The 132,242-nt window shown below is 42.2% G+C and overlaps 1 protein-coding gene and 1 pseudogene across 3 annotated transcripts; both read right to left on the bottom strand.

Annotated features, from left to right (window-relative positions):
• Nucleotides 1-63,017: 63,017 nt before the first annotated feature.
• Nucleotides 63,018-131,842, bottom strand: LOC147445257 (uncharacterized). Of its 3 annotated transcripts, XM_086524809.1 has the most exons (9): nucleotides 131,462-131,842; nucleotides 128,473-130,771; nucleotides 127,921-128,111; nucleotides 78,542-78,625; nucleotides 77,206-77,292; nucleotides 76,992-77,124; nucleotides 64,054-64,125; nucleotides 63,551-63,796; nucleotides 63,018-63,352 (listed from the first exon to the last, which is right to left on the bottom strand). In XM_086524809.1, exons 1-9 carry the CDS (start codon nucleotides 131,573-131,575, stop codon nucleotides 63,306-63,308), a joined length of 3,273 nt encoding a protein of 1,090 aa, XP_086380935.1. In that variant the 5' UTR covers nucleotides 131,576-131,842; the 3' UTR covers nucleotides 63,018-63,305. The 3 variants fall into 3 exon arrangements, with proteins under 3 accessions (XP_086380935.1, XP_086380936.1, XP_086380937.1); XM_086524810.1 differs by lacking the exon at nucleotides 63,018-63,352 and having other exon boundaries at nucleotides 63,679-63,825; nucleotides 131,462-131,840; XM_086524811.1 differs by lacking the exons at nucleotides 63,018-63,352; nucleotides 63,551-63,796; nucleotides 64,054-64,125 and adding an exon at nucleotides 66,359-67,055 and having other exon boundaries at nucleotides 131,462-131,839.
• Nucleotides 93,641-96,679, bottom strand: LOC147445258 (uncharacterized; annotated as a pseudogene).
• Nucleotides 131,843-132,242: the final 400 nt, after the last annotated feature.

The raw sequence follows: 132,242 nt of genomic DNA, 5'->3' as shown, positions 1-132,242 counted from the left end.
ATTCTGAGATGCTGACAACAAGACCCTCCATTGTGGCAGTTTTTTTTGGAGCATTCTGAAACGGTAGTAGCGTCAGTAGAGCATTTTGGCTTCCCCTCTGTAGTGCATTCTAAGACGCCTAGTTGTACTCAGCACATCTCGTGCCTAGACTGCAACAACCTTGTGAAATGCTAGCAGGGGAAGGCATCAACTAGTGCTTTGAAATGCATGGCCATGAGAGGCCTAAAGAACATTGTTTTTTACAAAAAAGGTAAAGGCAAGAGGAGGTTTTTGTGGTGGCCTCAAACAACCCTGATGACTTGGATGCGCCAAGAACAATTAAAAGCTATGGAAAGTGTATTGACCACCATCCAATAACCCTCTATGCACGGTCAAAGTTCTCAAGGAAACCATTGATTTGTTTGTCTTGAGATTGTGAAGCCAAAAGCAAATGGACGAGGTCACTAGAATACAGAGGAAAATGCAAGCTTAACAAGCACGATAATACCAATACTCAGTTAGCTGCCTCGGTATGCACGAGGACCAAGATCCATTGTTATAAATGTGACATGATGCTTTGTTTGGCTTAGGAGTTTGAAGCCAAAGACAAAAACAGGAACTCATAAAGACACAAAGGCAAAGGCAAGCTGGATAGAGATAATGGTGATAAATTTATAACAAAGGAGATCTGTGTGGCACATGTGGTGGAGGCCACAATGGCCACCATGCCACATTTCTAGTCAAGATGCATTTAGCGCCACCACTAGATTCAGCTACAGAGAGGTTTGTGAGTGGCAGAGAGGGGCAATCAATGCTCCTAATTTGAACCTTTGTGTTAAAGTTCAAGTTATTGATGTTTGAACCCATGAGTCAGAGTTTTAGGCACATGCATTTTGCACGGAACCAATCAAATGTATCTAAAACACTATGTATGTGCACGCCAATCCATTGTTATTGGCCGGATTATGGAGAGGATGTGTTTCAAAGTTCATCCTGTCTAGGAGTATTTGGATGTGATGTGTTCATAGTTCATGAATGGGGATTCTTGGACGTAGTGTGGTCTACAATTCTATTTTCTACAAGGCAAGTGATGCTCAAGTTGGCATTCTTCTAAGCTACAAAGTTGAGGGTAGCATAATCGAAATGTATCCAGTAGATTAATCAACAACTGGGGTTCTAGGGTAGTGTCTTCATCGACTTGGTCTCACTATTTATGTCCACTATAAGCTGCAGAGAAGGTGTTAAAGTTATGGAATCTCAAGTGAACTTCCCAATGTGATCTCAATATTTATTTTTCATTTTAGGTATTTATTTTACTTATTTTCCAAAGTCTGGGTAGTGCAATTTGCTAAGGTGACTATATAAGTACACCTTGCCCCCATTGTATTATCATCAATTGATTGCCAAAGTTGGTTGGTTAACCAGTCTCTCTCTCTCTCTCTCACTCATGTATTCTCCCCGCTTGTTTATGCTTCTGCATCCTGGACTTTGACAAGAGATTCTTAAGCTTTCAAAGGAAGCCTTTGAATGGTTCTTGTGTGTGAGCATTATAGCTTTTTTGGAATCCTCTTCTCCATATCATGAGCGATTGTAGCTGCCAGTGCCCTTACTCCTACCACTCATCCACTTCTTTGGCCTTTTCCATGGCCTTTTAGACAACTCTCTGTTTCTTCCACTTTTGAGCCTCATCGCTTTGCCTCATTTGATTGAATGGCTCATCTGGTAACTCTTTGAAGATGACTCTAGCACTGGAATTGGCTCTGCTACCTTTCCCTTGACCACTTTAACTTTCAGATTATCTAGACATTACACTACAAAGTGTCTGTATTTTCCACATATATAGAAACTCAAGCTACATCTGGTAAAGTCAATTCTACCTCTACAAAAAAAAATAATTTGATAGCATCCTCTACTAGCCATATTGTTGGTGCTGGCTCCATTGTCCATGTTCTTTGGTATCCGTTCTTACTTGACCAGTTTTGGTTTTTTCAGAGCTATCATAGAAGCATCCTTTCCTTCCTTGAAATGATGTATTCTGATTTTACAATTGTTCCATAGGTGCCCAAAGTCTTTGCAATAAGTGCATTGACAACATTCATCAAACCAATGCTCCTATGGTTTGTATTTTGTGCACCATGTCTCTATTTTTCTACTGAAGGTCTGATCTGGATAGCTCAGATATCTGGTTGGATAGTGCCTCAATCTTTTATGTCAAAGGTATCTAGTACTTTAATGCAATCACAGCCACATTAGTTAATGAAAGGAGAGTTTTCCATTAAGAGGATTCTTTAGAGAGAACCATATTTAGTGCACGGATGATTTCATAGCATCATGTACACATTGAAACATCGAATCATGAACATCATTTGAAGAGAAAACACATTAATATTGAACAATTGTTGAGGACCGGATTTGCTTGGAGCTATCCCCCCTCCAAAAGGAATTTTGTATTATACAACGTGTATTGGTGAATTTTATAAAAAGAATTGTATATATGATGATTGATTACCTCTGTAGCTATCTATAAAATGGTCCAATTTCACAGCTTTCTCTACAACTGTTTGAGCGGTGAGACCAATGCACTACTACTCTTTGTTGTATTTTTTCTGATAGATTTTGGAGCGTAGTTGGTTACTTGCTTAATTGGTTGTGATTACTATCACCTCAGCTTTTGTTTTGGAAAACAAGCAAATGAGTAGAACCAATTGATAGGCAAAAACAATAGCTCAGCATGGGACTTGATGATCATTGACTTGATGATCATTGAGAAGAAGCAAGTTGTGTCCCATAGGGCTCACTATACAACAAAAGGCTACCAAAGGGAGTAATTGAATTGAGCTAAGGGTTTCAGCTTAACAATTCTTCTTAAACCTTACTCCTTAACATACTTTGGTAGTTGTTTGCAGATTTCCATTCAGCCTGGTAATATTGGTTGTTTAGTTTCTAGACCGGGGACCCATCTTTGAGGCATCCATCTTACTCTAAATCAAGCGTAGTCAATTTTCCCTTATTACTTGTAGAACCTGAGAGAGAGAGAGAGAGAGAGAGAGAGAGAGAGAGAGAGAGAGAGAGAGAGAGAGAGAGAGAGAGAGAGAGAGAGAGAGAGAGAGAGTTATGTGTTGTCACAATCGAAGGGAGCAAGGAGTCTTGGATGTCAATCACAGAACGTGGTGCAAAACATATCTAAGGAGGAAAATGTTTGTGCTAAACAATTGTTATGTAGAGGAGAACATTGAGCTGCAATATATAAAATACATTGCCAAACAAGGAAATATGTAGATTGATATCAACCACCTAGGAATAAAGTAAACATGTACATAGTACATCGAGTACCACAGTACATAAGTTGAGTTGCCCAACTATGAGAAAAGAAGTGCGCATCTATTTGATATCTAGATATGATGATCGAGATTGAGTATATACTAGTGAGGAAAACATGTAGCTAAATTAAACTTAAGGAAGCATTGACAAACTCAAAAAATACCAAAAGCATCAAATGACTATAAAAATTAAACTGCACTACCAACTTGATAATTGTGTATGGGTATCGTCCAATTGTGCAAGCTGGAGGACAATGTTTGTGTCAAGATACATAGAAGCAATGTGAATAATTAAACATTTTGTCTTGCTATGAAACACCATAGAGTGAAAATGCTACTTATATAGTCTACATCATGCAAAAGTGCCATACAAAATATGGAGAGTTGGCACTGTGGTCTCTCTAGAAATTATAAGAAATGAAAGTCATGCCCTATTTCATAGGTTTTTTGTGTGAACCAAGCAAATGCATAGGCATAGGGAATACGATGCAAGTATTGGACCTTGCAATTTTTTCAAGATGGAGTCGTGGTTGTGTAGTCAAAACGTCCACTGTGACACACAAAATATGAGTTAACGCAAATACAAAAGATGCAAGAGATAGATTTAACTTAATGAGAAGCAAAAATAACTTTATGTTCTATGTCATAAATGGTGTAGGGTTTATTGTAGTAATGAGTTCTCAGTGCATAAGTTCTGGCACAATCACTACAATAGAATGGCTCAATCCGCGCTCAACATATTTATCATTTTTTTCCTTTTACAACACGGCCTAAAAAATATATTGGCTTTCTTTTGAAGAGTTAGTATGAACTTGTCAGCATCTGGCCTTACAAGACAAATTAGCGAGCTATAGAAATTGACAATCTGTGGTTGGAGCTTCTTGTCCAAAACCCACAGGCCTTTTGGAAGCTTGCTGCAGCTTGTCAATAACACCCCATTGAGATCAAGCACAATCATCCACTGGGGTTTAACAACCACAACAACTGCAAGCATTGTGTTTTTCGATGGCTTATCTAGCCACTAAGATTTTACTACAATACTAACAGTCCAAATGAGTGTAGGCAAATAGATAATGCAATCATCATATCAAAAAAAGAGAACTCATATGACACCAAAAATACCAAATTTGATACTCAATAGTACCAATTTGGTACTGTATTGCGCAATACTTAGTTTGAAAATGAATAGTAACATTGGAACATAGTTACAAGCTGAATACATCAGAATACCATATAGAGAACAAGAGATGATAAAGGAAAAAAGTTGAATTGATTAAGTGAAATGAAAAACACATTGTGCTATAATAAGTTCTCTTCATCATTCCCAGCATGTGCTGCATCAACTAGGTGGCCATGGTGATGCCTACATGTGGCTCTTGTTTGATAGTACGTGGCCCTTGCTTGACCATGTAACATGGCTAATATTTGGAAGGGATAAGAACCTCCCTCTATGGGCCCTTTGGTGTGTCAAAAAAATAAAATACATAAGCATGTAAGAAGGGCTATAGTTTGCATGGATGAGACAATTGACCACGAGTGTGGTTGTGCTTCTTTCTTTGCACATAAAAAAGCTTTGATAGAGTTGCCGAATCAGTGGAATCACCTGTCGGATGATGTATAGCATCACCAGCTGTTGGATCCACACCGTCGTCAATGTTGTCCACTTTTGCATCCTTTGCTACCACTTCCTCCTTGGCATCCTCTGTTGCCACTTCCTCCTTGGCATCCTCAGCCCCATCCTTGTTCTTTGCATTGCCCATCTTTCCCCTTTCTACCTCTTCCCCCTTCCTAGCCCTTACCCCTTCCCCTTTATTGGCATGATCTACCCCTTTCCCCTCCTTGGTATCCACCCCCATATTGGCCTCCACCTCATCCCCCTTCTTTGGCTTCCAACCCCTTCTTGGCCTCCCCCTCATCCCCCTTCTTGGATTCCAACCCCTTCTTGGCCTCCCCCTCATCCTCCTTTTGGCTTGTACCCCCTGCTTGGCCTCTTCCCCTACCCTTTTAGGTTCTTTCACTCCCTTCTTGGACGTTTTCCCTTGCCTTTTCTCATCCTTGCTAGTGATTTTATCTTTAGGCTTTGTGTTAGCAACATTTGGTCTGACAACATCCAGCTCCACTATGTGAGGGACTTTACCTCCCACATTGTCTTTAGTCTTTTTAGCATATTTTTCCTTGGAGTCACCGTTTCCTTCACTGTCTCCCATGGTATCAACGTGCTGTCCCTTCTTAGTCTGTTTCCCTTCAACACTACCATACTTTAAATCATAGAGAACATCCCCTATCTCTTTATTAACCTCATTCTCCTCCCATAAAAAGATTGCAGCAGATTTTGTGGCACCTTGCGTGTCCTTGATCGCCTCTCCATTTCTTCCATTGGGCCCAGTCGATGTAGCATCCTCTTCCTCTGAAAAATAGAGAAAGACATCACATACTTATAAAAAACCTCACATTCAATGTAGGTAAGCATATGATTTGCAAATCACATGCATACTTACTCTTCACAACATGATGTCCACTGACGTAGAACTTTGCCACCTCGGAGATCACCATAGTACAACTAGGTTTGGCACAATGATCCCGCTTTGTAACAAAGCACTAAAGAAAAGGGGGTGATACTAATGTCAGATCTTGACCATAAAGGTTCCAACAACCCTTGCAAACTCCAACGGCTCACCACATGCAACACACACGCCAAACACGTGGATCATACCCACCAAATCAACAAGCTAGGGCCTAGAATATAACATGAATCTCTTCCCAAGCTTAGCATAAACAATCATCTGCTTTACAAAGAGGATGTGGTCTTGTGCTTCCTTCCATGTTGCCTCCAACATATCAAACTCAACGTGTTGCCAACCAGTAGCAATACAAACATTCCCAAATTAGTACCCAAAAGCTAGCAGATAGTATTGAAGGCATCATAATACTAAGTAGTATCAAAAACTACCAAAACTACCAAGTCATGAATGACACAAGACAACCATGAACTACAAAAATAGAACCATGAGCTACCAATTAATAGCAAAAACATAAGAAGAGAAACCAAAAACCCTAACAACCACCAAAACAACATTGTCAAAAGCTACCATAACTACCTATAACTACCAATACCAGCAAAACACCTTTGGTAGAAAACAACCTAAAACCACCAAGGGAAAACCAGAATAGTACCAAAAGCTACCAGTTAGTACAACCAAGATGTACAAAATCTAACACAATGTGTCAATCTTCCGTCAATCCAAGGGACACACATAAGTCACCTGGTTCTCCATCAGGAGTTAGTCCCTACATCAGACTCCGGGGCATCTTCATCTTCTCAATCTCTACTTATACAAAAATTCCAATGGATAGAGTGGCTTCTATGCATTGGAGTGTGGCCACTATTACCATCTCATTTGCTTGATTAAACTAATGTAGAATAGTAGTCGATGGAAAATTTTTCTAAAGAAATTCCACAAGGAGTATATTATATGTTAAGAATGAAAATTGGGTATAAATTCAAGCAAGCTCGACAAAACACCCCTAGTGCAATTAGAAATCTTTTCACTAATGGAAAAGCATACTCAAAGCACCACCTTTCACAACAATAGACACTGTAATTTCTCCTTGAAGCAACATTGTATACAATCAAAACATGTTGAAGAATATAAGCTTCATTTAAATTTTGCATTTGCAATCTTAGCTCATCTTATGTTGAATCTATAAAGTCATGGTTTTTTTTTGAGTTTGAGAATTGTTTATTTTTCTCTATTGAGTTGTCTAGATCTACATGAGACTCTCTTTGATTTTGGCTATCATGCACTAAGATACCTGGACACTAAACTCAACTTCATCTTCTATTTGACAATCATGCACCTAACTTGGCATTTCTTCCTTGTAGCCAACACTTTTGATATGATGCAATATCTTTTCATTGCAAAACATGTAAACTAATTTTTCACCTCCATCTACTAATAATATATTGGAGGAATCCCAAACTCCGAGCGAACTTTTTCGAGCGATGATAAAATCGAGCGAGATAATGAGAGGCATTTTATCCAAACACACATAGTCAAGAGTTGATGTAAGGCAATCATTTTCTTACTCGAGAGACTAAATAAATTGGCCTTATACCTCCTAAAGATAGCGGTTAAATTTAAGAATGGATATGCCAAGCAAGAGGTCCATGCTAGCAAGCTTGACATTGGATAACTCTTGAGCTTTTTCTTTGTTGCGTTTTTTGTTCGCAAGTAAACAAAACCTCGTAGATTTTCCATTGGCCAAAGGAATTTGTAAGTTTGTGAATATCATTTTTCCCAAACACTAGTCGAACATTGCTAACATGATGTCTGTAGGCCTCCCTATGCATCATCACTTGACCTTGTAGGTACCCCCCCCCCCCCCCCCCCCCCCCCTTTCGTTTTGTATTGGAGTATTTTTCAACTCTTTGCTTAATTATAACATACCTTAGTATTTCTCAACTCTTGCTCATGGGGCACCCTTAGTAGCCGACTATCGTGAATATTTTAGGGTGTTGCAAACTGAGAGTTTCACCTATTTGTTGCTATTTGTTGACCAGTATCAGTATCCTCGTTGAGTTTTATTTAGCTTTTATGAGGAATCTACCAAGATCTCAAAAGACAAACTGATGGTCGACTGTAGGCAATCGATTGTAGGCAAGAAGTTTGTGTTGCATCAACTATTGCATGCTTGTCTCCCCGCCTTTTCTCTCTCTCTCTCTCTCTCTCTCTCTCTCTCTCTCTCTCTCTCTCTCTCTCTCTCTCACGTGGTGTCATCTTGAAGGCTTCTCCCAGCATTGAGAAATTGACATGCGTAGAATCTTTAGGCTCTTTTTGGTAGATGGATGCAATTTGGAGGCCTTTGGTAGATGCTATTGATGTGTAAGAGGAAAGGTGCCTTTGTCCGTGCTTAAGGAGCGAGGAAGAAATAAAGGAAGAAATCAAACTAGAGTTTGAAGAAAAGAGCCCACAGTATCTTTGATCCTCAAACTAGAACTGGCAAATTGCAATGCTCTTTGTTCCAGCCCCCTCACAAAACTAGTAGATCTTAATCATGTCTCTCTTTATCTCCCTATCTACATATGCATATGACCAACAACAACATGAGATCCTAGTGATAATTCTATATACATATAAATCAATGTGATGATGAAGCCCCTTGTACAAAGCTAAAGAATGTGACTCTAATATCCTTCTGCGAGTGGGAAAAGGGAGTCACTCTCTCTCTCTCTCTCTCTCTCTCTCTCTCTCTCTCTCTCTTCCCTACATTTACTAGCTAGATAGCATCATACACATTGCAATGCAAGCACATGAAACTACTAACCAAACAATGATAGTTTTCTAATCATATTCATTGAATGTGCACAATATTGGACAAAGGGGAAACCTAGGTTGCATGTTTGTCATATAAAAGAACATCCACTCTCCTCATACGTAAGAAACTTGTGAAATAAAAGGGGACCCTAGGGAGAAAGGGCTACCAATGCTGATGGGGTGGACTACACCTAGGGCCATTGCATCCATCCATACACTTTACTTCCTCAATTCACCTCCTACCTATTAAAAAAAAGAGTTCATCTGGCCTTGGCCTTTTTCCTCTTTCTACCTCTTTTCAACCGATAAACTAGCCATCTCAAAGAAGATCCCAATTAGTGGATACCCAATGCGGCTAGGTCATTGAGGATCTCAACTTATCCCCCCCTTCTTTTCTCGACCTCTCCAATCCCCGTGCAGCAATGCAAGGGGCTGAGGTAATTATTTACTAAAAAAAAGGGAGGGTGGGGAGCTGAACACAAATCCACACGATGGCTCCCTGTGTGTGTGTGTGTGTGTGTGTGTGTAAAAAGATAGACCCTTTGATGGAGATTTTTATTAAAAAAAACTCCATAGAGAGTCCGTAGCATCTATTTTTTTGAGAAAATCTTGAAAGGAAGAATCTTTAAAAAATTCATTAAGATTTTGTCCCCCCCCCCCCCCCCCCCCCCCCCCCCCCTCTCTCTCTCATTGTTCATGCAATAAACAAAGACTCTAGACCCTCACTTTGCATCCAAAAAACCTCTCTCTCTCTCTCTCTCAAATTGTGAATTATGTTTTTGATGACTCTGTGACAGTTCATGTGAAGTGGCCTACACGAAAAGACCCTGCCTCTCTCTCCTCAAGGGTGCTACCCTAATAAACCGATGTATTGGAAATGTATCGATTCTCATTGAGATGGTCTTGACCTCTGAGATCATTGGGTTATGGATGTGCTCCATGGCAAGATCTGTGCATGGAGTTGTGCCTGTAAACTTTTTTATTATTCTTAATATATTCACTCCCATAATGTGAGTTTGGCAAAACAAAAAAAGGACTGTCATCCCCATACAACAACCCCCTTTCAGGAATACCATGCAGATGAACATACCTATCAGAAGAGCGGAAGGAAAACTTTGGTTGCCACAAACAAGTTCTCACCTGCCACATGCAAGTTCCTCCCTCGAAGAAGAATATAGAAAGGGCAAGACCCAAGGTCCCATCACCAGCTCGTGGGGGCCCAAGTCCTTCACACCACCATCCAATCACACCAAAGACTAGGTTTTCCAAGCACCTGGACCAACCGAGGTACATGGCCCAAATGCTATCATAGGAAGCGTGAATGTTGCCACCACTTTGCACTCCCCCCTTTGGTCCATCTCCCCAAGCAACACTGGGTTCGAAACGGATCCCAGCCGCTGTTTGCGCCCTTCACAGGGCTTGGAAGGGTAGCCTCTACCATTTCCAAAAAAAAAAGGGCCTGGAAAAGGAAGGACAAAGAAACAGGGGTCGGAGGTGCCCGCTGGCTCACCCCAAAGAATGTCACCCTCCAAGCATCCACTACTCTTGACCTTCAACTGGACACCATCGAGGCTCATAAAACCCTTCTTTTGTACCTCCGATGATAAGGACTCGCATATAGCAAAGCCACAAGCGGAGTATCTCCAAAAACACTAGAGAGAGGGTGTTTTTAAAAAAACATCCCTCAAAGATCTGCGCCGACGCAGATCTTTTTAGAGAGGTTAAAAAAAAATAACGCTATTTGGGAGGTTTTTTTTTAATCATATTAAAGGGTTTTACAAAACAAAAGTCCACAAACTTTTGCATTTGGTACATTGAGGAGTTTTAAAAGACAAAAGCCACTAAACTTTTGCATTTGATACAAAGGAGAAAGAGAGAGAGTTAAAAGTTTTAAAAAAAACCTCCCCAAAGGATCTGCGCCGCAGATCCTTTGAGAAGGTTTTTTTTTGCATTTCTTTTGTGACAAATGTAAAGTGTTTTGACTTTTTTTTGCCGAATGTAAAAGATTATTGGCTTTTGTTTTTTAATACTCTTCTTCAAAACTCTTCTATGGACCCTTGGGTCAAACACGTGTGGAGGATCTGGAACTATCGACTCTTTGAAAACGCCAACGAAATAGCTAAAATTCAAGAAGATCTTTCAAGAAAGTAAGGAACTGATCCGCTCTAATGAGAAATGGAGGAACTCTAAACCCGGGTCAAGTTGGTTCAAAGAGGTGGTGATTGTGCAAGGGGTTTGAATCTCTCTGATCCATGTCTATTGAGGTTGTCAAATCTAGTCAGGTTTGGTAGTTCTCATGGGCTATTTGGCTTGAAAGTGCGTGTTGCTTGGTTGGCAGCTTCGGAGGGGTTGTGGATCACCTGGTGTGTTGTTAATGGTCAAGAGGAATGGTGCTTGTGTGGCCTTTCTTGTGATCCATGATAGGCATTTGCTTTTTTTGTTTGTTTTTGTGGTGGCCCCTTTGTGGCTGGTGACGGAGCTTTGGATTCCTCTCTTTGTGCACCTTGCAGTTGTAGTCTTGTGGTCATCATGTCTAGGTGGGTCCTACTAGATGATAGAGGGTAGTTCTTCGATGGTAGCCATATTGGATTATATACGTCTTATGTTCCTCAAGGGTGGCTCCCTGTTCAGCCACTGTCTAGTGCTCTTTGGGTGTATGGTTCTTTCGATTTTCTTTGGGTGGCTCCTCTGTTAGCCAACGTATATTATGGTTGGGGTCAGTTGGTTGGTCTGTGATGGGTTTGTTGTCTAGTCTATGGATTTTGATGGTATTTGTGGCTCATGTTGAACATGGATGTTGATGTAAATTTTTTTGGATGTTATTATAAAATCACCCATGTATTATGGGTTTTGCAAAGAAAAAAACTCTTTAGTGTGTTCTTCAATGTGTTTTTAGAAAAATTTCCTTGTCAATTTTTTTGTTTTTAATATATTATCCACTTACAATTTGTGAGTTCTAAATAAAAAATATATACACGTTTTGCACTTTGCTTCATGTTGCCTGCCCTCACTGCAATTGCCTCTCTTATGCAGCTCTCACCACTATTGTCTATGTCTCTCATCCTCAGTGTGTTTCCTCATTATTGGCTTAGACGATTTAGGTTTAGATTACAAAAGGCAAGATGCCTTAGAATAGTATAAGACCTTACAATGAGAATCTTCCAAGTTTTTTTTTAAAAAAAGTCTAGCCATAAGTAAAAATCTCTTTTAAAAAAATCTAAAAATGAATTTCTCAAAGGGTTTGCACCGGTGCTGACCCGTTGAGGGAGCTTAAATCTTTTTTTTAAGGAACTCCCTGAAAGGGTTTGCACCAGTGTAAGCCCTTTGAGGAAGTTTTCTTTACAGCATGAAGAGAGAGAGAGAGAGAGAGAGAGAGAGAGAGAGAGAGAGAGGATAAAGGACTTATAGTTTTGGAGGGGTTTTGATGGTATTGGTGGTATTCTCCCTTGTCAACTTGATATGAAGATAGTGACTGGCACCAAGCTCATTCACGTGGCCTCCCTGACAACGATGTGATGCTCAAAAGTGGTATTGAGCATGCAAGATGTGTGTCAGCAGCTCAACAAGGTTCTTCAAGATCTCTCTTCAAATGCATATGTGTACACAATGGTTATTTGAACGTGTTATTCCGTATTTCTCTTCATCGATAAAACACAATCATGGCACAACCAAAAGGACATATCTGATGTTGCAAATGCATATGTGTACATAATGGACATTTGAATGTGTTATTCCATGTCTCTCTTCAAACAATAGGTCATCTTTGATTGCTCTCTCTCTCTCTCTCTCTCTCTCTCTCTCTCTCTCTCTCTCTCTCTCTCTCTCTCTCTCTCTCGTCACCTAGACACAAGTACAAAAATCTTGCCATTTTAGATAAAAATCATGTGGAGGCAAAATTTTAATTGATTAATTTATTTTGGAGTTTTTTTTTTGTGCTTGCTTTGTAAATATGGAGAGAGAGAGAGAGAGAGAGAGAGAGAGAGAGAGAGAGAGAGAGAGAGAGAGAGAGAGTCTCATAGATGTGCTTTGAATGCCATCAAGGAGCATTGCCCTTTTGTGAATAGATGCAATCCCAAGGAACGTAACCCTTTTTTGAATTTTAAAAGTCAATATCGCTCAACAATTAAGCTTCTGACAATTTTAAGAGTCTAAGAGATGAATAGACCATCCCAAAGAATCTTACCCTTTTGTGAATTTAAAAATTCAATATTGCACAATAGTTAGGATTCTGACACATGGCACTTCTCAGGCCCTCATTCTGTCTCTTATGAGCACCCTTGTTACATGTCTCTCTCAATTAAGAATTAGATACTATACATATTATAAAGATTCTCACCCGCTTATTTTTTTGTTTAACAAAAACCCCACCCATACATGCACCTTGCCTAGCTTGTGTGACATTGCACCTTGAGCCTTGTTGTACTCCTTTGGTAGCTTCCACCTTAGCCTGCATTCATGAGCACATGTGCAATATGAGGAGAGAGAGAGAGAGAGAGAGAGAGAGAGAGAGAGAGAGAGAGAGAGAGAGAGAGAGAGAGAGAGAGAGAGAACATATGAGAGGAGACACAATCTTGTGCAGTATGATCAGAGAGAGAAAGAGAGTGCATTTGCAATAGGAGACAAAGAGAGAGGGCCTGGGAGAGGAGAGATAGAGAGCATGTGGCATGTATGTGCCCTACAACTCTTGAAGTCAAAGATTCATGAGTCGTCACGTCTCTAGAATAAGGACATGAAGACAAAAACCAACACACATGGAGCTTTGAAGATGGTTTTGCATATGCTATGAGGGGAGGTCAAAGAGAAGAGAGAGAGAGAGAGAGAGAGAGAGAGAGAGAGAGAGAGAGTATAGAAGAAAACTATAGACATGGTCCCTAGGTGTCATGCCCCCGTCTACTTCATCCTTGATGTTGAGGATGGGACCCTAATAATGTTGAGTAGAGAAGTTTCCCAACAGAAACTGTTACATATAGGACAACATGGACCCATGTCGTATAAATATTTGCTCGGATTTTGGTTCGCTCGAAAAATGTCGCTCGGTGTATGGTAAGACTCAATATATTGCAAATTGTGCTATGAACATACTTGTACATACTCCAATTTCTCTTAGAGTTTGAATTTTTTGCACATTGCACCAAAAATTTCATTGCAAAAAGACATAGATTCAAGTAATTCTCCCCACCATTCATCATCCACCATTTCCATGCAGGTTGCTCTTTTGCCACTGGCTGAACAAAATCATTTGCAAAAGGTCTTTCTTTTAATATGAATGCACTCATCTCTTTGATCCAGTTAATTTGATTCCAAGAATTGGAGTAGAACGTATCGACTACTTGATAGAAATTGTTCACTACCTCTATATTTGATATCAAGTCTAAATTACAATACTTTGGATCCAACCTGTAAGCCACACTACGGAGTGGACTATGTGCACTCTTCCACCTCGCATGAAAATACTTAGACAAAAATTTCTATCGCTTTATATAGAATGGTATTTGCCACCCCTTCTCTACTAGAGAATCTTTTAACTTTTCAAGGTTTTCTTAAATTTGGTGGACTGTCCACCAACTCATCCACACTTTGCCCAGATTTGGTGCCTTTTGATCAAGGTTGTGAATCGCAAATGTAACGGGCATCATCACGTGGTATGCATCCATTATACTCCTCCACCAAGCAGGCTTGTTTATGGATCCACGTAAACTCGTAATTTTCTCTTTCACTCTTTTGGACTTATCAAGCTGCCAATTTTCAAACATTGTACAATTGAAAGTATCAATTACATTGCACTTATTATGTAGGAGTGACTCCAATGTGTAATTGTGTGTGCAAAATCAAGTATCAACAGACAATTTCGACATAACGGATATGCACATCCTATATTAATCAAGCACTCTTTGTTGTTTCAAAATGAACTTCACAACTTGATGTGTGGCATCAATCAAGTTGACAAACCATGTAGTTTCTTCACTATAGTATACCAATCTTTTAGCACCAAGTTTAAAATGTGTGTATTGCAACCATTAGCATAAATGTGTGGAAAGCACTTTCTGAATATGTTACGAGTATTTTTATAATTATTTGCATTGTCCATGACTACTTGAACGACATGTTCAAGACCTCAAAAATATATTTTCCACTTTCAATAGCACCAAGATTGTCAATAGATTTTATGAACATCTCTACCCTTGGACAAACCTACATAACGGTGATCGATGGTCTTCTTTGAACATTAGAACAACCGCCACTAAAATTTGTGCATCCTGAAAGCAATATATGCCCAAGAATCATTTTGGAAATATGCTCTTTTACTTTGACGTAACATTTGTCCAAGAGATCACTCCCTATCGTGTGATATGAAGGGGTCGAAAATCCTAGACTGTACTCATCGATTTTCCTCCATGCATGTTTCCAATGATGGCTGTCAACCACGACTAATGTACTCTTAGTGAATTTTTTTTTCTTTTGCAAGTTTATTTTGTGCCTCTTCTCGCGTTTATGTTCAAAATATTTGGTGCAATGATCTTTGCTGCATTTACCCAAGCCCAGCATTGTTGTGGCGCTTCGAAGAAACACTGCTTGGTATCGTATCTCCTTGCGCATGTCATTGTGTAGTGCTTTTTGGCTTCATCACATGATTACCATGATTGGTATTTATCTCTAGCTTCTCTTGATATGCATCCATAACCAATTCCTCTACCCGGTATCTCTTGCCACCCTTCTTCTTGAGCTCTTCTCTCAAATGCTTTGCAACTGCAGTGCCTGAGGATGTTTACATTTTCGATAATTCTTTTTAAAGCTAGCCAAAAAATGGTACCTAATACGTGGAGCCCCTCTTGATTTTGTGGTGAAGTATAATTTACATTGCCACTCCATATATCAACCGCATATGTTGTGAGCAAACTTCCACTCTTTTCTGGAGGACTTTTTTCTTTCTTTCTTGATTGCGTACCACTTGTGCCACCATTTTGTTCCATTGATTGCATTAATAGTTGAAGGCATAAGAAGTACATATTCGGTTACATAAACAATTCTCTACTTTGCAATATATATTTAAACTAAAAACTTCATTAAGAAAGAAATGCACTCTCTATTTTAAAAAAATATACAATTTTCAAGGCAATTATACACTTGAGGATTACTTTTACACATTGTGTGACTTGCAGACAATAATACACATTTATAAACATCACATGGTCTATCTTTAGTGGTTTAGGGTTTTTTTATTTGCTCGATTAATTTTACATTCAACAAAGAATAATCAACTTAGACATTGGAATGATGATAATTATTTGCAAAACACAAACAAAAGTAACAATATATGTGATTTCAATCTCATGCATAAATAATCTTTCACAATACACAATGGGCTCCCTATCTAACATTATGTATAAAACAAAACTATGAAATATTCAATACAATTACACACTTGAGGACTACTTTTATCCAATCAAGGATTGTAGCCCCCCAATTGAATATATAAAAGCTATTTTCACCCAATTAAGGATTGTAGCTCTCATATTGTTCAGTGATGACCAATAATATACTTCAAATAAAACCGATGATGGTGTGAAATGCAAAACTTCAAGGATCTTTATATACCCAGTACACTAGTACAAGGCATTCAACCCTTGACTAACGATTCAATTTTAATATATGCTCATCTTCTAAAACCAACTTCAGCCCCGTTATGGACCAATGGCTTCATCGCAATGAGCATGACTCTTAAGAGATTCAATTTATTTAGCATCATACCTTTGTCTTAGGTCAATGATTTTAATTTTTTAAGAAGTAGTTACCATATCAAGAATCACATTCAGCCCATAAATAGGACATGTGACTTTGTAACCTTAGGTCAACTCACAAAGCAAAATAATTGTACCCGGTGCTAGGATACACTCCCCAAAGATTTTCCTAGCTAGCCATAATGCTAAAGATGGAAAAGTTTTTACTATATACAATAATTCGTGCTAATAGAGGGGTCTTTGCTTAGAAGACTCTCCTAGCCAGTTTCTACCTCTTTACACGAGCACAAATACCCATTAGGAGATGATTGAAAAAATTTATTGGTAAGTTATTGTGCTTGGCTGTAATAATTCTAGAATTTAATTGTAGGAGAGAGAGAGAGAGAGAGAGAGAGAGAGAGAGAGAGAGAGAGATAATTCCTTTGAATTTTGTGAAGCTCCTCTTCACAGATTTGTAATTTTTTGCCTTGGGAACCTTCAAAGCCTTGACAAGCTCATATTTTGGCTTGGAGCTTGAAGAAACTTGGATGCTTTCAAGCTTTGATAGCCTTTGGAAAAGTCTTTTGAACACTCTCTTTAGTGCCTTTTACTTTGTTTGCGCAGGTGGGAGGTTTGCCAAACAGGTGAGAGATTTGGGGCTCACAATGCCCATGGAAAGGCTGGCCAAGGGAGTGCTCTCCGTTGAACTTTGTACGCGGGAATGGGGGCTTGAGAGGGCCTTGGGGAAGCCACCTCTTAGGAGGTTAATTAGGCCACCACAAGGGAAAGGGGGGTCCCAATAAAAGTTGGGTATCCAGACCGTGCAGGCGGGGTTAGGGCGGGCAACCGGGTAGCACCTCGGTCAGGCGGGCAATTTTTTGGGCAGGCACAGGCAGGCGGCCAGCACCTTCGGGTAGGCGGGGGCAGGTTGCAGCCAAACGGCGAAAGCATGCCATGAATGAGCACGCTGGTCAGAGGATTAGTTGCAGAAGGCCATTGAGAAAGCATCGAACGGCATAAAATTTTCTCTTTCAGCCTACGAGGGTCCGATCGGAAGCGACGATGCAGTCATAGGGAGCTTTGAGCGATGTTTTGAGATCTACCCAATGGGCACCCAATTTGGAGGGTCCCCTTGTGTGTAGCCTTTGAGGTTTGAACTCCTTAAAGAGAGCAGTCCCACCACAATTCCCTCAAGAAAAGGGTGGTGTTGTGGAATAAAATGGCAAGCATTAAATGGGAAAAAAAAAATTCTCTCTCTCTCTCTCTCTCTCTCTCTCTCTCTCACACACACACACACACACACACACACACACACACACACAATTTGAAGCTCAATTTTGCAGGGAAAACAAAGATTAGAAGCAAAAATTTCCAATCTTAATTGAGCAATTCGAATGGCAATCCTTGGTTGATTGAGGCTGAGAAAAGTGCTACGAAAAGCTATTGATACATCCACACACAAATTTCACAATGCAATGATGGCTTGAACGGGAGCTTCAATACGACACAGTAGGCTAAAATGAACACAATGAAAGGGAGGATTATGTATGCACAATGTAATAATGTGTTCTAAAAGCGATGCAAGATTACTAAAATGTTTAATTGTGAAGTTAATGCTAGTCTTGTTTTGTTAGCTTAAAAATGTGTATAGTGGCATATCCTGAATGAGGTTATGTATCCCATCGTTATTAAACCTCCAAAAGAAATTAGTGTCGCCTAATATGAACAAATGCATAACGGGAAACTTAGCTAGCATACCTTGGCACTTTGATACCACTTGATGGGAATGGATCGTGCTAGCTAGGGTAGAGGAAAGATAAACATTGTGCACACAAGTGAGTGTGTGTTGGCTAGATTATCACTCAAGAGAATTAGGTTCCAAGATCAATTAACTTGGACTCATAAACACGGTCTTTAGTATTTGCTAAGCCATCCCAAGCTCACCATAAACAAGGTCGATGTAATGCAAAAGAGAGTTGTATTTATTCATTCATGAAATGAGCTTTAAGTAGCTCTACAACTTGACCCCTTTACATGTGGGATAGTTCCCACTCTTCCCTCCTTCACTCAGACTTTTAGACAAAACCCACATTTTATAGTATTATCCCAGATTCTTGGAGCTTCAAGAGATCATATTGAACCAGTAAAACATTCCAAAAGCGAGATCATTGATTCTCCTCATTCATACAATACATTTCCAAAAAGGTTAATGTTTTTTCCAACGTAAGATTCCAAGGAATGCATTAAGTAGGTAGAGCCAAACAAAAGGAAGGTTGTATCATTCAAAGCTTAATTAAGGCAAAGAAAGCACAAAGCAGATAAGGTCCTATCATTGAACCCACCAAGCAATGCACACGTAGGCAAAGAGATTTTTCAAGTATATTGAATAAAGAAAACACTACATACATCCTCAAGCTAGATTTCTAAATATTTAGAAAAAGAAACATAAGAGGAATAATTATAATGTGTTTGAAAAGTTAATGTAGCTATTTAAATAAGCCAAAATAGATTGATTTTAGCTAAAAATAAAATAGGGAAATTAGTTAATCAAGTTAGATAATTATGTGCTATTTATCAGAGTTAATATATATCATAAGTAAGATGTGATAATTATCCTAATGTCAAAAAGTTAATCTAGATATTTATCTAAGTCAAAATATACTAATTTTAGCTGAAATTAATCAAGTTGATATTTATCAAAGTTAGTATACATCATAATTAAGTTGTGAAAATTATGTTAAGATCAAAAAGTTAATTTATCTATTTAATTAATCCTAAATAGATTAATTTTAGCTAAAAATGAAAGAGAAAAATTAGATAATTAATTTGGATAATTAAAAGGTAATTACTAGAGTTAGAAAATATCATTATCTATGTGTAATAATCATAACATAATTATTAATTAATTAAATTTAAGTAATTCTAATTGACTAAAAGCCCTATTTTTATCTAAAGACTAATTATGATAAATAAAATCTACTGTCAAAAGTCTCTAGGAAAATTACCAAAAGTGTAAACCATTGATATAAAGTTGCAAAAATCCAATTGCTAAGAGAAAATGAATATAATAAATATTTAGCTCAAAATAAGCAAATTTTGAGCTTAATAAAGATGGAGAAATTAAGAAAAAGATGTATAAATTTATAAGAAAGTTAAGAGAGCTTAGAGAACCCTCAAGGAAGCTATGAAAAAGTTATCTTATCCATATTAGCATATAAGAAATTACTAGGTCAAGAAATTACCATGTAGGACTACAAATTTAACGTTGATTAGGTTAAGAAGATGAATTAGATGAATACAAAGGTTAAATAAAATTTTTTGGATGATTTAACTAATATATAGACGTCCTTTTTTATAAGAATAAGAAGTCATAGCAACAAAAAGGACCCGAGCCAATCCTCCATCTGATGATGAGAGTAGTGTTCCTAAAAGAGCTAGAGCGTCGCACGACGACGAGGATCGGCCTAGTAGTAGGCCTGTTGATGACAGCATTCATGTCTTGACACTACAACAAATGCCCAAATAGTCCCACGTGGGTCTTCATTATATTTAATTTTAAATCATTTAAGTTTTTCTTTAAATATTAACATTGCATATGTAAAGTCCCTAGTAAGGAATAAGGAAAAGTAAAATTGGTTGAAACGAAAGACATCTTCCAAGAAACCTACGTGTACGTGTTTTTAATTAGAAAGGAATTGTTTGGGATAAGGTTGATTGACTTAGGAAAGAATGATTGGTCATCCTTAAGACAGCTTGTCACAAGACACCTCTGATTCTTTGGAATATTTTCACTTCAGGTGAATGAGTAATGATGGCTTGTCAGCCATGGATGAGTCAGTTTCTCCCATGTACATGGAGTCTGTACCTCCTACATGTGTATGTTTGTGGATACTACTTAGGATATCGTTTTTATCCTAGGGGAACTGCTCGGTTGTGTGGGCAACTGGTTTTGGCGTATGGACGCCCCGAACTTTGGGTGATAGGTTTCCACCCTGTTTATAAATAAGGAAGGGTGCTGTTTGTTTCACCCATGTATAGGTGTGCTTGAGACAAGTGAATTACGTGTTAGGATTTTCAAGGTATATTATAAGTGATCGTACTTTGTCTTAAGTCTAAAGATGTTTTTTTCCTAAAAGAATATTTTTAATGCTGATTTCAATGACTTGTCTTAATGAATTACTATGAAAGAAAGTTAAAAAAGGAATCCATTATTTTAAATATTAAAACACATATGGTAGTAATTAGGAAACAAAAGGATCATGTGTGAGTGTGGGGTGGTAAGTGGGGATTGACTAAGGTTGCTATGGATGGGTGGACCTGATTAGTCAGGTAACTATCTATTATCGCGTACTAAAAACATTTAGCAAACTTCTCCAATTGGAAGAGGAGTTCACTAGTGGCTGTGCCCTCACATCTGTAAGGGGGGAAAAAGTGTTGATTGAGAATACCTTAGCCCAAATTGTGGAAGTTATAGGGCTGAAACAATCTTAGATTTTTAAGATGTTGTCTTGTTTTCGCTGTGAGACAGGACTAGGTCTTCTTCTAGGGCTCTATGCTGTCAAGGACCCCATCTCAATCTTGGTATTGGTGGGGTTGGGGACCTCACAAGTGGTATCAAAGCAAGGTGAATTAAGGTCTTGGGCCTAGAGGAAAAACATGAAGGTACTAGGGAAAATTGGGTTTTGACAAAAAGTGATTAAAAGTGTGTGTAATTGAAATGTGAGAGAGAAAGAGAAAAGTGATTACAAGTGTGTGTAATTGAAATGTGAGAGAGAAAGAGAAAAGAGAAACATCATCTCCATATATGCAGGAAGAATTCCATTAGGCCTTTCGCAAGTTTTTGGTCTTCAACATCATGTTTATGGGAGCATGCACATCCCGAAGATACGAAGTATGGAAGAGTGTAATGAAGCTATTGGATTACATGTTTTCCCCACCCACTTGGGGAATTAGCTGGGGAAGGTATGGTGGGGTTTTTCTTATAGATGCGGGAGAGCTAGAAGGATTTACTCTAAATCTCAAAAGACTCAAGTGGGCCGAGGAGCTTCGAGTAATTGAAGTATACTTTTTCATAGGAACAAAGGACCCAAATGAAACTATAGCAATAGATGGTGGTATTTTAGTGTCACAAAACCAATGGGTATTTGATCAAATAACTACCATAGTCTACCCAGGAAAAAATAGGCCTATGGGTATAAGTCCTAGCTTTAGAGGACCAAGAGATGTTGTATTTTGTGATCCTATATCCGACCTACCCAGGGTGCATAGGCTTTTTATGTAGGAGTGTTGATGTCCTTGTACATATTAGTTTCTTGTATCGGTCATTGTATATACCATGAGTTTTCTTGGAGCACTATATGTCATGTTTATTGGAAACAAGATTAGTGGATTTACTGTTTGATCATTGCAATGTGAATGAAGTGCTAAATGTTTTGAAATAATTAAAGTAGAGAAAACTTTAATAAACACGAAACTCCCTAAGTTAATCACACAGTAATCTACATTGTTACACATGAAAAGAAATTATTATTAAAGCAGGTCCAACTCTCTGTCTTCAAAGGAGAAGGGCCTAACCTAGAGAGGGATGCAGAAGCATGGTTAGAAGCTATGGATGATTATTTCATAGACGCAAGAACTGCTCAAGAAAACCAAACAATGTTGGGTATGTTCCGTCTTAGTGGAGATGCCAAGCTGTGGTGGAAACAACACTATAGAGATAATCCTACTTATAAACCAACTTGGGAGAAGATGAAGCAGGCCATTATAGAACGTTATCTTCCTCCTGCTCACCAAGCCATTAAGATGGATGAATTCTTTGGTCTACATTAATTAGGACTTTCACTAGAGGAGTACTATACAAAGTTTGTGTCTTTACGACGTTATGCTCCTCAGATGACCTTTTCCTCAAGGTCTCAATAAGCCCTTGAGCACACGTCTCGAAGCCATGAGACCTATATCAATCCAGGATACCCTTCTCAGGGCCAAATCTCTTGCAACTGAAGGAAACAACCCCACCAAAAACTATCCCAACTATAACAATTATAGAGGAAGAGCTAGAGGAAATTTTGACCAAGGAAGTCAGTGGCGTACAGTAACTGTTGTAGCAAGTCTAAATCAAACTTTCCCTGATATAAGATGTTACGGATGCGGTCATATAGGACACTACAAGCACAAATGTCCCCAAGATTTAGACCCTAGAGCTACGACTAGGCTTAACCGCCAACCTCAAATCAACCAGGGTAAATTACAAAGAGGAGAAAGAGTTGGAGGACGTGGTAGGGGAAGAGGAAGAGGAGCCCAAGATTATGCAGCAATAGGAGAGCCTACTCTAATGAATGAGGAAGATGAAAGAGCAACCTTGTTTGTCGCAATTAACTATTTTGGAGCGCGCTAGTAATATGCGGTCATTCAAACTACTGCAAACCGACAAGGTGAAAATTTTGAATCACTTATAGATTGTAGTAGCACCCATTGTTTTCTTTCTCCAAAATGTTTAAGGAAACTTAAGTGGAATTAGCAAATAGAAAAGAAGTCTTTTCTCAACATTCAATTGAAAAAGTAGAATTTGAATTAGGAGGAGTTTCTACCTCATCTTACTTTTGTACCCTACCTGTTGGAATCTACAATGATATCTTGGGAATGGATTGGCTAATAAAAAATCAAGCACATATTTCCTGTGCCAAGGGTAGTTTATCCTTTAAGAATGAGCTAGGGGAGGAAATTTTAGTTCAGGGATGTAATGGGAACCCAAAATCCCATCTAGTTAAGGCTAGTAGACTTATTAAAGGTCTATGTAAGGGACACCAAATCTTGATGGTCAAACTAAACAAAGCCAAAGATTCAAAGGCCAACCAACTTCCGGAGTGGCTTAAGAATTTTTCAGATGTGTTTCCATAGGACCTCTCAAATTTACCTACCCCAAGGGACATAGACCATGAGATAGAAACGTTTCTAGGTAGTGAACCTATTTCTAAAGGACCTTACAAAATGTCTTTACCGGAAGCCATATAACTCAAAGAACAACTTCAACAACTAATCAAGCAAGGGTTCATCCGACCAAGTATTTCTCCCTGGGGAGCACCTGCTTTGTTTTAGAAAAAGAAGGATGGATCCTTCCCCCTCTGCATAGATTACCGAGGCCTTAATCATGTATCTATAAAGAACAAGTATCTTATCCCTCACATATACGAACTTCTGGACAGATTGCACGGGGGTGAACTATTCATAAAAATTGATCTCAAGTCCGGGTATCATAAAATCCGGATCAAAGAAGCAGACATATAGAAGACTTCATTCAACACTCAATATGGGCACTATGAGTTCATAGTCATGCCCCTTTGGCTCCAACTTTTAATCAGGTCATGCAGGATATATTTCAAGAATACCTGGATGATTTTGTTCTGGTATTCTTCGATGATATATTGGTATATTCTAAAGATGCTAAGGAGCATGAGGAACATGTATACAAGGTCTTGAGTATCCTTCAACAACATCAATTACATGCCAAGATGAGCAAATGTGTCTTTTTCAACGCTGAAGTCAGCTATCTTGGATTTATCATATCTTCTAAGGGGATCTCAGTGGACCCTGCAAAGGTTAAGGACATTAAAGAATGACCATAACCCAAAACTATCAGTGAAATTAGAGGGTTTCTAGGTATTATAGGGTGGTATAGAATATTCGTCAAAGATTATGCACTCATTGCTGCACCCTTGACTCGGCTACTCAAGAAATCCTCTAAGCTTACATGGGAGAGAGAACAAGAAGATTATTTCCAACAACTAAAACAATACCTCACCTCTGCTCCGTACTCAAGCTACACAATTTTACTCAAGATTTTGAGGTGATAACAGATGCAAGTGGACTCGCTGTAGGAGGAGTCGTAACACAAGAAGGCTGACTAGTTGCCTACACTTCCAAAAAATTAAGGCTTCATGAGTTAAACTATCCAACCCATGGCCTGGAATTATTAGCTGTTATTCATGCCCTCAAGTTATGGAGACATTATCTAATGGGATGCCAATTTTAGCTAATCATTGATCTCACCAAAGTCTAAAATTGATTTTTTCCCAACCAGCCCGTAACATGAGACAAAGATGCTGAATAGAACTTCTTCAAGAATACGATTTTCAAATGATATACAGACCCGACAAGGAAAATGTATTTGTCGATGCCCTCAGCAAAAAATCCTTCCTTGGAGCCATCTCCATGGCCAACAATCCCATATTGGATAAGGTGGGGGAATTATCACAGAAAGATGAAGCCTATCTTCAAATCATTCGAATTCTCAGCCAAGAAGATGCAACAAAAAAAGAAAAAGCCCTAGTAAAGGAGATTCTATGGAGGATGGCCTTCTTTACTACAGACACCGACTTTACATTCCTAAGGATACCTCCCTAAAGCAATTAATTCTTCATGAAGGTCATACTCCAGTATTAGGACACTTGGGATATGCAAAAACTCTTAATACCTTGATGAAAAGCTACTTCTACACTGGAATGAAGAGGGATGTACTTTGATACATTAGACAATGCCTCTTTGTCAGAGAAACAAGGTTGAACGATTGATGATGCCAGGAAAGTTGCAGCCCTTAGACATACCTCAGATGAAGTGGAAATTCATTAGCATGGATTTCGTCTCACAGACCCTCCCACAATTCAAGGAGGGTATGACTCCCTAATGGTAGTCGTGGATATGTTTACTAAAGCATCTCATCTAATACTAGTTAAAACAACTTATACTGCCTCAGATATAAGCAGGATCTTTGTTAAAGAGATCTTTAGACTACATGGGCTTCCAAAGAGAATTATTAGTGACAGAGATGCAAAGTTCACCTCCAAGTTTTGGAAGGCTCTCTTTGAAGCTTTATGAACACAACTATGTTTCAGCTCGGCATATCATCCTCAAACTGACGGACAACCAGAACAGGTAAACCAAGTAATTGAAGATATCCTTCGAGCTTATTGTAGTAGAGAACTTCGTAAGTGGATTTAATTTCTTCCCTTGGTAGAATTTGCCCATAACTCCTCTTTCCATAAAAGCATTGTGGTTCACCTTTCAATGCTCTATATGGGCGTGAATGCATATCACCATTGAATTTTTTTGACCCTATTATAAGGGTAGAAGCCTCAAAGAAAATGCTGGACAAAATGAAAGCCCAGACCAAAGCCATATGACAAGATATTTAGGTGGCTAAGGATCGTCAAAAGCATTATGCAGACCAAAAGCGATCCGATTGGATCTTCAAACAAGGAGACAAGATTTTTCTTCGATATGCGTTAAAAAAAAGCAACCTATCTCTGGGAAAATTCAAAAAGCTTAGTCCCAGGTATTGCGATCCTTATGAAATAATCAAGGTCCTCAGGGATCAAGCCTACAAATTAAAGCTACCCAAACACATCATTGTGGGATGACAAATTGTAATGCAACAGGAAGGAGTGCTGGAACTTCAGCAAGATTGTATCCTAGAAACTAGAGAAAGAACTCTTAGAAATAGAGTAATCAGGGAGAGTTCGGTAAAGTGGAAAGATCATCCCACTGAAGATGCCACTTGGGAAGATGAAACCTCTCTTCTCAAGACTTTCCCAATTTCGGTTGAGATGAGGGCATCTCAAATTCTTAAGTTGGGGTGATTCTAAGCTTTCCACCTTTTTAGCTGTCGTGAATGAACTCAAAGCTTTAGGATAAAGCATTGGTCATACAAACAAATAAAAACACTATCTCAAAAGTAGCTAAAAATGGTGTTTTTGGAATCTTAAGCACATCAAACTAAGGGCTTGAAACTTTTAGAATTAAGTTTGGACAAAAAATCACCCCGCTAGTCCCTCCGAAAGATTCAATGTACATGAAATTGCTTAAAAAAATTGGATGGTTGCAGTAATCATTTAAGCATAGAATTTTACTAAGGCCTCCCATACATTTTTCCCACATATTTATAAAAATAGCAGAAAATAACCAAAAAATTTAGTACGGTTGATTTTTTGAAATCAGGCAAGCTGTGGGGGGAGATTGCAGGAGCTACCAAGAACTAATTTAGCAGCAGATGGTGCCTTCTTGAGGATGGGGGATGCTTGAGTAGCAAGGAACTACCAGATGTAGCCAGAGAGAGCCTGTGTGTGCCTAAAAAACTATAAATAGGACCCTAGGCCTCTCATTTTTACTTAGACTCGGAGACCTAGCCATTTCTCTCTCACATAGAGAACACAGAGAGAAACTCTACTAAAAAATCACTACTCAATGATAATTAGCATAATCCCTTCTAATTAGCAAAATTATCTTTATTTTCTTAATTAATCCAATTAATTAAGAAGATTAAACCTCTTTACATTATAAATTACTCTTTTAACTCTTAATATTCTACTAATTACTTAGATTAAGATTAGGGATATTTAAAATCAATCTTTTTAATCTTAAATTAAGAATAAAGCTTAGATTAAAAATATACTAATTAAGCTTAGATTAGTACAAGATAATTATCAAAGATTGATTGGATTATTAAGAAGCTAAAAAAGTTATATCATATTTTTTTGATTAGTCTCTATAATTAATTAGGTAGAAATCTACTATTTTTAACCAAAAAACGAATGATAAAACTACTTAATTAACTCAAATATTCCTAATTTAATTATTACAATAGGAAACACTATTAGAAAAATGGGGTAATTACCTTGTTAATAGAAAATTAATATAGCTATCAAATTAAGATAAAATAAATTGATTTTAACTGAAAATAAATAAAAAAAAGTATCTAATCAAGTTAGATAATCATATGATTTACTAGAGTTAGTATACATCATAAGTAAGCTGTGATAATTAGCTTATGGTAAGAAAGTTAATCTATCTATTCAATTAAGTCAAAATAGATTGATTTAGCTAAAAATAGAGAAAATTAGCCGATGTAAGATAATTATAAGATATTTATCAAAGTTAGTATACATCATAATTAAGTTGTGATAATTATATTAAGGTCAAAAAGTTAATTTAGCTATTTAATTAAGCCTAAATAGACTGATTTTAGCTAAAAATAAAAGAGAAGAATTAGATAAATAATTTGGATAATTAAAAAGTTAGAAAATATCTTTATCTATCTGTGATAATTAGAATATAATTAATTAATTAATCTAATTAATTATAATTGATTAAAAGCCCTATTTTTATCTAAAGACTAATTAGGATATTTATAGAATCTACTGTCAAAAGTCTCTAGGAAAATTATAAAAAGTGTAAACCATTGATATAAAGCTGAGAAAATGCAATCTTCAAGAGAAAATGAATATAATAAATATTAAGCTTAGTATAAGAAGATTTCTAGCTTAATAAAGATGAGGAAATTAAGAAAAAGATGTAGAAATTTATAAGAAAATTAACAGAGCTTAGAGAATCCTCAAGGAAACTATGAAAAAGCGACCTTATCCATATAAGTAGATAAGAAATTACTAGGTCAAGAAATTACCATCTAGGACTATAAATTTAACCTTGATTGGGTTAAAAAGATGAATTAGATTGAATACAAAGGTTAAGTCAATTTTGGATGATTTACCTAATAAATAGATGTTCTTTTTTATAAGGATAAGAAGTCATGGCACCAAAAAGGACCCGAGCCAGTCCTCCATCTCATGATGAGGGTAGTGTTCCTAAAAGAGCTAGAGCATCGCACGACGACAACGCCGGGCCTAGTAGTAGGCCTACTGACGAGAGCATTTAGGCCTCTACACTACAACAAATGCTTGATCAGTCCCACGTAAGTCTTCATTATAACTAAGTTTAAATAATTCAAGTTTTTCTTTAAATATTAACATTGCATACATAAAGAGGGAGTAAGGAATTAGGAAAAGTAAAACTGGTTGAAATGGAAGACATCTTCCAAGGATTAAATTACCATCTAGGACTATAAATTTTACTTGAGTGTTCTTACACACTATGGATTCATCTTCGTTATCTCCCAAGTAAGAGGGTAATGTTTTCAAGGTCAATGGTTTCAACATTCCTGAAGCTTTAGATCCGCAATCCCCATACAAGGATTGTACATCCATGTTCATGTCAGAAGGTAGGTTATCTAACGAGACTTCCTCTATAGGAGCTAACTTTAGAGTTAGGCTCCCATCATTGATCTCTCTAACTTTTTCCCATAAGTGTCCTCGCTAGTCTTCCTCTACGAATGGAATTTTCTCTAAGGCATCTTCGTTGTCCGGCACTATGAGTTCTCGTTCTTTTGTTTCAAGGTGGGGTTCTACCACCACATCGTTTTTTTCTTTAGTGTCTCTTACCACAAGCTCCTCAGGTTTTGCGATACTTTCAAGCTTGGGTTTTTGTTTTTCTAGCATTTCTTGCGTAGTTCTCACCAAATTTTGATAAGCTTCCAGCTTAGCTGCTTCCATGTCTAGAGAAGGATAATTTTTCCATTTGTTTTCCATGTTTTGGCATGCTTTAAGTCCTGTTTGGTAGGCTTCCAAGGCTACGTTAATAGGCTCAAAAATTTTATCAACCAGAATGGATCCTCCAAATTTCACAGTTGTTTCCTTGATCTCACTTCCAGTTTCTTTCAACTTTTCTTGGAATAGCTTTTTCGCTTTCTCCTCGATTTCAACCTGTTGTTTTAGTTTTCTCATCTCATATCTTTTGCTTCTACTCCTTTTGATTCTTTGAGAGGAAACTTTCGTATTTTCCAAATCATTAGAGGAGTTGTGTTTCTTTTTCTTGGCATGGGCTCTAGTGATTACCTTGATTGTTCCAATTGGTTCACTCTCTGATGAGCTACTAGGTATCACTTGGACTACATTTATTACTGTTTTACCCTTATTTAAAGGATTTTAAGGACAATCTTCCGGAAAGTGTCCTCCCTTTTTGCAACATTGCATGCAATAGGCTTCAACTGGTTTGAGGTTTTTGTCAGCTCTGGACATTCATTTTTCCAATGATCATCTGCACCACAGTTATGACAGTTTCCTGTTCTTAGCTTAATCATGGGTCTTACCATGGGAGTTTTGACACCTTGATTAGCTACATAATACATTGGTGCGAGCTCTAGTGAAACATAAGTCACGGTTTCTTCCATTGGTGGTGGATGTGAATTATACCAATCTCCTACCATTACTGTAGATGGACTAGGCTCCGCATAGGGTGTAACAGGCACTAATGTTTGTTCATCTATGACTCCTTCAAAGTGCATGTACTTTACAGGCACCACATTATGTCCTGGGTACGAAGGTTGTTGTCCCAACACAGGTTGTGGTCTTTCCATACCCATTGGTGGTCTTTGAGCTTGGGCCATATTAGGCTGATATCTGTACATGGGTTGTCCTTGTGGCCTTATGGGCACGTACTGAACATTCCCATCATACTTTGATCTGAAGTAGCACTCGTGGGTCTCATGGTTGGTCCATTTACCCTCAATTGCACACCATTTTTGTGGCCTAATTGGTTGTCCCTGTTGAGGTATCCCTTGTTATGGTCCCCTCATAGGTGCTTTTTGCATGTTGTTCATCATGTCGTTCATCCTTTTGAGCATGTCTTCTATGGCTGAAAGTGGTGCTGCAGCAGCCGTTCCCACTTGTGCTGATTGAGTAGATGTTGTTTTCTCACTTTGGTTATCCTTAGGGACATTTTCTTCATTAAAAATATCACAATTGTCTCCTAAGTCAATAGCATCTGACACACACTCTTCTAAGGTTGTATGCTTTTTACTATAGAGTATAGCATGAAGTTCTTTGTTTAGCAGTCCCTTTAGAAACAAGGATACAAGTCGTTCTTCTACAGGTATCTCTAGCCCTGGGCATCTGGCAATGTATTGTTTCATTCGAGTTGCACAATCCCTAACAGACTCACCATGTTTCTATTTAAAGCTTTAGATTTGAGCTACCGTATTATGTTTGATCCCCATTTTGAAACAAGCAGCTACAAATCCTTAAGCTAATGTGCTCAAGTCCATGGCTGACCTTGGTGGAATGTTTTGGAACCATGTCAATGCTTTTTCTTCTAATGTCATTCCAAACCCTTCGAATTGAGAATGGAAATCAAATATACGTTCTGCTCTTAGCACTTGCTTAAAGCTTACTAAGTGGTCATATAGATCCCTTGATCCACTGTATTTTGTGACCCATTTTTGAAAATCAGCTGGTCTGACGTGTCTGTTTGGTTCAACTCCTGGTCTCTTGGCAGTTGGTCCTGTTCCGAGTCCTTCAAACCAGTTTGTTGGAAATAGTGACTCATGTAGCCTTGGATTGGCCTTGATGTCACTCGGTTTTCTACGTGATGAGGTGGTTTCTGGTTTCTTTACATTACTCTCAGATGATCTCTCACGGTGTTCATCTCTTGGAATTGTTTTTGGTCCTTGTCCCAATATCCAATCCCGTATGGAATACCCTTGGTATTTGGTTTGTTCTACCTTCTCAGAGTCATCATAACAAGGTTGTTGTTATAACAATCCCTAAACAGGTAATATGATAGGTTCGCTAATCCCTTATCCTTGATCTTGAAGATATAGATAATCTTCATGGCCATTAGTTGTTCTCGTTTGGCATGCGAAGTCCATAGAAGATCTTTTATGTTTCTATCTTCCCAACAATAGACTTCGATCCTAGGATTATCCATACTAAGCCATTTCAAAGGCTTCAAATCTACTTGATCGTATCCCTTGAATTCTAAACTTGGTGGTCCTTCTTTTGCTGACATATCTGGGATTATGGTGTTTACTTCTAACCCCCATTTGTCTACACATCAGGGTTTTCGACCTATATGTTGGACGGATACGCTGTGACGGACGTCAACATTGCGAGAACTCACCTAACATATAATGTCAACTGAGGACGGAGCTCGACCCGCAAGCGCGTGGAAGCAAGCATAGGGTGTCAATCTACACTTGACCAACTCCTGACTAATTCCTACAGAGGTCTCTACCCAATGTCTAAGCTACAGCCTTCAAGAGTGCTTAAGAAGAGATTTCCTACAACGCTTACAAGAGCCAAACATCCATCAAACAGTCTCAAAACGCCACAGAACTTGAAGGAGACCCTACTAACACCAATAGGTCGCTCTCCCTAAGGTCCATGAACCAAAATCTCAACCCAAAACACCAGGTGCAAAATCTCATAGGATGTCTGGCCAAAATTTGCAGGTCATCGTTTTTGAAAACTAAAGTGCCAATGTGTAGCTCTACTCAATGCGAACGCGTGGATATGCTGAAATGCAAAAACGGACAACATATGCTCACCGAATCACCAGATGAAGCTCATACATGGAGCTCGCAAAACCGGACCGTACGCGCGCAATGTAGGTATTGGCGCGTAGCTCTCGTCGGGGGCAACACGCTACACTTCTCCGCAGTCGATTCTAACCACTGGTACCCGTGTAGCGTCATGAAGAAGCTCTCAATCTCTCGTACACAGTACGCTCACTCACAGACAGTAGATCAGATTATTAGAGGTCCCTTTACAAAGCTTTAGGTTTTGGCTTATATACTAAGCCTTAGAAAACCTAATGTCCGACCAAAATGACCTTATTTGTCTCTAGGCTTCTATAGAGCTTAATTACAACACCGTGAGCTGACTTTGCTCATCCAACAAGCATCTATGGCCAAAATACAATTGCCGACTTAAAATATGAAGTTCCCGTAAACATTACAAAAGTGGTCGTAATGGCTCAAAATAATAATAACGGGATATTCGATGATCTCCATGAGCTTGTATCTTCACATTACAACATCCATCTTCGTCTTCATCACTTCATCAGCATCTTTATTTGGAATCTTTAGAGAATCTTTGAGGAATCTTCTTGGAATCTTTGTGGAAGCGTTGTTGAAAGGTTGATCTGTCAACACTCTCCCCCTCCGAAGTCTTGTCATCCCCGACAAGACCCTATGTCTGCAGTGGCCTTGACGAGTGCTTCATGTTTTGGTTTTGGTTGAAGCTTTTGTTGTTGCAGTTGCTTCTATTAGATGCTTTGTATGTGGTAGAGTTATCTTTCTCTTGTACATGTAGTGTAGTTGAAGCCATAGCTCTCCCCCTCCGATTGGTTGTTGAAGCGTGAATAGGTTGAGTGAGGTTTGTTGTTGCAGCAAGTCATTATCTTGGCAGCTCTGTATTGTTTGTTCTTTGGGTGTCATCCTGCATGTGTACCTGTAATCTTGAAGCCTTTTTGAATTTTTTTTGGGCCGTTCTCCTTTGATCTTCTAATTGATGAGCATGTAGTTGTTTGGGGATGTCGTTGGTCTGCTTTTTTGTGTTTTTATAAGAAAAATAAAATAGTAAAAATAAAATGTGGCGTATATTACAAAATGAAGGTCTGGGATACCTAGATAGGATTAAAGGGAAAAACCCAGTGGGAAAAAAATGCCTTTAGTCACAATTAAATGTGAGGCTATATGTACTTATGTTTTGATGTAACCGAGTTTTGTTGAGTTAAAGTACTTATGGCCGTATGGCTACTATTATTGACTGGATATACATTGGATAAGTATTAGTAGCTTGAAGTCAGAGTCATTGTTGTTAAGAAAATGCTCATGAAACCTGTTATCGCTTCGTCATTTTGTTGTGTAAGTGCATGGGTGGAACACAAATCGTGTCAAATGCAAAGGTCCAATGATGGGACATTGTATATGCTTGCACAAATAGATGCATGGAAACAATATGTTATGCGAGAAGAGTTTGAATGGGTGCTTCCAGAAGTGAACGTAGCTAGAGAAGCAAAAATATATTTGACTTCAAGAGCTACCGTTACTCACAAGAAGGGTTTTGGTCGACGAAGTTTTTTCCACTCTCCTCACTGTGTTCATGTGTGTGAGTGTTTTCTGGACTACTTTGCCACTCCACCATTTAAAATAATAGACTTTGACTCTTATGCTCACCTCTTCCAGCATGAGTGACATGACTTTATGTATGCTCAACTCTCCAGCTTGAGCTTATATCTATTAGCTAGACTCATAGACCACAGAGAAAATATTAGACTTGAAGCTTGGGTCTGACACTTTGCTCATTTAGTGGCTCAGTTGCCCGACTCTAGACTTATGCCATGTATTTTTAATGGCGACTTGGACTTACCTGATCACGCCTGAAATCCAATTCCATATGCTATTGAGGTTTCGGCCATTCTCTTTGGTTTGGTTTTGTGATGCCATTTTGTCAAATACATTGACAAATACCTGCTCTTCATGCTTTGGTAGCACACTGATGTTGCGTGGTGAGATAGGTTTTGAGGTTGAAGCAATGGTTGATGAAGTCTTCTTCCAGACTGTGTTCTTTAAAACTATGACTTCTTCTTGTATCCTTACTTTACCTCTGTTGTTGAGTTCCTTCTATAGGTTTTGGAATCCAAGTTGTCCTTGGTCCTTGTGTGACCTGCTTTTCCACTTGCCTTGTTGCTTGTTTGACTTGATGGTCCTTTGGCTTCAGTGTCCAAATATTGATGTTACCTTTGTAAAAGCCTTGCTCCTATAGTAAATGACGAGGGATCCACCTTGGAGTTGTAGCACTTATGGTTGCGTAGTTGGGTTGTCGTTGTTGGGCATGTTGTGCTACATGAGTTTTCTTCATGATCTCAGGGGAAGCTTTAATCTTTGGCAACCAAATTTGAGTGTTACCTGTATAGTATCCTTGTGCTTCTAGTAGCTTGACTGGGATCATTCATTGCACTGCTTGCTGTGTGACCTTAGCTTGACTTTGTGGGGTATTTTCATCGCAGAGCTCTGACTTTGGTACCCACAACTGCTTCAATGTTTGTTGCTTGGAAGGTCTTTGCTTCTTCTTCCTGTACCTGTTTTTACACCTGTATGAATAGTTAGACCTGCGCTTGTAGACCTGCTCTTGATGCCCTGTTGATCTTGTTGTGAAGAGATACCACATGCTAGGTATGTCCAAGCTATTACCTTTGGTTTTTTGACCCATACTTTGATGTTCTTGTCATAGTAGCCGTGAGCAGTGATTGAACTGTTTGATGCTATCCAACCTGTGACTTTTGCTTGTCGGGGTTCTTTTGATGATGGTACCCAAATTGGATCTTTGTCCTTGATGTACTCCTTGGATACTAACACTTGGTTGACCTGTTTCTTCCTTTTGTGGAGGCTTTGTTGCGATGGAAACTTGGTTGATAGACTTTGCACTTTGGTTTCCATTGTGTTGTCGAGGGTTTGGCTTTTGATGTAGAGGCTTCTTCGTGTACATGAATTGGCTGGGCTAAAGAATTTGACTGAAGTGAAGGATTTGGGCTGCAGAACACTGTTTCACTTGCTTTATCTTTTCCTTTGTCGATAGTGGCCGAAGATCTTTGAGTTGTCGTAGGCTTAACCACTGTTGAAGATTCAGGTGCTTCTTCAAACATTTTCGCCCATTGCTTGGACAAAATCAAGTGTGTACTCATTTTTTGAGAGTCCACCAATAGGAATTTGTCTTTGATTACCTTTGACTGTAGTGTAAGGGTAGCTTTTGCAATCCCTAAACTTGTGACGGCTATTCCATGTGATATAGGAACCTGTACCTGAATTTCATACAGTTTGGTTTATCTAGAAGTAACCACAGCCCATAAGACATGACATTAGTCGTGGCAGTGCAATCTATGTCTACTGTAAAATTGAATTTCAGTTTCTCATGCACATCCAACGAGCATTTAATCTTCTTGTTGGCTGCCAAGTAACTGATGTCCTCTTTGCTTTTGGTACTTTTCTTGGACTTTTGTGCCTTGGAAGATTTGTCATCCTCTTGTATGTTGAACTTCTTTATCATTTGACTGGTTGTAGCATGTCCCAAGTGCTTACTATCTTCTAATCTATAGCTTTGGGGAAGGTCTATAGCCTGAGCATCTTGTTGGTCTTCATTGCTAGTTTCTGACTATGATGCCTTGACTCTTGATTTCAGAAGCTCTATGTCACTATTTACTGCTTCTAGCACTTGAAGGTAATTCAATGGTGACTTTTCTTCTTGGAAATCTTTTGAAGTTTGTGTAGCAGGATGTTGAGGTTGACTCTCTTCTTTTGATGCAATGGTCGCCGTGGCCTTTGGTTTCCATTGTTCCATGGGTTTTTGTAGAGTCTCTTCTCGAAAATATTCATTCATATCCTGTATTGCTTGTCCTTGGTAGTCAATCTTGGACTCAGTCATTTCCTGTTCTTCTGTGCATTCTATGTCTTCAGTTACATCTTCTTTTAGCTTCTCATACTTTTTGATTTGTTCAATCACCAATGAAGAGTCCACAGTAGAGAATTTATTTGGTAGACGTTCAACTTCATCCATTGATTCTATTTGCATGTCTTCCACTTGTGACATGGAACTAAGATTTTGTGTTACCACTACCACCTCTTCTTGTGTTGGCTCCCTATCCTCAGAATCTTGGCTTCTTTTGCTCTCGACCCTTGAACTGCGAGCTTCATCTTCATCACCTTGTGGATGCTTTGACTTGTCCTCACTGAGGTTCTTTAAGCGATCTTGAATCAGCTGATTCAATTCATCTTTTTTGAAAGCCTGATTCTCTATGATAATGTCATTGACACCCTTGACTTCAAGCAACTATGTCTTGAGCCTATCTTTTGTGCTCTGCGACAAGATCTGCTTCTTTTCAGGAGATCTCGTTGGGGATTCTTGCTTTCGTTCCCTTGTTGTACTATTTGAACTTTGCTTTTGGCTTGTTGCTTCTTCTTTTCCATGTAGAGCTTTGTTGGGCAGTCCTTCACTAAATGACCAATGGCACATTGGTTGCAATATGTCACTATCTCAACATGTGCACCCTTTGGACGAGACAACTCTCCATAATACTGCTGATAATGGTTTCCTGTGGTATCTAGATATAGATATGACTTCTTCTTTGCATGCATGAACCTGTAGATTACGATTGACTTAGGTGTATCCACTGGCTTCGTCTCTTTATCCTTCATCGTCTTATCCTTGAGAAGCTGAAAATAGCTTTCATTATTGCTTGCATACAAGATCAAATCACTATCCATGCTTTCTAGCATGTGTAATGTTAATTCTTCCATCAGTATATGGTCTTTGTCGTGGGGCTTCTGCATAGCCTTAGGGCTATGTTTCCGAGTTGATTTTGGCGAGGTTTGCACCGAGGGTGAAGATCGAACCGAATCTTTGTTTTTCGTTTCCCTGGATGGTGCTTTTGGACGGGGTCCAAGTATGTGACTTACAGGTTGCCCACGAATGCTAAACTCATCCATATTTTTCACATCGGCTATTTCATAGTGCCTGTCGTATTTGTCGACCACAATGACATCTTGACCTGACCTTCTACATTGGGCATTGTGAATTTCCAGTGGTTTCTCCTCCGACTTTGGCATCTTCCAATTCTTCTTGAAATTCCACTTGGGTTTCTGAAAAGGACACTGCTTCTTGTAAAGTTGGACTTCTTAATCCCACTCTTGAAGATATAGGGTCTCTTTGTTGAGTTTGAACTCCCCCCATCCGAGAGGGTTCCATATCTGATGTTGGTATCTGTTCAATGCCTCATGATATGACTTGTTGTGCTCTGTTAAGTAGCTCTTGAGACCGAGCTATCTCTTTTTGAAGTTGTGCTATCTTCATAGCTGGTACTTCCGGCGTATTCCCTGTTTGTGCAATTTGGTGTGTTTGTGCTTTGTCTTGTGCTGGTGCGGTGCACGAGACTTGTGCAGTGTCTTTCCATGTTGTGCCACCCATTTGTGCAGTGACATCTGTAGTTGTTAACTCTTCTAGCTGCATATCAAGAGGTAAAGCCATGACTAGATGATAAACATTACCACCTTCAGATTTGTAGTCTTTCCCTCTTGATCCAAATATTTCAGCTGCAAAATATTGGTTACTCTCTGCAGGAACTTCATGATTTGTGGCAGCTTTGTAGTAGCGACCGTCCTCATCTACCTAAAAGGTACCAATTTGCCGTTTCCCATCTTGAGCTTTGTATATAAAAATACTTGGAGGATATGTGTAGAGTTCTGTAAGTTGATCCTTGTGAAACATTTCTATCTCATTGTCGATGTATTTTCCGTGCCTCATGTAAATTGATCCCAGAGAGTCTTCCATGAAATCTGGATGTGGGTGTAGTACATTCTTTGCTGTTTCAACTTCCACATATTGAGATGTCCTAGTTTCCTCTGTATCTTTCTTTGTCTTGATATACAAATTCCGATTTATATCCTCATAGCATGGCAATCCTTTGTAATGGCCAATTAAATAGAGTCCACTTTGCTCTCTTGTAATTTCTGTGGATGTACTTGAAGCTTCATCTTGGCTGGTATGGTTCCTTTGAGACGCCATTGATTTCGTCTTGACTCCCTTGTTGTACCTGTTCAGTGATAGCTCTTATAGCTTGCCTCAAAGCTAATAAAAATTATTAGCACCCTTGTGTCGGTCTTTTTCGCTTGAGGTCCTTCAGCTTTTGTGGATTCCTTAATCTCTGAGTTTTCTGAACTGAGCTTTGCTTGAACTTCTTAGCTCCCGTGCTTGCCAAGGTTGATACTGTCTTGTCTGGCTACTTGCTTTGCCTAGAGATTTTTAGCAGGCCTCGATCTATTGGAAGCACTGTGATAAGTTATGCAACTTACCACTATACTGCAACGACTGCTCCCTTCGTAGCGATTCTTGAATCAAGCTAACATGTGTTCACTTTAACACACAATTTGCAAAATTCTATTTAGCTGGCAAACTTTTTCACAATGATGTAAAAATTCTTGATGTGCCTTTGACGGCCACACTTGTTCCGTGGGCTCGGAAGTGACTTTCAAGTTCGCTTTTAGCTGAACTAAACTTAAGCTAGCACAAGAGAATTATGCACAAGTTGCAGTGATTTGCTAGCAAAAATCTTGTGTTAAAGTTCTCCAAAACTTGCGACTGTTGTTGCAAAATCAAGAGTCCTTGTGTATGGTCTTACTGCTACCAGATTTGTGTATGGACGTACACTAGGCCGTAGTTAACTTTTACACCTTTCCACGGGTGACTAATGGTTTTCCCAAAAGATAATTTCAATCTACTAACTTAGCAGTCTTCAATACCGTGACCGTTTTCTCACAATTCTTTCAAATTATCGGTCTTAGAAATTCCTGACTTCCGGATGCATTCTGAGGCCTTAAACGATTTTTTTTTCAAAGTTGACCTAAATGGTTGCCGTTGGCATGCATTTAGTTCAAGTTTTGCTCTAAGATTTGTAGAGTCGCTCTCAGGCTACGTTTTGATATAAAAACTTTTCCGATCCGATACCGTTTGTGAAAGTTATGGCCAAAATAGTGAAATGCAGTTTAGAATGGTCAAAATGAGTCCAAATTCAATTTTAAAAGAAGATTTGGGATCTTTGTGACACTGTGAACACTCCTGTATGGTCAAAATTATAGTTAGACTCTAAAACTGGCCTAGAGACATCCTATGCGTAGGATGTCTATATGCTCAGAATTTAACAAAATTTGGTATAGAGACTCCTCTTAAGTCCACCAACACAATGGTATGATCAGAATTTCATTTGGACCTAAAAATGGCCTTGAGACATCCTACACGCAGGATGTCTTTTTGCTCAGAATGACTTGAAATTTTCACCCCAGCTTCTCCTTGATGTGCTGATCACAGTGGTGTGCTCATAGGTTGGTTTGAGTCCTATATCAAGCTGGAGATATCCTACGCGTAGGATGTCTAACTACTCAGATTTTGTCCAAACTTGATCCCAAGATTCTCCTAGTGCTTAGCAACCCAATGGTATGCTTAGAATTGAATTTGGATGCCAATAGGTCAAGATTTGGGCTGCATAAGCTTCTAGTGCACTCCAAGAGTAGGATGTCTGACAATTCTTGTCTTTGCTTGGTAAATAGGCCAAACAAGGTCCAAATTCACTTTTGAAAAAAAGATCTGGAATCCTTGAGACACTTAGAACCTCCCTATATGGCTACAATAGAATTTTGACCACTTTATGACCCTGGAGACATCCTATGCGTAGGATGTCTTTTTGCTTTGTTTCAGCTCAAACTTGCACTGTAGCTTCCCCTTGATGTGCTAACTCACAGCTATTTTTACTTTTTGATTCTGACACCTATAGATTGGTCAAATGATCAAGAATTTGTTCCAAAAGCTTGATGTCTGTTCTGATGAATCCCCAAGTCAAATCAATTCCAAATTGGACCAAATTTGCCTAGGAGGCTTATCTAAGGCTATATGACAACATGGTATGGTCTCACAGGAGAATTTTTGTCTCAGAATCATGCAGTGGACATCCTACGCGTAGGATGTCTTTTTGCCCAGAATGAACCCAAACTTGGACCAAAGATTCCCCTAGTCTTCAGCAACCCACTGGTATGCTTAGATTTGAGTTTGGATGTCAAAAGACCCCAAAACTAGCTATTCTTGCCTTTTGTCTGTCCAAAAATGCTAAAGTCTATTCAATCTTCACTTTCACTGACCCAAATGAGATGAAATTTATCACATGCACTCAATACAACATTTAGAACATGCCTATGGAGTCATCCTATGGTTTGGTCTCAAAATTAGACCTTGGACACAATTTGGGTAGGATGTCTGGCAATTCTCGTCTTTTGGCTATAATGTGTCAAAATTTGGTCAAATTTCCACTTTCTAGGTGAAAATAGGGTAGAACCTACCTTCTAAACACACTGGTAACCTCAGTTTTTCCAAAAAGTGCCCAGATCACCCTGTAGACATCCTACGCGTAGGATGTCTACTGCTTATTTTTTCAGACTGAAGTGTCTCTGATGCTTCCTTATGCTCTCAGCAAGTGCAAGTATGCTTCACATTTGCAAAAAAATTCAAAAATCACTCAATTTAAGCCTTTTCTGAAATTTTACGTTTTTTGACTCCGCCTTTTGGCTTTTGGTCAACAAAAATAGGGAAAAACACTCAAGTCAATATGTTACTAGGGTAAAACCTACCCTCTGAACCCACTAGTAACCTTAGTTTCCCCAAATTCCCTGTCAAAAGTGTCTTGCAGACATCCTACACGTAGGATGTCTACTATCTTAAAATGCAATTTTTTTCTGGTAGTAGTACTCCCTATGCTCTGTAGAGCTATCAGCAATAATCACAGAAACTTTTGGACTTCAAATCAGCTTCCAAACACAAATTACCGTCTTTCCTACTTAGCGTTTTCCACTTCTCTGATGAGCCTAATAACAAATAAGACATGCATAAAGTACTCTAGATCAGCAATCAAGATATCCTACTTACCCTACTCCTACTCATCATGTGAGATGGTGATTTTGATGTCTTGGTTGCTTCTTGGCTTCACACGGACTCTCAAGTCAACCTACCACCACATCTACCACTCCAACTCCTACTCTCTACACCACAACCTACTACTACCTAATACTACCTAGGGCAGAAGATCTAGGCTAGACACACACTCCCTAGACTCTTCCTAAGACCTAGAGAGTCCACCACCCTCTAATCCTATCTAAATATAAAATAGTACTCTGGCAAGCCAAAGGGACCTCTATCCTCAACGACTAGTCTCGGTCACCTACTTAGGGCCCTTGTCCCCTGCAACGGCGCCAATGTTGGACAGATACGCCGTGACGGACGTCAGCATAGCGAGAACTCACGTAACATATAATTTCAACTGAGGACGGAGCTCGACCCGCAGACGCGTGGAAGCAAGCATAGGGTGTCAATCTACACTCGACCGACTCCTGACTAATTCCTACAGAGGTCTCTACCCAATGTCTAAGCTACAGCCTTCAAGAGTGCTTAAGAAGAGATTTTCTACAACGCTTACAAGAGCCAAACATCCATCAAACAGTCTCGAAACGCCACAAAACTTGAAGGAGACCCTACTAACACCAATAGGTCGCTCTCCCTAAGGTCCATGAACCAAAATCTCAACCCAAAACACCAGGTGCAAAATCGCGTAGGATGTCTGGCCAAAATTTGAAGGTCGTCGTTTTCGAAAACTAAAGTGCCTAATGTTTAGCTCTACTCAATGCGAACACGTGGATATGCTGAAATGCAGAAACGGACAACGTATGCTCACCGAATCACCAGATGAATCTCGTAGATGGAGCTCGCAAAACCAGACCGTACGCGCGCAATGTAGGTATTGGCGCGTAGCTCTCGTCGGGGGCAACACGCTACACTTCTCCGCACTTGATTTCGACCACTGGTACGCACGTAGCATCAAGAAGAAGCTCTCACTCTCTCTCGTACACAGTACGCTCACTCACAGACAGTAGATCAGATTATTAGAAGTCCTTTTACAAAGCTTTAGGTTTTGGCTTATATACTAAGCCTTAGAAAACCTAATGTCCGACCAAAATGATCTTATTTGTCCCTAGGCTTCTATAGAGCTTAATTACAACACCGTGAGCTGGCTTTGCTCATCCAACAAGCATCTGTGGCCAAAATACAATGGCCGACTTAAAATATGAAGTTTCCGTAAACATTACAAAAGTGATCGTAATGGCTCAAAATAATAATAACGGGATATTCGATGATGTCCATGAGCTTGTATCTTCACATTACAACATCCATCTTCGTCTTCATCACTTCATCAACATCTTTATTTGGAATCTTTAGAGAATCTTTGAGGAATATTCATGGAATCTTTGTGGAAGCGTTGTTGAAAGGTTGACTTGTCAACACTATACATATTGATTTCCGTTTTTGTCCATGTACATTTTTCCTTGTTTGTTTGCCCTAATCTCTTCTTCAAGCTCAATACCATGGTCATCAATGCAAATAGCATACTCTTCGTTAGGGTCCAAGTAAACCTGGGCTCCATGGCGGTTAGTCTTGTAAAAAGAGAGTATATGCTTATAGCGCATTGTTGTTCCGGTTTTCGAGTGAGTTGAGTAAGAAGACATTTTGAGTGTTGAATCTGAAAAAGTGTCTGAGACTTCTTCAAGAATTGCCTTGATTCATGCTTTCTTTGGTGGATACTCTTCTGGAAGTTTCTCCAAGTATGCCCTGATTTCCTAGTATACGACCAGATCTAAGGTTCATATAGACTTATGAAGCCCTAGATAGAGTACTCACCTTTGCAACTTGATTCGATTACAACTTTCTGTCAAGCCACTGATTCCTCGTTTGCAACCTGATTGCTGTACAAATTTGATCAAGTTAGCTATTCTTCTATAAAGACAATAGAGTTTTTGCTAACTCTCGTGATTGGTCTATGTGTATCACTTCAAATCGAGCTATGGGAGTCAAAATTTGACTTTCATATTTGACTTTAGCAAAAAATCAAAGATTTAATCTGCAACCTGGAAACTGAGTGAACATATACCAATTTTGATCCGATTGAACCCAAAATTGCCCGGTGGCTTTTACATTATGTTGGTCTAACATTATATAAGTTTAAAAGTCAAAACTAATGTCACTGGGTAGCAGTAGTAAATAATCACGATTATTTATTTTTGCTAATTTTTACACTTTTTGGATTGGTTTGGCAAAGTATACAACTTGTTAAAGTCCCTGAACAAGTTTCAATAAGTTTGGACAAAATCTCATCAAGTTTATCAACTGTTTTGTGTCCGCAGATTTTGATTTCAAGAATCTGGCTTAAGTCTCACTTTTATGATCCAAATTTCACCAAAATTGATTTGTGAGGTATACTTGATATGTTTGACCTTGTGGTATACTCAAATGTGCAAATTTCTCAAGTTCTGAAGCAGATGTAAATAATCGCGATTATTTACTACAACTATAATTTTGCAAACTTTTGTCCCAACTTTGACACAGATCTGTTAAGCACCTCAAGTTAAGGTCACTAGCCAAGTTTCATCAAGTTTGGACAATTTTTGGTCAACTGGTCATGAATTTTCTGTCCGCAAACTAACTTTGCAAATTTGGTCACAATTTTCAATCCAGCGATCCAAATCTTACCAAATTTGGTTTGTGGGCTTATTACAACATGGTTAAATTAGTGGTATGCCGACTTGGTCAAAAAAATTGAAAAGTGGGGCAGATGTAAATAATCGCGATTATTTACAACTGATAACTTTTTGCATCCTTTTGGTCAAGTGAGCATGTATACACGTTTATCACATCAATATAAGCCTTTGAATCAAATTTCAACAAGTTTGTGCAAATTTCTCCCCAAATTACACTCAAGATTCAAAAGTTAGTACAAACTATAGTTTTTATCCAGTTTTTTGTCAGTTTGGTGATCCAAATCTTTTGGGTCTTTACAAAAGTTGTTTGTATACATGCAATGAGTCAATAGTATGAACCTTGGTCAATTTGGAGTAGAAAGTTAATAATCGCGATTATTAACTTCAGGCTTGAAATGAACACTTTTTTGCAATTTTTTCAAAGAGAGTCTTTACATGAGCTATTTTAAGCCTATGAATCAAGTAAAAACTTAATTTGGCTTAAAATATCAAGAAAAAGTAAATAATCTGAGTTTTGGCCAACTCTTGAAATTTTTACCTCGAAATGTCTTTGAGCTTACCAACTGGTTCAGATAACTTTTAAGTTTACTCTTCAGTCGGATTGAGTGGTTTCGAATCTTTTCGACCTATCTCTAGCCGCAGACCTAAAATTCTACAACTTCCAATAACAACTCACACTTGATTCTTTCAAAGAGAGCAATGTTCTGAAATCCACCTCGGATCCTACTTACCCTACTCTTAGATTCTCATGCAATGGGGTGGTGGAAAGTGTCCACAAACACTCGTTTTCTTGTCTTTTATGGTTTTTTGAGCACTGCTGTTAAGACTTTTCTCATTTACTAATCATTCTTAAAATCCTAATCTATTTCTACAATCCTACAATACTAAAAGCACTCAGCAAGTACGACTACACAGCAAAATACGACAATCTTAAGCTATACGGTTTTTAAAAGAAAGTTTTGAACTCTAGGTGAACCTAGAGGAAGTTAAAGGATAACTTCACAAAATGCTCGTATTTTTTCCTAGTTTAGGTTTCTTCGATATCCAGCAGGGGTGCCAAATGTGGGACGCATGTCTAACCTCACCATCCTATCTTATTGCAGTATTAGCGAGAACCACGATTAAATTGTTAATCCATGGGATGAAGCTGACTCGACTAGTGCATAGAGGCTACAAGAGGTTGTCAATCTTTTGGAAAACAACTAACAATTGGCATCTAACTCAAGCTACACTCAAGTGACTGAAATCACCAAAAGCCAATCGCTCATTGGCAAATAAATCACAACCGTTACAACATCAAATGGCATCCAAATGTAACGAAACTTCTAGGACATGTTTATAAGACCTAAGCACACATGCTTATGCTCTCAAACCCCACTTTAGGTCAAGTTCCAAAATCGCGGTTATTAACAGCAGTGGATTTTTTACCTAGTCGTTTTCAGCCCAGAATGCATCTAAATGCTTAGCAATGATGCCCCAATACCCTCTATGCTTAGTTTTTTATTTGAAAGTACAAATTCCTAGTTATAATGAAATAAGGCCATGGGTTGGCGACGCCAAAAGCTACGAATTACTGTGAACTGCTTACGTCAATGCGTAGAGCTCTTACCTGCGGTTGCAATGCAACAAACACGACTGCAATGTGACAACCGAGGAGGGAGTAGAAAGATCGAGAAAGAGAGGAGTGAGCGTCATTAGCTCACGCTGTGTATTTCATTATCCAAAACTTATAAAAAAACTTACAAAAATTGGTTTTTATACTTTAGCCAAGGTTTTTGGGTGGTCAAAACTAATAATCTAGAGTTCTACCAAAGCTGGGTAATGACATGTTGATACAATCTGGAAGCTTATAGCCCTGGCTCATTAATTACAGAGTTTATCCAAGAAAATAGGAGTTACAATATTCTCAATTTATCAAAATAATAAGTGTTTTACAAAGAGAACTCCGAAAAATGGTATTTGTATTAGCTTGCTGGAAACAAATGGTCCTGCTAATTAAGAGAATTTTGATATGAAGCGTCTATAGTATGCACATATACCAATAAAGGTTCTTAGCTCATGTAGATTCCTTGGATTAGGCCATGCTTTTATTACCTCCAACTTTGATGGATCCATAGGGATACCATCTTGAGAGATAATATGACCTAAGTATTGAATTTCTTGAAGGAAAATTTTGCTTTTCTTTTGATTGAGAAAAAGCTTGTTCTCCCTCAATGCTTGAAAAATCACTTTGAGATGTTGCTTGTGTTCCTCCAAGGATTTGGAGTAGATGATGATATCATCAAAGAACACTCCATTGAATTTGCAGTAGGGTCTAAAGATTTTATCCATTAAATGATTGAACGTGGTTGGTGCATTAGTCTAGCCAAAAGGCTTGATTAGATATTCATAAATACCAAACGTTGTATGAAACACGGTCTTTAGATATCTTCATCCACTATTCTTATTTGATGATAGCCACTTTTAAGGTCAATCCTATTGAAGTACCTAGGTAGATCTACACCTTGTAGCTTATCAAACAAATCTTCTACCCGAGGCACGGGAAATCTATTTTTGATAGTGATATGGTTTTAGTGCTCAATAGTCCACACACATGTGATATTACCATTTTTCTTTTGCACTAAAAGGACTGGAGAACAAAAGAGAAAGGAGTTAGGCCTCACCATCCCTTTGTCTACCAATTCTTGTACTTGCCAGCGTGGGAAACTCGATAAGGAGGCTTGCTAGATGGTGAGCTTCTTGGTAGGAGCTCAATTCAATGGTCATCATTCCCTCGTTTTGGAGGTAAGTCCATAGGGATACCATCGATGAACACATCTTGGAATCCTTTTAGAAAATTAGACAAGTGTAATTCTTCTTGATTCCCACCATTTACATTTGATGGGACATTAGGACCTTTTAGGGACTCTTTGACAAATATCATGTACGCAAAAACTGAGCTTTACATTGATTTATAAAAAACAGGTGGAATAGTACGACCACACTCACTAGCATCTATATACATGCTCTTTTCCCTCTAGATGAAGTAGATTCTCCTTTCAGGAAACTTCATGTTGGCAGTCATGCGGTTGAACCATGGTGCCCCTAGGATAGCATCCTCATGTTGGAGAGGAGAGATGAAAAAGTATTCTTTGTCGACATAGCTTTGGACATGAAGCCTCAACTTCCCAATGAAGGGAATAATGGAGGCTTTTTGTCCCTTGAAAGAGGTATCGGTAGTTACAATATCTCCCATCTTGAAAGCTTGAATACCCAACTTGGTGGTCAACTCTGTTGATATGATGTCGTGAGTAGAGCCAGGGTCGAACAAGATGAAGGCATCATGCTCCCTTATCTTTTCCCAAGCATAGGAGAGATGTGATCCTTTGCAATGAGCATCCTCTTTTGGAGCTTCGATAGTGGAAGCACTTTGATAAATAAGAACTTGATGGTAATATATCTTTGGTGATAGAAATTCATTTCGTGCAATTAGATGGTCATCATTTAAACAAAGCAATGCCAAGTTAAACATTGTCATCGTAAATTTTGTGCAGAAGAAAAGTAATAAACGTGCCAAAGGTGCAATTAATAAATATCTTGGTATGCTTTATGTAATCTTATATTTTTTCTTTAATATATTTTCAGCCTTTGAGAAAATTCATACCTTAATCAATAAGTCTATCAAAACAAATTCAAAAGGCTTGACGTAAGCTTAACCATCACCATAGCTTTTAAGTATAACAATAGGCTTGGTCTCAATTTTGGTTGTAATACTTTTAACGATTTATTGAGATAACTCTCGTATCTTTGAGAACACAATGAAAACTGCTAAGTTTCCTGAGATAATCCAAAAAAGCAGGGGAGCGATCTTCACCATTGGGAAACAAATGAGCTCAGATGAATGCAACACTGTCATGGGGTGGTTCCCCTGCTGTGAGCCGATGTATCTAGAATCCTTGGAAGATGTCATGGCTCGGCACAAGCATGGCTAGAATTTGTAATTTATTAGTTATGATAATATAATCTACTCACCATTGTGAGTTTTGCCAAAAAAAAAAAAAAACAATTTGATGAGATAGTATACTACCAAAACTTTGAGTATGGTGTTAGGTTAAGGGTGGTTTGCATGTGCGTGTGTGTGCATACACACACATATTTAGTCCAGCTTTCCTTGTATACTTCATTAAAAGGAACTCTTTATACCACAAAATTTGACCTCGCTAATATTTACTTGTTCAAAGATTTCACGCTATAAGGGTAACTTTGGCAAAACCCAGTCTTTTTATGTGAAGGGTAAGCAAAACTATGGTCCCTAATTTAGACTTTGACATGATAAGTACTTTGAGGACTTTCAGCATTTCAAAATTTTGCTCTATAAGAAACTTTTGGGCTTGTAAACCTGTTCCTTCCAAGCCTCCCTTTGGAGTGCATTAGCTTATTTTTCTTCTCTTGACGGTTGAGAGAGAGACCCATGTTATATTGGGAGGGCACATGGGATCTTCCTCTCTTAACGGATGCAAGGCAGTAGTTTTTTAGCACATCAAAAGTTTTGTGACATAGACCTTTTGTGAGTAGGTATGGCCCTCTTAAGAGTCCCCTCTTCCTCTTCATCCACCTAGAAGAACAAGAAATCTGCTACAAACCCCCCATGGTATCCCTCACCCTAGAATCCCACTTTGGCATCTCTTCTTTCCAAGTAGCTACTGTAAAGTCTAGCTTTTTTGCATCCTCAACTGGGAGGCTCTCTAGAAGACTGACGAGCAGTTGAACCTTTATTCACCTACTTTTTACTTTGACTGTTGGCTCCAAGATTTGTCCAATCCCTTGCAAGATCCTCTCTTGCAATTTCACAATTTTGTTGATTGGATAAGTGTTTGACGATGCTATCTAGGTAAATGTGATGATGCTATTGAGGTAGATGTGAATGGAGTGCTAGTGTATCTAGATGCCCTTATGTCTACCTTTCTCAAGGACCTTTGTTTAAATGAGCAAAATGACATGAGAAAATTTATGATCCACTTCACATTGGTATTAGATAAAATTACATGCATATGTCCTATCTTCATCATAGATGAGGCAAACTATTCGAAGACATGGTAGCAACAATAGGATTTGGTGACCTTCATAGGCACATTCAAGGGGCTCACAAAGCAAAACTCACAATATTATCTCATCCTTGCAAGTTCATATGACAATTTTCTCTACGACAAATGTTTGATGTTAATCGTTGTGAGATGTTTAACATTGGATACTTGAGAGAGGTCAAAGCAAGGGAGTTCTAGACCAGCTTTTGTCTAGCCAACTATGAGCAAACCAAGGTTCCAAAACTCAAGAAAGAGTATTGTAAAATGATTTATGATGCATGTGGATGGTGCCTCCTCTTTTTTAATCCATGTGCAAAGATTACCACATTTCGTAGCAATTGCAAACAAGCTACGCACTTAATTCTGGGCATTGCCAGAGGTGGGGGGAGGGGATTCAAACAAGGGTTGTTTCCAGATGCATCAAGAGGTTGGAAGGGGAAAAATGTGAGGGCCATTGCTTGAGTTTTGGCAAGGAGTAATGGTGTAGTGCAAATAAGCACAGTTGAGGACAATGTCTACATTGGTGACATTTTGTCGAGCAAAAAAGATTTACATGCGATTGTGATGAAGAATGTTTTTCAAATTTGCTTCACACATCAAGGTATAAAAGTACTCTGATGTGGTTAATCCATGGAGAATCTCAAAACTATTGATGGCAAAGAGTCCAATAGTTCTTGTAGCAATGAAAGAAACACCATGAGTCTCATAAGGGCCATGTGAAGAGAGCCCCATCCCTCAAGGATCAGTCCAAGGTAAAATTATCCAGGACAAACACCAATGGATTAAAGTATAGTAACTAGGTCTTTGAATAGTATCAATACTATTCTTGGTGTTAGGTGTGTGTGTATGTGTGTGTGTGTGTGTGTGTGTTCCAATAACAATTTAACATATAGACCATAGAATCCTTTCAAATTACAAAAGACACTACAAACTATGTCAATGAAAAGGTGGTATAATTCCCATTCAGAGACAAACAATCTTTATACACTAGTACTAAAATCAAGAGCCAAAAGATATAAAAGTCCGCCATCTTCAAACCAAGGAACTTTGAAAACCGTAGTTGAGAAGGTAACCCTCACCTACATCCATGGAAACGACACAGCTTTTGATTACCATTGGCACCGTATCCAGGTGATGCATGCGTATGTTATAGATGTCACCCAACTTAATTGCTTTCAAAGAAAAATAATAAGAAAGGTAAATCTAGTTATTATCTAGAGATGGTTTGGATAACAAGGTGGACAACCAACTGGAGCCCCTTGTGCTTTACAAGCTCTCATGAGATAAGGCCGGAGACGAGTTTTTATAGGCAATTTAGCCTCCAAGTGGGCCACATATTCCTATTTCTTGACTTTACAGATTTGGCATTAATTATCGGTATTTTTTTAGGGTCAGCGAGACAGTACTCATACTTGCAGTCAATCTATACCTTGGAGTCACCTAAAACTTAAAAAGACATTAGTAAAATATCCCAACACTATTTAGTCAGAGTCGGAGACAATATGTAGGGTAGTAAGTGTTAGACCCTTATTATATATTTGTTCAAAAAAAGCCAGGGATGTGTGCCACAAATGCCCATATCCTCTATGTAATACGCTACGCGACCATATATAGCCTTATGATTAGCATAATTTATAACCAAAATTACCATAAATTTACAACTCATCCTAACCATAACCATATTCGGCCACCATCTATTATAACCAACCAGTCATTCGACACATTTAATCAGTTATGCCCAAGAACCATAGATGCAACAACATGGACCTTAACTAAAACAAGAGTGGAACCCTCACAAACCAACCACAGTCACATTACCTTCGTATAACCACCACATGAGAATTACTAGACCATATGGGCCAATATCTATCACCCCACAAGTAGGTTATCCCACTATTAAGGGTCATACACCAATCAACCCTCTATATAGGTATAGTAGAATAACCATTGTGGCCACCATCAATCACAACCACCCAATCATGTCTAAGTGAGCAAAATTTGACAGTATAGACCAGAATTGAGCACAAGTGGTAAGCGCAATTTCCAACCCAGAATCACTCTCCACACATACGGTATAGACCAGATTTAAGCAAGAATAGTAAGCTCAGTATCCAACCCAGAATCACCCAATATAAGAATTACCAGGTCATGGTTTACTACCTATTAGTAGGTTAACTTTATAGGTTCTATCACCAAGTAATATGCAAGACTTCATTCATCTTATTTTAACCAAAACAAAGGTTCAAGTTAACAATCAACCAGTATTGTAAGAGGACAGCTTTATTCAATGATTTTTATTAAAAAACCATGCCAGGCCAATGATTATTCCCACCAAGTAGGTCAACATTATCATATAGTGTCTTTCACCAAGTTTGAAGCTTTTTAAGACACCATTCATCCATTATTGCATGAGGCTACTTTCCTTCCATGTGAAACACTCCAAGCTAATGACAAGACCATCTATATGCATCGACAGAACAAGCCCTACATTTTGACAAGCAATCACAAACCAAGGCTGACAATATACACTATTGCACTTCTTTAAGATTTACCGATAAAGGAAAAGCATTTCCTATAGGAAAATAAACCAACCAACCATAGCCAAAAAAAAAAAGGGTCTCAGTAGAAGTCACATTATAGTACAAGTATGAGGGATGGTACCATAGCATCAAATGAATCATACCACATCAATCGAACAGTAGTCCATAACTCACCTGAGATGGAGTCAGAGTGGCCAACTCTACAATAGCATGCTTATCCTTGCCTTTATCCATATAGCTGATTACTAAACCCGACACCCTTGCGGGAAAAAACCTCACACTCTCAAAGCACACAAGTACTCACACGCTCACAAAAGCCATACAGTACCAATGCTAAGTGAGCCGAAAACACTCACCTTTATAGTGATGGGAGCTCATGGCCATTTCCCTTTAGAGCTAGTGTGGCAGGTCATCTTCAAGATGAAGATGATACAGCAACACCACATCAGTAAGTGGCCGCACTCCTTTTGAGTTACTGAGGCGGGCCCAATTTCTACAGCAACCTCATCTCGTACAGAGAACGGGGGACAGGAGAGATATAGAGATAAGAGAGGGGCAAGAGAGAAGGAGAAAGAGAAAGGTAATATGCATTATTGTAGACTTGCAGTAGGTCATAGAAGAGGGCAAAAAATGATAGAGCGAGCCCGCTCACCTTCGTTCATACCATTTTAATTAGCTTCTAATGCTTAGGTGTTTATTAAAGGCAACTCTAAAAATATCCCTACTGAATTTACTCTAGTAATTTACCCAAAGCTCCTTAGGTTAAATAGCCCCCATTTAAAAACCACCACAAGGATATTAACACACAATCCCTAGCTGTGTGTGTGTGTGTGTGTGTGTGTGTGCGCGCGCGCGCACGTGCGTGTGTTCCCACCCAAACCCAGGCACACTCACTCTATGAGGCAGTACACCCATAGAGTGGGGCCTACTACCTCATCAAAGTGATGATAGTATTTGTGTTGGCTTTAGTTCTAGGCCATTCATTTTTATTAAGAGACTGAGTAATGGTATTCATTATTTTGGGCTTTAGAAATCCATTGTGCATAAATTTGTTTACCAGTTTAGAGATTTCTTTAAATGCTATGAAGGAATCACTGGAAGAGTACATAATAAAGTAGAGAATTCCTAAGCAAGTATTAATTGCATTTTTATACGGGCGATTGCTTTTTCTTTGATAAATTCAATAGTAGTAAACTAAAAGTTATCTCTTTCCCAACTATATCTCATTGTAAAATCCCTTGTATATGGTTTGAGTAACGTGATTTTAATCGTAAGATAAGTTGTACTAGTCTTCTATTTTATTAAAAATTAGAAAAAATTGGTTCTCCCTTTAATAAAAAAATTGGTGTCATAAGTGTCTTCTATTTTCAGCACATCTAAGGGGAAAATGTTAATGATTTTTTCTTTAAAATATTTATTGTTTAAGCTGAGAATATCATCCATATATCTTGCAGTATGTATAATATGTGTGAGTTTTTTCTGTGTCTCAGAGTTGTGTAATTGTCTAATGCACCATTTGTATTCAAAGCATGCCAAGTAGAGATTACAAAGTACTAATGAACAGGAGAATCCCATAGGAAACCTTTTTTTTTGTTTAAAACAGTTTGTTGGATAAAGCTATTATTGAGTAGCCAATGGAGGTGAATTATTAATCCCATTTGGTTAAAGTGAAGAGGGGTAGTGTACGTATATTTTTTGACCCATATTGGTTCTTTGATAAGTGAAATAGCAAAGTAACGGTTTTTTACACTATTTTTTAAGGACAAAGAGTAAAAAAATGGGAATGTTTTTGTAGCATTGTGTAATGTCTGCCGTATAGACATGTGTAATATGTTCTGGGAGGTTTTAAAATAGTTCGGTACTATTCTTAATTATCCAAGATGGATTGTAATTCATCTCAAGAATTTTGTGAGTGGTCTTTTGTTTAGTTGCACAGTGGAACTCTAGTTCAATTAGGATTAAATTAAGACAGTTTGTAATTTCTGTATAGATTCCATTGGAGGCATGTGAGATACATCTAAATTTATGTTTATGTGCTTTGCAAGTGGAAAAAAGTACAGGTAGTTTTTTGTTCTCAGGATTGTAACCTATTTTTTGAAGTTGAGATAAAAGTATATTCTCGTTATCAATTGGGTTAAGGGCAAAAATGGAGAATTCATCTCCATTCAATCTTTCAAGTGCAGCTAAATGAAAACTGTATAGAATTTGCAGAAATTTTCTTTTGAAATGGGTTGTAAAATAGAGCTGTAAAAATCTGGAGTTGTCTACCCATGACCTATAGGCAATCTATCAACAAACCTACAATAAAACTGATGCAAAATTTGGATAAATTTTCAATTGGAAAGTTGGACCACATTGTTTTTGGTAAGGCTCATGGAAATCAAGTTGAAAAACACATGTTACTCAATCAAATCTTTGCTACAAAACAAAGCGAAAAAATTCACAGCTTCATTGCATTCTTTGCCACGACGTTGCAATGATGCAAGGCCTTCACTCCAGATCTGATCCCAGTTGTTGATGAGTGCGCAGTGTGAAAGTGATGCAAGGTATGAGAGATTAGGGTTTTGAGAGAGAGAGAGAGAGAGAGAGAGAGAGAGAGAGAGAGGTTTTTATGGAGCTTCTTCTCACACAATGTGTGAGCTCTTTATTGTTCTATGTTATCAATAAGAAAGAATGAGATTAGAGTTAGTGAGTGATAGTCTATGATGGTATTGGTCTAATGGCCTTTATCCCAAAAATTGCATCCTAGATACTTAGGGGGATGTTAATTCTAGCATGATAAACATACACTTTGGGAAAAGGAAATGCACTACTATTTCATGACATTTGAACAATTGTGGTATGGTGTAAATGCCCAAAAAAAAGGCAAGAGTTTCCAGCAATAACTATGAATTAGGAATATTTATTTTTAAAGCTGCAATAGTTTGCATGGATATACCAAGAAACATCTTCTTGGAAAGGTGCCAAAAAGAGGAATGAATACTTTTTTAGCACAATGTTATGACTTTCCAAGGATAGCCAAGGTGTTTTTCTTGGAGAATGTATGGTGGGGTCCATATGTAGTCCAAGAAGAAGCCTTCAAGTAGGACCACCAAAAGCATCTCTGTTACATTATCCCAGTTGATAAACAAAATGCATAAATGTAAACTATGGTCCAAATTAGTGTACTTTCCTTGTACATGTGCTTTGAACATAAACTTAGTTTTATGAAGACTACTATTACATATATTCTTCTAAAAGCTAACAATGATGCCTAAAATGACGTTGATTGTCAACAAGAAACTTGATAAGGTATGGTGCATTATGCAATTCTATAAGATGTCCTTTTTCTAACGAAATCTCTCATGACATAACAATCTACATCTATTGGTTGCCTCCCTTTTCAAAATTACCACAAAGTTGCAAGGGCCAATTCATCTTTGTCCTAGAGAGAAAGATGAGCCTCTCCATCATATGAATTGACTGCCTATTGCAATTATTTTTCTCCTTAGATGTGTCTCTACATTGATACAATTTTGTATATGAGTAAATCAAAAGAAAAAGAAGAAGAGAGCCTCATAGGAACAATCCACAACCCCCTCATAGACCTATTCAATACCTGTGAACTCAAGGTGTGCTACTCAAGCACTCAAATAACCAATCTACCACACCTGGGTGAAAGAAGGGTTATTCTAGTTTTTTGATATTTGCAACACACACAAGCGTGTATGTGCATGTCTAGACACAGGTATGCAAGCACATGCACACATGCACACACATATATGAGAATACAATTAATTACCAATGTTGTAGAGACTCAAGGGGCCTCAAACACTATTCAACAAGTTTGAACTCAAGATTTGATACTCAAGAGGAAATTAGGATAACCACTCTACCATACTTGTGTATGTGTGTGTGAGAGAGACAGAAGTTTTCTCCTTGAGAATTCTCAACTTGTACTATTAGATACTACCATATCCATGGCCTTACTATCCTACATCTCGCAAGAGATAGAATGTAAATTTTTCATAGGAGGTACAAAAAGTTAGATGCAAACTCTAGCACAACATAAGAAGATAAGTTATTTTCAAGTGATGCAAAGATCCCATTGATAAAAAACATTAAAATTATTGAAACATCTAGCAATCAAATATAGTGGAACTGGCAAAAATAGAGTGGACTAAGAGTCCCAAAAAATATTGAACGTATAGCTTTATTGAATTAAAATAACACAAATAATATTTGTTCAAGTGCATATTTGGAGACTACAGCAATTAACTCCCTTTCCTAAGGAGCTTTTGTATTGTTAATTTTGGTACTTTATGATCTTGTAAATATCATTGCCACTATAAAGACCTCTGGGTTTTATGCGTATTCTTATCTTTGCACGGTTTTGTACCTTTCATTTTAAGTGGCATACCTCTTGATTTTTCTAATGTAAGATAAACCTTTCCTTATGTGTCCTATGAGAACCTTCTAGCTTCGCAGTATATGGGAATGGTTTTGTGCTTGTACAAAACATGCTCCTCGATCCATTATGGGATTTCAATACAAAATGATCCTCAAAATACTATTCATAAAATAAATAAGAAATAAGAAACCAATTTGTGTCCCTCCCTTATCACAATGGGACCTTGTCTACATAGATGTCAATTTGGAGATAGTTCATTACAAGCCTTACACATCCTACTATTATTTTTTGACACATTTTAGAGATAGTACCTACTAAACATGTCATGCTCTTATACTTTATAAAAGAAAATACATCTTGAGTGACTAGCTCACTCATTATTTTAGATGATCTATCAAAGTAAATTCTATTAAAAAATGTCATCAAGAACCATATACATTATAAAGCTCTAGTTTATATCCAAATATGTGTAATATTGTTATTTGAATAATTTTGTGAATAATCTATTCTACGAGTATTTATAGATTATATCTACATTAGAATTTATGTTGATAACCTATTCCATTTCACTTTGGTTTATAGCGTAAAGAACAACAAAACCCATCTTAAAATCATGTTTTTTCATATGAACATCAAAACATCAAAACACCTAACTATATATACATTGGGTATAACATGGCATCTAAATATTTTCAGGTTAAAAGAAATTATAAGCCCATTCTATTTATTGTTGCTCCAAAATTATTGTCTACTACTAGCACTTGCACTCAATATATATTTTGGACATGCTAAAAAAGACAATTCATGATAACGATTATTCTTGTTCAGGCTTAGTGATGAAAATATAATGTATAAAGGATAAATCAAACGAGTTTCACAAAAATATGAAGAAGGTTTTCTCACTAACTCTATGAAAGACAATTAAGTGTCATGTGCTACTTGTTTTATGGGATTATTGATATTACAAAAGGGCAACACTATATTATGATGAGAACAAATTGAATTGAAATAATGCCTCCTCTTTATTGCTCAAACAAAAGAAAAAAATCAATTGATTTTGTTTTTACAAATAACTATTTAACAACCAAGATTGACGCAAAAATTTGAGGGTTCATCAAGATTTAGATCTCAAATACTCAAAATGTGATCTTGAAGAAACAGGTCCTTTGCAATCATAACCAATTCTTTCATTTTTAACTTGGAAATTCATACTGTAAACCAGAATATCTTGATATTGTGAATCTTTTTAATAGCCAATATTCTTTCAATTGGTTGCAAATATTGATTTTGATAAATTCATAAACCCCAGTATCTTGTAAAGGCAAAGCATCTTTCACCTTCCATAAATCAAGTAGCACCTGCATGGCCTATGGTTTCACCTATGATGTTGATCCTTGATTCTCATGCTTCTCAATGGCAGGGGTACTTCTTGAAAAAAATTAATGTCTCTAGACATATGCCTTGTTCTTTATTGTTTACTAATCATGGTTCAAACAACCTACCTACTTATTTCTTTGACTTGTTTGCCTTTCGTAGCACCTTATATACATAGAAAAACAGCATTGCCCATCATTGTCCTTATGGTTGAACTTTCCTCAACAATCACTTATTTAATATTTTATCTTCATATATGTGTTTGTCATTTAGCATGTAGATTTAACCAAGTCAGGTGTTCACTAGTAAGATTTGTAGTGACTTTTATTTGATAAGCCTAAGATCCCCTACACCCTACTTAGGTCTACTCCTGAATTATTGGCATTGTCATGGTACTGCTTGGCTAGCTAAGGTGCATTGTATGTTGTAAGAAAGCATAGGCCAATGGCATCATTGGAATGATTTTCAAGGTCCTGCTAAGTAATATAGAGTAACATTTATCCATTCCATTTTTAGGTAGAAGTCGAGTAGAGATACAGACTTTTGGAGCGGCTAGAGACTAGAGAGAATTCTTTAGAGTTGCTTTGACACATTTGAGTTTTCAAAAACTTCAATTTAAATTGTTTTAGGGTCCTTATCTTTTCCAATGGCATCATTAATAATTCACATGCTGATGTTTTTTTAGCTTAGTTTTTAAAATATTTTTGAAGTATAAAATCAAAGTGTAAGAATTGATTTTAATTTAAATTACAAATATTAAGTTTATGTAATTTATGGTTTAAATTTATGTTTATTTTCTAAACTATACGTTCAATTATGTTGTAAATTAACTTTTTGGCTTAGGGTATGTTAATTTAAGCTGATTTAATTTTTAATTTGAAATTTTACTTAATTTTTAATTTAGTTTTACGCATTTAATATTGAGTTATAGATTAAGGTTAACAACTTGTGTTTTTAATTTAAGTTTAAGGATATTTAAGATTTTTCTTGCAATTTAAATTTAAGTTAGGGTTTTTGTTTCAAGCATTGATTTAAATTGTAAATTTAAATTTAAGTACATGATTTAGGATTAGGTTTAGATTGTAAATTTAGTTTTAGAGTATGATTTAAGTTTCAGCTTGAATTTTTAATTAAAGATTAAGATTACGATTTTTCTTTAGCTATTCAATTTAAGTTTATAGTTTAGATTTAAATTTAGGTTTTAGTTGAATTTTAAATTTAAAGTTATGGTAATGAGTTTGCATTTCTAGATATAGGTTAGGTTTATGATTTAACTTTAATTTTGTTTATAAATCTTTATGGTTTATGTTGTCGCTTTGGGTTTAGAACTTCACGGTTTATGTTGTCGCTTTGGGTTTAGGACTTCACGGTGTAGATTTAAGTGGGATTGTATGTTTATGTTTATAATTAACTTGTGATTTATGTTTAAGTTGTAGGTTTCTGTTTTTTATTTTACAACTTAGATTTAGATTTTTAGTTTATTTCTATGTTCTATGTTTATGTTTATATTGTAGGTTTAAGTTTAAGGTTATAGTTTGAGTTTATGTTTCAAGTTTCGATCATAAGTTTAGTTTAAGGTATTTTTCAAGGACTATTTTCTAAGTGACAGTATGTTGTCTTAAGTTTAAAGATGTTGTTTGATAAAGAATGTTTTCAATGTTGCTTTCATACTTGTTTTGAGGAATCGTTGTTATTCAAAATTAAAAGGAAGCATTAATTTAAGTTTTCAAAGAATGTGATAGTAATTAGAAAATAAAGAAGCATGTGTGAGTGTGGGGTGGTGAGTGGGGATCGACTAAGGTTGTCATGGGCCTGGCATCTATGGCCTATGCAATTGCTACTTTTTGACACACATGATGCTACGTATGGTCTAGTTTATGGAATCACAAAGCTTTGAGACCAACCACACTCACTCTTTGTATTTATGCATAGCATTGGCGCCACTTATTGTAGATTGGTATAGGGAGCAAGCATATCTTTTTTCTAAGGCTTCGCATTTTCTTTCCAAAAGCTTATTTGCTCATAGGATTCTGATGAAGCATGGACTCATGAGCATTGTCGTACGAGGAAACATAGTTTAAGGAGCAGTTTCTTGAGAACATGCTTGGTCCTAGGACCAAGCATCCAAGCATTCAAAAGTCTTGTGATCAAAAATTTGTGTGATTCTAGGAGCTTTGACTCGACACGTAGGAGTAAGGTAGACAAGCAAAACCACAAATGAAATGTAGGCACTAATGTAAGACCTTGAATGGCTATCACGCCCATTCTTCTCATGAAGCCTCCGTGAGTCCTTAATGCACAACTCTCTCTCTCTCTCTCTCTCTCTCACACACACACACACACACACACATTGTTTATCCCACTTTTGGTCACCTTGGGTCTTAAAGGCTCATCTTTGTTGTTCGATAGCCCTTAGGTTAAGGGCCAAGAAAAGAGTAACGATACATATATGTGTGTGTGTGTGTGTGTGTGTGCGCGCGCGCACGCAAGAACCAAATGTATCGTTACTCTTTTCTTGGTCCTTAACCTTTATATATACATACATATATATATATATATATATATATATATATATATATATATATATATATATATATATATATATATATATATATATATATATATATATATATACATGCATCTGGCATACAATGAAATGCATGGAAAATGTAACACCTACATGCTCCATGCATCTTTACTTTATCTAGGCTCTTTTTGAGAAAAAAAATTTATAGTTTTTTCTATTAAGAGAAAAAATCACTTTTTGGACATTTTGAATGTATAATGTTTGAGTATGTCTATAGCTCTATTTTGCCATGTGATTTTCCACATAGCCTTTCCTTTTTTGTGGGTCTCTTTGAGCCCCAGAAAAAATAAAAATTGCATGGACCTTAGATTACTAATGAATGCTATGAAATAAGAAACATGCATAATCTAGTGCATTGATATGATATATAACTTTCATACATTTGGAAAACTCATCCTTCCTTGAAAGACTAGTTATTGTGTGGAGATGCCTTACACTAGCTCCACTTTTAGTCTTATAGGGCTTTTGATCATTAGCTACGGTCCTCTTAATAAGAGTGTGAAAGATGGATGATATCAACCACAATAGCAAATTAACTAATGCATCTTTCCACAAAGATTTACAAATGGAGATATATATATGCATGCATCTGGCATACAATGAAATGCATGGAAAATGTAAACAACACCTACATGCTACATGCATCTTTACTTTATCTAGGCTCTTTTTGAGAAAAAAAATTTATAGTTTTTTCTATTAAGAGAAAAAATCACTTTTTGGACATTTTGAATGTATAATGTTTGAGTATGTCTATAGCTCTATTTTGCCATGTGATTTTCCACATAGCCTTTCCTTTTTTGTGGGTCTCTTTGAGCCCCAGAAAAAAATAAAAATTGCATGGACCTTAGATTACTAATGAATGCTATGAAATAAGAAACATGCATAATCTAGTGCATTGATATGATATATAACTTTCATACATTTGGAAAACTCATCCTTCCTTGAAAGACTAGTTATTATGTGGAGATGCCTTACACTAGCTCCACTTTTAGTCTTATAGGGCTTTTGATCATTAGCTACAGTCCTCTTAATAAGAGTGTGAAAGATGGATGATATCAACCACAATAGCAAATTAACTAATGCATCTTTCCACAAAGATTTACAAATGGAGACATGGATTCATATGGAAATGAAAAAAATTTATTTAGAAGTTCTTATAGTTTAGAGTAGTATTGATGCATATGGATCTATATGACCATAAAAGATGCAATGAGAAGGATTAAAAATTTTGAAACCTCAACATGCATTAAGAGGGAATCATTACCTCTTGATGGCTTAGTAGGTTTGATACTTCACTTGATATCAAAAAGATATACATTGCTTAGGAAAGTACCTAATATAGGTATTTTAAAGTTTGACATGGATGATAATTAATAATTCAGTGACACATGTTAAACATATTCAAAACTAATGGCTTGATTGTTTTGTTTACATATAAAAAAAGCCAATAGTTCTATCCTTTCTTAAACGTGCTTCAGATAATTGTTATTTGACATTGAAGATTTGAGTCAAATCACAAAAGATCTATATTGCTTAGGATAGTAGTCAGTCTAGGTGTTTTCGAGTTTAACATGGACACAAAGTGATAGGTTCAGTGACACATATTAAACGTATTCAAAACTAATGGCTTGATTCTTTTGTTTACATGGATGTAGGTGAGAGATCTATCCTTTCTTAAAGACGCTTAGGGTAACTGTTGTTGAACATCAAAGATCAAAGATGAAGACCAACAACATCTACTTTTGTAATCTTAAATTCTTGATGTATAGGAAAAGTGAAATGCGCCTCCATTATTACTTTGAAGTACAAATTTTTGAAATACAAAAAAAGTTTTGTACTCATGACTTGAGGTTGAAAGTCACGTGTCTTCTGAACATAGCTATAAAAGTGTTGTTTTGTTTATAAAAATTATATTCAATCCAGAACATAAACATATACAAAGTAACTTAGGTTTTTTGAGTTAGCCAAGACCATTACTCTTGAGTAAACTTTATCACAAAAGGATGTCCATTCCCGCTGTCAGGAAGTTCTCTGAGGAGCTAGGAAAGTCTTAGGTGGTGTGGAATCTATTTGTGAGATGGGATTCCTACACATAGTCATCATTATCCTTTGACATGCTTGGCTTTAGGATGTATGAGTTAACCAGCTTGGCTTTTTCCTTAAGAAGGATTTCTTCTAACTGAAAACATATGATAAGACATGTACTAGAATATTGGCTCACAAAGCCTTAAAAGATCCAATTAGAGTATAATGTTCATAGAAACATTGTGAATACTATCTCATAAATCCTTTAAATCCCTACTAGAGTGCTAGATATCCAGAGAAACTAAAGAACATTCTCAACAGGGTTGTTACCATAAATAGTCACTAGCTTGACATCAACTTTAGTTACATACTCATCATAGTGATGAAGTAGTGGGCTCATACACAATGCGCCTATCTCATTCAATAGGGTGTCTTGAAAAGGGCATACACAGAAACATACACAAACATAATGTCGTACATATATGTGTCTCATTTGACTTGACGCATTTTAAACTCAAAGGTTTTGGACAAAAGAAATTTGTTTTTCTTAGACAAGAATATGAGTGTTGAGGGTTTTGACAAGTAGATATGTGTGGCTTTCTTACTATTGTAATACATTTTCATGGATCTATATGACCATGAACGATGCAATGCAAAGATTGTTTTTTTTTTTAAATGTTGGAACTTCAGCATGCATCGCAAGGGAGTCACTGCCTCTTGATGACTTATTGTAAATAAAGTAGATTTGACACTTAACACTTCAGATCACAAAATCTGTATTGCTTAGGATAGTAGTCAAGTGTTTTTAAGTTTATCACCTGATAATCTAGTCTAATCTAGGTGTTTTTAAGTTTAACATGGATAACAATTGCTAGGTCAATGACATCTATTAAACATATTCAAAATTCAATTGCTTAATTTTTTTGCTTACATGGATATAAGTGAGAGTTATAGCCTTTCTTAAACGTCCTTAGGATAACTATTGTTCCGCATTGAAGATAAGACAACGACATCTAATTTGGTAATTTTAGAGTATAAAACTTTGAAATAGGAAATAAATTTTGTACTCACAATCTTGTGGCTTTTGGACATGTAGAAGTGTTATGTTGTGTATGAGTAAGATAATAATCCAAAACACACGCATAGTATATATAATGTAATTGGGCTAAAGTACTCTAGACTACCTAAGATATCTTGTTGTCCATTTTTGTGAAAAGGGCCCATGATCCTAAGTAAACATTACACGCAAAAGAATATCACCACCTTGATCCTTGAAAGATGCAATGTACTTGACTGAGCGATAGACACAAATATCCAAGGTAGAAAAGTAGACCAATATAGGCACATGCACACTGTGAAAATTGCACCTTTTTGTATTTTCTAACAAGAGGGTCTCATTTCTATTACATTTATGCTTCTTATAGGAGGCCTTTTGATTGAGACTATCCTCTATGCCAAGGACTCGAGGAAAAGAAAGAGGGGGGGGAGGGGGGGGGGGGCACCCATAAATATGTTAATATAGCACATAGTAACATAAGAGAGTTTTTAACATAGATCTTATCCTTATTTAACATACATAAGGGTACCAAATAAAAGAGGTTTACACAGATTGAATAGAAAAAGGTTGTGTTTGACTCATGGAAGATCTACAAGGGTTTTTAAAATAGGCATTGAACGCACGTGATACGGAGAATTTACATATCCCCCCCTCCCCCGTTGAGCTTAAGGAGATGTACCTACTATATGAGGTTTTGAAGGAGATTTGTGGCAATCTATGGATTAAGATACTTAAAACAATGTCAAATTGGAGCTACACTCAACCTCTCAAGTTTTCAAACAAGATTATAACAAATTCGAGATTGTGGTCACACCACAAGTATATTGCAAAATAGAAAGAGATCAAACAATTTTTTTTCTATATCAAAGATGGAAGGTTGTTAGTGAATATATTTAGTCTTCTTTGTATATGTCATGGCTCAAAGATAATTTCTTGTCTTAGAATAGCAACAATGAAGCTCCAACCAGGATGAAGTATGTGTTTTTTTTTTTCCAAAGAATAACTACATGGTATTTGACGAATGGTACCTTCTCAATACTTAACTCTATATATATGGGGTAGCTCTACTTGTCTCTTCACTTTGAGAAACTGGTTGCAAATTCAAGGTGGTTGATATTTCACCTGATTTATCTTGTTTTTGGCCGTTGGGTCTCATATAGATTTCTTTGTTGGTGAGGTTGAGCTGGACCGTGACTTCCCTACAATAAAATGAATGATGTGAGTAGCAACGGTGTTTTGTGTATAATAAATCAATTACAAAGAGTTTTGCTAAGATCAAAAGCAAGGTTTCTTTAGAAAAGAAATTGGTTTATTTTAAATGGCTAAATATCCTGTTATTTACCAGCTCCTTTAATATTTGAATTTAGAATAGCCACAATCTCACCACCATAACTAACCTTGATCTATAGAAATTGTTGAGAGGCTGGTATAACTTTTGCTAGATTTTGACCTTGCAACACTTAAACTTTCCTCTGAGAAAAAGTCGGTGGCATAATAGTCAGTACTCGATGTAGATTGCAAGTTTATGTAGCTTTGTGCATCTTGCTTGTTTGGATCATCGCAAGCAAGCGTTCTTTTATCCTTTATCTTAAAAAGTTTTTCGCTGGCATAAGGAGGCATATCTCTCGAAAACATAGTTGCTCCTGCATTTGGATACTCTAGATGTGGTTACCTTTCATGAAGAAAAAAATGGTCAAGTTTCCTCACAAGGAAGAAAACAGTTACATGCATATAGAACGAAAATGCAAGCATTCCTTTTCCAAATTATATGCTGTTAACACTCAAAACTGTTCTTGTAGAATTATACTCTGAAGCCAATAAAATATCTAAATAATAAGCAAGCAGCACGTTTCATCAAACTAGATATATACTTTTGGGAACCACCTTACAATCAACATACCTGACAAAACTTGGTCTCCATAATTTTCACACATTATCTTGTGAAAGTCTTTACTTTCATGCCCTTGTTTTACTGTCAAAAAGAACTTTGGGAGTTAACATTTGATTGAGAGCTGTATTGTTGTTTGAATGTAGAGTTGAAACATACAAGTTGTGAAATCCTTATTATTGTCTTCAACAAAAGAGGCACGTGTACATACTCAAAAGTTAAGATCCCATACATTGAACCTTCCAAAGGAGTAAGCCATTTATTGAGACTGATAACTAACGTGGAAAGTGGAAAACAATTTAACTGTGATTTCTATAATAATGTGTTCGAACCTCTTGTCTCGTGTTCTCCATCATATTCACACATTATGCTATGAATCATTTTGCTTTGGGAAGGTCAGTTTTTTTCTTTTCAAGAAACGTATATAAGTAACTTTTTTATAACTTATTCAGACATCCAAAGAAATTAAGACATAAATTTTAAAATGGATGTAATCACAAAGGAGCTCATTAGTGTATTGTATGAGATCCCATGCATTGAGGCACTCCAAACAAGTTAGCATTCTTATTTTCTTAAAAATCAATATACCTATGACTATTTTGTGTACTACCCTTATCTCTTTGTTTACTGGTTGTGGCCCATGTATTATTAAATCTCTCTAGCTACCATAGGCAAAGATTTTCTCTCTCTCACACACACTCACACAGAAACAAGCAATGTACCTACTTGTATCAATCTATTCAATTAGGGATTGACTCTAAAGTTATTTCATTTGTCATAACCTCATAGTAACTTCTGTTGTCTCTCTCTCTATCTATCTCAGCTTCCTTCTCGCCTATTCAGCTAGCATGAAATATGCTCACTCCTTATCTAATGGATATCTATCTATTCACTTGTCTATGCAAGTTTATCTTCTTATGCAGGTATGTGTATTGTTGATCCATGTACCTTATATTTACACATGTTCTCTCTCTCTCTCTCTCTCTCTCTCTCTCTCTCTCTCTCACACACACACACACACACACACGCGCACGCGCACGCGCACGCACGCACATGCGTGGATGCCTAAATATGTATAAAAAATATATGTATATGCATAGATATAGGCGTATTTGTAGCTCTCTGTCTTTGTGAATTTCTTTTTCCTTTTTTTTTGGTATCCATCCAATTATCACATATGTGTGTATTCATCAATAAACTAATTTATCTATCATCGGGTGTGTGTGCGCACGCCCCGTATGTGCACGTGTGCACGCACGCACGCGTACATGCACGTGTATGTGTGCACGCATGCATGCATGTGTATGTGTGTGTGTGCACGCACGCACATAAACGACACACGATGGCATAGATGTTCAATCTTTCTGTCAACCTATCTTGCCTACTCATTATTTTGTAATGTTAAGCTTTTATACCAAAATTGTCCATTTTTCCAGCACTTCTTTCTATAATAACTTGCTAAGAGCACTTTCACATGGTACTCTTGAAGCGTTATCAACCGATGGAGTTACACTTGGCTTATTTGCATTTATCTCCCTTGTAGACTTGTGGTCTTCTTCTTTACTCCATCAAAGAGAGAGAGAGAGAGAGAGAGAGAGAGAGAGAGAGAGAGAGAGAGAGAGTTTCGCTACCTTTGCCAACTTTGGCTGCTACAAGGCAAAGCCCAGCTTACATTAGCAAAACCCTACCCAAACAATCGTGCAAAATGTGCCTAACATGTGAATGTCAATCTCTCCATCCATAATGTGCCATTTTGTCCATCTAGGCTATACTTTTGTCCAATTATCTGTCTCTCTCTCTCTCTCTCTCTCTCTCTCTCTCCCCCCCCAAGTGTGGTAGATTGGTTATGCCATTTCCCTCTTGAATAACAGGTCTTGAGTTCAACTCTCGTCGGATAGATCTTTGAGGTCTCTGTGATAGCTTCCTACGACATTAAAATTCACTTCTTCTTCTTCTTCTTTTTCTTCTTCTATTCCAACGTTTTATCATTACCATTGCTATAAGGTCAAATGCTTGTCTGTGTGCATACGAGTGTGTGTGCACGCGAGGGCACAATAGCAGTGTACATGTTTATTTTCGTCTTTTAATTAGTTATATGCTTGTCCAACTATCTATCTATGTATTTTGTTACATGCATACATTTGTGTATGTGTGTGTGCATGCGCGCATGCGCACACATATATGTGTCTATAGTGCACCTATGTATGTGTACTAGCTCACGCGGCCCGCCTTCGGTGGGTCTCATTCGATCTTACCAATGGTACATGTATGTGTGTGTCAATCTTAAAGCACCTCCCCATGACACACACACATGATCAACATAGAAATAGGTTGGACAATATATTTGGATTGTGCCCAAGGAGGATAAGGGCATTCATACAAACGTGTTATGAAAAAGGCCTTCTATTTTTTCACAGGGCCTTCTCAAGAGTGACACCTTGCTCATATACCAGCTAACATCGAGTCTTCACCAAATGCCTTTCCCACCCACATTAAACATGATGTTGAATTCTTTTGCCCAATTGCACATGCCTTCAAGGTGCAAGTATACGTGATTGCATTTGGAGAGATGCCCTCTCTCTGCATCTACTAAAAACACCCTTGAGCTTCCTGAACCCAACCCTTGCCTTCAAGATGCAAGCGTATGTGATTGCATCTAGAGAGACACCCTCGCTTCGCATTTGTTAGAAAATAGCCCAGAGCTTCTGGGCCCACATTTGACATACATGTCGACCAAGGCAATGCCAAGCACGACTTTCTCTTTCAACAACCCTTGAATTCTTTTGCCCATATCACCATCTTGTGTAATGCCACATGCATTCATGGTGCAAGTGTACGTGATTGCATTTGGAGAGATACCCTCTCTCTGCATTTGCTGAAAATAGCCCAAAGCTTCCTGAACCCGACCCTTGCCTTCAAGATGCAAGCATATGTGATTGCATCTAGAGAGACTCTCGCTTTGCAGCCGCTGAAAATAGCCCAGAGCTTCTTGGCCCTGCCCAACTTGGCATATCCTGCAATCAGTGCATATTAAGAGATGATGAAATCCTCGACAAGAAGCTCCTCAAATACCTTTTGTGCTTTATGAAGTGCACCACCAAGCACGACGTTTTCTTTCTATGGATCAAAAAATAAAACAAGAACGGTTAAACAAACATAACAATGAAGCATCTGAATGATCACATCCAAGCGAAAAGTCATCACCCATTTGCATGCTTGTTTGATGCAAGTAGTAAACTTGAAGCATACTAGAAATTTGGTGGTGAAGAACACGGAGAGACAGCAGGGGTGTCAGCTCTCTCTCTCTCTCTCTCTCTCTCTCTCTCTCTCTCTCTCTCTCTCTCTCTCTCTCTCTCTCTCTCTCTCTCTCTCTCTCTCGGGAAAGTTAGCCTTCTACAGAAATGGACGAGTATTGATTACAGAGCACCGCTCTACATGACGGTGCGAGACCTATGGGACCACTCTCAGGATGGCGGTTTGGAATTGTAATGGTTCGTATAGACTTGGTGTGGGGGCCTTTGAGGACAGCTTCAGAGACAGAGACATTATTTTCTACTCAGAGACTCATCAAGCTCCAGGACAGTTGCCGCATATATCAGGATACAGATGGGAGACAGCTTGCCGGACATGCACCAGATCTGAGCATGGGACTAGAGGATCAGGAGGTGTAGCAGTTCTTTTCAGAGAGGAGCTCCAGCCACTACTGCACATAGTTCAGAGAGATGATCAGGCCAGATACTTGTGGGTCAGGCTGAGGGCAGAGACTGGACGTTTCTTGTACATCGCCATATGCTATTTTCCTCCCAACACTTCAATATATGCTTCACCCAGAGGACAATCTCCTTACTCTGTACTTGATTATGATATCTGGGAGTTCTCCAGGGATGGAGACACCATACTTTTGGGGGATTTCAATGCCCGTACAAGCAGTTCATAGACGGTTTTCTATGAACTCAAAGGAGATGCTCAGAGAGCTAGAGCCAGAGGAGATGGGGCTTGAGAGATGCTCACACGACAGAGAGCATACAGTATGGGAGATACCTAAGGGAGATGACGACTACTCACAGTTTAGCCATACTGAATGGCTTACCGACTTTCCCATTGTCTACAGGTTTTACTTGTTTTCCACACAAACATGGGTCCAGTACTGTAGACTATGTTCTGACACATCCGAGCTTTATCTCTCACATTCAGGATTTCACAGTGGGGCCCATGCCTGTTGGGATAGCAATAGATCATGCACTTTTGATATTATCAGTCTCCTTTGAGTACAATACATCTCAGGCCTCACGGGGTGGTAGACATCCACGTTATACTTTTACACCAGAGACTGACTCAGTCTATGCAGAGGAGATACGTAGGCTTTTATGCACATCAGAGCCAATATACATAGTGGAGGAGATCACATCTATGCTGACAGTAACATTACATGGGGCAACGACAGAGGCATACCCACACACTCAGCCTGGTCAGAGACGTCGTTATGGGCACAAGCCTCAGAACAGCTGGTATGAAGTGTCGACAAAGGAGAGCTCAGATACAGCGGGAGCTTGCATTGGGAGTGATCACCTATAGATAGTCTCGTATTGCTACACGACGACTAGTGCGACGGAAGAAGCGAGCTTTCTTGGTCCAGATGGAGCAAGATTTATATCAGCTCTTCCTTAGTAGAGATTCAGGAGAGGCTTGGCATTTATTCCATGAGCAGTCTCCCCCACAAGTGATTACTTCTACAGAGATATGGGGGCAGTATGCAACATCTTTATACACTGTACCTGGACAGCCACCACTACCAGATCCACCACAGCCATGTCCGGCTACGAGCACCTTCTTTACCATTGAGATGGTAAAGGAGGTCATTGACAGGATGAAGACCAGACGGGCAAAGGATCATGAGGGTTTGGTAGCAGAGCACATTATACATGCTGGGGACTTGTTGGCATAGATGCTTGCACGGTTATTCAACCGTGTCATGTGTGAGGGCTTTCCTGAGTCTTGGAGATTATCTACTATTGTACCTATCTTCAAGACAGGAGACCCCACAGTGCCAGGGAATTACCGTACTATCATGGTAGGACACACATTGGCACGGTTGTATGCATCCATCCTTGAGCATAGGCTGAGCAGTTGGGCAGAGATTATGGGCATACGGGCACCTGGGCAAGCTGGTTTCAGGAGGGGTTTCTCCACACTAGATCATGTCTTTAGGGCCAGATTGATGCGCCGACTTATGGAATTGGGGGTACCCACAGAGCTGATATGGGGGATTATGACATTGTACAATTCCGTGATGGTTATGTACACACATCAAAGGGGATATCTAACATAGTTCACTCCACTATCGGAGTGAAACAGGGATGCCCATTGTCCTCTACTTTATTTGGTATGTAGATGGGGTCTGATTATATTGACAGAGGAGGAGATAGAGGTGCTCAGCTTGCGGGGACATGGATCCCTCTTTTATTGTATGCTGACGATATCGTGTGATATCAGACTCACCAGAGAGTATGCAGAGACATTTGGACGCATTGCATAGTTTTGCAGGGGATAGTGGATTGTCTGTCAACCTTGGTAAAACCAAGGTCATGGTATTTAATACCACGCCACAGTGGGTTAGCACATATGGTCAAGACAGTATGGAGTACACTGATGCATACACATATCTTGGGGTGGTCTTTAGTGGACCGAGGTTCACACTGAAAGTGGCAGCAGACACTAGATTGACTCGTGCCTATGCAGCCCTAGGCGGTTTAGAGAGGATTTGTTCGCAGGTTCAGTTCCAGGAACCTCGAACAAAGCTCTGGCTCTTCGACACTTTGGTCGCTTCAGTTATGCACTACGGGGTTCAGGTTTGGGGACCGTCTGTTGACAGTGCTGGATGGAGTAATATGGAGAGGCCCTTGGTATCTATGATTTCTAGGCTGATTAGAGCCAAGGCCTCAGTTCCACATGACATCATACAAGCGGAGCTGGCTGCCCCACCTATGGAGGTTGAGGCACTCACCAGATCAGTATCATTTGTACACACCTTATGGGACACCACTAGGGACACATATGCTAGGCTTGCTCTTGAGTCATCCAGCCAACTGGCATTACAAGGAGATACATCATGTTGGTATGCACACATGAGCTCATGGTTTCAGCATGGACAGGCTGCCCCCTTCTCAGTATTCTCTTGATGCACCATCTTTGGCTCTTACACGGATGGAGATTACTAGACTCATTCGGCAGGATCTTATCTAGCTTGATAGCAGGAGGACATGGATAGAGCCATCACGGGAGTTGGGTACGAAGAGGGCTTTCTATAGAGAGCATCTTCTCCAACTCACGACAGCAGATTTGTCACACGGCCCAGCTACATGGACACACATCTATCTCATGGGTTACGATGTGCCATAGGCCAGATCCGCACATCTTCACACCAGCTTGGGATTGAGACAAGTAGATTCAGAGGCATACCAGCAGACAATAGGATATGTCAGTTATGCCATGCAGAGCCAGAGACAGAGTTCCACTAAATATGTCACTGCACACTCTACTATGAGATACGGGGACGCTTTCATTGTTTATTCAGAGATGGTTTTGACTCGTTAGATAGAGTCATGAGATATCAGGATCAGAGATGTCTCGGATTATTTCTACTCGAGATAGAGAGACATAGACTCTCTATTGAGAGGGTATAGACAGAGACAGCCCCAGAGACGCATCTCAGATTTCTTCAGTCTGAGTACCACAGAGGCAGAGGGGACACCACCATCACAGAGCTCGGTTCCCACTTTATACACACACCAGCGGTACTCTCATTGACCGAGCTATAGAGTTGGGGAGATCGAGACGACCACGACTGAGGAGGGGAGCCACGCAGCACCAGCGGAGATTGCAGCAAAGGATCCACAGGATTCTAGAACGACACCCGGAGTGTCGATCACGATAGGCTTCATGCTACTGCTATGTTGTATCATGGTGACACTTATCCCCACTTTGTACCATTGTGGCATGATACCATTGCTCAGCCTACCAGCCACCCATAGGAGTCGGTAGCACTCCTATCTCAGTTTTTGGTTTGTAGTCTTCTTTGTTTGTATCCAGACTTGGTACTAGACTCATCATTGTAATCAGTTGGTCTCATAGGTCATTTTGGCCTTTTGTAGACCTTAATATATCATTTCATCTCTCTCTCTCTCTCTCTCTCTCTCTCTCTCTCTCTCTCTCTCTCTCTCTCTCTCTCTCTCTCTCTCTCTCGCGTAGGGAGGGAGACAGAGATGCCATGTCTATCTTGGGGCGAAGCCGCGGAGAGGGAGATAGAGATGCGCTATCTATGTGTGTGTGTGTGTGTGTGTGTGTGTGTGTGTGTGTGTGCGTGCGAGAGAGAGAGAGAGAGAGAGAGAGAGAGAGAGAGAGAGAGAGAGAGATGTAATGCCGGAGGGGAGATGTGATCCAAGTCTATCTGATATAGAGCTGCCAGAGGTCCTGTCGGATCACTATGTTTCTCTCACTCCATGAGAGATGAAGCTAGGGAGAGTCAGGGTTGTACTCGAAAGGTGGCAAGCTCTCCAGGTCAAGGCCGTGTGCTCTGAACCATGCTCTAATCTGTGTACCATGCTCTGTCATATCCAGCCTCTTATATATGTATAGTTGACAAATGCTCGTCGTATGAGTTTGTCAGTCGAGAGCTCTCACTCTCTGGATGAAGCACACTGTCTGGAAGACCACCTCCACTACCATGGGGGGGGTGGCAAGCTCTGCCCTGATGATGTCCGGTGGCACTGTGTGCTTGCCGCAAACAGGCGAGAAACCATATAGATCTGTGGTCTCTCAATTCGTGCCCACTCGCTATCTGGCAATCCGCGTGCCCACACTGTTGCTGCACTAATGTATAAAATAGCCACCCCCTCCTGAAAGTGTGCTTGATGGCATCTCCGCTCTAGCATGGCCAGTGCTGCATATCCTCTGGTGAGTCTATCAGTGGCGGCCTGAGCCATGGAGAAGGGCCCCTGTCTGCCAGTGAATGTGACTCCTAGGTAGATGTAGGAGGTGACCACCTCGACTGGTCCTCCTGCTGCTCTAAATGTGGCTGCTTGTCGAGCTACTATGGAGGTGTGGAAGATCATGGTCTTGGTTTTCCCAAGATTCACTGTGAGTCCCCTGTCAGTACAGAACTCATTCAAACCTCTCACATGGCTCTGTAGGCCCTCTAGTGACTCTGAAATCCGTACAATGTCATCAACATATAACATGATGTGGATTGTGGAGAGAGAGAGAGAGAGAGAGAGAGAGAGAGAGAGAGAGAGAGAGAGAGAGAGAGAGAGAGAGAGAGAGAGAGATGAAATGAAATGATATACTAACGTCTTCAAAAGGCCAAAATGACCTATGAGACCAAGCCGTTACAACATAGTGAATCTGATACCATGTTCGGAATCAAAAAGAACTGAAACAAAATACAATGTGTAGTACAATGAAAGAAGGGGGGAAAATATGGTGGAGATCCATCCTCATCTGCACTCTGGACGTCGAGAGAGTATGGCTCGAATCCTTTGCTGTAGTCTCCGTCGATGTTGTGTAGCTCCTCTCATCAATCGCGAGCGTCTAGATCTCCCTAGCTCCAATGCTCGGTCTATGAGAATGCCAGTAGCGGTAGTATGAATGCGGGCAGAGCTCTGCAATGGTGTCTGCTCCTCTGGCTGCTCCTTTGGGGGTCCAATATCTAGTGTAAAGAAATCTATACTCTGTCTCTGGGACCGTCTCTCTCCAGCTCTCCTCAGTAAAGTGTCTCTGTGCTTGTGTAACTCAAGTAGATACAGTCCAAGACATCTCTGATCCTCATAGCTCATGACCTAGATAGAGGCCCAAAACCCTCTTTGAATAGACAATGAAAACGGCCTCGTATCTCATAGTACACTGAGCAATGACATATGTAATGTAACTCTGTCTCTGGCTCTAGATGACATAAGCGGCATATCCTGCTATCTGCTGGTATACCTATCGCCAGCTGCCACCCCTTGTCAGAGCTCTAGCAGTCTCTCCCTGTTCCCACTGGATCCTCTGGCGGGATTCACCATGCTCCTCACCGATTTTGCCACTGCTGCTGCTGTTGCTAATGGCCTTGAAAAGAAGTAGTGTGCAGGCTCAGAGTTGCACATCGAGAGAGAATGAGCACCGCGCATGGACCTATTGCACCTAGCGAGAGAGAGAGAGAGAGAGAGAGAGAGAGAGAGAGAGAGAGAGAGAGAGAGAGAGAGAGAGAGAACAAGTGTGGCCTCCCTACGCTGCCACCTACCCTGGTTCTATGTGTGCACTCCTCGCTCCTCGCTCCCTGCTCGCCTCCATGGACCCCACGTCCCCTATACAATCAGATCCAGGATCCTTTTTCTCTTTTCATGCTCGACAACATCTGCCTCCATTGTGTAGATTCCCTCCTTGTCCTCCCCTTTCCAAAGGAACAAATTGAAGCTGCATGTTACAACCAACCCACCTCCCTACTTTCCCGTCGCCATCACAGGCTCTGGACATCCCCCCATCTCGCCATCATTCCCTGTGCTCACCCGTTTGGCCTCCCTCACTGTGCACCGCTACCTGCACCCCTTCCCTTCACCCCCAACTGCACCATGCGTTGCAGCTGTCAAAGGGCAAGGACCACCAGACGACAGCATCGCAAGAGACCAGGGCAGAACTCCAAAAGAGGGAGAGATGAAAAAAACTCTGCGATGCATACGGAGAGAGCCATTCATTACACCATTGCAGAGGAAAAAGAGTATATATATCTCTCTCTCACCTCGCGATGCAATAGCCAGTTGCCCTCTGTCTCCCCCATCGCCCTCGCACATGGCATGCCTCTCTCCCTCTCCCCCTCCACGTGCCAGCCAGCTCCCCCTCTGCAGAGCCACCTCCCCCAACCCCCCCTCTTGCCGCCACTTTGGCTTGCAACATCCCTCACCAACCCGACCCCCCCCCCCTGCCTGCATGCATCCACACCAGAGAGAGAAAAAGAGTTGCCTCCATGCCCTCAGTTGAGAGAGAGAAAGAGAGTGCAAGGCATCGCCAAGTGATGCTCCTTATGAAATCTCCCTGCCATGTTCCTCCTCCTCCACGTCTCACGCAGCACAACCTCTCTTGCCTCTCTCCTGCCCTATCGCAACACACAGCTTCAACCAAGACAGTTGTGCACAGCGAGACAGCCTGCTTGAGTGGACCCATACACAGCCGGAGCACGGAGTCAAGGAGAGAGGCTCTCGTACCCCTGCACGTGCAGAGAGAAAGAAAGAGGGCCATTCCCTCACCACACCCATTCCACCACTTCTGCATCTCTATTCCACCCCATTCTACTGCTTCTGCATCCTCTCGATGGATTTGCCTGCATTCCTCAGTGGTTATACCGAGAGAGAGAGAGAGAGAGAGAGAGAGAGAGAGAGAGAGAGAGAGAGAGAGAGAGAGAGAGAGAAATGAAATGAATGAAATGTTATATTAACGTCTTCAAAAAGCCATGATGACCTATGAGACCCGAAAGTTACAAAGTGGTGGATCTGATACAAAGTCAGAGTAACAAAATAACCTAACAACAGTACAAAACAAAGATATTTACTATGGGGTCCTAAGTTGATCGATGTGAACCAAGCAAAAAATGGGCGGCTTGTTGGGATAGCTGAATCACAAGAGATCTAGCATCGGTCGTTGGCGAATCTCATCATTTCCTCCATGGTTAGTAGTCTGACCGGGCGTCGTGCATGCCTGGCCAGCGTGCTCCGAATTTTTTGTCGTAGCCTCCGTCGATGCTGTGTAGTTCTTTGCAGTCGCGGGCACCTGGATTTCCCCAGTTCAATCGCTCGGTCAATCAGTGTGCCTCTGGTATGAGACGAGGGGGGGCTCTGCTGTGGGAGTGGCTCTTGCGGTTGTCCCCTGTCTGCTCTGAAGAAGTCTGTGATCCGTCTTTGAGACTGGCTAGCCTCGCCATTCATCAGGCTATCTCTGTGTCTGCGCGGTTTGAGCAGGAACAAACCCAGACATCTCTGATCTTCGTATCCCATGACTCTTGAGAGTGGTCCAAAACCTTCTCTGAACAAGCAATAGAAGCGGCCTCGTATCTCATAGTAGACGGGGCAGCGACATGTATAGTGTAGCTCTGTCTCAAGTTCCATGTTACACAAGGGGCATGTCCTGTCCTCTGCTGGCACTCCGCTGTATCTCCCCGTTTCAATCCGCAACTGGTGAGAAGATGTGCGTAATTGGCCAATAGCACATAGTATCCCATGAGACAAGTGGGTATCCATGTATCTGGGTCTCGCCACAAAACCATCTTCCGTAAGCTGGAGAAGGTGGTCTTTGTAAAAAGCCATCTTCGTGCCCAATTCCTGTGATGGTTGTATCCATGTCCTTCTGGTGTCTAGCTAGGTCAGGTCTTGGCGTATGAGCTTGGTGATCTCTGACTAAGGGTGAGAGATGGTGCATCCAATGAGTAATGGAATGGTGGCAGCCGGTCTATGCTGAACCCATGTGCCTGAAACCATGATGTCATCTCCCCATACCAGCATGTTGTATCTCCTTGTATGGCTAACTGTCGAGAGGCTTCAAGTGCTATGCGAGCATATCTGTCTCTAGGAAGTGCCCATGTGCGGTTTATGAAGGAGAGAGAGAGAGAGAGAGAGAGAGAGAGAGTTTTGTTGTACGCTCACAAGGGCAAGGGGGTAGGAAGGAGAGATCCAAACAAAGCCTCTTCATCTGAGAGAGAGAGAGAGAGAGAGAGAGAGAGAGAGAGAGAGAGAGATGGCCTTAGCACAAGGGTGCTCCGGCTTCCGCTCGGCACAGCCCGCTTGTCGGTTGAGCACATAACAGACCTTGCCAGATGACTTCAGCGCAATCGCCGTCGTAAACCAGTACGGCCAAGAGTTCTCGATGTCTCCCCTCATCCCCACTACTCTATTTTTGCATAGAGAGGACACTACCATAAAATGTCCCAAAAAAAATGTCACCTCTACGCGATAACAGTGTAGTCGAACATTGGTCCAGCTACTCTATTTTCGCATAGAGAGGACACTACCAAAAAATGTTTAAGAAAAACACTATGTCGTCCCTATGCAAAAACAGTGTATTCGGACATGTATCCGGCTACTCTATTTCCGCATAGAGAGGACACTACTAGAAAATGTCAAAAAATAAACTCTTGTCGTCTCTACGTGATAATAGTGTAGTCGAACATTGGTCCGGCCACTCTATTTTCGCATAGAGAGGACACTACCGAAAAATATTTAAAAAAAACACTTGTGTCATCTCTACGCAAAATTAATGTAGTCGGGCATACGTCCGGCTACACTATTTTCACAATCAGGCGTGTTCACTCATCGCATCCTACCTCACCTCCCACCTGTGCGCTCACCTGCCAATTGGGACAGCATTCTTGTAGATTCTGCATTTTTTCCAGCTGGTACCCCCTAATACTGTCTACTCTCCTCTCATTATAGGGAATCTTTGCAGTTTTCCCAAATCTATGGGCTCATCTAAAAGGAACGAAACAAATCTAGGTGGGATTGAGATCTGGCAAGGCGGTCCGAAATAGAGACGCATACGCTAACCACCCCACCTGACTGCCGTCACTGATGAAATTGTCGTTTCCACATCAAGAAAAGAATGGATTATCCTTGAGGTATTTGCTGAAATGTCTTACTAAAAGTTGTGATAATTGAATATGTTCACCAAGTATGGACTTGATATTCATATAAAAGCCTAGGAAATAGTGAGCTCACAGACCATATCTATTTGTGCAGATAGTGGAAGTGCTTGGCTTCTGGTGATTTGTGCTTGATTAAGGTTAATTTCAAGTGTGTGTGGGTAGGCATGCAAACCGTGATATCTCTTCCAAAAAATCTTTGGGTAAAATTTAGGTTTTGGGTAAAAATTAGGTTTAATTCAAGAAACTTAATTCAGAGTGCTTCATGAGACCATTCAAAGAGAAGGCTTACATTCAGCAAGAAGAACAGCACGACCTTTATGTCCAGCTCCTGGCAACAAGGAACTTGCAGCAATCTCATCTCTCCTTGTATATACCACACTATTGGAATCCAAGTTGTCGGTGTCCATGAGCAAGCCCGCAAGCTACAGCAATTCCACTCATAAATCGAAACACATGTACACAAACCCACATTAAGCAGCCAAAGCTCTTACTGAGAACCTTACCAATAAAATTCGTATGCATTTGGCTTGCAAAGCACCCTCCACGTCTTTGAAAAATGACTCGGCAACAAGCGTACAATAAGAGGCAACCTGGAAAACACAACCACATTGTTTACATTATGGTTCCATTTACAAACTTTAACACCACTTTTATAATTGGGCATTAAAGTGTCCGAAGCATTTAAGCGTCTTTAATGAACTTTTATTGTTAGCACTGTCAAGTGAAGTAAAGAAGCTTGATATCTTGAAAGACTTACACATGCACATTCTTATTCAAAGGGATCCGGTGTTAGCGTCCTACGACCAATTTGCTACAAGGATAAGCCTAATGCTTGATTTCATTATGGGCAGCAAGGCCATCTCATCAAAGAATGCCTAGCAAGAAAGGAGTGAAAGGGGCTTCCCCTGTTCACGCCTCCCTCGCACTCTATTAGAGTCATCCTCTGAAGCTTCCAAGACTCCTGACACTCAAGCTTCAAAGATCAATCAAGCTCTTCCTACAAGACGGCATCCTGCACTTCTTGCTATATCAACTTCTTCTAATAAAGGAAAGAATATAGAAAATTCTTTTGCCATCCTTGGAGGAAGTAGCTTTAAAAATGAAGAAGCTTTTTTCTCTTGCATTGGTGGTGCAAGTCAATGCCTTGGATAAAGAGCTGGACTCTCAAGCCCTTACTAGCAACTATTGGCCCACCCCGATCAATCTATGGATGTGCAAAACGAAAATAAATAGTTTTCAATCTGAGGATGGAGAAGCCAAACCTAAGAAAGTCCTCCCGAAACACAAACCTAAGTAGTAAGTTTTATTCGCCCCTTTGCCATCCAGGTTTTTATTATATGTAAGCCTGTTAGCCTTTCCTTATAAAAGGCTTCTTTCTTCAATACAACTTCCTACGCTTTTATGGAAAAAAATGCTTGTTTTAGAAAGCCAAACTGAAACTCTGTGAGCTACACATAGCATTATCTTCAAGACGTGGAAAGTTGGACAGTGAAGTGTCCCATTTTAGTCTAGCATTGCCAACATTCAGCTATGTACTTAATATGTGGTTCAATTTTGAGTACCAAATGAACTAGTATTAACAAGGTGAAGACTCCCATTGGCGTTCTAAAACATAGAAATCAAAAGGAAGTCAATGTGAGGCTCTTAAATGGGGGGACCCAATTATAAACTAAGAAACAAAGAAGATTCCATGGTGTCACATGCAAAGGTAAGTTCATAAGTATAAAAAATAATTAAATGTTCTTTCTACACAAACGGTTGTATTAGAAAGCCAAAAATTTACATAAAAAACATTCATTTATATAGGGGTATGTGCTCCAATTTCAACCTTCACATTACCTCTCCACGAGGTCGAATTATCTCCTGGCCAATTGTGGATATTCTGTATTCTCCAACTGTGTCGGCTATGGCATCCAAGTCAACCTAAAACATCAAAGCCAACAATTTTCATGCTTATCAACGTCAACATACACAACCTATCACCCCTTCAAAAAACTAACACAGTGAGTGAGTGAGTGTGTGTGTGTGTGTTCTCTCTCTCTCTCTCTCTCTCTCTCTCTCTCTCTCTCTCTCTCTCTCTCTCTCTCTCTCTCTTTCTCTCTCTGCTCCCTGCGCGTGGCTCCCTCCTGCGCGCTGCCTCCCCTGCGCGCTGCTCACTGCGCGCTGCTCCCTGCTGCGCGCTGCCTCCTCTGCGCGCTGCCCCACCCCTGCACGCTACCCCTGTGTGCTGCTCCCTCCTGCGCGCTGCGCTGCTCCCTGCACGTCAAGTGAAAACACACACCCCATCCCCATCCCCTGCCCGCTGCCCCCTGCATACACACAAGCTGAGTGTTCTCTTCCCCCCTTCTTCACAATATGAAGAGAGGGTAGCTACGAAGCCAACCATGTCTTCCCCCATCATCAAGACGCCGACACCGACAAAGAAGACAACGTCCTTCATGCTCACGAATAAGAGGCTTGCACAATTGGAGAAGGACATGAAGGAATGGCGGATGGAGAGAGAAATATGGAAGGAGGAGAAAGCCAACTTCATCAAGCTATGGAACGAAGAGAAGGAGGACATGAGAGCGGAAATCCAAAATCTCAAAGAGGAGAAGGAGAGAAGGGAACGGGAGAACGAGAAGGAGAGGGAGAGATGGAGGAAAGAGCAAGAAGAGATGAAGGCACAAATCGATCTCCTTCATGCTTCCCTCACATCCCTCACCCCCGAGGAAGGAGAGATTAAAGGGGAGGCTAAGGAAGCCCTCAAGGAGGAGATCACCAAAGCCCTCACCGCAAGCATTGAGGACAAATTAGAGGCCACCAAAGAAGGATGGGTCGAAGTAGTCAAAAAGAACATCAAGAAGGTAGCAAGAGAGGAAGCCCAAAAAGATGAAGTACTCATCGTACACACAACCATCGAAGAGGAGAAGATGCGACAAGCTCGCCGTCTCAATGTGCGAGTGACCGGCATCAAAGAAGAAGAAGGGTCTACACCCGAAAGCGATGGGAAAGCTTTATGCAAGAAAGTGGGATACAAGGAAGAAGAGATCCCTTTCTCCAAAGTTTGGAGAGCCGGCAAAGATCCAAAGAAAAGAGCTCTCATCCTCCAATTCGCCTCCGAGGAGTCTCGAACTTCCTTCCTCCGAAAGAGGGTCATCTTGAGAGGGATCGACGGCCCACCGATTTATCTAGATGATGACCTCACAAAGATGCAACAAGATCACCGTCGCGCGTGCATGCCTCGAGTCCACCAAGCCCGCAAAGAAGGGAAGAAGGCAGTATATCGGGATGGTAGGGTTATCATTGATGGCAAGACCATCGCATAGGGACTCGCGGCCTGTGGGACACACGAGGAGATTCATGTCACGGTTTGGAATTGCAATGGAGACTTATGGACACACCCAGAGAGACTTGAGGAGGTGATGAGAGGTCGAGACATCATTCTACTTACAGAGACACACGAGAGCCCGGAGAGAGGGTTACCACGGATACATGGATTTCAGTGGGAGTCTCTACATCGAGGATGTATGCGCCAGCACACCACTCGCGGCTCAGGAGGAGTGGCCATACTCTTTAGACAGGGGCTTCACAGCAGACTACAGATTGTTGCCCGGGACCCACAGGCCCGCTACATGTGGATTCGCCTCGAGCTCTCACGAGACAGGATCGTCTACATTGCCCTTTGCTATTTTGCTCCCACAGGCTCCAGATTCGCCCCTATTGAGCAGGAGTCACCGTACGCATGCCTCACGGAGGAGATTATGGAGTACTCCACACTGGGTGAAGTCTTCCTTATGGGAGACTTCAATGCTCGTACACGCAGTGAGCAGTGTGAGACATATGACCATGAGGACCCAGAGACACTACACACTCTAGATGAGGAGGCTACTATGAGAGACACAGCAGACAGAGCTCCAGTCACAGCTTATGGACGACATCTACTTCGACTTGGCTCCCAGCACCGTCTCGTTATTTATAACGGGATGGTCCAGTGGCCCACCTCAGGGGGCCTGACTTGTATGCCACATGGAGTTGCAGAAGGAGGGGGGAGTACAGTCGACTATATTCTGGGACCCAGGGAGGCTACACACCTTATCACATCCTTCACCATTCCACCCATACCCATCGGAGCCGACCACACATACCTCTCTTTCTCTATCACCGGAGATACCATCACACACAGCTCCACAACACGCACTCCACACACCACCATCCATTTCACACATGAGTTAGCCTCTATTTACTCGGCCAAGGTCGAACATGGCCTATGTCTCCTCCACCCATCCACACCACTCTCAGTTCTCACATCACATATCTCTTCCGTTCTCCACACTTCAGCTATTAGCTCTTTTCCACACACCACTCACACAGGACGCACTCCCCCCCCCGGGGCTATGCCTCAGAACCGCTGGTATGATGATGAGTGCAGAGAGCTATACCGACGCCTCCAGGCACGACGAGCCTTAGGAGAGATCACAGAGAGAGAGGCCAGACGGCATATGAAGACGCTGACACGCCAAAAGCGGCGAGCATTCGAAGAGGCACAAGAGCTTGAGCTATACCGCCTATTCATGAGCATGGATAGCGCGACGGCATGGCGCACCCTACGCGAGCCACGTCCGACTACAGCTATTGAGGATCCACAGATATGGCATGATTATGCAGAGCGACTTTATGAAGTGCCAGGGCAGCCTCCTATTCCACAACCACACGAGCCTCGCCCCACGTGCTCCTCCTTCTTTACGGCAGAGATGGTAGAGAGGGCCATACGCCGCATGCAGCACAGACGATCAGCTGACCATACTGGATTACAGAGTGAGCACATCATTTATGCGGCCTCCACTATAGCCCCGTTGATTGCACATGTCTTCAACCGGGCTATAGGGGAGGGCTTCCCAGAGGAGTGGACACAGCACACCATAGTGCCTATCCACAAATCTGGCGACACCCTGGACCCAGGGAACTACAGGACTATCATGATTGGCCACACGATGGCCAAGCTATATGGAGCAGTACTTGAGGCACAGCTCAGCTGCTACGCAGAGATCGAGGGTTTACGAGCTCCAGGCCAAGCAGGTTTCAGACGAGCTTTCTCCACCATTGACCACATCTTCGTTCTGCGCTGCCTCATTGATGGGGCAAAGGCGCGGAAGAAGAGGCTTTACTGCTGCTTTGTGGACTTCTGCAAGGCCTTTGACACAGTCCCACGCGAGAGACTCTTCCAGCGCCTTCACAGCATTGGGGTACCAACAGAGATGATTTGGGCCATATATGCTCTATATGAGAGGGTGACGGGTCGGGTTCGTTGCCCAGGCGGTTTTTCAGAGACCATTGCTAGCACCATTGGTGTTAAGCAAGGATGCCCACTCTCCCCGACACTCTTTGGGCTATACATCGACGAGATCTCCGACTACATACTACGAGCAGGGGGAGAGGGGAGCGACTTGGCAGGTACTCCGGTCCACATCATGTTATATGCTGATGATATTGTGTTGATTTCAGAGTCACCCGAGGGCTTGCAACGCCATCTTGAGGCCTTGGACGAATTCAGCACACACAGGGGGTTGACTGTGAACCTTGGCAAAACCAAGGTTATGATCTTTCACACATCCAGTGCAGTGAGGAGCGCCGCCACCTTCACAGCAGCAGGAGGACAGGTTGATGTAGTCACCTCCTATGTCTACCTTGGCATCACATTCACCAGCCTACCAGGACCCTTCACTATGAGGCAGGCTGCTGTTGACAGGCTCACCCGAGGATATGCAGCTCTGGCCATGCTAGAGCGGAGGTGCCACCAGGCACACTTTCAGGAGCCCCGCACGAAGGGGTGGCTTTTCGACACCTTAGTCACCCCGGCCTTGATGTACTCGGCGGCAGTATGGGCACCAGGATTGACAGCTGACCAGTGGACACAACTTGAGAGACCACAGGTATATATGATCTCACGCTTGCTCCGCAGCAAGAAGACAGTGCCACACGACATTATTAGAGCCGAGCTCGCCACACCACCTATGGTTGTAGAGGCACTATTCCAAACAGTTTGCTTCATCCAGAGGATGAGAGAGCTACCTCCTGACAGACTTACCCGTAGAGCATTTGAGGCAGCTATACAGCTATCAGAGAGTGGACATGAGAGAGCATGGTACTCACAGGTCAGAGCATGGTTTGAGGGACACGGTCTTGACATGGAGAGCCTACCACCATTCCAGTACGACCCCCACTCACCATATGTTCACCTCTCTCGCAGTGAGAGGAACTTGGTATTGAGACAGGATCTGTGGCAGCTATACACTAGGAGAGTCTGGGCGGCACCTAGCTTGGGGACGAGGATGTCAGATTACAGAGACCAGTTTCTCACCATATTGTCTGGGGGGTTCATACAGAGACCACGCTACATGGACACATATATGCCACATAGCTCACGGGTGGCGATTGGTCAGCTGAGAGTGGCTTCACACAGGTTAGAGATTGAGATCGGGAGACATACTGGTGTTCCGAGGGGGGAGCGAATCTGCAGAGCCTGCACAGAGGAGGTGGAGAGTGAGGAGCACTTTGTATGTAGATGCAGAGCATACACTGAGATCAGAGGCAGGTATGAGGCCCTATTTAGAGGACAGCCCACTCTCCGAGAGATCATGGAATCTCGAGATCAGAGACAGCTCGGACGTTTCTTACTAGAGATACAGAGCCATCGGGACACACTACTACAGCCACACACAGCTACACAGACAGAGGGGAGACAGTCGCAGCTCACAGACTTCTTTCAGAGGATTTCCGCCCCCCCCTCACCAGACACTCAGAGGGGAGTGACACTCCCACAGGCGGAGGTGAACCGAGCTAGACGACGACCACGAGTCACAGGCTACAGGGGCGCGAGCTCCCACCACCGACAGATCGAGGAGATCCGAGCCCGGGAGCGCCGTGCCACTGAGGAGCGAGTGGCTCAGATGAGGGCTGACCCGACAGCTTTCATCCGGGTAGCCTTGGCACCAGACCCACCCATGTACCACATCTTACACCCCCCCATTAGTACAGGCTGGAGCTAGATAGCTTGATGCATTCTCATGATTGTACTACCTTGAGCATACAGACATGCATATACCCCTAGAGATAGAGCTCCATCCCTCCTCAGATACTCCACTACCTACTTTCAGCTCAGTTTTGTATCAATTTTGTTTCATTTGTCTTTCCGATAGACGGATGACATACACACAATGTACATTTGATTTGTCTCATAGGCCGATTTCGGCCTGACATAGACGTTAAAAATCTTTCTTTCTTTCTTTCTTTCTCTCTCTCTCTCTCTCTCTCTCTCTCTCTCTCTCTCATATCAAGGTTTCCCAACGAAGAGCGTTCTCAGAGTGTCGCAGTTGACATGTCTGTCACAAACTGCTGACGTGTCGACCCACTGAAGAACGGAGCCACTGTGCAGATCACCGGCCGAGGGGCCTGAACCCTAAGAAGCAGAATCAGCAAAAACTGATGACGTGGCAGCTGTACGAACAGTTCGGATTTTGCGTTGACTGCTGATGTGGCAATCTGTACGGATTTCCGTGTTTCACACTGACAGCCTGTACGCATTTCTGTGCGCTGATAGGTGCAGACATGGCACTGTACGGATTTCCGCAATTTGCGCTGGCAACTTTTGGACAAGATGCTTTTGTCCCAGATGCTTTTGAGTTTAAGGCTTTTCATGTAAACTGCTTTTGGGCCTAGGGCCTTTACATATGAGGTCATGGGCGGTGTAACCGGCCTGTACAACGTATAGGGCCGTACTATTTCATTTACCTGTTAACTTTACACAGAGCACTAAGAAGGAAAGAGAACACAGATGCATCCAGCGACTGTACACGAGACGGACGCCCTGTAGGCCCCAAAGACTGGCACCCCTTTCGGTATTTCTTTATTCAAGGTAGACGATCTGACCACTTAGTACAAGCTTTCACAAAGCTGTCCAAACCTGGCGAGGGCTGAAAACGCATCCCAAGGCTCTCACGAGGCTCCCCTAGTGTTCCCTTGCAGTTTAAGTGCGAAACCCTAAACCTGCAGAAAAACACAGCAGGCTGTAATTCCCTGTTTCGGATCGTTTTTAGCGGAGCGAAGACGCCTACGCATGCCCCAAGGGCTCCCGCACGCAATGGGACAGTTCCCCTATGAATTGGACGAGTTTTCACGCGAGAAAACTCTCCAAAATCGCAATCTTTCGTGATTGGAACTGTGCGTACTTGTGGGGGATTAGCAATTAGCTAATCCAATTCCTGTTCAGAAGGCTCTTGCCTTGGCAAACGCGCATAAACCCTTAGAACTGTACATATTCATCTGAGTAGCCCAACTAGTGGGGCATTACCATATGTGCCAAAGGGGAGAAAGAGATGCACGAGAGCAAGTGATCGCACTACATGAGACAAAGGAGAAGGCAAGCTTTCCGTTAAAGCTGTAGACCTGCACCCACTACTCACACACACACTGTAGGTCACTTCTATGAGCAAAAATCAGCCCCAGCCTCAAATCCTCCAGCTGAGGTGTCCTGCAAATGGCTCTACAACTGCCAAGTGTCCAGTTTGTCCCTTTGAGTTAATTCCCTAGTTCCCACTCACTTATAAAGTTGTAAGTGACTTGCCAAGTGGCCCAAATTCCTTCTGGCGCACACAAGCTTCCATACTCATCAGAATTTGGTGCTACTTGGCTCCACCAGTGCTAGACTCCCGATGTGAGAAACCTGTTCGACCGCAGCCGTTTCACACTTGCCATGCAATGTCCACTTGCACCTTTTCAAGGGTTCCAAGAAAACAAGTAAAAAATAAAATAAATAAAAATATCTAGTACTTATTTACGGAAGGCAACAGGAAAAATACGCCTCCTGGTGACACTCAGGCATGCTTCTGGACGAAGGTGCAGAGGATGGAGTACCGGCTTGTACTTTGTGATGCGATATAGAGAAATACCGAAAGGGACGCCAAGGTTTGGGACCAATTACTGTCTGGGGTGGAATTCCGCCACTCCGCGTCGCGTGTCGTCTCTCTCTTTCAATTTTTATTTAAGTGCTAAAAGTCTGTTCAGTCTGCTCTGTTCTATTGGCACGTCGTGCCCGTCTCGTGACAATGGTATCAGAGCATCAGGCGTGTGCTTTTTTGAAAGCATACCGGTCCTACAAAAGAGGAGACAGAGCAAACCAGAGACTAATGGAATTTTATTTGAAGTATCTTCGGGTCACAACCCGGACTTATTAGCGACTCCCACCCTTACTTCATCGCGCATCGGACGCGCTCCCGTCTTCACCGCTCATGTCTTATAGGGCATAAGCCATGAAGATCACTTGCAAAGAAGGATCCAAGATTTGTTTCGAGCTGCTATTTTTCTCAGATGCAGTGTCATGCAGTGGTGGAAGTCTATATAGCTACTAAGCCACTCACTCCAAGGACTTGGCAAGCTTTCAAGAAAAAAATTTCCCTAAGTTATATGGTTTCTCATAACTTCCTTCAGAGTACAACTTCTGACAGAGTGGGGTATCCTGAAATGCTTGTCATGGAAACCCTAGCAGATTACGACTTGAAATTTTGGGACATCTCTCACCAGGTGTCTCTTCTCAAGATGATAACCTTGGAGGTCCGGTGTGATTGCTATGTCTTGAGACTACCATCGCCGCCAAAGGAACACTGTCTGTCCAAGAGCTGATGGACCATACTGTGGTCGACTACAACCTTATAGAAGGAACCTAACCCTAATTTTTTGTGCACGTTTCAAGATGGAAAGTCAGTCGACTTTTCGAGTTCAATTGATGTCGAGATTGCTTCTTAAGTTTGAGTTCTGTTTGAGAACTTGTTTGGCGATCCTGTTTGATATTTGTCTTGGTGCCGATTTGAATTGTTTGACTCAGGATTTAACATTGGTTTCATTAATTGGTGATTGTACTCCCGGGTGGAGAAGTGAGAAATTCTGTTTTGATATTGTTTGAACCTTGAAACGACGTAGGCCGATGTCTGGGGAGCATTTTGTTATATGTTTGAAAACCTTAGAATGACACAAGCCGATGTCTGGAGAGCGTTCCGTTGTATGCTAGAAAACCTCTAAACGACGTAGGCTGATGTCTGGGGAGCCTTTGGTTGTATGCTTGAACCTCCAAGCGACGCAAACTGCGGTCTGGGGAACGTTTGGTTGTATAATCCTCTAAGCTCATGGCCCGGACCATTTTAGGTTATTTGCGGGGGGAGTGACGAGGTAGTCGTAGAGTAGCTTCATACCGTAGACCATTTGTCTCGGGGGAGTGCTCAGCGGCGTTGTCCGTTGTGTCTTGTAACATGCATATATGAGCATTTGTGTTGCATTGTGATGTGCCAACCACTGAATATACCTAATTGGATGAGATTGCCTGGGTATGGAATTTTAGTGCATCAAGACACCCGTGGAAGATCAGTGCGGTCTGGGTGTGATGGCTAATTTTACTACGCCGGAATATCAAGAGTTCCAATCTGGACGAAAGGAGAAGCCAACTCCTTGATTAAAAGAGTCGAAAGGAGAAGCCAACTTTTTGATCAAAAGAGCCAAAAGGAGAAGCCAACTCCTTAACAACAAAAAAAAAGAGCAAGCTGATTGTCCCTCGGAATGTCCCTCGGAAATTTTGGAGCTAACTTGAGTTGTTTTGCAGATTTGTTGTAATCACGGACAATTACTCTCTTTCAAGAAGACGGGATGTCACAAACTGCTGACATGTCGACCCACTGGAGAACGGAGCCACTGTGCAGATCACCGGCCAAGGGGCCTAGACCCTAAGAAGCAGAAGCAGTAGAAACTCATGACGTGGCAGTTGTACGGACAGCCCTGATTTTGTGCTGACTGCTGACGTGGCAGTCTGTACGGATTTCCATGTTTCACGCTGACAACCTGTATGGATTTCCGTGATTTGCACTGACAGGTGCTGATGTGGCACTGTACGGATTTCCATAATTTGCACTGGCAGCTTTTGGACAAGATGCTTTTGTACCAGATGCTTTTGAGTTTAAGGCTTTTCATGTAAATTGCTTTTGGGCCTAAGGCCTTTAAATATGAGGCCATGGGCTCATTCTCAAGCATGCTTCTGGACAAAGGTGCAAAGGATGGAGTACCAGCTTGTACTTTGATGATGCAATATAAAGAAATACCAAAAGGGGCGCCAAGGTTTGGGGCCAATACTCTCTGGGGTGGAAATCCGCCACTACATGTCGCGTGTCGTCTCTCTCTTTCAGATCAAATGTTATTGAAGTACTAAAAGTCTGTTCAATCTGTTCTTTTCTATTGGCACATGGTGCCCGTCTTGTGACAATGTCCGCTCTCAAAATCGAAGCCCCCAATGCACATTAGGAGGAGAGGAAGAACGAATGAGCTGCTATAACTATTGTTCAGCAAATTCAGAAATGGAGAACAAGGTCAGCTCACCTGTGTGCAAATCCCCACCGGCTGTGACAAAGGCAACATTCATAGTCACCAACAAAAGGATAACACAGGTGGAGAAAGAGATGAAAGAATGGAAGACCGAAATGGAAGGGTGGTGGAAAGAGAAGGCCAACCTCATCCAAATGGTCTTCAATGAAGGCTCGCAATGGAAGAAAGAGAAGAAAGACCTACGGGCTGAAGTCCAAGCGCTCCGGGAAGAGGTCTCAACCCTCAAACGAGAGCTTGCGGAAGCTAGAGTGGGGAGGGAACTAGAGGAGGGAGAAATCCAGCACTCTTTGATAAACGAACTGTCACAAACTGCTGACGTGTCAAAGCGATGAAGAATGGAGCCAACTTGCAGATCCCGACAGAGGGGCCTAATTCCTAAGAAGAACAAGTAACAAAAGAAGAAGTCCTACCAACTTATGGGGGCCCCGTCCGATGGGGCCCAAGTGACATAAAGGATTAAAATAAAGCAGGACCCAGACACACACCAAGACTTGCGCAAAAACTGATGACGTGGCAGTTGTACGAGCGCTCCGGGTTTTTCATTGGTTGATGACGTGGCAGACTGTACGGATTTCCACCTTTTGCGTTGACTGCTGACGTGGCAGTTGTATGGAATTCCGTGATTTATGTTGGCAGCTTTTTGGCATTGCTTTTGGACCAGAAGCTTTTCAGTTTGAAGGCTTTTCATGTAAACTACTTTTGGGGCCTAGGGCCTTTAAATATGAGGCCATGGGCTCATTCTCTGGGATGCTTCTTGGATTCTTGGAGAAGGTGCACTGTGCAAAGTCTAGAGTAACGGCTTGTACTGTGTTGATGCAATATAAAGAAGTACGAAAGGGGCGCCAAGGTTTGGGGCCAATACTCTCTGGGGTGTAATTCCGCCACTCCATGTCGCGTGTCGTGCTCTCTCTCTTTCAGCTCAATTGTTATTGAAGTGCTAAAAGTTTGTTCAATCTGTTCTTTTCTATTGGCACGTGGTGCCCGTCCTGTGACACGAACTGAATGACATCAGCGAACAAGTGCAAAAGATCAAGGAAGAGAAGCAACACGAAGCAACGACGTCATCATGGGTGGATGCAATCACAAAAACACAAAAGAAGGTGGATGAAGCCGACAAGTGGATAGAAGTCGCCAAGAAAGCAAAGGGGAAAGAACCAACAGCCATTCCCACTCCCACAATCATTAACATGACCCTAGAGAAGAGCAAAGAAGGAAGACTAGAGCATTGCATGTACATGTAACCGGCCTAAAAGACCGTGACAATGTGGAAGGCGAGGTCAAAGATCTCCTACATATGATGGATGGTGAGGCCACACACACTAAGGCATGGAGAGTGGAGAAGGGGAAGAAGGGAATGGGGAGACTTCAAAGGAGAGAGCATTGATCCTTCATTTCCCCTCCATGGAAGCGAAGAAAGACTTCTTGAAGAAGCGTCCTACACTTACGAAAACGGGGATATTCCTTGGGGATGACCTCACACTCTCACAGATTGCTCATATGAAAGAAGTCATGCCAGAGATAACGAGTGCCAGAGAGAAAGGATAGGTGGAATTTTATAGAGACGGGAGAGTGGTCATTATGGAGAAGCGCTCTGCAAGATGGCACAAGACTCATGGGACCACACTCAAACTTGCTAAGCAACTTGGAACTGTAATGGGTCTATACGTCTTGATGTGGGTGCTTTTGAGGACAGTTTCACCGAGAGGGACATCATCTTCTACTCAGAGACGCAATAGGCCCCTGGACAGTCTATGCCACGGGTTAGCGGATACAAATGGGAGACAGCTTGTAGAAAGGAGACTCGATCAGAGCACGAGGACGGGGCTCAAGGGGAGTGGCAGTTTTATTCAGGGAGGAGTTGCAGCCCTTGATACATCTTGCCCGCAAAGATGAGGAGGCTAGGAACATGTGGGTGAGATTGCGAGCTGAGACAGGCAGATACCTATACATTGCTATATGCTACTTTCCTCCTAGTACATTTGTCTATGCACTACCTAGAGGACAGCAGTCCCCCTTTGCTATTTTGGATGATGACATATGGGAGTTTTCTAGAGATGGTGACATTATCATCCTGGGTGACTTCAATGCTAGGACTGCTCAGTAGAAAACAATATTTTATGATACTTCAGAGGAGATGTTGAGGGAGCTCGATATTGCAGAGATAGGCCTATCTAGGCTATCATAGGATGTGGAGCATATTGAGTATGGACGACACTTGATAGACATGGGGTGTGCACATGGATTGGCCATTTTGAATGGTCTACAGAGGTTTCCAGCTGCAGGCGGTTTTTCGTGCTTCCCACACAGACATGGAGCCAGTACACTGGATTATGTCATGGCACAGCCTAGCTTTATCTCTAGTATCCAGGACCTCACAGTTGGACCCAGACCTGTTAGCGTAGCAGTGGATCACGCCCTTCTGTCGATGACCATCTCTTTCCAGTTCAGTGTAGCACACAGGCCACGGGTAGCAGCTCCCACCCCCTACACCTTTACTCGAGAGACGGACTCTGTCTATATTGATGGGATATACAGACGCTTGTGCACTGAGGAGCCAAGGCGACCTCTGGAGGAGCTCACTTCTATATTGACACAGACATTACACATACAGCTTGAGCAGAGACGACATTCTAGGAGCATGCCCCAGAACAGCTGGTATGATGAGGAGTGCCGCAAGAACGAGAGCCAGACTCTAGAGAGAGGTACTTTTGGGAGACATCACTCATAGACAGTCACAGGTTGCCTTCCGACGCCTAGTGTTGCGGAAGAAGAGCACATTTTTGGCACGATTAAAGCAAGATCTATATCAGCTATTCTTGAGTCATGACTCAAGTGAGGCATGGAGACTCTTCCATGAGCACTCCACTCCTCTTGCCATCACTTCTACATAGGCCTGGGGCTCGTATGCATCATCCTTGTACATAGTGCCTAGACAGCCACCTCTTTCCGACCCCCCTGAGTCATGCCCACACACGTCCTTTTTTCTAGACATGTGAGGGATTTGCTTGCAAAGCTTATAACGATGATGTTTAATCGTGCCATGTGTGAGGGCCTGCCTAATACTTGGAGCTTATCCACTATTGTGCCTATCTTCAAGTCAGGAGACCCTATGGAGCATGGGAACTACCGCATTATCATGATTGGAAACACATTGGCACAGTTGTACGCATCTATTCTTGAGCAGTAGCAGAGTAGATGGTCAGAGCGAGAGGGTGTACGAGCCGCAGGGCAAGCAGGGTTCGGGAGAGGTTTTCCTACTCTTGATCACATTCTGACACTCAGAGCCATCATTGAGGAGGGTAAGGCACATGGGAGACGGATTTATTGCAGCTTTGTAGACTTCCACAAAGCATTTGACACAGTACCCAGAGCTAGATTGATGCGCAAGCTATAAGAGATGGGAGTGCCCATAGAGCTGATTTTGTTAGAGTTACACTCTTACACCACCGTTGCTTCGCCATTTTGTACGGCTAGTGATTGTCCCGGGTTGGCCACCCATCGCACATCATGTAGATTGCATGGGCGAACACTTTTAGCACGTGTCAGGCCGGTCATTTTCTGAGCCTGGCTCGGTGCACACATTTTTAGCCATTTTTGGGCTTTTATGTTTTTTGCACGAGTTACACATTTTGCCCTACCTCAACCTAACATTCTATAAATAGAATGGTTAGGGTCTTGTAGACATATATTGTGTATTGAGAGCATCATTTGCAGAGCACTTGTGTTCTCTCTCTCTCTCTCTCTCTCTCTCTCTCTCTCTCTCTCTCTCTCTCTCTCTCTCTCTCTCTCTCTCTCTCTCTCTCTCTCTCTCTCTCTCTCTCTCTCTCTCTCTCTCTCTCTCTCTCTCTCTCTCTACAGCGTTTTCGGCACACGTGGCTCGCACCCTCTCCGGTGCTCACTCTCACATGGTATCGGTCGCCAAGTTGTGGAGCATCTTCAACGATCTCACTCCTAAAGCCTAGCGCTAGCAGCCCTGCTCCCTTCCGTCGCGAGAAACTACAAATTTCAGCCTAGCGTTTTTTGGACAGTTGTTTTGCAAAACAACCCTAGCGTTTTTGCATCCGAGCCTTGATCTGCATACCCTACAGGCGACGCTACCTCCTCTGCAGCAAATCGCACCACATCAGCCCTAGATTTGCCCATCATTTTTTTTCTGGCCTGGTGTGCGTTTTTTGGACCTGCTTGTGTTTTTGGTGCCTTGCTGCATTTTCTGAAAAACGCTGCCCATACGCACTCAAGGAAGCGGCCTTCACTTGCCTGGAGAGTTATCCACTACCAGGAACCTGCAGATCTACACCTTGGACAGGTATCTTCACCCAATCGGCACTATTTTGGCATTTTTTGTTTTGTTTTGTTTAGTTTGAGGAGTCGGGTAGAGCACGCCCGACCGCTCTCCTCATACACCAGAAAAGTGGACAAGAAGAACGACCAGGACTATGCACCCAAAATCCTAAGGAAATCCTAAGGCAAGCGCTTTTGTCACTAGTTTCCTCTGGACTACGAGAGGCCAGAATTACCTACACTCTTAAGGCCATGACTATTCCCTTGAGAGACCCATTTCGCCAACTTGATTTGGGCGTGACAGCGACCAAGTACCTCTGTTCAGAGGCCCAAGTACTGTGGGACTTGCTTCGGTCTTCCCTTTGGAGTTGCCTCCTCCAGGTAACTTATCGCTCACCTCACTAAACTGCCTTTGTAACCCGACGGTTTTCCCCTAGGAAATGCCATACCCGCTTCTCAGGTGGCGTGCGCTGAGGTTGGTGGTGTCTCCCTTTTGCACCTCCCAACCCCTTTTTAGGTGAAGTTGACCCCCCTGGGGGGGAATGGCACTTGGGCACTCTTGTAGCTCATCTGGCTTCGCTTGGGGAGAATTACGTCATTTCCCCTGGAAGGGATCGGATTCAAGATAACAGCATAGGAAGGGGAGCATTATCTCCCCATCCACCTATGCAGAGCACCTAAGTACCGAGGTACAACTTCACCGCGGAACTTCGCCACAGGCACGTGCCCTGCGGTTCCGTCCCTCGAGTGCGGATCACGGCGTACCCAGAAGGGCATCCGCTTCCCGCAAGCCTCCCCTCCAAGGAGGATAACAGTCATTTTTTCAGGGTCCAACGAGGGTCGAGTGCGTTGAAGGTGGAGTTGAATCGGTCTAGCCATCTCCCCCTAGAGTCATCAATTGCCGAACAGTTCATCAGCAAATGCGAAAGCGAACGACCCTCTAGCTGGGAGCACAGCGTGCAAATGCTGTGTCCACGCATATAACTATCAGCCAGTTTGAGCCCACCTACTCTCGCGAGAGCCAGCATTCTCTCCTCCTTCCTATTCACTATAGTGCTCCTATTGAGCTGCAGCAGGTAGCCACGAGTTTGTTCAAAGCCGACCGCCTTATAGGGCTCCAACGCCAGGCACAAATGCCTCTCATCCCACTTGTCCCATGCGTGGTAGCGAACTGAGCTAAAGTCAGACGCTGGGATATACTTATTCATCCAACTCTAGGTTTTTATCATCCATGTCCACTTCTTGAACGGTTGGTTCTTAGGCTTCTTGTTTACCAAGGAGCCTATCCAGGTAGATGAAACCGAGCTTGTCAAAAGCCCTTGCTCGTTGTCCCCCACAAAAGGCAGGTACAGGGGGTATGTTAAACTCGTGATGGAGAGTTGCCGTCCCTACAGAGGTTGACGTTGCTCCCTTTCCGAGTAACATTCGCATCCCGTTGGCGACGAGGCGCTGCAGAGAGTGAAGGACACGCTGATCATGGGCCCCCATAATTTCCGCGCCATAACAAATCACTGGATACACGCACGCCTTAAAAACAGTCAGTCGAGACCATATAGGGATGGCTCGGTTTGCCAGTAGGTGTTGACATGCGAATAGGCTTTTCCTCCCCTTGTCCGCTCGCTCCTTGATGCGTTCAATGGAAAAGGTCGAGTCTACATCGATGCCAAGGTACTTGTACGTTTCACCTATTGCAACCATCTCACCACCCAAAATAAAGATCCTCATAGAGAGATCCTACAGGTCTCCGTGGAACACCGTGACCATGCATTTATCAATTCCACAGGTCATGCCCCAGGTCTTTGCCCATTCACTTACCTTGTCAAGGCTCATTTGTAGGCTTTCAGGAGAGTCAGCAAGTAGAACCGGGTCGTCAGCAAAAAGGAGTCCTTTAATTCTCTTGAGGAGGTTAGGTACTTCCACGCCCCATGTTTCCCATCTACGTCTAAAAAATCGTTAATGTATATATTGAACAGACAAGGCGGTCCCGGGCATCCTTGGCAGACTCCCCGCTGCATCAGAATCGAATCCGACAGTTGCTCCATGTGTCGGACTTTAACAGAGGTGGACCTATAGAGCGCTTGGAAAAATCTAAGTGCTCGACCTTGCAAGCCAACCGCAGCGAGCTTTAGGAACAACGCCTCGTGCGGTACTATGTCGTACGTCTTCTTGAAATCAATGTAGGCCGCATAGGTTGGTTTCCCATCCTTATGACGGAGTTTCACGATCTCCTTCAGACATGCAACTTGCCCTATGCATTCCTCATTAGTACAAAATCCTACTTGGCCGGGATTGAAGAAGTTCCTCTTTTCAAGTATCTTAGTGAGGATTTTTATGGCAACGGAGATTAACGCGATCCCGGTGGATAGTTATCAGTGTTGGTCAAATCGCCCTTCTTGGGGATTGACACAATCATTGCGTCGCTAGCGCCGGCCGGGATGTCTCCGGTGTCATAAATACCCTCAATCATGTACAAGTATGCCTTGCCCATCTTCGATCATGGCTTACGCGGAACTGATCTAAGCCCCTTATCCTTCACAAGCAGCTTAAAGAATTCGGGTGGTAAACCATCGCCACCCGCTGCCTTGTGCCTCTTCAATCGCCGACAGGCCTCCCCTACTTCATACCAGTCCAACGGTCACATACCTCAAGCATACCAGGCCAGATGCGCACGTATTTGTCATACCAAGCAAGCGGATCCTTGCTAGTACCGTCGCAAATACCTTGGAGTAGTGACCCTCCCATACTTGTAATTGCCTCTCTGGTTCCGTTACTAACTCCCCATTTGCGTTCAAAGGTTGATTGGCAATAGTTCCTTGCCCCTTCCCAACTATTTTTTTGAGGTGGGTAAAGAATTTCTTCATTTGACCCTCCCTCAGGAGCTCATTCCCTTTTTCCACGAAGCGCTTGAAGGATCTTTTGTTACTATCACGGACAGCGGCCTTCGCACGAAGTTCTATTGCCTTGTTCTCCCTAACTGCTTTCCGGCCAACCCTAGTGTTCGCAGCTTTGTTCCTCACCTTATTCTAGGCTTTCCGGCGCGCATTAATGAGTCTCCGAGACCGAGATTTGAGTCGACAACCTGACTTTGGCCTCGGCGAAGGCTTCGTGGCAAGAGCTCCAGCCTCCTTGGCTATTGATGTAGCAACGGAAACAAACTTGTCATAGCATTGTTGGGTCGCACGCCCGTCCTCATGCTCGAGGTGCAGCAGAGTGTTCCATCGATTGTCATCGAGGAACAACCTGCATTCACATCCATCTTACATGCATCCAATTTGGGTACGGACGGCATAGTAGCTTTGGCTGCTACTCCAGACTCCACAGAGTGTAGGTGGCACACTAGTGGCCAATGATCTCACAAGTCTATCTCCCTCTATACTGTAATGTTGAGAAGTTGTCTCGCGGAGGACTCATTCACGATAAAGTGATCGATGTCCGACTTTCCCTTCCCCCACCTGGAATGGTACGTGAGGTTCGAGCCTGGAACCTTTAAGCTCTCGAATCCTCTTCCGCATCTCAGTAGCCACTTCTTCAGTGCCCCGTCTTCATGTTGACCTCACCTCCAACAATTACAAGTGGGTTTTTGTTCCAGATGGCCCCCAACGTTCGGGCGAGGGTCTTCAAAGCGACTGTCCTGGCTTTGCCCAGCTAGCGCTGCGGAATGTACACATTTCCATGAATCCAAGCCCCTGAAAATTGTATGAAAGTTTGATTCGGGGAAGAGAAGTTGAGCTCAAAGGGTCTGAGCTCATTCACGACCGGAGACACCATTCCACGTTCTCCTGGTTTTGCGGTGCCTAGGGCATTAAAGACCACATGTCCGGGGAGCCTAAGAGGCCAACATCCTTGGAACATCCGGGTCTCTTGCACCCCGACAATGTTCCATTTTCCGGTTCCCATCAACGATCCAAGCTCGCTCCTTTTATGTGTGAGTCCGTTAACATTGAAGGTGGTTACCTTAACGTGGTTGACGGACTGCTCCCCGACAGCGGAGGTGGAACTTGGTCTACGTGCCCGGTCTCCGTACGGTCTCGACAGTCTGCATCTCCATCTGTTGAAGCATTGTTCTGCACCTAGCTTACCTACGAGCGCTTCAGTTGCGCTAAGAGAGTGGGTATAGAGATCAAAGCGAACACTCCTACACTGCAAGCTGGTAACTTTATTAACTTTGATCACACTAGCTCCCACTCTCGCAATCTCCAACTGCCTCCAAAAGCTTCGGATACTATGATTGTCCGCTCCCCAAATACATGCTAAACCAAATTCACCAAAGGCTACTCCACGTTTTAACGTCGCCATGGTCAGACGTGTCATGCACACTCTTTCTGTCACCAGCGTGTGACTACTATCTATCCTTTTTGTTTATTTCTTTCTTATTATTGATTCATTTTCACTTTTTGGAAGCACCCCTCGGGAAATTTAACTGCCCTGCATTGCATAGCTAGTGTGGAACTGTTCAGAGGGAGTCCAAGCCTGAGGGCAAGAGAGCACTAAGGTTGGACAAGGACTATGGTTAGCCAAAGTGGGGTCATTGACTAGCCAAAGTGGAATCCTTTGCTACAGAGGCTACATTTCAGTTATGGGTGTGGCTGCAGTGTACAAAGGGGGTCAGATGACCTAGTAAGATACAATGGCAGCATCACCTAAAATTTAGGGAACTGCTATTTTGGGACCTGAAAATGTGTCCGCGTCATTACCTCCGGTATGACTAGGGGAACATTTTATTACTCTGCCGCGAAGTCAATTGGGCAACCGGTGAGGATATTTTTAAGCGGCGAACCCGAAACGGAAAAATGCTTGTAAATGCGCCAAGTGGCACATTTCTATGCACTTGCCTCCTCAAGGAAGAAGTGGCGCTGAATTTTAAGCTGGGAGAGGCTCATTCGCAGATTTTGTCACAGGTTAAGAGCTATGGAGTGCTTCCTTTCCCTCCTATGTACAGTGCGGTGCCAGGAGTGATGCCTTGCACGCTACGCACTGCCCTCTCTCTCCCCTATGGCAATATGTTATGCCCCTCTAGTGGACTTTTCAATTGACCAATGTACAGTTGTGTGGGTTCATGCACGATTGCCGAGGCAAGAGCCTCTTGCACAGGTACTGGATTAGCTAGCGGCTAATCCCCCGCAGACAGGTGAATTCGGAGAGATTTCACGCCAGATATCTCGTCCGATTCAAAGGGCAAGTAGCCCTACAGGTGCGGGAGCTCGAGGACTTGCTACGGATGCGACCGGCGCGCGAAACGGAGCCCGAAACAGTAAATTACAGCCTACTGTGTATTTTTGCAGGTTTAGGGTTTTGGCCCTAAACGGTCCCTAATACCCCCAGGAGATTCGGGGACGCGAGGGGACCGCTGTACAGGTGATCTGGTGCATTTTCGGGGCTGAAAACAGAGAATTCAGCATGCTGCAGATTCTCGCCAGGTTTTGCAAAGTGCCCGTATGCGTCGGGAAAGTCATCCAATGCGTGGGAATACTAACTGTGAAGGGTCCTAGTACAGTTATGCTGCCGAAATCGGGCCGGAACAGTTAAAATTCAGCCAAGCTTGTGCGGGGCAGCTTGTAGGGAACCACACTGTTATTCCCTCTTTTAAACAATAAAGAAATACCGAAAGGGGCGCCTAAGTTAGGGGCCAATCTGGTGTCGGTCTTTTCATACAGGTGCATTCTAGCAGCCTGTATCCCTTTCCCCTTTGTTGTGTCTTGAAAGTACAGGTAAAGTGGGCGACAAATTAAATGGGTGAAAGCAAAAAAGGATTAAGTCTAAAGTATACCCCTTTTTGAAGCAAACAGGCCGGTTTGATGGTTCCATCGCCAGGATTAAATCACTTTTTCCCATAGAAGTTTTCTTAGTCAGTTTGGGCTTGAAGACACAGGGGATCATAGACCAGACACAGGAAATTGCAATTATGGCTAACAGACCAAATGATGTGACTGAAGAGGTTTCCTCTTCGCAGGGTCAACAGACACATGAAGTGGGTGAGTCTTCAAGACCACCACAGACGGATGATGATATATTCAGGACCCAGTTGGCTACTGCTGTGGCTATGTTCACACAAGTAATGCAGAACCCGAGGTTTTTAGCCTTTCTGCAACCTCCTCTTCCGTCTTAGCAAGTTGGGTCACTGGATCATATTCAAAAGCCTGTTAAGGCTCAAGCACAGGTGATTCATACTGCAGAGTCAATGGAAACACCTGTACACTTGACGGAGAATATGCAATCTCCACAGCCTGTGCCTAAGGTGCAAGAACAGGTGGCTTAGATGCCAGTCTTTCAAGCTGTACCAGTTCAGCCAGCCACTTTTCAGTAACCTATAGCTGGTTCTAATGGGCAGGGAAGCAACCTACAGGCTATGCAACAAGTCTTCCCACCACCTTCAGTACACCCTGGCTATTTTGGAGGTGGATCGGTATTCCAGAGCATGGCTGGTCATGCACCTCGAAATCAGTTTTACACGCCAGGAACAGTGTTCGGGGGTGCTCAAACGATGATGCCTAACCCCATGTATGGTGTCACGGGCATGCTACCAGGGTTTCAAAGCACTCAGGGCCAATTTGGGATGCCACAGGCAAATTTTGGTATGGCTGGAATTACAAATCAGCAGCCAAATATGGCATTTCCAAGTCAACTTAATTGCGGTCAGGGAGCACAAATGAACCCTAACAGTGTTCCCATGTTTCAGTCACTTCCATATGACAGTTTAACGCCGCTGGAGAGGCCAACTCCGTACAAAGAAGGTGGCAAAGGTGTGACTTTCACAACCTTTACAGGGTTTGATGACAGGAAGAAGGCTCTCTCATTCCTCTAACAGTTTCACAAGGCCTATGCAGGGGGAAACTTTACAGAGGCTTCAAAGGTCCGCAAGGCAGCCACTTTCTTGACAGGGAATGCGAGACAATGGTAGACAACTTTATTGCTGCAAGGGCAAGCCCCGTCCACATGAATTTACTTCAAGCAGATTTTTGCAGCAGCATGGTTATCTGATGACTTTGAAGCAGATGTCATGACAGAATGGCACCAGCTTAATGCTGCCACTTGCAAGAATCTCGATGACAACAATCGGAAGTTTTGGAAAGCTCTACTTCCAGTAACTTCCTATAGGTTTGTGCCGTTGACAGAACAGATTGAAAAATACTGTTGTGGCCTACCCAAAGGATTGAGAAAGTACTGCACGAAGACCATAGTCGCTACTTTGACGCAGCTCATCGAGGTAGCAAACACTAGCAATGGTTTGCTCAAGGGAGAAGATTGTGAATTCAATACTGGCGTCAAGGAAGGATCAGCCAAGAAAAATTCAGCGAAGAAGTATGTTCCCAAAGAGGTTCCTAAAGTGACTCAGGAGCCAGCCAATGTAGGGAAACACAAAGCTACCGCTGAATCAGAAAAGGGACCAGCGAAGAAATGGAAAAGACGTTTTCCTCGCAAGTCGGAAGAGCAAAAGAAGGTCCTGAGGTCAGAGAACAAATGCTTCATCTGTGAGCAGCCTGGCCACATTTTGCTTACAATTGTCTTACAAAGAAAAGGCCAGTTGATTCTGAAGACAAGGAGGACAGGAAAGGAAAGAAGCCCATGGCTGGTCTAGTGCCAGATATGGTGGGCGACAAGCCAAATTCAAATGCAAGTGAGCTTTGCAGAGCATGGGGAAAGGTCAGGGATCAAACAGTGCTTATCTTCTTTGATCCAGGTGCCAAAGCCAACTTCATTTCCCCAGAATTGGCTTCAAAGTTGGGAATCAGACCTGAAGAGATGGAATATACAGCAAAGGCAGGTTTGGCATGTCTTGGCCATACAGAGGCTGTGACACCCATCATTGGAAAGTTGCGCCTACATATCGAGTCCTACGTAGATGCTGAAGAATTTTACATCATGCCACTGGACGAATGTGATGTGTTGTTAGGTATTCCTTGGTTGTTTCGTGTACAGGGAATCATGGATGCCTACAACAAAAAGATCATTGTACAGAGCAGGGCAAAGACTCATATTTTGGATGTAAAGCTTAAAGGGGAGTCTATTCCTACTGTATCAGCTTTTGCTATTACTTCTGTAATGAAAAAGCATCTTTCTGCGTACTTGGCTTTTGCACGTGAAGTGTCAGATTGTGATGAATCAAATTTATCTGTGCTAGATAAAGAAAGGTCAATGTTTTTACAACAGTATAGTGACTGTTTTTCCGATTCATTACCGTCTCAATTACCGCCAGAGAGACCCGAGGACCATGCGATAGATTTGGTGCCAGGCAGTAGCCCACCAAATAAGCCTCCGTACAGGGTTAGTGCGGCTCAGCAGAAAGAGATAATGGGCCAAGTACAAGAGCTGTTAGAAAAGGGGTTGATTCAACCCAGTTCATCCCCATTCTGTTCTCCAGTGTTGTTGGTGCAGAAAAAGGATGGCTCATGGCGTATGTGCATAGACTACCGTGCACTGAACAAGAATACCATCAAGAATAGGTTCCCTATACCTAGAATTGATGATATTCTGGACAAATTAGAAGGAGCAGCTATGTTTAGCAGGATACATCTAAAGAGTGGGTACCATCAGATCCGCATTAGATCAAAGGATGTGCACAAGACTGCTTTTAGAACAACGTTTGGCCTTTACGAATTTTTAGTGATGCCCTTTGGTCTCACAAATGCTCCTGCTACCTTCAATCGGATGATGGACAAAATTTTCCGTCCACACCAGCAGTTTGTTGGTACATTCTTTGATGACATGATAGTCTACTCAAAGAATGAAGAGGAGCATAGGCATCACTTGGCCATTGTGTTCAAAGAGCTACGCAGTCATAGGTTGCTCATCAATGCAAAGAAAAGTGAGTTTTTTTTGGAAGAGATTCACTTTCTGGGACACATTGTCTCAAAGGATGGTGTCAGAATGGATCCTGCAAAAGTTAAAGCGATCAAGTCATGGCCAGATTTAAAGACGGTGCACGATGTCCGAAGTTTCTTGGGACTATGCTCTTATTACAGAAGGTTTATCCGAAATTTCGCTGAGATTGCTTCACCTTTACATGCTCTTCAAAGAAGGCAGTCACCTTTAGATGGACACAGAAAGAGATTTCAGCTTTTAATCTCTTAAAGGAAAAGATGACTTCAGATCCAGTCATTGTGTTGCCAGATCTTAGGAAGTCAGAAGAGGCAAATTCTACTGTCCTAGATCTACTGAAGTGCTATGTGTCAGAGCATAAAGGAAAGTGGGAGCAGTATTTGCCATTGGTGGAGTATGCATACAATAATACAGTGCATTCATCAACTGGCAAGGCACCTTTTGAGATAGTTGAAGGTGGCAAGAAAGTTCCTCCCATACTGCATACAAAGGACAAGATATTTGAAGCAGATAAGTATGTTCAGGACATAGATGAAATGTACAAGAAGGTCAAAGTGGCCTTGGAAAAGACTCAGGCAAAGCAAAAGAAAGCAGTTGATCGTCACCGTCGTGCAGTGGTATTTTCACTTGGTGATTGGGTGCTTCTACGCTTTGAAAAGGCAAGATTAAAGAAGATGAAGGGCAAGGAAAGACTGTTTCCAAAGCTCAGCATGCGTTACTATGGGCCTTTTCAAGTGTGCGACATAATCAGTGATGTTGCATATAGGCTGAAATTGCCTGACAGTTGGAAGATTCACAATGCGTTTCATGTGAGTCTTCTCAGACCCTATGTGGGTGATGTGCCAGAAGATATGCCAGTTGAAGATCAGCCGGAAGTCGAGGAACTTGACGAGATCTTGGTCCCCGAACAGATTTTGGCACATAAAGAAAGAAAAGTGAAAGGCAAGGTTGCTAGGCGTTACTTAGTAAAGTTCAGAAACTATCCACCAATGGATGCTAAGTCGATGGAAGAAGGTGAACTTGCAGAGTCACCAACTGTGTTATCACTTTACCTTGAAGCCTTCGATTTGCAACCTACCTTGATCCCTTGAGTTTCAAAGCTACATGGATTGTCAGTGTGACAATGGCTTCTGAAACAAATGATGTACATGGTATTTAAAGTGAGCTCAAATCAAATACATGTTACATGAATGTTAAAGCTGTACAGATTGTCAGTTTGGCAATTGCTCTTATGGAATGTCCAAAAGTTTGGTTAGTGCTATAGAAGTGAGTATTTCTTGTCAGTTTGTCAAGGATACAGTAACTGCTTCTATTAAAGGGTACATGTGTAACTGCATTCTTGAACTGTCGGTTTGGATATGCTCGAAAGTGTTACTGGGCCCAACGTGTACTATAAGACAGTGGCAAAATGTGTAGCTACCATTTTGTCATTGGAAAGTTAGTGACTCAAAGCAATGGCAGAGTGCGAAGCTACCACTATGTCATTGGGACAGGGTTCACACGCAGGCAATACATGTGTCGACGAGGTGTTGAATACACCGGGGTCGACAATGAGCATGTATGTGTCGTACATGTGTCGACAGGTGTTGAATACATCAGTGTTGACTGTGAGCATGTACGACATAGATACAAACGAGGACGTTTGAGATTTCAAGAGGGGGGTATGTCACCAGCGTGTGACTACTATCTATCCTTTTTGTTTATTTCTTTCTTATTATTGATTCATTTTCACTTTTTGGTAGCACCCCTCGGGAAATCTAACTACCCTACATTGCATAGCTAGTGTGGAACTGTTCAGAGGGAGTCCAGGCCTGAGGGCAAGAGAGCACTAAGATTGGACAAGGACTATGGTTAGCCAAAGTGGGGTCATTGACTAGCCAAAGTGGAATCCTTTGCTACAGAGGCTACATTTCAGTTATGGGTGTGGCTGCACTGTACAAAGGGGGTCAGATGACCTAGAAAGATACAATGGCAGCATCTCCTAAAATTTAGGGAACTGCTATTTTGGGACCTGAAAATGTGTCCGCGTCATTACCTCCGGTATGACTAGGGGAACATTTTATTACTCTGCCGCGAAGTCAACTGGGCAACCGGTCAAGATATTTTAAAGCGGCGAACCCGAAACGGGAAAATGCTTGTAAATGCGCCAAGTGGCACATTTCTGTGCACTTGCCTCCTCAAGGAAGAAGTGGTGCTGAATTTTAAGCTGGGAGAGGCTCATTTGCAGATTTTGTCATAGGTTAAGAGCTATGGAGTGCTTCCTTTCCCTCCTATGTACACTGCAGTGCCAGGAGTGATGCCCTGCACGCTACGCACTGCCCTCTCTCTCCCCTATGGCAGTATGTTATGCCCCTCTAGTGGGCTTTTCAATTGACCAATGTACAGTTGTGTGAGTTCATGCGCGATTGCCGAGGCAAGAGCCTCTTGCACAGGTACTGGATTAGCTAGCGGCTAATCCCCCACAAGTACAGGTGAATTCGGAGAGGTTTCACGCCAAAAATCTCGTCCGATTCAAAGGGCAAGTAGCCCTACAGGTGCGGGAGCTCGAGGACTTGCTACGGATGCGACCGGCACGCGAAACGGAGCCCAAAACAGTAAATTACAGCCTGCTGTGTATTTTTGCAGGTTTCGGGTTCTGGCCCTAAACGGTCCCTAATACCCCCAGGAGGTTCGGGGGCCCGAGGGGACCGCTGTACAGGTGATCTGGCGCATTTTCGGGGCTGAAAACAGAGAATTCAGCGTGCTGCAGATTCTTGCCAGGTTTTGCAAAGTGCCCGTATGGGTCGGGAAAGTCATCCAATGCGTGGGAATACTGACTGTGAAGGGTCCTAGTACAGTTATGCTGCTGAAATCGGGCCCGAACAATTAAAATTCAGCCAAGCTTGTGTGGGGCAGCTTGTAGGGAACCACAGCGTTTATTCCCTCTTTTAAACAATAAAGAAATACTGAAAGGGGCGCCTAAGTTAGGGGCCAATCTGGTGTTGGTCTTTTCATACAGGTGCATTCTAGCAGCCTGTATCCTTTTCCCCTTTGTTGTGTCTTGAAAGTACAGGTAAAGTGGGCGACAAATTAAATGGGTGAAAGCAAATAAGGATTAAGTCTAAAGTCTACCGCCCTTTTTGAAGCAAACAGGCAGGTTTCACTTTCCATTCGTCTAATGTCACTGGCTCGGGCCCCACGAGGTGGTCTATCCACCCCAAGCGTGGGGCGTCCAATCCCCCCACTCGAGGCAGCCTCAACGGAGGCTAAGGTAAAATCCCCCACCCCACGGAGTGGTCCATCCCGTCCAAGCGCAGGGGATCTGATCCCCCTGCTTGAGGTGCTTCGCAAGGTAAAATCCCCCACCCCACGGGGTGGTCTATCCACCCCAGGTGCAAAGGGTCCAATCTCTCTGCTCGAGGTGCTTCGCAAGGTAGCAGCCGACTCACCTGACTGTTCCCGAGGTTCGTGCCTCCCAGGTAACCTACTTGATTGCCTCTGAGGTTCGTTCCTCCCAGTAGGCATTGTCCATGATTCGCACTGGAGTTCGTTCCTTCCAGCAGGGGCGTGCAACGTGCTCATAACGTTCAATGAACGCAAGTCCGTCATAGCTTTGAGAAAAGCTGTTTTGAGAGTCTGTTTTCAGCCCCTCAACCGCTGAGAAGTCACAAGTGCAAGAACCCCCTCCTCTGACACTCTGCGACGCTCCCATACCAATCGGTGGCGTACAGGCACGCTGAAATCTCTATTACAGCAGCATTTTCAACACCCTTTGCAACGGTTTTTAGGGCGGACAGCAAGCTGAATTTTTACCCTCTGTGCGGTTGCTCCCCCCCTTGCTCGTCAGGACACCATTCGGTGGTTGTCTGAGCGGCTATCTTGGACTGCTACAGCATTGGAGACGGTACCTTCGTCGGCGACTTGCGATCTTATCAATATTCCTCTGGAACTACTCTTTGAGCATGCGACATGTCGACTTTAAAGCAAAAGGGACAACAACAATCCCAAGAGGGGGCCACCACGTCTTTTACGACTACGGCCACTTCCACTTCTGCGACTACGTCGGCATCTGCCCACGCAACATCCAACAAATTAACAATTATGCCCTCACCCAGTTTGTTAGGTGCAACGGAATGAATGTTGTATTTTCTCAAGATTAGTGATCTTTATTGCTCAAGGTTCGTTTTTGTCACAAAGTGATGACGTGGCGGACAGCAGAAACCCTAAAATTCCTCCAAACCCTAATTTTTGCCAGAAACCCTAATTTTCGAAAATCGCGGAGGCTGAAAAACAAAAATTTAGAAAATGATGAGCGACGCGAATTTTGCTTTTTTTTTATAAAAAAAAGAGAAAAAGACTCTCTGAGAGAGAGAGAGAACTGATGCTTTTTATTTTAAAAGCTTTTGGGGCTCTGCTTTTGGGCACCCCTTGTAATCTTTAAATTAGTGGTGAGGGCCTCACTTCTCAGAGCATCTGGACGCAGATTCTGAGAGTGAAACCCTAACCGCTCTCTTGTACTTTGATGATTGATTAATACAAAAAGAAATACCGAAAGGGGCGCCAGTCTTTGGGGCCAATATCTCTAGGCACGGAACTCCGCCGGGCCAATGCAAATCTATTGTGATCTGTGAATTGTTTTAAAGTGGTTATTTGGTGCTGTCGCGATTGATTTTTGACTTGGAGTGTCCAAGTCTGTTACATTGGTATCAGAGCACGGCCGATTTCTCTTCTACGGGAAATCCGATCCCCGAATTTTTTTTCCGCGGCACCTATGGCTTCAAGCAATGATCAGTCGACTCCCTCTGCATCTCGAGACGTGGGCAAGGATCACAACGAAGATTCCGGCAGAGAGTATGGCTCGCCTTGGCCTACTCAGGCGGAGCGGCGAGAGATGGAGCGTCGCCAATTGATCGGCGATGCAACAAAGATGATGCTCAATTTTGCCAAGGACCCGAAGATGGCAAAATATATGAACCAGACCTCTTTGGAAGAGGTACAGATGGAGTGGCAAAGAACCACAACACCACTCCCGAAACCCGCTCTCAAGAAACCTTCTGCCTCCAAGAAATATACGGAGAAGGAACTGGAGAACGTGGTTGATGCACGGATTGCTCAGCTTTTTGACACGCAAAAGAAAGCCAAAAAGCACGGCAAAAAGCAGAAGAAAAGCACTGACTTTCCAGGTTATTTGGGTCGTCAGTCGACATTCGACAAGGCAAAGAAACAAAAGAAGCGTGTCAAGTTTGAAGGCTTACCCAGTTCTTCTTCTTCTTCTTCTTCTAATAGTTCTTCTAGCTCCTCGGATTCGAGCGAAGAAGACAGAAAAGGTAAAAAGCGAAGCAAGAAACAAAGCTTCGGAAAGGGCAAGAAAAAAAGGCAAAGAAGGCTACATCTCGCCCAGAGACTGACAGTTCTACTGAGGACTCGTCTACAGACAGCTCAGATTTCGATGACGGAAAGTTTTATGCGAACAAGAAGAATTTTTACAAAGCCAACAAGTATGACTTTCTCGAAGATAAAAGCAAGAAAGTCCGAGAGTTTAAGGAAGGTGGCCACTCGATCAAGATTGATACTTTTTCAGGATACTCAGATGCTTCGAAGGCTTTGTCGTTTATACAGCAGTTTGACATCGCTTTCACGGGAGGACGCTATTCAGAGCACTCCAAGATTCGGAGAGCTACCTCTTACCGTAAGGGGAATGCTCGTACTTGGTGGTCAACGCTTCTTTTAACAAGAGTGCGCCAGTTAAATGGCTGAAATTTAAGAAGCTTTTTATTTCTTCTTGGTTGACGCAAGAATATGAACGAGATGTACGAGCTGCTTGGAACCATCTTCGGATGACCAAGAAAGATACAATCAATGCTTGTTGTGAAAGATTCAGGAGCTCTTTTCTACCCGCCTCTTCATTCAAGAAGATCTCGTTCAGAGAACAGATTGAGCGGTTTACCTTGGGTCTACCTACAGAGATCCGAGATCACTGCTTGGAACAGAATCAGCTTCTATTCAGGAGTTGATGAGTCATGCGAAGCCGGGCTTTGCCATTCACTCTGGCAGTTTGACCTACCCCACAGATAAGGCCCGAGCCGAACAGACTTCTGGGAATGAAAGTAGAAAGAAAAAGAGCAACCAAGAGAAAAAGGATGCACGACCCAAGCTTACTCCTGAGGAGAGAGCTCGCTTCATCAGAGAGGAGAAGTGCTTTGGATGCGGGGAACATGGACATATCTCTGCGAAGTGCCCTAAAAAGGCACAGAAAGAACAGAATGATAAAGACGACGACAGGCCTAAGAGTTCGAGAGCAGCTGAGGAGCGTGGCAGAAAAGGCAGATAGAAAAGCAGAACTGGTACCACATGGCGTGGGACCTGCACCGAATCTAATGAATGAAAGTACAAACTTTGCCGCTTTTGGGACAAAGTCAAGGATCAGGAAGCTCTTTTGAAGGAGCCAAGGCCAACTTCTTTTCGCTTCGAATTGGAGGCTCGATTTGGAATTACGCCCGACAGACTGACGTCACAAGCGGAGGTAGTTCGACTGGCACCCGGATGGGATGTTGCCATTACACCGAGCATTGGCAAACTTTGTTTGCAATGACAAGGGTGTTCTGTGATGTCTGGTGATGTCCTGTGATGTCGTGTGATGTGACTGTCGATTTCGTACATGTGCTAGATGTGTGTTCCTAGTACGTAGGTACTAACAGTCAGTGTCTGCTAAGACGGTTTATGGCTTTTGTCGGTTTTGCAGGCGTAATCGCAGTCGATTACAATGCTTTCAAGAGGGGGGTATGTCACAAAGTGATGACGTGGCGGACAGCAGAAACCCTACTTTCTGCCAAAAACCCTAATTTTCGAAAATCGCAGAGGCTGAAAAAAAAAATTTGGAAAATGATAAGCGACGCGAATTTTGCTTTCTTTTTTAAAAAAAAAGAGAAAAAGACTCTCTAAGAGAGAGAGAGAGAACTGATGCTTTTTATTTTAAAAGCTTTTGGGGCTCTACTTTTGGGCATCCCTTGTAATCTTTAAATTAGTGGTGAGAGCCTCACTTCTCAGAGCATCTGGGCGCAGAGTCTAAGAGTGAAACCCTAACCGCTCTCTTGTACTTTCATGATTGATTAATACAAAAAGAAATACCGTAAGGGGCGCCAGTCTTTGGAGCCAATATCTCTAGGCACGGAACTCCGCCGGGCCAGTGCAAATCTATTGTGATCTGTGAATTGTTTTGAAGTGGTTATTTGGTGCTGTCGCGATTGATTTTTGACTTGGAGTCTCCAAGTCTGTTACACTTTTAGTTCTTTAGGGAAAGAGAGAGCTTTCCGTCTTGTAGAGTACTGTGGTCACGAACAAAGTGAGTGGATTGTGCGTGCAAGTGAATGAGACTGAGAGAAGGAGAGAGAAGAGATATGACACCCGAGAGGTTGTAAAACACTCCTCCGAAGGCCCCACTCTCGTCGGCGAGAGTGGTCTATTCTTTGATTGCACAAAGGTGTACAATGCGTATGCAATGGACTATGCAACTTGGTCTATGCCGATGACGACGACGACGACGACGACAACGACGATGGCTGAAATCTGAGATCTTCTAATCGCTGAATTTCGGGACTGTTTCGGTGGCTGGAAATGACTGTTTTGGCTGCGTTTTCTTGGCTGAAAAATGAGGTTTCTTAGGGCTGAAAACTGATGGTCTTTACGGGCTGAATCTGCTACACTTTAGGTGAATAATGCCGGTCTTAATTTGCTGCTGAAATCCAAAAACGCCAGGGGCTGAAATTGGTCCTTCTGTCGCCGGGGTTCTGCAAATGCAAAAACGCTAGGCTGATCTGCTGTGTCGTGATGACGCCGGGGCTGATCTGCTGTGCACAAATCGCCAAGGCTGATATGATGCAAAAACGCTAGGTCTTCTGTGGAGAAAACGCCAGAGCAGTCACGGGGGTTGGTCTTGCTGAGAAGTTGCCTCTTGAGCAAGGTGCTCCTGCTGCCTCTTCTGCCAGAAAGTGCTAACTTGGGTTTGCTTATATATTAACTTAGAAAAATTGCCCTACCTACTTTTGTTGGAAAGTCACTTAAAAATAATAAGTGAAAATCCCAATAAATAGGAAAATAGGCTAAATGCACTGGAAAATTCCCCTAACTGATGCTAATGGATTCTGATGGGAATTCCGATGACCATGAACATACCCATTCCATGTAAAGTGAAGGAAAAAAATCTTGTCTTTTCTAAAGACTGTGTATGCAATGTAGATGAACATAGAGACGGAGTGACAACCCGTTCATCAAACACATGCAAACAATGAGGTCGAATCTTTTCTGTTTGATCGAAATCAATCAACTGTGGCAAATCATAATGGAAATGCCCATGCTTGGTGCTCATACTATCATGTGCTCGTTCGGAAACCGTGTCATGCCAAGGAAGAGACATGGAATGTGACTTCCTGACATAAAAACTTTTCAACTTTTCATGAACAATCCGCATACATTCGTGCTCATCCATGAGAGAAACGTGCTCAACATACAATATGTCATGCCTAGGAAAAGGGATCACATAACGATGCTGACTAAAATACAAGAAACCTTCACGAATGAAACACTCGAACAATGCCTGCGTATCAATCATGCGAACACATAATACTTCCTGTGATGGTTCTTTGGACCAAGGCTCGAGAGCCAAGATCGCTTCTTCGGGATCTATCGAATCTTCTTGTGGGGGATCTGTGGACCTCGACTCGAAAGCCAAGATCGATTCTTCCCGAATGATCGAATCGTCCTGTGGGGGTGCTTTAGACCTCGACTCAAAAGCCAAGATCGGTTCTTCGTGAGTGATCGAATCTACAACGAGGTTAGCTTCGCTAGAAAAAGCATCCACTAACACATCATCCTTGTGAACAATCACATCATCTTCATGCAACTCATCATGCTTGTGAGAAATCACATCTTGATCATGCAAATCATCATGCTTGTGAGAAATCACATCTTGATCATGCAAATCATCATGCTTGTCATTGTCATCCAAATCATTATGCAAATCATTGGCATCCAAATCATCATGCTTATCATTGTGCTTCAAATCATTATGCAAGTCATTGTCAATCAAATCATCATCATGCTTCGCACAATCATGCAAATCCTGTGGGTCATGCTTTGGAGAAGAAGAGATTGAGAGAGTCTCCTTTTCCAAATCTTGTGCGAACTGCACTTGCACAATAGAAAAGAGTCGCAAGAACTCTTTCATGTGTTTGTCGCTCTTTTCTTTTTGTGCTTTGATCTCGCTATCAAAATCTGCTTGTCTTGCTTTGCTCTCGCGCGCTATGGCTGCCATTCTTTCTTGGTACTTACGCTCGATGGCTGCCATGTCTTCTTCGTAGGCTTTTCTGTCTGCTTCTCTTTCTTGTTCCAACTCCTCCATAGGAGTTAGTGCAATCTTTGTCGTAGATGGATAAGAGGGAGGGTCGGAAAAACCTCCTGGTGGGGAAAATTCTTCTTCGCCTCTCTCATGCTCATCACCTCCAAGCGAAGTATCCATTCCGCTTCGAGTGATGACCATTCTGCAATCGTGGGTTCTTGTGGGTTCTTGTGTTCTTTAAGTTCACGAGGAACTTGGGTTCTTGAGGGTCTTGGGTTCTTAAGTCCACGAGGGACTTGGGTTCTTGAGAGTCTTGGGTTCTGAAGTTCACGAGGAACTTGGGTTCTTGAGGATCTTGAGGTTTTCTTTCGCTTGCAAATCGCGTTGGAGAAGGATCTTCTCTTCACCCGAGTTCTACCCTTTTCTACGGGCGCCCTTGGCGGCCTTGCGCTCACACCAAGGTTGCTTTTTCCCACCTCACGTCGATTGGCCGGCCGCTAAGTGCATGGTCCGCTCTCAATGAGTGAAAAGAGACACAAGGGGAGGCTGGACAAGCCCTTCTTTCTTGGGATTCCTGTCACTCTTCAACAAAACACGATTAGGAATCGCCACGGCCAAGCGGACTAGGGTTCGTGCGACCGCAACAAGCAAAAAAATTTCTTGTGGTTCTTTCCTTGAGTAATGCAGAACACTTCCAAAGCTCTGATACCAATGTTAGGTGCAACGGAATGAATGTTGTATTTTCTCAAGATTAGTGATCTTTATTGCTCAAGGTTCCTTTTAGTTCTTTAGGGAAAGAGAGAGCTTTCCGTCTTGTAGAGTACTGTGGTCACGAACAAAGTGAGTGGATTGTGCGTGCAAGTGAATGAGACTGAGAGAAGGAGAGAGAAGAGATACGACACCCGAGAGGTTGTAAAACCCTCCTCCGAAGGCCCCACTCTTGTCGGCGAGAGTGGTCTATTCTTTGATTGCACAAAGGTGTACAATGCGTATGCAATGGACTATGCAACTTTGTCTATGCCGATGACAACGACGACGACGACGATGGCTGAAATCTGAGATCTTCTAATCGCTGAATTTCGGGACTGTTTCGGTGGCTGGAAATGACTGTTTTGGCTGCGTTTTCTTGGCTGAAAAATGAGGTTTCTTAGGGCTGAAAACTGATGGTCTTTACGGGCTGAATCTGCTACACTTTAGGTGAATAATGCCGGTCTTAATTTGCTGCTGAAATCCAAAAACGCCAGGGGCTGAAATTGGTCCTTCTGTCGCCGGGGTTCTGCAAATGCAAAAACGCTAGGCTGATCTGCTGTGTCGTGATGACGCCGGGGCTGATCTGCTGTGCACAAATCGCCAAGGCTGATCTGATGCAAAAACGCTAGGTCTTCTGTGGAGAAAACGCCAGAGCAGTCACGGGGGTTGGTCTTGCTGAGAAGTTGCCTCTTGAGCAAGGTGCTCCTGCTGCCTCTTCTGCCAGAAAGTGCTAACTTGGGTTTGCTTATATATTAACTTAGAAAAATTGCCCTACCTACTTTTGTTGGAAAGCCACTTAAAAATAATAAGTGAAAATCCCAATAAATAGGAAAATAGGCTAAATGCACTGGAAAATTCCCCTAACTGATGCTAATGGATTCTGATGGGAATTCCGATGATCATGTTGTGTGCAACCGGAGGATATGCATCTAAGCTAAGTGACTAGGCATGCACGGTCTACGAATAGACTCACAATAGTGCCAGATCACTGCTAATCTAACTTGATCGGACTGACTGAACCCTGCTGTGGTGTAGCTTGTCCACGGACACATAGGGTTGGGATGTGTCACGTGACAGTTTGCTGAGGAGAAGAAGTTGAATTTACACAACTATTCTCTGCAGAGCCATTGTACCATCGACTCTGGGAATGGTTGAATGATTTCACCCATTCGGCCACCCAGCCTATCCTTCCCACCACCACTCAGGCCCATATTGACAAGTGGGTGGATCACGACATACAAGTCTTCACCTTTCTTATGATGAACCTCTCGGACCGCATCACGAAGAAAGTTTTCAAGAGGAGAATGCACATCCATTGTGGAGACTGATTCTTGACCAGTTTGATCAGACCTCGTTTGCCAGACAAATCACACTTAAACAAGAGTTGTACAACGTCCAGTTCAAGGATTTCAACTCACTCGATGGGTTGACCCGCCCGCCGCATGCGGGAACTCTCGGACGACCTTGACTTTGCCAGAGGCGACATCACCTCGTTATGCATGACAAGCCTCTTACTATTCAAGCTTCCCCCACGCTTTAATCCCTACTTTTACAGTTTTCTCACATCTAAATGTATCTCTTTTCCCACATGGGATGAGATTCTCCCTTCCCTTAGAAGGATCGAGGGGCACTCCGCATTCCAAGTTGGAGGTGTTGTTGATGCAACAGGAGCTTTGATAGCTCAAGGAGGCAACAAGAAAGGTAAAGGTAAGAAGAAGAAGAAGAAGAAGAAGAAGGACATCGAATGTGCATAAAGAATCAGAATGCACAAAGAAGAAGTGAAACAAGGCCAATGGGGAGAAACAAACAGACTCGACTACAATTGTAGCCTCTCACGAGACAGCAGGGACCGCTCTTGTCGCGACAACGGACCACGCTCTTGCTACATCGCAGTCAGGTACTTGGGTTGTTGACAATGGAGCCACCACTCACATGACTCCCCAACAGTCTTGGTTTAGCTCTCTCAAGGAGACTCATGGGAAGACCATCACTATGGGTAACAACCATGAGATTCTAGTGTCTGGCACAGCCAGATCACCCTCTTTCATTCTACCTCAAACCCGAAGTTCAGTTCAATGGAGACGCTTTACGTTCCAGACATGGCCTTCAACCTCCTCTCTGAGTCGAGTTTCGACTCTCAGGGAGCTGACATACACTTTGGGAATGGCACAATGACCATTTCTGATTCTACGACAGGTACTATCCTCGCACGCAATGAGCGCGATGGTTCCATATACCACCTCACTACTCTTCTATCTCGGACCACGGAGTCTTCTTCTCTATGGCATGCACAATTTGGACATCTATGCTATCGACAGGCTGCTAGGACCTCTATAGTGGAGGGTTTACCAAGAATACGCTCCTCTCAGGCGTATGCAAGGCTTGCCAGATGGGCAAGCAACACAAGGTTTCCTTTTTGAAGCAGGCATTCAACAGAGCTTCGGCACCACTTGCAATGGTTCACATTGACCTATGTGGCCCGATGAGCACTTCTTCATTTTCTGGCTCGCAGTTTTTGCATGTGCTTGTGGATGATTTCAACAGGTACGCTTGGGCTTCGTACGTAAAGCTCAAGTCGGAGGCTTTCAGTTTCATCTGGAATTGGAAGATGATGGTCGAAAAGGAGAAGGATTTGCACGTCAAATGTATTCGCTCAGACAAAGGGGGTGAGTTCACCTCGAAGGACTTTGTACAGTGGTGCCAGTCAGAGGGCATCCAGCGCCTGTTGACTACTCCTTACACTCCTTCCCAGAACGGAGTTGTTGAGCGGAAGAATTGGACTATCATGGAGATGGCTCGTGCGATGCTCGCACATGCTTCTTTGCCTCGCGTTTACTAGGCAGAGGCGTACACCACGGCGGTTTACATCCAAAACCGTTCTCCTACCCATGCTTTGCAGGACATGACTCCTAACGAGGCTTACTACGGGCACAAGCCCTCGGTCTCACACTTTCGAGTTTTTGGGTGTCCGGCCTTTGTCCATGTGCCAAAGGAGAAGCAACAGAAGTTAGACTTCAAGGAGAAGAAGCTCATCTTCCTGGGCTATTCACGAGAGTCTGATGGATACCGGCTTTATGATCCTGACGCCAAGACCAGCACAGTTAGCCGTGATGTGACCTTCATGGAGCTTTTCAGCACACCTATAGAGGGGGCAGCATCCAAGCCTATACCTTCCATACCTCCTCCTCGTCCACCTCCTACACCTGATTCTACCCCTATCCCTCTTCATGTACCCTCTACACCGCAACCAGTTACTTCACCCGATCATGCCATGTTAGATTCCGATTCTGATGTAGATGATGGTTCTCCTCTAGTGGAGGCAGTCCCACCTCGCAAGGAGAAGTTAGTACTTGGTTGGCTCTATAGACTCTGCGGTTTCTTCCTCTGGAGTCACAAAGTTACCAGACTCGCCAAACCCTGGACAACCTCGATATTCTGCACGCCTCCAGAAGAGGCAAGTTTATGACGGCGCAGAGTTCGTGAACTTTGCACTCATGTCCTAGATTCAATCTTCACTAGTTGAGCCTTCCTCGGTGGAGGAAGCACTCCAGCATGATTGTTGAAAGCGTGCCATGCAGACAGAGATGGACGCTATCGAGCGGAATAAAACCTGGACTTTGGTTCCCAGGCCCAATAAGCGAAAGGTGGTTTCTACGAAATGGATTTTCAAGACAAAGTACAAGGCCAATGGTTCCCTCGACAAACACAAGGCGAGACTTGTTGCTCGGGGTTTTACACAGCGACTTGGCGTGGACTTTGACGAGACCTTTGCTCCCACCGCTCGCATGACTACCATACGCACAGTGTTTGTGTTAGGTTTTCCAAGCCCTTTGTAGTAATGTCTTAGCCCATGGGAATATGGTCATGTGACATGCAAGTCAGAGTAGTGGTTAGTGGAGTTTGCATGAGTAAAAGTATGGTTGATATCACTTCTCAAAAACTATGTAAACCACTTAATTAAAGAAGAAGTAGCGTGTTGTTTTGGTTTTCAAGCTAAGAATCGACTCTCTCTCTCTCTCTTTCTTTCTCGCTCTCTGCTGTAGCATGCCTGCATCACCTTGGCTCCATAGCCCAAGACTTAACACTGGTATCAAAGCCCTACCGGGCCTCGGCTCTCGGCTCTCGACTCAGCCTCGCGGGTATACAACCGCTAAGCAACAAGCAAGGTACGATGTCGACCTGCTCAAATCCGACCAAAAACGGCATCAACCTGATCGCCCTACTCTTGTAAGGCTTTTTCGACACTTCGAGCATATCCAATTCGGCCTCTGCTGATCGCTACAAGTAAAACTACCCTCCTCATCGTTGCGCTGTCTGTTGCAGCAAAGAAATTTCGCCCTTTTGTTTTCATTTTCACACTATTACTATAGTGTTCTTCCTATTTTTAGCCTTGGTCAAGAAGCGCTTCACACACATCACCTCGATAAAAGACATACTCACTCACACCCTCATCAAGTAATCTGTGCGCATTTTGGTGATCGGCTTCAAGTTCAACAACTGCCAATTTCAGTTTCGGCAATTTCGACCATCAAATCAATTGTCTGTCGAATATGGCATCAAAAGTCGACAAATTCAATGGATCTGGTTTCCATACCTGGCAAATTAAAGTCAAAGGTTATCTGATGCGGAAAAACCTATGGAGAGTGGTCAAGCCTCTCGCAGGCGCCGAATCTGGCACATCTGCTGCAGTTACGAGGGCATTATCTGCTGAGCTACAAAGGAAAGACGAACAAGCTTTTGGTATCATTCTAACCTCCTTAGAAGACAATTTTATTCATTATTTGGACGATGTTGATTCTTCAAGTGCTGCCTGGATAGAGTTAGAGAAGCTTTTCGGTACCAAAGCTAAGTATTCGTTTAAAAATGGAATTATATTCCATGCGCATGCGTAAAGATGAAAACATTGCAGCTTTAGCTAATAGACTAAAGAGTATTAAAACTCAACTTGTTTATGTCGAAGCTCCACTACCAAAAGAAGATCTCATAGCCATTTTGTTAAAAAGTTTGACTGACAAATTTCATCAGATTGTTACTGTTTTAAAAGAGAAAGATCCGCTACCCTCCTTGGGTGGTATCATCAATTCATTGCAGGAAGAAGAATGCACGGTACCCAGTACCAATTCTACTATTTTTCCCAGTGCATACGCAGTCTCGAATGTAGTATCCCCCACCACTTCTTCTGATACTTCCAGTGCATATGCAGTCACTAAATGTGCTGCTACGGCAGATTCATCTCGACCATTCAATGGAGCCAGATCTTGTGCCATTTGTGGGTGCAACAATCATCAGACGAAAGACTGTTTCAAGAAGAATCCTTGTGTTCACTGTGGTAAAACAAATCATCCCCGTCAAATAGGTGCTTTCAAAAAAGTAAAAATCAAATTCATGTGGTTGAGGGAGACACTGAATCTCCAATATATTATGTTGACGAGGAAGCTTTTTAGATCAACTCTTTTCATGTTGTTTAGTCAAAATAAATTGTACGGGCTATAGACACTGCCACACATAAGTGGTAAGACCTCCCAAAACATATGTTCTCAAGTCCTGTTTTGTTACCACTTCTCATGAGGTTACTGGGTACACCTTAAACCCAAGGTTTGACAGTGAACCAAAAACTCCATGTTTTGGCAGCTAATTTTTTAACCTACACCCTATCTGTTCAAGGGGGGCTTTCCTATCATAGCACAAGGTTATGGATACACCAGAAATCCTTAGTTGTGAGAGAACCTAAAACTCACGGTTAACGAGTACACCAAAAACTCGAGGTATCATGAGAGGGTCTGTCTAGTTCGGGCTTGAGGGGGGGATTGTTAGGTTTTCCAAGCCCTTTGTAGTAATGTCTTAGCCCATGGGAATATGGTCTTGTGACAGGCAGGTCCGAGTTTGCATGAGTAAAAGTATGGTTGATATCACTTCTCAAAAACTATGTAAACAACTTAATTAAAGAAGAAGTAGCATGTTGTTTTGGTTTTCAAGCTATGAATCGACTCTCTCTCTCTCTCTCTCTTTCTTTCTCGCTCTCTGCTGTAGCAAGCTTGCATCACCATGGCTCCATAGCCCAAGACTCAACAGTTTGCTCTCGCCGCCAGCTTTGGTTGGGCCTATCTTCCAGATGGATGTCAAAAGTGCTTTTTTGAACAGAGATTTGGATAAAGACGTTTATGTGGAGCAACCTCTTGGGTTTCGTATACCAGGCAAGGAGGATTGGGTCTATCAGTTGTGGAAAGCATTAAGATGACATTATGGTTTGAGCTACATGGATTCAGCATGGACAGACTACCCCCCTTCCAGTACTCATTGCCCCCTCTCTGACTCTTACACAGTCCGAGATCACCAAGCTCATTCCCCAAGACATGACTCTACTGGATACGAGGAGGACTTGGAAGTTGGATTCAGCCGACACAGGAGTTGGGCACGAAGATGGCTTTCTATAGGGAGCATCTTCTCCAGCTCATTGAAGATGGTTTCGTGGTGAGGCCCAGATACATGGACACCCACTTATCTCACGGGATACGGTGTGCTATTGGCCAAATACACACATCTTCACACCAACTTTGGGTGGAGACAGCAAATGCATCAGAGTGTCAACAGAGGCCAGAACATACACCCTATGTAATATGGAGGCTGAGACAGAGTTGCACTATGTATGCCATTGCCCAGTTTACTATGAGATACGAGGTCGCTTCCATTGCTTGTTCAGAGAGGGTTTTGGACAGCTTTCCAGAGTCATGGGGTATGAGGACCAGAGATGTCTGGGATTGTTCTTGCTGGAGCTACGAAGACACACAGAGAGCTTGTTGAGAGGAGAGGCTATCCAATCTCACAGATGAATCACAGACTTCTTCTGTAGAGCGGATATTGTGCAGCTGGAGATGCAGCGACCACAACAGAGCTCATACTCTCCTCACACCAGTGACACGCTAATCGACCGAGCGACTGAGCTCGGGAGATCCAAGCGCCCAGGCTGAGGAGGACTACACAGCATCGGCGGAGACTACATCAGCGGATTCGGGTCACCCTCGCCCAATATGCACGATGCCTGGTCAGACTACTAACCATGGAGGAGATTGATGAGATTGGCCAGCGACCGATGATGGACTTCCTGTGATCCTGATGAGGATTGTATATCATGCTCACTCTTGTATCTGCCCTCGTATCACTTCTGTCTCAGCCCTATATCAGCCTTTGTATCAGATATTGTATGAGCACCCCCCACTTACCATCTAGTAGGTAGGGATTTTTGACATTTTTTTCAGCACCCCACTTTTTATCATTTGTAGCAGACATTGTACTAGATTCCACCATGTTGTAACTTTGTGGTCTCATAGGTCATTTTGGCCTTGTGAAGACGTTATAACATATAGCATTTCATTTCTCTCTCTCTCTCTCTCTCTCTCTCTCTCTCTCTCTCTCTCTCTCTTTTTTTTTTTTTTTTTTGGGGGGGGGGGGGGGGGGGGGGGGGTTAATTTTGCGCATGTGTTTGTGAATTTGCCTCATCCAATGTTGAGCTTCTCCCTTCAGCAAGTTGACAAGTCTGTGTAGGGTTTCCTACTGAGTTCGCTCTACATTATAGAGCTCTGACTTTAGAACATCTACCTTGTTGGATCTCTTCTGCGGGGTTCTTGGATCTCTCCTCGTGCCAGTCATTGCCTTTCATTCAAGACCCTTATACGACTAATATACTTCCTTTTGTCATTTTAGCATGTCACCGTGAACCTTCACCTTATTCAATTTACAACCATATGACTCATACTAACAATGTTTATAGTATTTCAGCTCGTGGCCTGCTCAAAGGCCATTACAGCTGTCAACTGCCCTCACGATAGGCTCGTTCTGAGCAACTTTAGGGGTTTCCATTAATAGAAATGAGCACTGTTTTGTGTGTGTGTGTGTGTGAGAGAGAGAGAGAGAGAGAGAAAGAGAAGAAGAAGAAGAGAATTTTTAACGTCGTAGGAAACTATCCCAGAAGACCTTAAAGATCTATCCGACGAGGAGAGTTGAACTCAAAACCTGTTATTCAAGAGGGAAATGGCATAACCAAGCTAACACACTTCGGTGATTAAAAGGTTATACCATTTTCCTCTTCTTATTAGCGCGCGCGCACACACCCACACACACTCGAGAAGAAGAGAATTTTTAAAGTCGTAGGAAACTATCCCAAGAGACCTTGAAGATCTATCCGACGAGGAGAGTTGAACGCAAGTGTCACAAAGTGATGACGTGGCGGACAGCAGAAACCCTAATTTCTACCAGAAACCCTAAAATTCTTGCAAACCCTAATTTCCGGAAATCGCGGAGGCTGTTTTTTTTTTTTTAATGATGAGCGACGCAAATTTTGCTTTTTCTCTACGCAATGAGAAAGAGAGAGAGAATGCTTTTGCTTTTAAGTTTTGACTCTCTATGTGAGAGAGAGAGCAATTGTTTTTTATTTGAAGCTTTTGGGGCTCTGCTTTTGGGCATCCCTTGTAACCTTTAAATTAGTGGTGAGGGCCTCACTTCTCAGAGCATCTGGACGCAGAGTCTGAGAGTTAATCCCGACCCACTCTCTTGTACTTTGAACTGATTAATATAAAAAGAAATAACGAAAGGGGCGTCAGTCTTTGGGGCCAATATCTCTAGGCACGGAACTCCGTCGGGCCGTGCAAATCTATTGTGATCTGTGAATTGTTTTGAAGTGGTTATTTGGTGCTGTCGCGGTTGATTCTTGACTTGGAGTGTCGAAGTCTGTTACAGTGGTATCAGAGCACGGCCGATTTCTCTTCTACGAGAAATCCGATCCCCAATTTTTTTTCCCCTTGTAACCTTTAAATTAGTGGTGAGGGCCTCACTTCTCAGAGCATCTGGACATAGAGTCTGAGAGATAATCCCGACCCACTCTCTTGTACTTTGAACTGATTAATGTAAAAAGAAATATCGAAAGGGGCGCCAGTCTTTGGGGCCAATATCTCTAGGCACGGAACTCTGTCGGGCCGTGCAAATCTATTGTGATCTGTGAATTGTTTTGAAGTGGTTATTTGGTGCTGTTGCGGTTGATTCTTGACTTGGAGTGTCCAAGTCTGTTACAGTGGTATGAGAGCACGGCCGATTTCTCTTCTACGAGAAATCCGATCCCCAATTTTTTTTCCGCGGCACCTATGACTTCACGCAAGGATCAGTCGACTTCCTCTGCATCTGGAGATACAGGCAGGGATCACAACGAAGATTCCGACAGAGAGTATGGCCCGCCTCGGCCTACTCAGGCGGAGCGGCGAGAGATGGAGCGTCGCCAGTTGATCGGCAATGCAACGAAGATGATGCTCAATTTTGAAAAGGACCCAAAATTTGCAAAATATATGAGCGAGACTTCTTTTCAAGAAGTGCATGAGCAGTGGCAGAAAACCACTACACCCACTCTCAAGAAACCTTCTGCTCACAAGAAATATTCAGAGAAGGAATTAGAAGAGGTGGTTGATGCACGGATTGCTCAGCTTTTTGACGCGCAAAAGAAAGCCAAAAAGCACGGCAAAAAGCAAAAGAAAAGCACTGACTTTCCGGGATATTTGGGTCGTCTGTCGACTTTTGACAAGGCAAAGAAACGGAAGAAGCGTGTTCGATTTGAAGGAGTTGTAACCGGCCTATTAACTTCAAAAAGGGCGGTAGACTTTACTTCAAACCTTGATTTAGCTTTCACCCATTATTAGTCGTCTATTCTACCTGTGCTATAATGACACAAGAGATGGGAATGGGATACAGATGCTAGAATGCATCTGTATGCGAGTCAAACACTAGACTGGCCCCTAAATTAGGCGCCCCTTTCGGCATTTCTTTATTCTTTAACAAAGGGAATAAAAGCTGTGGTTCCCTACAAGATGCCCCGCACAATCTTGGCTGAATTTCAACTGTTCTGGCCTGATTTCGGCAACATAACTGTACTAGGACCCTTCACAGTCAGTATTCCCACGCATTGGATGACTTTCCCGACGCATACAAACACTTTGCAAAACCTGGCGAGAATCTGCAGCACGCTGAATTCTCTGTTTTCTGCCCCGAAAATGCGCCAGATCACCTGTACAGCGGTCCCCTTACGTCCCCGAACCTCCTCGGGGTATTAGGGTCCGTTTAGGGCCAAAACCCTAAACCTGCAAAAATACACAGCAGGCTGTAATTCACTGTTTCGGGCTCCGTTTCGCGTGCCAGTCGCATCCGTAGCAAGTCCTCGAGCTCCCGCACCTGTAGGGCTACTTGCCCTTTGAATCGGACGAGATTTCGCACGTGAAACCTCTCCGAATCACCTGTACCTGCGGGGGATTAGCCGCTAGCTAATCCAGTACCTATGCAAGAGGCTCTTGCCTCGGCAATCGCGCATGACCCACACAACTGTACATTGGTCAATCTGATGAGCCCACTAGAGGGGCATAACCATAAAGAATAGGGGAGAGAGAAAGCAGTGAGAGGTGTGCAGGTCATGACATCCTGCACCTCACAGTACATAGAGGGTAAGCCAGCACTCCATTGAAGCTCTCCCACCTGTGACAGCACTCAAAAACGAGCTCCCAGCTGAAAATCACGTTTTTGCCTTCTCTTTAAGTAGTAAACTGGCCTCAGAGTGCCAAGTGTCACTCATTTGTGCATTTTCCCGCTTTAGACCCTAAGGTCTAAAAATATCTAACCTGCAGCCTGTGTTGACTTGGCCACAAAGTAACAAAATGATCCCCATGTCAAACTGCACGTAATGACGCGAAGACATTTTGCCGTCCAAAAATAGACATCCCTAAAATTTAGGAGTTTCTGCCATTACATTCTTCTAGGTCATCTAACCCTCTTTGTACACTGCAGCCACACCCAGAACTGAAATGTAGCCTATGTAGCAAAGGATTCCACTTTGGCTGGCCAATGACCCCACTTTGGCTAACCATAGTCCTTGTCCAACCTTAGTGCTCTTTAGCCCTCAAGCCTGGACTCTCTCTGAACAGTTCCACACTGGCTATGCAATGCAGGGCAGTTAGATTTCCAGAGGGATGTTTCCAAAAGGTAAAACAAACGAAATTCCCCAAAGAAAGAAAAAATAAACAAAAATGGAATTGCCACTAGCTGGTGACAGGAGTACCCAGTTCTTCTTCTTCTTCTTCTTCTTCATCTGACAGTTCTTCTAGCTCTTCAGATTCGAGCGAAGAAGACAAAAAAGGTAAAAAGCGAAGCAAGAAACAAAGCTTCAGAAAGGGCAAGAAAAAGGCAAAGAAGGCTACATCTCGCCCAGAGACTGACAGTTCTACTGAGGACTCGTCTACAGACAACTCAAATTCCGATGACGGCAACTTTTATGCGAACAAGAAGAATTTTTACAAAGCTAACCAGTATGACTTTCTCGAAGATAAAAGCAAGAAAGTCCGAGAGTTTAAGGAAGGTTGCCACTCGATCACGTTTGATACTTTTTCAGGATACTCAGATGCTTCAAAGGCTTTGTCTTTTTTATACAACAGTTTGACATCGCTTTCGCGGGAGGACGCTATTCAGAGCACTCCAAGATTCAGAAAGTTACCTCTTACTTTAAGGGGAATGCTCGTACTTGGTGGTCCACGCTTCTTTTAAACAAGACTGCGCCAGTTAAATGGCTGAAATTTAAGAAGCTATTTATTTCTTCTTGGTTGACGCAAGAATATGTACGAGATATACGAGCTACTTGGAACCATCTTCGGATGACCAAGAAACATAAAATCAATGCTTACTGTGAAAGATTCTGGAGCTCTTTTCTACCCGCCTCTTCATTCAAGAAGATCTCGTTCAGATAACAGATTGAGCGGTTTACCTTGGGTCTACCTACAGAGATCTGAGATCACTGCTTGGAACAGAAGTCAGTTTCTATTCAGGAGTTGATGAGTCATGCGGAGTGGGGCTTTGCCATTCACTCTGGCAGTCTGACCTACCCCACAAATGAGGCTATGACACAACGAGCCGAACAGACTTCTGGGAATGAAAGTAGAAAGAAAAAGAGCAACCAAGAGAAAAAGGATGCACGACCCAAGCTTACTCCTGAGGAGAGAGCTCGCTTCATCAGCGAGGGGAAGTGCTTTGGATGCGGGGAACATGGACATATCTCCGCGAAGTGCCCTAAAAAGGCACAGAAAGAACAGAATGATAAAGACGACGACAGGCCTGAGAGTTCGAGAGCAGCTGAGGAACGTGGCAGAAAGGCAAATAGAAAAGCAGAACTGGTACCACATGGCGTGGGACTTGCACCGAATCTAATGAATGAAAGTACAAACTTTGCTGCTTTTGGGGCAAAGTGAAGGATCAAGAAGCTCTTTTGAAGGAGCCAAGGCCAACTTCTTTTCGCTTGGAATTGGCGGCTCGATTTGGAATTACGCCCGACAAACTGACGCCACAGGAGGAGGTAGTTCGACTGGCACCCGGATGGGATGTTGCCATTACACCGAGCATTGGCAAACTTTGTTTGCAATGATAGGGGTGTTCAAGGCACGTAGTGACGTTCTACTTAGGATCCCTTGGTACCACAAGAACTACGCCGTGGTTGACTACCGGGCCGAGAAAGCGACTTTGATAAATGAAGGGCTTAGAGATTGTACTTGATGAACTTCAGTTTCTTACTCATTCTTTTGGGAGAGAACTGAACGATGGATAAAGGTTGAATATGTTTTGACCTAATCAAAAGAACGCAAAGATTTTTCTCCACGCTCATGCCGATTGCTTTTCAGAGGGCCTGAAGATCAAACCATTGATCTGATACCTGGAAGCACGCCACCGAACCGGCCACCTTACCGTGTGAGCCGAGTACAAAATGAAAAGATTATGAACCCAATGAAAGACCTCTTGGAAAAGGGTCTTGTCCAGCATAGTACTTCACCGTATTGCTCTCCACTGTTGTTGGATTTAAAGAAAGATGGATCTTGGAGAATGTGCATCGATTATAGCGCTCTCAACAAAATCACCATCAAGAATAGATTCCCGATTCCTAGGATCGATGATATACTCGACAGGTTACAGGGATCCTCGTGCTTTAGCAAGATTGACTTAAAGAGTGGTTATCATCATATCCGAATCGCGCCGGGAGACGTCTACAAGACGGCCTTTCGGACGACTTTTGGGTTATTTGAGTTTTTGGTGATGCCTTTTGGCTTAACCAATGCTCCTGCAACATTTAACCGGATGATGGACAGGATTTTTCAAGAGTACAGGCTATTTGTTGGCACTTTCTTTGATGATATCATTGTTTTTCTCCAAGAATGAAGCAGAACACAGAGATCATATGCTTCAGAGATACTTTTTTTTTTTTTGGGACACTTTGTCTCAACAACAGGAGTGCAAATAGATCCGGCCAAGATAGACACTTTCCGTGATTGGCCCGACTTGAAGAATGTCCATGAAGTTGAAAGCTTCTTGGGACTGTGTAGGTACTACAGACGGTTCATTCGAAAGTTTGCAGAGGTTGCTTCCCCTTTGCATATCTTGATACAAAAAGGAGTCCCTTTCTCGTGGGGATCCACAGAGGTGACTGCCTTTCAGACATTGAAAGAGAAATTGACTACAGGACCAGATTTGACTTTGCCGGACTTGCAGAAGTCATTTGAAGTATTTTGTGATGCTTATGGTCGTAGTCTGGGTGCGGTCTTGATGCAAGAAGGCCATGTCATTGCTTACGAGAGCTGATTGTTCTCTAGGCCAGAGATGACGGCACAGATTTATGAGAAAGAGCTTTTGGTGGTTATCCATGCTCTTACTCAGTGGCGGCATTACCTACTAGGAGCGAATTTTACTGTCTTTACAGACCATCAAAGTTTGCGCTACTTCTTGCCACAGAAGCAGCTTTTGGAAAAGCAGATGCGGTGGGCGAACATCTTGTCACAGTTTCACTTTCAGATTGTCCATGTGCAGGGACAGAAGAATGTAGTAGCAGATGCTTTGTCTCGGAAGCCGTTGGTTCTGGCTATTTCCGCGATACATCATAGGAGCTTCGAGGATATGGTCGACCAGTATGCCACAGATACAGATTTTGCAGATATTTTCAAACAGATACGGGATGGGGAGACAGTAGCCAGATACTCCTTTTCGGAAGGCTACTTGATGAGAAAGACTATGTTGTGCGTTACACAGCCGTTGCGGGAAAAGGTTATGAGTGAATGCCACTGTTCACCTTTTACGGGTCACCGTGGCATTGCTACCACCATGAAGGGGTAGAGAGATACTTCTTTTGGTCGAGACTCAAAAAGGATGTGGAAGAGTTTGTGCGCAGTATGCCAGAAGGTCAAGTTTGACAGGCATAAGGCACAGGAATTGTTACAACCTTTACCCATACCCACCCGCCCCTCGGAAAATATTGAAATGGATTTCATTTTTGATCTCCCAAGAACACAGAATGATCACGATGATTTTTCGATTACATGGCACGTCTGAGACGATTGTCTCCGACAAAGACCCCAGATTTATGAGTGTGTTTTGGAAGGCAATTTGGGAGAACATTGGCACGCGGTTGTCGTTCTCGTCATCATTCCACTTGCAGACTGACGGGCAAGCCGAGATTGCCAATTCAGTGGTTTTAGATTTATTGAAGTCTTGTATCTCGGATCAGAAGACTCAATGAGAAAAGAACTTACCTTTGGTGGAATTTGCCTACAATAACACGATACACTCTTCGAGGCGAAGACGCCATTTCAGATTGTTGAAAGTGCTGCGAAGGTTCCATCCTTCCTGAGCACGAAAGATTAGATATTTGAAGCGGATGAATATTCGCGAGATTTGGATACGGCTTTTGCCAAGGTTCGCGAGACTTTGCAGAAGTTTAAGAACGACAGAAAAAGGAAGCGAATCGCCATCGTCGCGACTTGAAACTGAAGGAGGATGATTGGGTGCTCTTACGTTTTGAGAAGGCACGCCTAAGAAAGAAAAAGGGAAAGGAGAGGCTTTTTCCAAAGCTTAGTATGCGATACTACGGACCTTTCCAGATTACTGAAAAGATAAATGATGTCTCCTTCCGATTGAAGCTGCCAGATACTTCGAGGATTCACAATCCATTGCATGTGAGTCTCTTGAAACCTGTTAAGGGTGATGTGCCTGATGATGGGGAGCCTGATGAGCAACCCGCAGTGGAAGAAAACGAGGAGACCCTTGTTCCTGAACAGATTTTGGCACATACAGATACGAAGAAAGGTAAAGTCCGAAGGCGGTTCTTGGTTAAGTTCAAGAACTTTCCTGCATTTGATGCGAAGTGGATGGAGGAGGAGGACCTAGCAGATACTCCTCGGATTGTGAAACTTTACCTCGATGTTTTGGTTTAGCATAGTCTACTCCAAACGGGACCCAGAAATTCAGCTTGGCCGAAGATCTGGTGCAATGGGATGCACAAGAGGGGAGTTACTCCGCTCCTTTGTCAACAGATGCCTTGATTTTGATACTAAAGTCACTGATGTCTCTTTGAGCTTCAGGGATACTCAGAGCTGGCAGTATTCTGTTAGATCACTTTATGAAATGGAATTCCTGATAATGATACTGATTTGTTCTTGACTTCTTTTGAGTGCAGGAACTGATAGCCGAAATGACTGCAGCATTTTGCTCTGATTGATCTCGAATAGACATGGTTGCAATAGGGGTTAGTCAATCGGACATCGATGAGGTCCCAATTGGACCTAGATGTGATTGCTAGCTACATTGCCGATAAATCATGGTCTAAGATCCGAATGAATGTTGAATGTTATGTGATGTCCTGTGATGTCGTGTGATGTGACTATCGATTTTGTACATGTGCTAGATGTGTGTTCCTAGTACGTAGGTACTAACAGTCAGTGTCTGCTAAGACGGTTTATGGCTTTTGTCGGTTTTGCAGGTGTAATCGCGATCGATTACAATGCTTTCAAGAGGGGGGTATGTCACAAAGTGATGACGTGGCGGACAGCAAAAACCCTAAAATTCCTGCAAACCCTAATTTCTACCAAAAACCCTAATTTCCGGAAATCGCAGAGGCTGTTTTTAAAAATTTTAAAAAAAATCGCGGAGGCTTTTTTTTTTTTTAATGATGAGCGATGCAAATTTTGCTTTTTCTCTACGCAATGAGAAAGAGAGAAAAAGCGAAATATATTTATTTTTTTATTTATAGCTTTTGGGGCTTTGCTTTTGGGCATCCCTTGTAACCTTTAAATTAGTGGTGAGGGCCTCACTTCTCAGAGCATCTGGACGCAGAGTCTGAGAGTGAATCCCAACCCACTCTCTTATACTTTGAACTGATTAATATAAAAAGAAATACCGAAAGGGGCGCCAGTCTTTGGGGCCAATATCTCTAGGCACGGAACTCCGTCGAGCCAGTGCAAATCTATTGTGATCTGTGAATTGTTTTGAAGTGGTTATTTGGTGCTGTCGCGGTTGATTCTTGACTTGGAGTGTCCAAGTCTGTTACACAAGACCTGTTATTCAAGAGGGAAATGGCATAACCAATCCACCACACTTTGGTGATAAAAAGGTTAAACCATTTTCCTCTTCTTATTAGCGCACACACACACCAACACACACACCCGAGAAGAAGAGAATTTTTAACGTCGTAGGAAACTATCTCAAAAGACCTTAAAGATCTAGAGAGAGAGAGAGAGAGAGAGAGAGAGAGAGAGAGAGAGAGAGATTCATGAACAATCAAAATGTCAAAAAGTAAATGCCAACATGAGCAAATTGGATGGACCTCATTGATAAAGATCAGAGCTTTTGTGTCAAGACCAGCTTGTTCGAAAAGCCAAGCCAGTTGTTTGTAATTCCACATGTAATTTCGAGTAATTGTCATCACTGGCACACGCTCCCAGCCATCCATTTGGTTAGTTTTGGAATGATGCAACGTCCAAGCATAGCAAAGTGCAGCTATCATCGAGCTCAAGCCTGCAAGCCATTCAATTGCCCCAATGTCAAATGATTGTGAATGAAGTTCCACTGTCTCATACTGTAAATGTGTCAAAATGCATCAAGCCCTGAACACTAAAAAACATTACTACCAGTTGTTTTCAATGGAGTGGGCTGGAAGTGAAATAACCCTCTTTACAATGTGGCAGTGGCTAAACTTTCCTGAATTGGAGTACATTCCAAAGATTCAAAGTGCTTGGTGCATAATTCTACTTGATTGTGTTTGGGCTAAAATGAATGCAGTTGAACTTTTAAATCCTTCTATGTGTAGATACATCTAAGCACAGGGTCCTGTCTGCTGATGGTTCACCTAAAAGATTTGCGATAAAATGAGGCTTACTTGAATTGGAGAGGACAAAATGAATCCGAGAGTCATAGGAGCAAAGGTGAAGGTTTGACTTTTTCTGAATGAGAAAGTCATTAAGAACCTCGATATCCCGATCCTCATCAGAAGGGGGCGGTAAGCTTGCAATGAGCTCATTTCCTTTTATTGCATCACCTTTGATTGTACGCATGCTCTTGTTTGCTGACAAATCATCAGAGAATACTCGTGTATCTATGGACCTCCTTCCAGCCTCATAATCCCTTGGAGTACAATTCCTCTGGTAAAACCGCTCTGATTGGCTGGCATAGCTAGAAACAAAAGCCCTTGAATTGTGCTGACCACCCTTGATACTACTCAATTCTTGTCTATCATTCATCACATTGGCTTCCTTTGCATACAGCTTAGCATCAATTTGCCGTTGAATGTATTGAGCACCTTTGCTTATTACAAGATCTCTCTCCGCCAGCTCATCGATACGCTGTTTTTGATTCAGCTTCTCTTGATTGTGTGGAATGCTTGTGTCCAGTTTTTTACTAACAGTAAGCTCAGACGTGGCCATGACTGGGTTCATGTTACTTGGCTGCCATTGGCCTCTCCTTATTGGTGATGACCTTGCTGACTTGCTACTGTTATTTTGAGTGGGAGCTTGCATTAAGATCTGCTTGTCATGCTGATAATAGTCCTTTGCAAGTCTTCTTTGATCTTGTCTGAGATGGAGAGGAGCCCATCTTTCAGATTTACTTCCATAGCCAAACCGTTGTGCATGGGCATCATCGGCAAACCTTCTTGTAGGAACCCTTGACTCATCAGTATGAGCAGTGTTTGATGCAGGCTGAGCAGTTTTCGAGGGAGGAAAATGAGCACCTGCAGTTGCACGAAGGTCTGCACTGAGCGTCTGAGACTTAGGGATTGCTGGAACTGCTAGAGGAGGTTGGCGTCTTAACTGCAGTTGGGCTTCTTCTAACTTGGGTTTTGGAGCTGTTTGATTCTGGTTAACCACGATGGGCTTGTTGGTAAGCACATCCTGCATGGTTGCCCCATGAATGACAAGCTCATAGTCTGTGTCAAGTGGGAGCTTATTAGCAGCTTGACCTTCATTGTTAGTCTTAGAGGGAATTGCCTTTGTTGAACCCTTTGAGCTTTTAGCATTCTCCTCCTTGGAGCTTTTTCCTATAAGCTTAGAAAACCATTGCTGTACCTTTGCTGCAGGACTTGCTTTGTCTTTAATTGGTTTTTCTGTAACCTTCATAACCTTCTCTTGTTGCTGTTGTGCATCCTTACTCTTGCTTATGTTGGTCAACTTTTGCACTCTTGGAAGGTTATCAACTTCGCTTGGGTGGGGTTTCCTCTGTGAACTGTGATGATAAGCCGACCGAGCCAGCCTATCATTCCTATCATAGTGTGCCATGGCATAATTTGGTTTGTTAAACAGCTTGTTAGCATCTATGTAACCATGGTAGACATGATCTTGGTTATGTAGAGTGTCCCCTTTCTTGGGAGGACCGTTTCCACAGGACTGACAAGGAAGCTTACACGTTGCACTTGGCCCCTCCATTGCAGAAGGACGCTTAACAGCAGGAATACCCAATTCCCCATAAGCAAAATTATGGGCCCCAGTAACCAGAGAATCAGCACCATATTTTGGCTTTGCTGGAGCTCTGAAGGAGGTAGCAAGGACATCTCCCCGAAGGATGGCATTTGGAGGCAGTCGAAAAGATGCATTTTCAAAATCATCTCTCAAAGTAGGACCATCCATCCGTTGCCTGATTGGTTCGGCCACCATCTCCCTGGACACAGATTGGTTATTTTTGGCATCCTTAAAGTTGGCACTGCTTCCTATTTCATTAGCCTTGCTCAAATCATTGTTACCAATGCTCACAATGTCTAGATTATTGGTAGCAAGCAAAGTGGCTGTAGAGTTTCCAGGAACTTTCAATGATCTCGAGCCAATCGATTCTCTGGATAGGGACGACGAAGGCGAAATAGCCTTGCTTGCCTGTCCTACCCACTCTAACGTTCTGACAAACCGGCTCTCCAGCTCCCCATTGTCTCCAAACAGATCAATATCATTAGTTCCATTGTTCTTGTAGTCAGTCACAGTATGGTTGTTCCCATGGAGGAGTCCACCTGTTCCTAATGCTCTGGTTGCTGCTGCTGCATGAGCTGCATTGAAGAAAAAATAGTTGTCCATAAGGGCTGTAATATCGGTAGTAGGAGCTTGTGCAGCACCAATACTTGCATGCCTTTCCTCTTCTTGCAGCTTCTTGATCGTTGTTCTCCGGGATTCCCCTTGCTTCCTTTCTGACGCATTAGTCTGCTTCAATCGCAAATCAACATAGACATGAACTTGTCAGCGTAAAGCACTCATTATACAACGAGGGATCCATTGCAATTGGGTACAAAGACAGCACTGGAGCAATGAAAATAAATGGTCACTACAATATGTCCTACCAATTGCACAGAGGCTCCAAAGAAACTCCCCGTGTGTCCGTGTGTGTGTGTGTGTGTGTGTGTGTGTGTGTGTGCGCGCGCGCTCTCTTTTTGGGAAGCCGGGCAGGAGGGAGGGGGGGGGGGGGGGGGGGGGGGGGGGGGGGGGGGGGGGGGGAATCGACATCCATGGTTCGTGTCCATGGGCAACAAGTTTACATATTGTTCCCAGAACGTCAGAGGCTTACATTCTCTTCGGAGAAAAGCTGTCTGCTCTCACTATCACGTTTTTCCCGAGATTGCAGACCGGAAAGGTCTACTGCCATTTTCTCACTGTTAAATTTCTGAATTCAAACATGTTTATCTTGATTGAAAAGCCTACTAGGCTGAGAACTTGGAACATCTGTTCCCTCCACACACACACACCCCCTCCCCTCTCTCTCTCTCACACACACACACGCAATACTGACGTCAGCTTCTTTCTCTACAGAACGACAAAGCCACAATGCAGCAAATTTTGAAGTGCGCAGGAGATTGTCATTCCAGAGAGAGAGAGAGAGAGAGATACATGACTTACAATTTTGTTGGGCAGGCCGCGCTGGATGTTATCATGAGGACTAGCGCTACGAGTGCGCCACCCCAAGGAGCGTGCATGCTGGCTGAAAGAGCTCTCTGGGGAATCCCCGTCCATAACAACTCCCTCTCGCTCTCTAAATCTCACAGAAGCGATGTTGGGAGAGGAGGATGACGAGAGCGAGAGCCACCATCTTCCCTTGCCGTCTATCCAACATAGTATTCATACAGGGCTAAATACTTTGTTAGCATCATCACTCTGGCCACAAAACGTTAAAAGCATGCCGGTCTCTTGCCCCTCATCGACCTCTTCTATGTTAACTAGTTTGCCTCGATTGCTTCACTGTGCAAATGGTCAGAGTTCAAAAGGCTGGCTGAGTAGTGTTCTACCTTTCACCTTGTATCATAGTTGATCTCTGCTCAAAGCTAAAAGTTTTACAACCTCTCCACACAATTTTGTGAAGGTAAAGAAGTTGCAAATAACAATCTCTAAAAATGCAGACAGATGCATTTTGTGCATTGGGATGTTCGTGTCCATCAAAAAAAAAAGATCATACATCATATGGTGTGGAGTTGGCACCATTCTCCACATTGTTAATAATATTGTAGGAAATGTGCCCTTCGCTCGTCGCTTTTATCCCCTCCAGTGTTTTGCCTCTAGTGTTAGAGATACTTTTTAATTAGAATACTTTATTTACACAAAGCAAAAATCCAATACCTTCATGCAGACTTGTAAAATGCTTGATGATGCGGATAACATGTTTGAGCTTACTCTCCTAGTTTCC

The sequence above is a fragment of the Adiantum capillus-veneris genome, chromosome 12 (genome assembly GCF_014529385.1).
Source record: "Adiantum capillus-veneris isolate H3 chromosome 12, ASM1452938v2, whole genome shotgun sequence".
Taxonomy (NCBI): Eukaryota; Viridiplantae; Streptophyta; class Polypodiopsida; order Polypodiales; family Pteridaceae; genus Adiantum; species Adiantum capillus-veneris.
This window is presented reverse-complemented; position numbering and strand designations above follow the sequence as displayed.

Coding starts and splice junctions, on each gene's coding strand:
- LOC147445257 (XM_086524809.1), bottom strand. CDS start 131,575: ATGGACGGGGATTCCCCAGAGAGCTCTTTCAGCCAGCATGCACGCTCC. Junction 128,112..128,472: donor TTTTGTCCTCTCCAATTCAA/GTAAGCCTCATT, acceptor AATGGCTTGCAG/GCTTGAGCTCGATGATAGCT. Junction 63,353..63,550: donor AACAATTTCTATAGATCAAG/GTTAGTTATGGT, acceptor ATTTTATTGTAG/GGAAGTCACGGTCCAGCTCA.